General features: G+C 37.1%; 1 protein-coding gene across 1 annotated transcript; it reads left to right on the forward strand.

The window, feature by feature from the left end:
- Window positions 1–12507: 12507 nt before the first annotated feature.
- Window positions 12508–118381, forward strand: epha4b (eph receptor A4b). Its single transcript, XM_088913298.1, has 17 exons — window positions 12508–12625; window positions 28474–28538; window positions 33393–34053; window positions 69948–70103; window positions 74997–75332; window positions 77103–77215; window positions 78815–78977; window positions 80089–80197; window positions 96319–96386; window positions 97188–97313; window positions 99151–99336; window positions 106527–106588; window positions 109027–109236; window positions 111818–111967; window positions 114988–115181; window positions 117238–117375; window positions 118161–118381. The coding sequence occupies exons 1-17, from the start codon at window positions 12538–12540 to the stop codon at window positions 118258–118260; spliced, it is 2925 nt and encodes a 974-aa protein (XP_088769424.1). The 5' UTR covers window positions 12508–12537; the 3' UTR covers window positions 118261–118381.
- The last annotated feature ends 25798 nt before the right edge of the window (window positions 118382–144179 follow it).

Here is a 144179-nt window from a genome sequence, read left to right on the forward strand (position 1 = left end):
TCATTAATAAATACAGAGCAGATAAATAATTCATTACTACATTGACCTATTTACCTAGAGTAAAATACATCAAAACATCACAGAGTATATATGTTTTCAATAAACCTTATTGACATATACCCTTGTTAACTAATGGCTGTAGGTCATTGATATCTGAGCTAAATGATGATATATGATGAAACATCAATGTGAATTGTAATATACTACTCACTTATAACGTTTTCTTATTAGATATTCTTGGATGATAAGTGACTGTCATTCAGTATAGGTTTTGTTTCTTGGGTTCTAATTAAACAAAGTCATCAGCCTTTATTCTAAAAGTGTGATACGTATAAATAGGAAATACCTGGACTTAACAGCTGTCAATGAAAGGGAGAAAACTGCACATGAAAAACTCTCAAAAATACAGCTTCAAACAGAAGGGCTAAGTGCAATTCATACTGTAGGTTTGACACCAAAAGTTTATTAAAATGATAAAATAAAAATAAAAAAGTAAGATACTGTAGCTCTGCATACCTAAGGCTCTGCATGGCTTGGCACCTCAGTACCTGTCAGATCTATTATCGCCCAACTCCCCATCTCGCAACCTTCCCTCTTCATATTCTGGTCTCCTAAGCCTGTCTACACTCTATGGGTGACAGGGCCTTCTCCTGTTATGCCCCCAAGCTCTGGAAGTCTCTCCCCAAGGATATCAGAGAGTAACCTTCTCTAAACTCCTTCAAATCCAGACTCAAAACCTTCTTCTTTAGAAGAGCCTTTACTTAACTGGCTCCATTCTTTAACCCTCTGCTCCTACTGTATTTACTATAGTACCACCATCTACTGTCTCCTCTGCGTATTTTCATCATGTTTATCTTGTGTATTTTTTGTTTATTTTTAATTGTTGTTGTCGCTGTTGTCATTCTGCAAAGCACTTTAAGAAGCCACCTTTAAAGGCGCTATATAAAATAAGGTTTATTATTACCTCTCAAGTACAAGTGCAGAGTTACTCACTAAGTGCTAGCTGCTGTACATGTAGGGGTCCCAAAAGGTGATGAACAGCAGGAGCTGTAGGTCTGAAGGACACTTCAGGGCTGAAGAGAAATCGCTGCTCTCACTCGGAGCAAAGGTGCTGATTAAGAGACTGGCAATGGGTAAGGTTCCAATGCACTGATCTCTCCTGCGTGTGACCAGCAGAAAGAGCCACCCCGCAGGGTGTATGGATAATCAATAGGCAGTTTAATTTGCACTTGAAGCGCTCCTGCGAAGATTATATGGTTCACAGAAGATAAAAGGGACGGATGATCCAGAAATGATGATTTTGGATAAAGAGCTTTGCTGCTTGGCTGCTTTTTTCGATGACACGTCTGTGCTGTGAGTTCTCTGCAAACAAAGTCACCTGGCTAAGAAGTCCCCAAGGAAATCTTACTCACTCGGTGATCACAAAACAACAAATGTTTTCATAACATCGGATATTGTGTTCAATGCATCTTTGTGCCTACCTGTATTTTTGCATTTGTTAAATAAAGATAAACACTTTGAAATATCTGAGCATACAGACAGATGGATAGATTATGATAATCGTGGCTATTATGAACAGAATTATCAAATCGTTTTTATACTTTTTAAAACCAAATAGACATTTTTAATTAGATTTCACATTAGTCTACATTTCAGAACACGTTTTTATGTTGTGCATATAAATCCAAGCCAAACTTTCAGTACTAAATTTGTGGCATATTCCCTCCCTCTGTCGCTAGGTGGGGCATGGAGCCATTTTAGTTTATACCTTGCCATTTTTCTTTACAATAGCAACATAGGGATATTTCTGACTGATATGTTTTATGGCGGCAATAATATTAGAATAACAAGGTACCTTTGCCATTATATTCATTTAATTTTAGTTTTTTTTTTCATTTTAAAAATGTTTGGGAAGACTACAAAATCTTTTAGTTTATCTGCAGACATAATTTGTTTGAACTTTCAAAGTGAGCATTTAGCACTAGAGACATGGACACACTCCAAAAGATATCATTCCAATACTCTTTCATTCTGTAAGCCTCTCAGTCATAAGACCATGTCAAAGTTTATGTAATTGAAAAAGAGTTAGTGCTTATTATTATTTAGCCAGTGTTCATACATTTTTCAGAATTTTATTGCTGCAAATACTTCATGTTGTAGTGTAATGTAATGATATCAGCAATCATTCATTATGTATTTTTCTTATCTTGTGATTGCTTGTGATATGAAATTACAAGTATAAAACTGAGCCCCAGGATACTAAGAATGGGGATACAGAACTTCGCATGCTTTCTTAATATTATGGAAATAATTCTACTCATATACAACCAAGTACTGCAAAAGGATTCACAAAACTATCTTAATGTAATACTGTACATTTTCTCTGATGTTCCCAAATATACTCCCAAATGCTCCCAAATGTTTCCAAATGTCTCCAATGTGTTTTTTTCTTCCCAAATGTTCCAAAATGTTCTCATGTTCCAGGTGGACTCAAATGTTTCTAATGTTCCAAAATGTAGCAAAATGTAACTTAATGTTCTCATATTTACCAAACATTTCAAATGTACATTACTGTTCATATAATGTACCAAATGTTGCCAAGGTAGCTTGTTACTAAATCTTCTCAAATATTACAAAATGTTCCCAGATCTTCCCAAATGTTCAGCACATTTTCTTTAATGTAACAATTTCTCAAATGTTCTGTAATATCCCCAAATGTTTTGAATATTCCAAAATGTTACAAGTTTTTCCCACATGTTCCAAAATGCTTCCAATTAGCCCATATACAGTATGTACTCATAATTCTGCCAAATGTTTCAAAATACACCTTAATATGACTTTCAGTGGAGAGGTTGTTAACTTATGATAGATGCAGGGTCAGATATAATTAACAATAGCAAGCCATTTGCAAGTAGGTAATGGTGAAGTATACCTCTGCTTTGCTTTGTGCAATGTTCTTTATTTCATTGTTGCTTTTATTGAAAAACACAGTGTCAGCCATGACAGACATCTGGAGTGCTGTGATAGGATCCTTCAATTTTCCATTGGGTTGAGTTTTCAGACACTGAGGTTAATCAGGGTCACAATCAAAGCACCCTGGCTGGACAGGCCTCGATGTTTTGTTTCAGATTATGCAGCTAGAGGCTTAAAGCTTGACCAGCTCATGACAGAATTTGAGCCAGTGTTTGAAAACACTGCTTGTAATTGTTGTTTCAAAAGTCACAGCAGGGTTATCTTGAGCCTCTCTGGGATGGACAGTGTCCAGCATGTTTTAGTGGACACCAATTATTTTTCCTCAGGACCATGAGAGTGTTGGCTGGTTAACCTTTGTGCATAATTAAGATGAAAAGGCTTAGAACATTTCCTTTCACATGCGAAGCAGAAGGTTGAATAAGAGCTAATAACTATGACGTGGATTATTTATGGTGGTACTAAATCTTAACATTGAGGCTGTTTTTCATTCCTCAGGTTTGCTCAGGAAACCTTTTTCTGGGGGAAAAAAAGATTTGCTTTTGTTGAACAAAGTCACACTCATGTTCTTTCATTTGTTTTGTAAAATGCTGACAAAGGGTGTTCTGTTCAGGCTCAGCGTTTGATATGGAGAAACCGCACAATCTTAGGTTCGTTAAAACAAACCTTTCTAGAAGTTTTAGAGAAGCACTACTGCTAAAATATGTATGGGAAATATATTTCTATGAACTCACTTCATTACAGTATGTGCTCAAAAGCATTTATCATGTCATCCTTTAGACGTGTAACACCAAAGTCCTCTTACTTGGTCTTTAAGGATCCCATGGCACTCTTCATAAAAGTATAGATGTAAACCCCTGTGCTCTGACTAAATCATACAATCTGGCCTTCCTGAAGTTCCCCCTTAATTCAATTGGTAAAACATTTTTCTCCATCTCATGTGCTGTGTGGTAAAGCTACTAGCACATATTTGTATCTGTCATGTGTCACCTAAGTGGATACTGGGTTGCAGTGATAGATGAAGTGATTCTATTTGAAGCTCATTGATATCTTACGGAAGAAAACAAGCTATAAAAATGCAAATAATTAGAATCTCCTTCTCTGCTTCTCTGCTTCTGCTTCTTATTTCTAAGGACATCCAATATCTTGATTGTTTTCTGCTAGCTTTTAATCAGTGACTTCTCCTTCACTGTGTTGATCTTTTCAAGATGTATTAAAGCACACATTAAATCTCTTCAAAGCCTGATTTATTCTTGATGTTAAAAAAATGGCATATTAACTTTGACTTTCCTAAGCAAACCTCTCCTTGGACCAGAAAAATGTAAGATGCGATAAAGACCATTTTTCTGATGACTTCTATCAGTAAAAAAAAAAATAATTGTTCAATATCTTGACAACTGGCCTTTGGAACCAATATACTGTAACATTTTTGTTGCTTTGTATTCTGTTTACATAAAGGCTTATTTTATCCAGTAACCAAGACCGTTACTAATGAGTATGAAGAGGCTGTTGTGTGTATATAAACGTATGTACAGTATATGCAATTAGTAGCAGCTGTGAGAATGAGATTTTTAATGATCTTGTTAGTCAGAATTTATATCATTTAAAATACCCCCACACACACATTGCTATTTTTGTTTACATACAGAACAGATGTGTTTTTGGGAAAGCTCAGCAATAACAAAAAAACATCAATCTGTTTTCAAAACATAGACTACTGCAGCAAGAAACATGACCTTAAAAGCAAATTTATCCAACTCTTAATCTGACACAACATACTATTATTAGGTTGAATAATATAGGTAACAGAATTAGCTGGAGAAAATGATGTGTTTATATATCAGAGAGAAAGCTAAGTAGCCAGTGTCTGTCTGCACCAGATCTGATTAACCCCAATCACTGGCAAGGGAGATTTACATCCACTCTAGGTTTTGACTCCTGCATTTGGATTTTATTATCGTTTTTTACCCACAGTGATATGAAAATCAAAAGTGTTGTCTTGTGTTAAATGTGTAGCAGATATCATGTAACTTGCTTTTATCAGCACCTCTCTGAGGTAAACAATTGAATTTTGTGACAAAAAACTCAGTGTATTTTCAGTAATGATGGTAAGGTTTATGGTTACAGGTTTTCCAGACTGAAGGAAAGTACCTTTTAATGGTCTTTAACAAAGTCCCTCTGGACGCAGAAAAAAATTATACCCTCCTGGTGACCAAAAATTTAAAAATGTTGTTTTCAGTGAGGCTCTGAATTTACCCGCCAGGCGACCATGTTCTCAATCAATATATGCATTGAAGTGTTTAAAACCATTATGTTTCACATCTCTCTCTTTAATGCAGCTTAATAATTTGTTTAGCAGAGTGAATATCCATTAGGATTGTGGCTTCTGTGCTCGACATCAAAGGCTATAAGAAATTAGAACAAATCACAGGGCATCTTCTAGCCAGTCAGTTGTGTTTCAGCACAGGTTCCAGACAAAACAGAAAGGACTGGGAATAGTGTGCTGAGCTGAGGGCTTCTTAACAAACACACACAGATGAGCATCTCAGACTCATAAGTGCAGTGTATATATTTTAAAAAAATATTTAAAAATCACATCATTACATGATGTCCCAATATTCCAAGTTGGCTTAACAATTTAAGAAATATTTTTCAGATTGTACAGTATTTCTAAGAAATATCCATGACTATTTGAAAATATGTAATATACAGCATGTCATATAAATGTGTTTTTACATAGCTTGATACCATTTTCCAATATACTCCAATGTAACTATTTAATAAAATATATAATGATTTAGAATCACATAATAGCACTATGCATACCTTTAGGGTAGGTTTAGGCTTGGAGTTGAGAGCTGCACTCTTAACAGAGCAGTTGCTTTTCGCTGTGGATTTATGGATTTGAGTTATAGGGGAAGAATAATTTTGTTCATGAGGCCGAGTGAAGAACTAAAAGGCTTTGAAATTTCTGGTGAAAGCTTAAAAGGTTTACTGAGCTTGAAAGTAAAAGCAGCTCTGCCAAACTCCAAAGAGAGTTTTGATACTGAAACGTGTAGTGGGTGAGGTGGGTGAAGCTTTCCTATTTTGTGACATACATTTTCTATCATAAGGTTTCAGTGGAGAAAAGGCTACTCTGATCTTTCTGAGCTGGTTGTGCTCTCTCTTCCTACCACACTCTTTGAACTACCTCCATTGACTGCAGTCTGTCTCTCTTAGGGAGACTCATAATCACCAAGCGTTCAGTGAACTACCTCTATGAATTTTGGTCCATATAAAGAAGAAAATATACATATATGTGAAGCCTGTGCTATGGGAAATAGCACAGGCTTCACATAAAACAAGTAAGTAGATTTGTTCATGCACACAAGGATAAATACAATATGTTTATTTCCTGTGTGATGTGTATTTTAATATTACTGTCTAAATTGCTTTTAAAGAACAGTCTGAAAATTGCTTTGCGGCAGCAAAATAAGACAAGTAAAAATGAAGAAAAAGTGCCCCTATGATAGGCAGGAAGTGTAGCCTGATGGTTAGCTCTACAGCTTCACGGCTCTTGGGTCCACCACCACCACCTCTGAAAGACATGCTGGCGTGTGTGTGTGCCCTGCAATGGACTGGCAACCGGCTCTGCCAAAATAGTCCTGCACTGTGCTCTGTGCCTCTGCGGTAGGCTTGGGGTTCACTGAGATCCTTACCAGGAATAAACTGCTTTCTGATAATGGATAGTCAAATGACTCTACAAAAAAAAACATAAACTGTGTTGAAAGAAAATAAACTTAAATGAAACCCTCCAGTAGTAGCCTTAGCCAAGCAGGAAATTGCTGTGGTTTCATGTAAGCAAACAATGACATTTTACTGTAAAGTACCTGTCAGTTACAAATGCATAGACACACTCCCAACAATTTAGATCGTTTTTAAAAATACCGCTGTTTTCTTGTCATTAATATGCATATATATATATAACACTTTGTCTATTCAAGCACATCAAGAGAAGTTGAGAACATTCTCTTCAGTTCATATTTGCAACAGGGCGTCTCAAAAGAGAAATGTATTGCTTTTAATATCCCAGCTGAATGATACCAATAAGCTTTTTTGGTTCTGGTAACTTATCTACTAGCTAATGGTAACACCTAAAAACCACAAAATGATAACAGGTTACAGCTGTTTGAGATAGCAAATGTGTGAAAATAGCAAAAGTGTCAAGAACAGGAAATTATTTGAAGAACAGTAGGTAAGCTAAGGTGAGTTTTAATTGTTTTAAAAATATATTTTTAAACCTGTTCTTTTACATGAAAAAAAATGCACCTATGCTTTATGTAATTAACAGGTCCCAGAAAAAAATTCCAAACCAGTGAAACACAGGTGTATTTCTGCAGATACTGCAGTGACAATTCAAACTAAAGAAATAAACAGCAAAAGAAAAAAAAGGACTGCTGAGGAAGCCTGCATCTGTCAAGAAAAAGGGGTGGCTGTGCCCACTAACACTTATTTGAGTAAACTCAATAAATATCTCCCAGGGACAGAGGGATGGACCTGGGATTCCTTCACTGTTATGGAGCTAAGGCAGCGAAAGTATTGTACACAGGGCTTTCCCACACTCCCAATCACCTTTTGTGGCCGTGGTCGGGTCGTGATGAATCAGGCTGCCTGTTATTCATTCCCACTTGTCTGGAGGCACTAAAGGAGGTTTCTTTTAGTGTCTATAAAAAAGAAAATGGTCCATATTAGCCACCTCCAGTCCGCTGGACATTGCCAGGTTTTAATATGATAAAGGCACTGCAAGCAAGCCCAGACTGAATGCCTTCCCAAACCCTTTCTTTTCCATAAATGCAAACACCAAGCTGTTTGCTATTAAGCCCTCCACCCTGACAATAGAGACATTACCACATGAGTGACTGGCTCTGAAAAGGGTGAATGCATTTAAGGACTCGGAAAGGCAGACGGGATATTCATCGTACCCCCGACCTTTACAATTCATGGTGCGATTGGAATCACCTGGACGATAGCAGGGATGGTCAATCAGCCTTTCCTCCAATAATATTTTGAACCACTGCTGCTGTCTCAGTACAGTCCTAAACCATAAGCCAGAAATTAACAGGGCATAGAACGGTGCAGATTAGGAAAAGTGCACAGCCTTATTTCACAATGAAAAAAAACAGTGTTGCCGCACTATGGTTTTTCAGTGAGTGTACTGATGACATTTGCTCTCTGTTATATTACTGAAACCATCCCTTGTGCTCTTATACATAATGTGCTAGCCTACTTCACAAACAAAAAACAAGTTTTCAACGTGGCAGCAGCCTGTTGAGACTTGCTCTCATTTTTAGGAAGCAGGTTGACCTCAAGGGTTAGAGGTGATGACTGAGAGACGGGAGGATCTTCCCAAAGGAAAGGAAAAAGAGAGAGTTAATGTCCCTGTCTTGTTAGAGTCTCTACTCTTGTCTAGTCCACCAAAACAGTTTTGGAAATGTTCCGTTCCTCTATAGGTCTTTCTTACATGCAAATTTGGGGTTGTAAATCATTCAGCAAATTAATGAAAAGACATTAAGAAAAACAGCTATAAATTAAACAACATAAATGCATTGTCTGGCTAATTTAAGCTTCATTTTAAAAGGTTTAAGTGCAGATATTATCACCATCATCACATCTGTACTAAAATAATTCAATTTCAGTAAATAATAGTTGCTTTTTGTGTGTGTGTGCATGTGTGTGAGTTAGTCCATGTGTGTATGTGAGAGAGACAGAATGATAGTCTCTAATGCCTTTTAGAACCTAATAAAAACTGAGATTAATTTATGAGAACAATTGATCAATATAAGGTTCTAAAAGTGGTTTTCAATTATCCTTTTTCATCAGTCAATTGCACTCAGGTGTAATCCTGATACACTCTATTAAACTCAATAAGTGAAGAAACATTATGTTTCTGAAAAAAAATGAAAACAGAGATATAACAATTGCTTTTAACATCCATTTTTCAAGTCTATTTCTTCTTTTTTGCTGTATTTGCTTTCTCCATTTTAAAACCATATAAAGCAGATCGTTATTGCACTGTAGCAGAAGGCTAGAAAGCAGGAGTAATCATGTGATAATATTGCTTTTTACTGTAGTGACAGCTATTGGCTCAACATCCCCCACTTGTGGCGACTATCTTAACATAGAAAAATGTACATTTTGCCCACACACTAGCTCTGTCTTTGTTTCATCTATTATAGAGAACCGTTAATAAAACTGTTAAGGCATTCCAAACCAAAAATCTCAGCAACAAAATTTATTTGTAATAAGACACTTTGTGGTTGCTTAAGTCTCCTACATCCACAAATCCATTTTTGTTGAAAAAAACCCATAAGAATCATAAATCTATCTCTGAGATAAGAGCAGTAGCATAGAATAAATAAGTCATCACTTAGGCAGTGAGCTCATTTTCAGGGGAGAGAGAAGAGATCTTTGGTATAGTCCTGCTAGGTGTATGGCTTAGACTGTATAAAAAAAGTATAACTTGCTGATCTTGAATTCTATCTTTACTCCGGCCAATGTTTTTCCCTGAAACTTTCGAAGCCATGGCACTACACAGTGCTCAACTACAGCAGGCAGACACTAAAGGTCTTCTTTTTAAGTGTCAAATTCTGGAGAATCAGGTTTCAAAGAGAAGCCATATAAGAAATGGAAATTTCCGAGGGGGCAGTATCTTTGAATCCAAATATGTTTCCCAGACATTTGAGGCCATAGAGGGGGCTATAAACTGGGGGTGTCTATTCCCTCTGATTTTTCCCTTGGTTCAAGAGTTGGGATGGATAATAACTGTAGAACTCACAGTTAATTGCGATCTAATGAGATCAGGAAACAAAGGTGGTAACCCCGCTGTCTCCACCAGAGAAGTCTAAATACTGTGCTCTAACGGAAAACACACATGATGTTTGTTGAATGTACTGCACCAAAAATGATAATTAAAAGAAAACAACAGTCGCATTTGCTTTATTCTAAATTGCATTCACTTCATATTGTACATACGGGATGCACTATAATACATGATTCACTTTTACTGCAAACCAAGATGTTTCATATGTACAGCTCTCTTGAGCTGACAGGGAGAAGTATTTGCAATTGACTGTTTTTTTCAATTTAGATGTCACAGGAGAACTCGTCATTTCTAATTTAAGATATCTTGAGGGCTTAGGTGCTTTGTCATACCTCGATTCAGTTGCACAGTCAACGTGAATGTTATTGGGACCTTGACTATTAAGTATGTACCCCCCAAAATACATGTACTGTATGTCTTTCAATCCATTAACTTCTATTTGAATCTCCCCAACACCATGCGAAAAAGAATAGTGCTCCATGGCTGTTTCTTCACCTAACCCGTCAGCCAGCTTTGGATGAATACTGGTTTATACATTTTTCATTATATGGTTCAAACGTTGGTGAGCCTGAAATAAATGTATTTCTCTCAGTCTGGTTGTCTGACAGGCCTTGTTCAAAGCAGATTATACATTCGAATTGTCTCATTCATGCTTCCCGTGACAGAAATCTGACACATAAAATAAAATATTCTTTTTGATTGAGGCTTATGGTTCTGTGTATGCGTGGGTTAGTCTAGAAGAAAAAAAAATGTTATGATTCCAAGAAGAAGATTGGTATTGATTTGACCTTCATCTTTAAATACCAGTCAATAGGATTATATTTAATGAACATTTTTCCTCCAGAAAAAAAAAAACTTGTTACAGACTACACATCATATGGTGCGTGCTGCGTAATAGAAGTGATTACATTGGACCTGTGTAGACTACCTGAGCAAAAAATACTCATGGGCTTACAGTTACTCCTCCAGCAGAGTGAGGTTATCTAAAGGACAAAGGAGTTTGTAATGAGACATGCACAGTGTACGATCATTTTAACAGCTCTTCAACTCCCATACAATGAATATAAAGATATTCCTGCAGAATTTCCATAATATGTATTTAATCAACAAATTATAAAGAGGTTATAAAAATGTGGTTTCAATGTCATGCCACTGGACAACAGCTCTAAATAGGTCATCACATTACAAAAGAGAAACGGATATAATGGATATATTAAACCAGGGAATATGTTAAGTATTATTTTCACTTCACAGCTCCTGTTGATTTGAATAAATGGAAGTCTTCACTGTATGATACTCTAGACCAAGCCTCTGTTCACTAGGGGTCTGGTCTGTTGCCTTCTCTGGGAAGAAGCATTATCAAGCGGGGGCCCATGACTTGCAAGCAGAAGGAAAACACTAAGAATGTCCAATACAGGAGAGGTTAATCTCCCGGAAACATAGTGTAACATAGTGTACCGTACCTTTATATCAATACCGTTATATCTTTATATTAAACCTATTCCATGTACAAATGTTTTTTCAAATTAATCTATTGGTTTGAAAAACAAGGTTTATATGTAGCACCATATACTCCTATATTTATTGTACTATTACATTCAAAGGTATTGAAAGACCTCAATTGCCATTTTAATACAGTATATTTTAATGAGTAGAACACATCTCATTCTTCGTTGTCTTTCTTTAATCCACCTATTTAAATAAGAAAGAACTAAAGACAGGTACGTACAGTACTGTACTGTACTGTACCATTACCTTAACTGTCTGCCAGTGGTTTAGTAATGCTGAATTCGTGTACTTTAGAAACAATGTTACTGCTTTGGGCTCAATTCAAAAGCTTTCTGACTAAAAAATCACGCACTGGGGAAAATATTAATCGGTTTGCTTCAGTGCTTTCTAACCCATGTTACTCTCCCCGTCAGCTGCAACTAAAAAGCAGCTCATATACTGGCTTATACATTTTTCATTATTTACTTCAGAGTTCGGTGTTCTTCGCGAACAGCTTTTGCCTCTTTTTGCCATCTATTACTACATCCATCGACAGCTTTTCAGAGATATCTTAAAACGATGTTTTTTTTTTAAGATAGAGCTATGCAAAAACAAATAAATGGGGATTATCCTAGATTCGGTGTTTCAGTTTAGTTAGAAATACTTTGGCGTAGTTTAAAAACAAAAATGAGGAACCTACAATATATATATATAACGTTATACTGTAGTCAACTTGTGCGCTTTATTTTATACTTCACATTAAAGATTAAAATATGACTGTATGGGTGGATATCTTCCATTTTAACCACAGTTCACTCCAGCATAGCCACCTGAGTAATTCTTTGAAAGCAAGCATTTGTAACGAGTGGAAACGCTGTGAACCTCTGGACACCCGGGATTATGTGTTTGTTTACTGTACAGTATTCACGGATTGTGAGGTATGATGTTTCAGAAATCAGACTCATCACTTGGCTGTTACACGGGTGGCTCGTCCGGACCGCTCTATGGCCCGGGGATGATGGAGCTCTCGAGCGTGCGCCTTTAACTCGGGATGCGACTCGATTCCCAGGGTCTCTCTTCCCTTCCCAGCCGCCCCGTTGTGATTGACAGATCGGGCTCTCGGTGGATCCTCCTTCCTTCTACCCGCTGCTCTCTCCTCCTCGCTCTTTTAGCTCAGTAACTTTGTACACAGGGATGCAGGCACACGGAGCAGCCTGAAAATGGCTTTCCTTTGGATTTATCCATCCCTGCTCACTCTTCATTTGTTTATACCGAACCAGGCCTTAAGGACTTATCCGGATAATGAAGGTAGGGCTCATTAGCAAATTAGGTTTCAATTGGGTGTAATTAGTAACTGTTTTTTTCTTGTACCCCCCCGCAATATTTTCAGTGCAGTCAAGATAATGTGCTTGATGTGAATTATATAAGGCAAGTGAAACAAGGAGCATGCATGGAAAAAATGCTCAACGTTTTTTTTTTCCAGGACACTCGTATTAAATTTTAATTGCATCTGCTCAAAAGTAAGGCAGCGTAAAAGGGATATATTTTCATGCTGCCGTACTTCTCAAGAGAAACTTACAAAGGCTTTGGCGATTTTGCGGATGCCTTTAAATACACCTCGTGAAAGTTTTGCAAGCTGTATAAATAATAATCAACGACCTTGATGCGGTGTCTAAAGTGAAAATAACTGGACGAACGAAATATCTATTTGGGTACGAAATGACATTTTTTTGTATATGTTACCTGTAAACTGTTTCCACAACACCTGGAGATTTTATTTAATCTCGTTAAGGGCAAGTGCTGTTCAAAGTGTTCAATTGTCGAAATTGCGTTCAGGTGACAACAACATAGATGCATTGAAGTTTATATGATGCGTTGAAATGATACAGTAAGTATACTAGGGGTAAAATAGAAACGGTAGACATCTTCGTTAACGTAATTTAAAATACTCGATAGAATTACAGTTAAATGTAGTGCAGAACAAGATGGGTGTATTAATATTACCAAAAATGTATTTGTGTTGAAGTTTCGAATTGGCTGTAATAGGAACATTATCAACTGAAAATTCTGTGTGGCATAATTTTACCTGAGCTCTTTAACCTGAAGGTTAGGCACATGGATTTTATTAATGCAGCTAGTGATGAAGTTCAGTAAAAGAGCGCTACTGTACGTGTTTTGATTGCATCCCAGTTTCTGATGCTGAAACTACAGATGAGCTCGCTTTTTGGGGGCATTCTTTGTAAAGCAGTGGTCTTGGATTGTTTTGGCATGGTCGAAATAAAATTATTTTGAACCTCCTATGTTCATTTTGAGACGAAGGTACACCTGATACTAATATAGCTAAGAATTAGCACGATGAATATTATAGTGTACGCTTTTTAGATGACATCTTGTGTCTCCTAAAATATTGCTTTGCAAAGCGCAGGTGAACTTAAAAGGCTGAGCCGCTTTTTCCAACGCAGGGAGCGTTTGTAATTTGTAATTTATCAGTTTTATACCAACTCCTCCTGGCGACACCGCTGCAACTAAAGATTGCAGTTTTATTGTAAAGCACAATATGCACTTAAGAGGAAAAATGTGAACGTCAAAGATTATTAAAAACAATTTTATGTTCATGAAAAGGTCTGAGCAAGTGTCACTTCAACTTGACACTGAAGTTGTATTTATGTTCATAGGAGGGAGTAGTTAAAAAAAAAACTCCAGATGTTTCATATATGATGCTTGTGAAGTGTTTCCGAACATGAAGCAGTCAGCTAGACTGAAACAGAAATGATGAAAACTATGTTTTTAAAAAATCCAAACTTACAACTTTTATAGTTTTAGTGTAATTTGTAATTGTAAATTCATCTATCTAATCTGCCTAATAGACCACTGTTCTGTTACTTTCCTCTATGGAGAAGCCATAGGAAGCAAAGATCCATTGTGTAGTACCAGATATATTTACATTTTTTCTCCGGCGTTATTAAATCAAGGCTTTATGGAAAGTTAAGGTTACTTAATACTGGCGTGTGAGATCTAGTTGTGCGATATCCTTGTTATTCTTATGAAAATCCATATGCTCAAATTAATTTTTTTTTACAAATACAGCCAAAACCTTTTCGTTTTTATAACCTTTGTCTTTCGAAAATATTTTATAATAGCACTAAAATGTGATTTATTAATTATGTAATTATCACGTGTTCTACGGTAGATGGCGCTCCAATAGTTCTTATTTGTATTTACTACCAGGTTTCATTGCCTCGCAATACCATATTTTGGTGTGACACGCACTGTGGCAGATTTTACTTGGTGGTGGAGGAGGGGGCAGCCAATTAAGAAGCTTAAAGATGTTCACACCTGGGTGAAACCTGTAATTTGCTGCATTCACCTTGGGAACGAGTACACCAGTGCCCAGAGTAAGCAGACACAGGTCATTCATTAATTAGATTGTACTCACAAAGCAGCGCACACAGAGAACCTTTAACAGTGTGACACTTAACAGTATATTTAAGGAATCCTTTTAATCCCATTTAAGATCCTTTGTTTGTGAAAATAGATTTCCATATAATGTTTGCCAGTGCATTTTGTCTACAAAGGCCACTTCCCTAATTGGTGTGATTCTTTACTGTGAATGTATTGATGACAAATCGACATCTAATGTAAGCAAAATAACTAAGGAATGCTTTATTCTCATTATGTCTATGTTGCTGCCAAAAACCGGATCCATGACTGTATTTACCTTGGCAGTTCTTCCTTAGTGGTAGCCCAGTGGCCAGACAGCTTGCTAACTTAGCTCCACACTTTTGGGTTCAATTCCAGCCTCAGGGGGCCAGTATTTTTTCCTCGTCCGTGTTAACATGGGTTCTAGCTGGTTGCTCCATTTTCCTCCCATCTCCCAGAGACATACAGTACAGCAGTGGCTAACCATGACTGGATATTCTGAATTCCCCTTTTCGCAATGGCCTTCTGATAAGACTGGTGTTCCATCCAGGAGAGGACCGACGTCCTGTCTTCTGCTCTGCGCTACAGGGGTAGGGTCCAGGTCCAGTAAGCGTTGCTATAACCGTTAGCAGGATAAGTGGACTATAGATGGATGAATCTTTGTTAGAATTAGCCGATTTCTTAATTGCTTAATTGAATTATCCTGTGGCGCTTGTCTATTAAACTGCTTGATTATAAGAAGTGGGCACAGAAGTTGTTCATTTGAACACTTTCACTATATCTCATCGCTCACTTTACCAAATGTGATTATATTATGCTTTCTATAGTGAAAAGAAGTCACCTACCACAAAAATATTATCCTGTTAAAAATGTTTTCCAAAACCCTTGTTTGTATAAAGAAAAGTCCATTTATCAGTCAACATTCTAACTAATGAGCAACTGTAAATCTGACCCACAGTTTTCCTATGAGACTCCTTCAGAACATACAATGTCTTGTTTGGGGCTTTCTACTATGCATTTTATTAAAATTAACACACTTAAAAATCCCTTTTAACTTCTGTTTAAACCAGTTTTTAAGCAGTTGCTGACAGAAGCTTCACTTTCTCCGTTCACCATCCACATTCTTGGGGTAAAAACAAAACCTAGTTGAAAATGAACTTGGATCCCTAAGGTTCTTGGGTATTCCACTCAAACACTTTGCAGTCGACAGCCTCCCTTGGGTTAGAATTCTCCCTGGGCAGCTGTGTTTGCAATTCAAGATTACTTTAATGTGTTGAGGCCGTTATTGATTCAGCTGCATGTAGCCAGCTTTCTCATTTAATGTGCTTTTTTAATAGCATGGATTCTCAATGCAGAATCTGTTGCAGAGCTCTTTAAGGTTCATTCCCATCAAAGCTGGACCGATGAAGGACAGCTTACAGGATAAAGTAGTCCAAGGGGAAAATCAGCATAGTCATTTTCATAAGTTACAAAGAGGGCCTGTGAAGAACATGCCTTTTTCTAAATGATGATTTCTCGTTATCAACTCATTTTTGGGAAAAAAAGATTCCTCATTTGCTGAGACGTCATACCTTTAAACAAGGAAATAGACGTGGTTGTCACCGAAAGCAGGTGCTTTTATAGTTTTCAAAACAGTTTTTCCTTTGAAAGGATATCTTCTAGGCTGTAGCCCAGCTCTAACAAAACATACAGAAGGTTGCTAAGTTCAATTAAACAAACAGGACTGTCGGAAGACGTCTTGGCGCACCCTCTGAAAACTTTCTGAAAACATCAGCAGATTCCCTTTTTCTTAGTTTTAACATAATTCAGAATTGTCTGCACAAGACAAAGTTCCCCATTGTTTTAATTGTTTTAACTTATGCTAGTTGTACTCATTGGCAGATCTAGATTTTAGCTACGGTGTGATCAATCAGGGTGATGTAATTAAACAGACTACTGTATATTCATCTTGTCTAATCTGTGACCTTGAACTAAAGAGCACATTGCTCAATTAATTTCCCCTAATCTTTATTACCCTTTTTTTGCTTCTTTTCTTTTTAAATACGGTATGTGTCTCGTAAATCTTCTTCGTAAAGAGGGATAACCTTTCTTGTGATTTAAGACATTTCTTTGCATATTTTTGAAGTCTGTTTGGCCGTCTGTGCTGACGCTATGGATGGATACAGAAGAAGAATGTCTCCACCTTAAAGAAGAAAAGGAGGCTATGACACAATCCTAGTTCTGAATCTTACATTCATAATTTACACACTGCACCCAGTGAACATGCCTGGCTTTATCATTCAATCCGAAGAGTGAAAAATAGCTGAGTTCAGATCAACAATTCTGGGATTAAAACTTTTTTTTCTCGCATTGTAAAATTAAAACATTGTAGAACTGACATTTTGGATGTCATATATGAAACACACCAAGTCTCATTAGCTCTTATACTTGTACTTTGCGAGGTGAGAACTTCATACAGTATGTCATTGGGAAATTGTCTAACACTTTATCTTTAGCACAGGTATATTATATTATAATTTCTCAATACAAGCAAGCAAAGGTAATGATCTAAGATCTAGTTTCCATTACTCTTACTTCTCTTTTACAGAGTTTTAATTGAATCTAGCTTTTTGGCTAAGATCCTCATTATTTTCAAACAGAATTGTTTCTTATGATTTTATTTAAGGTAGAAGAATTAGACCATTTGGTTTTGATGTAACTAATTCTGAAAGTAACTGTGGTAAGTAGCATTGCAGCTTTTATGCTCATTGTTGCTCTCGGTCAGTGTAGTTCTGATGCTGCTGCTGTAGGGTGAAAGTAGTAGCTATTTTCTGCTTTAGCCATTTTGCGAAAGATCATTTACAGTATACAGGAGACATTGAATAAGGGGAATTGTTGGGGGTGTACTTTGTAAGCATGCGTGTGCAGCAGTATAAATACCTTTACAAAGGTGGAAACATTAGCACAAATGATTTTAAGATAGGGTTGTTCGTTCCTTTATAGCAACAGAATTTCCATTTTGCCATTAAAGCATTCTTCTTCTCTATTACTGCATTCGTATATTTTGTGTAAAATGTATATCTAAATCTCCAGTCATTTTAAATTTAATATGAAAGTAGTGTGACACATGACAGTATAGATATACTTTGTGGTGCCTTTTACACTGTGAGAATACTGTAGATAACAGCCAGTTGTCTGTTTTGTAATGAGCTGTCTAGTGACTCAGAGGTGCTGGACAGTAGTGTATAACTTCTTTCCAGCAGTGAACTTGTTTCAGAAATTGCAGCAGCAGCCTGGTCTCTGTCATTACAACAAGCAGGTGTAAGTTGCATTAGACAGTGCTGATCTGTACTGAATATTCCTTAAGATTTCTTTTGTTGTACTACATGAGAGCTTAGGTGGCTGAAATAACGCATGATACTGAAATCACAGTAGGAATAGGACTAGTCAACCCACAATGGTAACTTCTAAATTTAATATTTCATGGAGATTTTTTTTAAATAAGAAAAAGAGGTTAAGTATTTATGTATGTTAAACTTCTCTTTAAACACGAAGCGGTTTCCTTGCATTTTTGTTAAAGTAAGCATTTATTGTACACAAACAGTACATCTCAAGTTTGCTCTTTTCAGATTTTATGATTTCTGTATCCATTTCTGATTTCTAAGTCACCAGTAACCAGATCATTTATATTCTTTTTCCAACCTTCTAGTTTGGATGCATCAATTTCCCTTATTAACAGTAAATACAGTAACATTGCTTAAAATGCTTGCTAGTAGTCTTTAAAATCAGCAAAGAAAATGTATGTTTTAAATCTTTGGAAGGCAGACTTCTTCTCATGAATTAGTCTGAGGTATAAAATCCGTTTATATACAATTACAAGTACAGATTGTTTTCTTAAAAGTAATATGTGCGTTCATCTTTACAATTTCCCTGTCCCTTTTAGTTAAATTCATGAAAGTTAATATTGAAGATCAAGTGAAAGTGAAGAAATTCTATTGTGAGTCTGTGAATTGCATAAATGACCAAAGCTTTACCTTTCTTTTACTGAAATACTGTATGTTTCTTCTCTGGGTTTGATCACACCTGAGAACCAAATCCATTCTGTTTCAAGACAGTGTCCTCTGTGGTGCCAGTGTCAGGTGTTTAGGAGCAGTTGCAGTAATTGTTTCTGTGATGTTGGTGAATTCCCAGTTGGTGGTTCGGAGACAAGATGACCTCAGTTCTGTCATGTTCATCCTTCCAGCTATCCAGCTATCCTCAAATGACTATTTTTGCCATTCCCCATGGATAACGAATAAAAGTGATTTCTGTATCCATTTCTGATTTTCAAGTCACCAGTAGCCAGATCATTTATCTTCTTTGTTGCCCTTCTAGATTTCTTTTTTGTCTTGTATGATATTGAAGGTAAAGGACAATATAATATATTTTTGGAGTACACTTTTAATCATGAGGATCAAATGAAAAGATCTGCATTCATTTAATTATCACTTTAAATGGGATAAATTATTTGAACTGAAATACTGTACTTGACTTTCGTTTCAGTAGTTTCCATGCAGAGGTACAAAGATGCATGAACACTTCTCCAATTAACATACAGTACACTGGATTAACTTCAAAGATGCCCACGTCTTTGTCTGAACTCTGCACTTAAGACAATACTACAGTACAAGTAATAGGTTTATTCCATGCTGAAAAAAAGAAGAAAGAGAACAACGTTTTGACCGTGGAGCCTTCTTCAGGTCTTCATACCTGAAGAAGGCTCCACGGCTGAAACGTTGTTTTCTTTCTTCTTTTTTTCAGCATGGAATAAACCTATTACTTGTTCCTTTGCAGCCTACGCATGCTGACGCAGCTACCCACCTGAACTACTAATACTACAGTATGTCTGAGGTCCTTGACAGCCTCTTAAAAGCTTATCATCTTGACTATAAGAATTGTGATGAAGTAATACTATAAGATACCACAAGGATGTTGGTGGTTATGAATAAGTGTGCTCAGTATACAGCATATTACTGTACTGTATATCACAGCATTGTTTTTACACACGTTTTTACTTTCTGAGATGGAGATGTTCAGATTAGATTCCAGAAACCCCAGCAGAAATAATAAATATTGACTCCAACATCTCTCTGAAATGATCCTCGGTGTTTCTGAAAAAAGATAGTACCTCCCATACCACACCCTTTGTGAATTTTATCATCCTTACACTTAGTTTTAACTGAAGTAAGGAGAAAAAAACAGTTTTACTTTCTCTTACTGCTCTAGGTAAATTCTGATGAATAACAGAAAACCCAGTATTAGGTAGTATTAGGAGGCTTTGGAATGCTTTACTTGAATGGTACAAATAATGTCTACTTTTAATGTGTGCTACTGTTTCTGTGCAGAAAAAGGCTCTGTTTCACAACCTGTTTTGTTAGGTTTTGCTCTTCAACATGCGGCATGAAAATGTTTGTGCATCAAATTTATCAGTGCCTCTAGGTGCCATTCATAAAAAGGATGTCTCAAACAAATAGCTCTATTTTTCCAGTAACAAGTGCTTAAATATGTCAGAGGCCATTATAATCAGAGAGAGGAAACGTGTCTCAGAACTATTCAGGTGTTAAAACAACAGCTCTATTAGACTCGGAGCCCCAAGTAGCAGCATTTATATTCTGACAGACATTTTTTATTATGAAATTGGCATCTTTAAGAACATCTTTAAAGGCAAGTTTTGGTTCCACAGTTTTGAGTATTTCCATATGTTATCATTTTAATTACTGTGTTCTAATATTAGAATACTGTCAATTTCACAGATCAACTGTTATCCTTGAGTCATTTACCATGTTTGCTGAAAATGGCAAAAATGAACCACAAGCTTCTAGCAACCAGGCTGGGGCAAGGAATAAAATGTATTTAATAAAGGAGAAATCCCCTAATACTAGGCAGAACAGTCTCTTATATTACATCCCTATCAGAGTTCATTATATTTCACTCCAAACATGGGCTGCAGGGAGAGGAAACTCTCAGGGATGAAGCCTTCCCTTTTTCGTTTCAGTTCAAATTAAAACTTGTGAAAATACAAATTAGAAAGGAGTGTGCCACAGCACCTCATGGATTTGTGGTAATCATTTTTTTCTGTAGACTGATCAGACACGCAGATTTAATTGTAGTCAATATTAGACTTGTGAATTTTTTTTTGTACACTAAATGTGTTTCTTCAAAATCAGCTTTGGTTTCAAGTTTCCAAAGACCTTTCAAGACTCCAGTTTTTGTTTTGTCTTTAAGACATATGTGACAAAAGCACTCATATGTGAAGTGTGGGCTACAGGGAAACAACCTTTGCTGATCTTTCTGAGCAGCTGTAGTTACAAATATGTGCTCATGTACTCGGTAGCAGAGACAACATTAGCATTGTTAAACCATTTTGCCTTTTCAGTAAAGTGGAATGGAAACTTACTTAGCAGAAGTTTGTATGTTTATGTCAAGCAGTTTTTAGTCCAAAAAGTGAGAAAAAATCAGTTTATATCGGCCTTGATTTGCATTTGGTGGCGGACAAATGAATCATTCTGCAATTAACCTCTAGCTCCTTAGAATCTTAAAAGCTTTAAATCCCCAGCGTAAAAGAAGCCAGAATCAGTCGAAAGTTTAAATTAATGGCTGAAATTCTGTGCCAGTCAGCAGCAGCACCTTCAGTCGAAGACGAAGAGGTCACCGTATCTAATTGTGAGAAATTATAAGGCACTTGGCTTATGAACAGATATTTGCAAGGGGATGAGTAAGTGAATGCAAGAAAGAAAGCTTGTTATTGTTAAAGGGCTTGAATGAATCCACAAGGAAATTGTTACTAGTGGTGGAGTTCAGCATCTGGCAGCAGATACATGATTTCTCTCGACACTGAGAGAAGTGAGTAAATGTATTGCTGTGGAATTGACTCGTATGTTCAGAAGTATGGGTATGTAAAACAGCATTTTTGCAGCTACTTTGAAACTGTATGCAGGGCAGCATCATAGTGACAAAAATTATGTTAAATCTCCTTCTGCCAAAGGTCTGAAATCCAAGAAGTTGCTCCACTCACACCAAGATGTCTTCGTTCTGGTTTTGGAGTTGGTAGTTTTAATACGGTTATATACATTTTTGTGAATGCAAATGTTCAGATTTTTAATTATTTCGTCTCCTGTTGCTCTTAATTGCCATGTTGGGTCTGTGTGTTTGAAAGAAAGCTATACATACAAATCTTTTTTGTTTCTTTTTTCTTTATTGCTCTATTTTAGTTCCACTTCACAAATTAAACTTATTTCATTACAGGTACCTTATTTTTTAATTGAATGACCTACTACTTTTAATGAATTAGTATTAGAACTGTAATTGTATTAAAAAAATAGCTGTGGCTAAATAAATCTAATTTATATTACCTTCAATTAACCTAGATAAATGTACAGCATTGAAATTTAAATTGAGTAGCTCTCCAATTCAGAACAGAAATATATAGTTTGCATAGTATTTAAAAAATTCTCTGTCTTACTGCAGCTTTGTCAGCAGAATGACTTCTGTGACTTTTCTTACTGGTTGTGTGGAATGATCTAGTCCTTTTTCAATGACTGAATTCTTACCTATCGATCTACAAGTTGGAGGGAGAGAATACACCCAGAATACTAAAATGGAAAGACCAAGGAGCGGACATCTACAACAGCCTTTTGTAGAAAGCTTTTGTAAAGTCTTGCAATTGCTGTGATATTGTGAAACACCTTGACAGGTAGACTAAAGAGGCATTACCTGGGCAAGGCTGGGGATTAAACTAGGATGTGTGAAACTGCAGATGTGAAAGTTTCACAATCATTGTTTTTTGTTTTCTCAGCAGCTTTTCCTTGACTTTTTCAGTAACTGTCATATGAATGATGACAATAAGCAGTTGTTAAACCAATGGGTTCTGAGTACCTTGTGTCAGGAAAAAAACAACATCTGGTGTATTATGCAACACAGACTACATCATTGGTCAGTCTTCAGGATAATTACCCTGTGTTGTGAGTAGATCACAGTGAGAGTAAGGTTTGTCTTGCCAAACATCCACTATTAATAAGAGCTGAGGAATACACAGGCAGCCAGCAGCTATATCACCCTGCAGCTCTCAGCCGGCTACCCACTGAAGCTCAGCAGGGTTGAGCCTGGTCAGTACCTGGATGGAGACCTCCTGGGAAGCTATGGTTGCTGCTGGAAGTGGTGTTAATGGGACGAGCGGGGGGTGCTCACCCTGAAGTCTGTGTGGGTCCTAATGCCCCAGTATAGTGGCGGGGACACTATACTGTAGTGGGCGCTGTTTTTTGGATGAGACGTTAAACCAAGGTCCTGACTCTCAGTGGTCATTAAAGATCCCCGGGCATTTCTCGATAAAAGTAGGGAGTTATCCCCCCTCGGCCTTAATGTGGCCTCCAGATTGTCCCCATGTATGATTGGCTTGCACTTGCCTGCGATGGACTGGCGTCCTGTCCAGGGCGTACCCTGCCTTGTGCTCGTTGCTTGCCGGGAAGGCACCAGCTTCCCGTGACATTGTTTGGTATAAAGCGGTTTGGTAAATGACATGACATGAATACATGATACCTGGTATCATACAAGGTTTCAGTTCCATTGAGTATCTACTTCACTGTGTCCTTTGATATAAACAACATTCAGATGCATGACTTTACATAAAAATGTTTCTTTTTGTTATGATAAGCTATTGGTATCTCAAAATGTCTCAAAATATAGTGAACATGAAGCTTGCCTTCTTGACACTGTCATTTGTTTCATTCTGCCTTGAAAAGTAAAACACATTTTTATTGCTATAATAGTAACGAAACAAGCCCAGGATAAAGAATACTCAATTGATCTCAATCACATTGACATGTATTTGAAAGTTTCAATAGACGAATTCAAAATCAAATCCCTTCGCTACACGTAGTTCAGAAACTGGTGGCCAACAGACTCAATTGGCAGTGCAATATTGATGGTGTTCTAAATTGTGAATGTGAGATCCTTTTTCTAAATATGTACAGTAGTTGAAAGACAATAGAATGAACTAATAAGCTATGTCATGATGGCCTATTCACTTGAATACTTAAAATAAATAGCATTCTTTGATTAATAAGGTACTAGAGTCAAATGTTCAAAAATCGCTAAATGACCAAATCTAATTTAAATCCTCTTTCATAGTTTTCAGCAGGTACAGTAGTATTTGTTGTTGGAAGAGTTCAGGAAGAGACCACTGAAAAGTTTAGGGTATGACTAGCTAGCTTTTACTGATGGCTTTAATATGAAGGGTCTTGATTGCTTTATTAAATACAAGTCTTAATGTAATGCACATAAGCCAGTTTTATTTTGAACTGATGCCAATGAATGATTTGCTAAAGAGGTTGTTGAAGACAAGAGTTAGTCATGAAAAAGACTATTTATAGACACCCAGTAAATTAGATAAAACAACTGGAAGACATCTTCCACATTTCATGTGCATGACATAAGTCCAGTCATAATTTTTTATAATTATTATACCTGCTTATGACAAACACAGGATTATTGAAAATAATAAATATACTTCAAGAGATGGACTCAATAATGTGGTGCTTTGTATTTTTTCTGTTTTTGGGAGGAATATTATCTTTCTCTTGTAGAATTGTTCTATATTATCTACCCTTGTTGTTTGCTCTGAAGATGTAAAAACACTGTGTAGTAAGAATGATCAATAACTTTCTGTTTCTTCTAAATTTGATACTTTCAGATTTCAAGCTGTATCTTTAGGGAACACTACATGATATCTGTTTATCAATGGAATTGTAAGCAATTATCATCATTCTAGCATTTCAGATAATTTTCTATAAAAAAGATGACTTGTGCAAATCTGAAAGTCATCATCTTTTTAAGTAAAATAAGCGCTTATTGTCTCACGAGAACAGAAATTGGTACCATACCTGGGACACTTCACTCTTGGTTTGTAAAGAATATACAGTACATTGGAATTTGTTTTAAAATTGTAATATTGATGCTTCATTATATACTGTATCAAGCTGAGTTCCATTAGGGTTTTATGTTCAATTGAGCTTCATGTTATGATTATTAGATAATATTGAATGTGATACACGGCAGACTGACTAATGGACAGGTCTTTATCTCCAAGTGAAGGGGTTTGCGTCTGGTTTAAGTTACAGTAGCAATGCGTTTTAAAGACTTGGGTCATTCCCTTGAGAAGTACCTTTTTTTGTTGGCCTTTCTCTACACTGAACTGTATTGGTACAGTTGGAGATAAGGGGCACAAGCTAACGAAAAAGGACTCGTATTTTGAAGCAACAAAATCACAATTAAAAAGAATTTTACTCGTATTTCGTATTAATTTCAAAATATTGATGACTAACTACAAATATGTTTCCGTGATAAAAGATGTCTTAAAATCACCACTTCAATATGTGCGTTTCTAAAGCAATATGAGCGATCTAAGAGATTTTGAAAGAGGTCAAAGTGTTGCCACCCATATTGCAAGTGCATCGGTCACAGAAATAGCAAAATTATTTATTGTGTCAAGGGAAACAGTATCAAAGATCATGATGGCATACACCAAAGAAATGAAAATGACATCAGAAAAAAGGAATAGTTTTCAAAGTTCAAAGTTCCCTGACAGGGATAGATGGACACTTACTGTAACTCATTGGGTTCGGTTATTACTATGCATGTGAGAATTATGGCCGAGAAATATGAAGCCATTTTAGGTCCACCCTATGGTGCAGACATTGTTTCATGAAGATGTTCCCATATTTCAAGATGAAAATGCCCCTTAATGACTCAAGTCTGGTTTCAATAACACCTGTATGAGGTCAAACACCTTCCAAGGCCTTCCCAATCACCAGAGCTAAACATCACTGAACTCTTATGCGAAGTTCTGGAAGAGAGCAGAGAGCAGAGTGGATTTCCTTCAATTCTCAAAGAACTAGAGGCATTGCTTCTTGAAGAATGGTCTAATATCCCACTAGAAACAGTTCAAAACTTGTGTATCAGAATTCTAAGATGGACTGAAGCTGTTCTGAAGGCCAACTCAGCTCTTTACAGTTATTGTAAAAAACATATTCATATACTGTATTGCTTGGTGTTGCCATTGTTTTGTCCACCTCCCTGTATGCAATACAGTTCAAGTGTTTCACAACTTTTTACAGCAGGCCTGCTTCTCTAGGCAAAAGGTTTTACTCATGGTTTAACAATGTAAATAAGAGGAGTATAATTGTATTTTAAATGGGTAAAATAGTGGAATTAGCTTCAAGGTTCAGACTAGGAGATTTTTTAGATTCCTTAGTCTACAGAAGTGGCTCTGCACCCCAGAGTTTAATTAGAAGATATGTGTATATTTGAGGTACAACAGTAGCTGATTCGCCGTTATTCTGGGCAAGGTTACGATATATTTAAGACGTATCCAACAGGTTATACCCTCAGGAACCCATTTGCTGCAACTCCGATGGAATGCCACTGTTCTGCTGCAGTTCAAGGATGGTTAGAAAGCAAGCGAGGATCTTCATGCCTAGGCTGTGTGAAATTAACATTTCTAACCTCACTGGTCCTAATACAAGTTGCCTTGTGTGTTTCTTTGTAGAACTTCTGTCATTGCTGTGCGACACTGAAATGTGGATTTGACACAATCCCTCGCCTTGCAAGGAGAAAACAAATATGTACAGTAGCTAAGTGGATAACACTGAGCTATGTGTTGCTTTATTGCTCATCTACTGTAGCATAAGGATTCTTTAAACAGCTGTAGAAGAGGTGTTCAGTTTTTAGAGAAATGACTGTTGACCTTAGTAGTGCTGGTGCAAAGTGGGAAACGTGCTATAAATGTCAAGATATCAGCATTGTAACCATGGCCATGTGGTATTGAATAGGGTGAGGTTCGACCACGTTAGTTGCAGCTTGTTTGGTTAAACATTATTAAATGGCTTTCCTTTACACATACAGGTGCAGATTAAGCTTCTTTTGTTTTATTTAAAATATATTAAAAAAGAAGAAATCACTCGGTTCACATTTGTTCACGTGAGACGGTGCCCTTTTTAATGTGGCTTTAACTATTCCCTTTTCCCAATGAGATGAAGCCTGGCATTTCTGGAGCTTTGAAACAGGAGCATAACAACAATCCCCCCTTTCCCCAAGAGGTCTCTTCACCTTCTGTTTCAGCAGCTGCCTTGGCCATGTGCTTCTGCAGTTTCCTGCTTTATCTCATCAAGACTCTTTCAGGAGCCACTCAGGCCTCTCATACATGCTGACTGTCCCTGGACTGGGGGGGGTTCTCAACTGATGGCATGCTCGTTTCTTAATTTTCCAGCTTTTTCAGTGATTGCTGAGTGGGGTGATGATGAGGGGAGGGGGGTTGTTGGTGTATTTTTGTTGCAACAGACCTGCAAACCGTGAGACACCTTAGTCTGTGGTTACATTGTGCGTCATGTCAGCGGACTGTTATTAAAAATGGCAGCTGGATTTTTTTACTATGTAAATATTGTGACAACCTCAGAAAAATGAAAGCCTTCCTTGACAGATATCAGTATTTAATGTTGTCCATCTACAATTAATAAAAGGAACAGATTCAGATTTGCTCATTGTGTTCTTGTGGTATACTCATGAAAGTTTGAGACTAAACAAATATTTAATGCATATTTTATACAAATGGTAACTTCTTGATACAGTTAGTAGGAACTATACATATTTTTATTGAATATAGTAGATTACCCTTTCAGACCCAGCATTTTCTGTTTTGGATTTAATCCTTTTTGGACAGTGAAATATCCTAATAAGTCTCAGACATATTCTCATAAATAACACATAAACAAATTAATAAAACAGAAAAGGTTGTTTTTTGTTAGAAATGCCATGGATTTAAAGCCGAAAAAGAAATATTTCAATTTTGTTTCTGTTTCAGTTTTTGTATTGTCCTGGCCCGTGCTTCAGCATCATATAAGGAGATGGCTCCGAGTCTTTAAACTGAACATCTGCAGATTGGATGTAATTAAAAATTAATCACTCGTGGTGCAGAAGCTTAATTGCTTTGGAATAGACCTCAAAGTGGGAAGTACAGTTCAGAGACCTGGGGAAAACTAGCTTTAGATTTTAACTTGCCATTTAGCCCCCCTTTTAACCTTTTGTGTCTTGAGTGGCTCGGGGATACTTGGGTGCTGCTGTTGATTTTTTGCCACTAAAATTTAATTTTCTTTTTTCACAAGCTCTCACAAAAAAAAAAAATCTTGATATCCATTTTATTAATATGGGCAATGCTTATAATTCCTAGGTAAACCCCAGATAGCCAACACTAATATAAAATTCTTTATATTATAGGTCACACATCTGTCTAGATAAATATTTGGAATTATCTTGTGTGAATGTTTGCAAATACAGATGACCAATCAAATTTAGTATAAAACCTTCAAGTCAAGGATGTTTTTCCCCTAGGCCCACAGAAACACTTCGGGAGCTCATTTAAAATGAGCCGTCAGTTACGTAATTTAACTCATTACCTGGTTAATGTAATCCTTGGCCACTAATTGAAGATGCATCAGCCCCAAAGGCTAGGGTCAGTTGGAATGGGTGTGGGGGAGTCCTGTTTCAGATAAACTTCAATCAAAAAACAGTTTCATATAAAAGCTGAAACTCTGTGACTCTGTGTACCCAATTCTCCAGATAAAGGCAGTGTTGAATGGCGATAACACACTTTTCCAGAAGCCTAAAGCATGATGGTGCGAGTTATACTGTTTGTCACATTGCTGCTGTTCTGCCTTTTCTGGTTGCAGTTACTTTGCTGGACTCCATGTCGGCACTAGGAGATCTAGGCTGGGAGGCCTATCCGGCAGAGGGGGTGAGTGTCTTAAAGTATATGATTTGTATATGCCTGTGTGCGTTGTGGTGATTGCGCATGGTCCTGCTTTTGGACCTCATGCTAGAATCATAAAATGTAGCCTAATGTCAGGAAAAGCAGGTCCTTATGCATCATCTGTTAATGTTTTCTTCAGTGTACACATTGAATTCCACTTCTTTTAGCCACCTGCAAGCTTTGCTCAACCTAGCATTATGTCTGTAATTTTTTTCCGCTAAGTAAAAGTTATTACAGTTTCCAAAGCTCACATTCTAAGAGTCCATTAGTGGCGCCATTGTTTGGAGCTGCAGCAGGCTTTAATTAATTGTGGTGTAATAAATATCACAGTTGTTACTGCTAGTGCTCTATGAAGAATATTCTAAAATATCTGCTTTGGAAAAAGCATTGGAACTGCTGTGCTAGATAATGTAATTGGATGCCATCGCTTATGATTCTAGAGATAAGGAAAGAAGACATGACACTGCTTTGTGATTCTTTAGTATGAAGAATATATGGAAATGTACAGCTTTTTATGTGCAGCTAACTAAGGTGCAGTAAGTAAGCAACTTGGCAAAGCTGTAACTGACTAAACGCTGCTCAATTAGGCTTATGTGATAAGTAAACTTCAATTACACGTACACCTCTTTACAGCTGAAGTGGAGTGTATTGACTCTTGCAGATTCATAGCACAGACTCAGTATGGGGTTTTAACAGCAAAAGGCTGTTGAAAAAGAAAAAAAGGAGCTTAATCTTTTTATGAGTCACCCATATGGCTTAAAATAATCAAGTTATTTAAACTGATGCTGAGCTTTGTAAAAAAAATCAATTGTTTTGGTTTAAGAAAAACCATTAAATACATCCAAGGAACCAATTAGATCAGTTTCAGACGTTTCTTGCTGTATACTATACAGTAGCTGCAGTAAAGCTTATTTTATCAGAAAAAACCTGATCTGATGTGGTGCATTAAGATTTAAGTTGGAGGTCATTTTTCAAAAAGGAATTCCCTGTCACGTCCTCTATTGGGCAGTTTATGGATACTGTATTTTAATGTAAGTTAAAACCTGAAAAGGTACTGTACACATATGTTAACTGGAAATGACTGGAAATGTAGGATAGGTTGATGTAGTTAAACTTTTTATTGCTTAAATCACTGCTGCAGGTTGATACCAGAAGCAATCTAGGCATTAGGGAGATTCTTTATGATGGAAAAAAGATGTGTCAAGTGAGATTTCTTTAGGGGTTTTGACTGTAGCATCTTGCCCTCGTAAGAGAGGCTTAACATATTACCAGTTAATACCTGGAGTGATGCTAACTTGCCCATTGTATGAAAAACAGATCCATTTTTCTTCATGTCATGTTCCTGTTGAATGTACATTAAGCTAAGGGATTGACTGGACCTGGCAATTTTCAGTGGAATGCTGAGCTGTGCCTGAGCTGCAGATCTTTATTTCAGCAGGGGTCTGGGAGAGGTTATTCAGAAATGATTTTTTAGTTTCAAGTTCATATAAACACCCAGGGTACTTCTATTTAGAAATGTGTCTTTTGTTAGGGTGAGGCAAATTTGACAAAGAAAAGCCTGCAGAGATCATGATGCGTAATGCAGACTCCTCTATCATGGCAAGTTAAATTTAAAAATGTTAAATTTGATGCAAAAACAGTTTTTTGTTGTTGTTGGAAATTATTTGAGACACTGCATTTAGAGCATTGGTTTTGAACATAGATTTTGCTTTGTTTTGAAAAGCCCAAAAGGCACAAAACACAGAAATCACAGCTAGGTTGACATACCAGAGTCAAGCATTTCATATGAGAGGATTATAATGTTCACCCTAGACACCAGATTTGGAGACAGCTTAATTGCTGTAGGAATTAAAGAGTTAAGGAGTACATTCTCAGAGCCCCCCAGTCATTTCCGGTGGATATTTGTCTTAGTGAGTCAGTCATCTGCCACTTGACCCACAGAGCAAGTCAAATACATTGGTCCAGTACCAGATGTGGATGATCTTCATATGTCCAGTTTTTAAATGATCTAATATTTTCAGGATGGAAAAAGAAAAAGAAAGTTATGTATGTTTCAGGAGGGAATGGCTTTTCTCAAAAGCAGACTTTCTTGGGAGTTTAAAACCAATTATGCTTAAGTATCTTTAACTACTGGATGATTGCAAAGTGAAATGAAGTGAAAGCAGTAAAGGGTTTGAGTGAACCCTTGATCCAACATGTTTTCTTGGCTTCAAAGCAATCAGGCGTCTGAAATGTGATTATGGTACCGAGTAAGGTTCTGTGGATGAAATGTTTTGACTGATCCCCAGCTGGGATCCTAATTAAAGATCAAGCTTGACTACCCCCAAGTTAGAAACAAAGATAGAAACTTGTTAAGCTTTTCCAGATGAATACTTGCCCCATATCTGTATCTGAAGGCCCTGACAGAAGTACAGCGTGTTGTTTATTAAAGGCAAATACCAAAACACCTCATTTTGTAAGACCCACATGAAATCTAACTTGCCTGCCTTTTCCTCAAAATCTAAAAATCTTTTTTTTTACTTTGAAAATAATAAAAACAAACATGAGTAGCAAATTCAATACCCATCCAATTAATAGTCAGTTGCTTTCAAAACATAGTTCTTTGGCACAGACACCCATTCCACTTGCGAGAGAATGAAGAAGCACAGACTAGGCCCCTTGACATGGCCACCTGTAGATCTAGTTTTATTTGACACTGCAAATAGGAGGGTTAGTACCGAGTGGGATAGAGCTGCATCTCTCAACGCACATGAGCAGGTGCCCAGCACATCACAGGAGTTGCTGTTTGTTGAAAAGATAAGATGACCTTGGCTGACTAAGCCCAACCTACAGTACCTTGACAGAGCTCTGCCAGTTGTATGCATGCTGCTTGGGAAGCCTAGTGAATCCCTGGATAAGAAAGCTCTTCTTGCTCTCCAAGTTTACAGAGCCACTTTGGGACTTTCCATGACACGTTTGTGGTCTAATGTTTTCATTGTGTCAGCAGCCATATCACCCTGTAGCTCACAACCGGCAGCCCACTGCCTGGTCAGTACCTGCATGGGAGACCTCCTGGGAAAAACTAGGGTTGCTGCTGAAAGAGGTATTAGAGGGGCCAGTAGGAGGCACTCGTTCTCAGTCTGTGTGGGTCCTAATGCCCCAGTATAGTGATGGGGACACTATACTGTAAAAAGGTGCCGTCCTCCAGATGAGGCGTAAAACTGAGGTCCTGACTCTCTGTGGTCATTAAAAATCCCAGGGCATTTCTTGAAGAGAGTAGGGGTGTCCTCGGCAAATTTCCCATTGGCCTTTACCAATCATGGCCTCCTAATAATCCCCATCTATGAATTGGCTCCATCACTCTGTTCTCCTCCTCACTGAGAGCTGGTATGTGTGGAACGTTCTGGTGCACTATGGCTGCTCTATGGCTATGGCTGTCACATCATCCAAGTGGGACTGCACACTGGTGTTGGTGGAGGGAAGTCCCCATTACCTGTAAAGCGCTTTGAGTGGAGTGTCCAGTAAAATGCAATATAAGTGTAAGCAATTATTAAATTATTATTATAATTGTCCTATTTATTTTCTGAATAAAGCAAAATTAAATGTCAGTAGATGCCAGCATAAATCTTCTCTCTCATTTAGAGGAATATCTATTTGAACAAAGTGTTCTCATTACATTTTCTTCATTTGTGACAATAAAGACAAATTATTCTCAGGTTTGTAAGAACTCCACGCAAAGTACTTGTAATACAAACTAACTCAAACTCCCTACATAAAAGTTGAATAAACGTATACAAAAGAAAACCATAACCCCTACAACTCCAAAATTGAACAGGTTGACAGCAGGCAGCCCTGCTGTTCCTGGCTTGCTGTATGTCAATAGCATATTAATAAATGAAACATTCAAGTCTACATAGAAAATGAGTTAAGAACACTTAACGTAATGCATTAAAATCCTGGAAGGTTGTTTTTAAGTCAAGTAGGGTTTCTGTCAAGATTAGTCACCCTTGCATTGTACTGTACATACATTATGCACCTGTCTAGATTTATTAATGTCAGGTCTTGAAAGTGAAGTGAGTTTGCCAAAATGTAATTGCACTGCACAGCAATGTTTATTATGATAAATGGAAAAAAAAAGAAATTGACTGTTGATCATTTTATATGCAACAGGATATGTGCTTATTGTTCAGAAGTTTGTGACAAGCTTGAAAGCACATTTTCTCTGAGCTTTCAAGGTGGTCTGCCATAATTTTCCACTCTAAATCAAATTCATGCCAAGAAGCTGTACTCTTTATGTTGCCCGATGCAGCTTTTTGGAATTAGAAATATTAAACTAATTATAAGTAAATCATTAACAGATTAAGTTTTTACATATAGGAGGTTTTTTCTGTGTGTGGAAAGTGTTGTCAATTAAAGAAAAGCACAGAAGTGAAAACAGATGGGGGAAAGTATCTGGATAAGGGATGCTCTCCAACTTCATACCACACACACAGTTTGACTGGCACTACTGATACATCAGACATGCTCTACTCCTGTCTGTCCAATATGAGGTAAAAACATTACAACTATACAGGATTCCCGATACTGCTATCACAAATGAAAGAATGTTTTCAGTGAAGAATAATGAATAATGCTTATTTTTATTAATTACTTCTATTGCTACCGTTAATAATATATTCAATCATGCCGTAATGATAAAAAAATCAATGTTACTACACAGTCACAGGTGAAGTTGCAATGAGAGTAGAAAACAAGGGTGCTATTTCTTTCCAGCAATCAGTTCTTTACCCATTTATGCAGTATGCTAGATTTGTCTATTTAAAGCTTTTTGCCAACTAACACCTGTGTTTCCCCCGACAGTGGGAAGAGATCAGTGTGATGGATGAGAGGAACACTCCCATGAGGACCTACCAGGTGTGCAACGTGATGGAGGCCAACCAGAACAACTGGCTACGTACCAGTCACATACCCCGCGATGGCGCCCAGCGCGTCTACATTGAGATCAAGTTCACTCTGCGCGACTGCAACAGCCTGCCGGGAGTGCCGGGCACCTGCAAGGAGACCTTCAACATGTTCTACTACGAGTCCAACAACAGCAACCTGTGGTTCATCAAGGAGAGTCAGTACATCAAGATTGACACCATCGCAGCGGATGAGAGCTTCACCCAGGTGGACGTTGGGGATCGGGTGATGAAGCTGAACACAGAAGTCCGCGATATAAGCAACCTGAGCAAGAAGGGTTTCTACCTGGCCTTCCAGGACGTGGGGGCTTGCATCGCCCTGGTTTCAGTCCGGGTCTACTACAAGAAATGCCCCCTCACCGTGCTCAACCTGGCGGAGTTTCCCGACACTGTCACCGGTGGGGATTCGGCCCTGGTCGAGGTGCGGGGCACCTGTGTTAACAACTCACAGGAGTTTGACACACCGAAAATGTACTGCAGTGCCGATGGAGGCTGGCTGGTACCAATTGGTCGCTGTGTCTGCAACCCTGGCTTTGAAGAACGAAACGATATCTGCCAACGTGAGTTCAAGGTTTTAATGCTCTTATTGGTTGGAAAACTCTTGTGGTGGGTGTTTCTTTATATGGATGAAAGGAAAGGAAAGAGACTCAACGTTTCTGCTGTGGTGCCTTCTACAGGTGTGTGGAGCCTTCGCAGCTGAGATTTTGTGTCTCTTTTCTTTTTCTTTCACCATGGAATAAACCTTTACCATGTTCCTCTGCAGCCTACACATGCTGTCGCAACTACCTACTTGAACAGTTTCCTGATATGCTGCATACTGTAAATGTGTACCTTCAATGATTTATCATCTTGGATTCCTTCTAAGGACTAGCTTTATCATTGCCCTCAGATTTTACTTTTTAAAGTGCTACACCATTATAATGCTTTTTTAGATTAGTGTGAGTGTCGGTCATATTTTAGCCTGAAATCCTATTACTTTAAGTTGCTTTCTTTAACTTTGGAATTCTATTGCATGTTGTTTATTTAGTGTTCTTGTTTGAGTGAAGCTTAAGAAAATTAAGCCATGGTTTACTGTACCTCGAGTTTGTGTTAGAGTTAGAGTTCGTGTGTTTTATTTGTACTAACATTTAAATGAATGGAAAACAGATTGTTTTGATCTATATTGTATGCACTTTACTTATGGGTTATCTAGAGTGTGCAGACATTTGCTCCTGATAGTATGTCTTAGGGGTTAAACTATAGGTAGTGTGTAAGTACTCCAGTGAAAACTAGTAAATCAGAAATATTTCTAGGTTTTTTGAGTCACTGAAGGAATGAAAAGGAACCCCTCAAGTATTGGACTATTGTTATCCAAGAATTGAATGGTAACTGCTCTCATTGTTTTCCACAAGCAGGCGGGTTGATTTGAGCAAACTAAAGGAGTGTGCTTTGAAAATCTGTGCCGCAATATGAAGGAAAATAACTGCCAGTTCATTTTATTGGATTTGTTTTTCTATCAGTTTATAGAAACTTGGGAAAAAAGGCAGTAAAGGTTAGAAGTTGTGAATAGTTCTCAGTGTAATCTATTATTTGAAAACATGGATTAGTAGTTAATTACAGAGAATGGTAAGTACTGTGGAAGGGACTTTAATACCTTTAAACCAATTTATTTTTAATGAAGATCAGAACCCTTTCCACAAACATATGCGGGTTAGTGTTTCCAGTCTGTTATCATTTGCTGTTTGGCTAAAAACAAAGGCTATGCTGTGAAAAAAATATTGTGCAGAGTTAGTGGTGTCGAGAAGCTATTTCCTCCTGCGGGCTTTCTTAGAGAAATGCAATGTGTGACATTGAAGGATAGCACCAATTTCAAGATGCTAAACACAACACATAACTCTTAGAACAGGAGAAGGAATGGCAAACTTCAGATGACTGAAAGAACTGTTGCTTCTTAAGTTCTTTCAATAAGTCCCAGATTGCAAAATGCCATATGTACAGTATATTGTTATCAAAAGCAGGCTCCCTTGGGCTAATAGAGACAGATAATGAGATAATTTTGCTTTTTTGCAAGTACAGTAGGAGAGAAGTAATATATCAGTGTATTTTTGGATAGAAGCAAAATGCTTATCCAAATTGAAATACTGTAGTTGCTGAGTGAAATCCATGAACCTTAAATCACTTTGCTGGATGTCCAAAAATTGCAGATATTATATACTATCATACCTTGGTTCTCTCTGTGTCCAGCATCTCACAAGCTCAGGTTAATATTACAAGGAATCAGATCAGTACTAACTTCTAAAGGAAAAATACACTAGAAAGCAAACATTCAGGTATTACCAGCAGCTATCCTTTCCTGATGCCTGATCTTGTTAAATCTCTAAAGCCCAGTTCATGAGCTCATACTTCCTGTTAAGGTGAGATCATCCCCCTAGTGTCTTAAGTGCACTGAAGTCAAAATTTTAATGAAAGTCTTTCTGCGCAGCAGGTTGGTACTTTTTTGGATTTTGTGTCTGGGCACTCAAAGCTGTGTCTTTAACAGCAGTTTAAAACTGGGGTTTGACTGCATGTTTGCAAATGCATGTTTGCAGTTGTGCTGGGGCTCTGATATGGATATCTACAGTAATAATGAGCTGCCACTTGATGTGATGTGACCCTTCTCTCGTCTCTCAAGAGCATTCAAATCAACAAGACTTGTACCCATGATGGTGGTTTGTGCTGTCTGCTATGTTATATAAGCAGTGGTAGACTTAAATGGAAAATATAGGAGGAAGAAATACCTGGTTGAATAAAAGCTTAAAAAGAAACGTGTGAGGGGAAAAATCCATCACATCCACTTTTCTTGTCACATCACACACTGACACAAAGGTGTAATCATGATTCGCAATCTTTTTATGTTACCCCCAGATATAATAAGAAAGTGGGTAATGATATAGACTTTCTGTCAGCACTGGGTCAGCCAGCAAAGGTCAGTCATGATCACTCAGCATTGCTCTTCATGCACAGATAATAACAGGGCCAAGTAGTGTGCATGATCATTACTTGTGGATGGGTGTGCTTGTTTTCTGGAGGAGAATGATGTTGAAGACCAGACTAATAAAGACTAATTGACTCAATTTTGTTTTAGTTTAAACAGAATAAAAAACAATCAGTCCTCTAAGTGTTAATAACTGTGCTCAAAGAGTATTTTATTTGCTATCTAACTTTGTTAATCCCTTGCATACAGAAAAGCAATTTTGTAGTATATGCACCATAAATTGTATAAGTTTGCCTTTGTTTCAGGTTTCAGCCATTCAGTCCTTTTTACACAGTATGTATGGTCAACAAAACATCATCAGAACTTCTCATTACTGCCTGTCACAGTGTTTCCCTTGGATATATAGTAGGTATACTGTACATCTATCGGAATGTCTTCTAGAATATGTTTTAAATTCAGTTGAAATGGAATATGACACGACACTAACAATTTGTTCTGAATCTTAAGTACATATTCATTTTAAGGCTGTCGCTATGCTAACAGCACATTTTCCAGTTATGTTGAACAACTGACATTCTGTTTTTACTTAAAACTGTATCCTAGAGTAATGTCTGCTTACTGTGAAAATCCTTCTACATGTATTGGAAGTAATCCGATGCCAGGAATTTAAAAGATACTTTAGAATTCAGGAGGGAGTGTTCTCAGTTGTATTATCTGTCCAGTGCATGGGCCAGCTTAGATTCTTAAAGGCCTATTGTGACAAAGACTTTTAAGGCTTTGGTGAATCATATTGCTAATCTTTGTGTTGCAGTAATCAAACATACATTCTTAAATGGATAAAAGACAAACTGTGAGTAGTGTTATTGTATTTAAAAGAATAACTGTATGCTCCACAATTATTTGTATTATGCTCATAAACTATTCATACAGTTTTATAAGATCGGTTTGTTCCCATGGTTTCGTTGGACACTCTGAGTAAACACTCAGGTATTACCAGAAACTGAATGTTCTGAGATGGTGTTTCATGTAATGTGCTGCTTTCAGTGGGAATGAACAGCTCTGTGAGCCACAGCCTTTGTCAGCGTGAGGCTACAGGTTAATTTAAATTAATGGTGCTGATGTAGGAGGCCATCGTTCAGCCCTGCAGGGTGTTTATTGTAGGATAAAAGCCTTTGCAGCCTGTAACAATCTGTAATGTGGAAGTGATATTTTTGAAGGGAGAATCGAGGAGCCAGGAGTACTGTAATCCCAGAACAGGCTCTCAACCAGCAGAGTGGCTCCGTGTGGTTTGCACTGGTACAAAGTAAGTAGGAGGCCTTTATGTCTTTCATCCCAAATCAGCAGGTATGTGCAGAACGCAAATGTGCGTTACATGTTAATGCAATCCCTACAATGCTATTTCCCATTGAAATATTTTCCCCTTTGTACAGTAAATTGGATTTTGCTCTAATGCATACTTTAGATGGCTGGAGTTTGAGTTTTAAAACACTGTATTCTACAAGCAAGATCTAATTATTATAGCAAGTTTCTGGATTAAAACTTATAATGATTTTTAAATCACATCAGGGTTAGCATACACCTTCAAATCATGTAAAAATGCCTTCTCTGAATTGGTGCAGACATTATAGTACTGTACTACTGATTAGATCTTCAATAAAAATACCATCCCTGTCATTCAAAAATGGTAAAAATGGTTTGACATTGCAGATAAGTAGAGAAATAGAAATTAACTCATTAGCTTTCACCCCCCCCCCCCCCCACACACACACACAAGATCCAAAGAAGGAAAAAAATGTGGAATGATTTTATTGTAACACAAAACACCCGCAAAATATTTGCACACATGCAATGTGTGTCTGTGTTATTACAAAGTGTATTTACAGACCATATTTCTGAATTTAAGAATGAACATAGACCATTCTTAATAAGTAAGGACCCTAATAAGTAATTGCTTCCTTCACTTCATTTAATTCAATATTCCATGCAAATTGACAGCAGGCCTTGGTATTTTCACAATGTGTCCAGCATTTTCAGTATTTTTCTGTGCACAGTGCATCTTAAATTAAACTTCTATAAATTAAAAGCAAGTGAACACATTTTTGCAAGATTCTGCGTAAAACTTTAATTAAGGCACAGAAGATGAACAATAAAATGATCTGGGCATTCTCTGAACTGTTTCAAAATCCTCAGCTGCTTGACTTGAAAAATAATTGCCAAAAAAGAATCAAGCATTATTAATGAGCCTGTTAATTGTCAGTCCCATTAAAACACCTCAGAAAGTCATGCTGCATTTTGTTTCCCAGGAGAGATATGGAGTCATGCCTTTTAAGACTCAAAGTATACCACTCCAAATGTCTCGCTGTAAACAAAAAGGTCATAGCGTTCATGATTTCAATCCCCAAAAACTTGTGTATGATAATGGATTAGAATTTCTTTCTTTCTGATTTTCCCTTCTGTGGTAGGTGCTAATGGACATTTTTAGACTCATTAGCAAGTCCTGCTTTCTGCTAGGATTGATTGTTGCATATGTTTTATTTTGTTTATATTTTCAGTGAAGGATTCAGAGTAGCCATTCATTCTTTTAATTTAAGTACAGTACACAACATGCTACAGTTTCAGTCAAGCTCAAGGTTAAGTGCCCAGAGACCTTTCAATTTTAGAGGTTGGTTTGTTCAATTATTAATACACCTACTTGGAAGCAAGTCTCCTAGAGATGAAGGAAAAAACAGAACAGTCCTCTTTATTTTTTTTAATCAGAAACAGGAATTTCTGCACCATTTTTTCTGCATTAGAAAATTGGTTGGATGTCTGGTCACTCACGAAATAAATTGGTTCATATTTATTTGAGTGGTGATTTGCTTAAACCTTAAGCTTGACTTTCTGGACATTGTGTTTTGTTGTGAATATGAACGCAGTGCCCACTTACGAGAGCTGTGTTTCCAATGCACGTACATTTCAGTGCTTCAAAGTGTTGCTCTATCCTGGTTGTGTCCTGAGGGACGTTACTGAAAAGTCAGCAGACTTCTCAAATGGACCATCGTGGTAATGAAATTTTAATGACTGTACAGTATGTATAGTAATGTTGGAGATCTTTGTAAAATTTAGTTTATTGTGTGGTTTGACTAGGTAACTCAATTTAGCTAAAAGCTAGCTCACGATGAAGCTGAGCTTCACAGGATATTAAATCGTAAAACATTGGTGATCAAGAACAGCAACTCTCGAATATAACCAGGCTCTAGGGACCATTGGAATAGACCAGATAATAAAATACTATATAGCCATAAAATTGAAGAACAAAGATGTAAAGAAAAATAATGAATGTTGAACTCAATCCTGTTGGAAATATAAATGAGTCCTAAAACAGCATTGATTTATATAAATTGTGAGAGATTATTATTTATAGTCCAGATTAAAAAGAGACTGGCAACCCAGAGGAAATATCTGTAGTTAAAATGGAAGGAATAAAAAACAATATACAAAAAGTATAGGATGTCTTCTGGACAAGAGGACACAACACAGGGGGAATAATAAGAAAATTATAAAAGTTATTTAAAATGAAATTGAAAAACAGCATAACTGTTTCCACTTTCTTTGAGCCCACAAGAACATTTTTTAGGCGCAATTTACATTTCATGCAGTTTAAAAACTGTGATAGGGAGTCTGTCGCTATGAAGATTTTTCCTTGTAAAATATTTTGGATGAAAAATGGAAACATCTGGGGTAAGCAGCCTTAATGACAGGGTGTATTTTTGTCTTTTTTCCCACAAAGTACAGAGTCTTCATTAAAATGCTAGGTAAAGGTACATTGTTATCATTGTGTTGGAAAGTCAGTGATTGCAAATTGTCCTTGCACCTGGACTTAGAAAGCCTGACAAGATAATAAGCTTGTTTAATACTAGTGCCAATACTCTACAAGGAAAATTAATTAACAAGCCCTTTGCCCATTTCACAGCAGTGCTAAGCCATCAGATAACTTTATTACTTTCCCAACGTATTGTGTGTTTCTGCAGCTGTAGGCCTTTTGATCACAATCTGCTTCTTCCGAAGCTGCTTTGCTGAATTGTACTTGATGAGAGCAAGTGTGGGGTGAAAGGATTTCCGATGCCTAATGAAAGGGCGCCGTTTGTTTGCTGTATCAGATTTAAGTAAATGACTATTGTACATTTACTCTTTGCAAATCTCGGCTTGCTCATAGTTTAGGCTGAGGAACCTTTCTCTGGCCTGAGTGAAAGGATTATTGTAACAGAACTGTGACGTACACACTGCAGTGCTTATTACATCCTGGTTTTGGCTTTTGACTTTAAATCTTCACCCAGTCTAGTTTCTTTTCATATCACACCTGGAAGTTCAAGAAAATAGACATGTCTGGAATGTTAATATAAAAACCATTTACATCATTTTTTTACCACTAATAATTATTGCCACTTATTAATAATTAAGGCCTTGTAAGGGGAGAAGATTCAAGTTCTGTGAACGTCAAGATTAATATAAATGGTAAATACACTACGCCCAGTTTTAAAAACGTTAATTTGGTAAAGCACTCCAATTTTCACAGTTTTAGTGGGGTTTTATAATAGCTTTGTGCACCAATACCCAGAATTCCCCTCTTCCTTTATGCCTAAGATCCCTTTTCGGCACTCCAAGTCTGAAATTTCTTTCTGCTCAGATCTGACCCCCAAAGGGCTGCCGAGCAGCATCCATCCTGTCTCCGTCTGTCACAACCAATTACTGCCGCAGCATAGAAATGAGAGCTGCTGAGGTACCTGTCAGCACCGGCTGCTTCTGGCCTGTGACCCTCTCACTTTCTCATGCTGGCTCACTCCAGCTTCAGCCCTCTCATCGCCTGCCCGGCACTTTCTCTTTATCCCTCTCTCGCTGTCTGTTTCGTGGTTTACTGTAGGACAAAACTAACTTTTTAGGAAGGCCTTTGATTGTTCAGTGTACTTAAAGCATGAAAAGAATGCATTGAAAGGAGTTTTCCTCTCAGTTGTACAAGAGCGCTGTTCGTTACAGGAGAGTTGAGGAAGGGCTGTCGATCATTTGGGGATGGGTGAAATTAATTTACCGAGCTCTTCAACACCATCAGTACTAAAGGCAGGGGTTTAGATCAAACCCGGATGACAAATGCATCAAGTCTTGGTAGTTTCATCTTACCTTTGAGCTGACCAAATCTTATATCTAAAAACACTTACAGTACCTGTACAGTGTATCAGGTTTTCATCTAATAGGAGAATTATTAATGGATAAAGTCGGCAACACTACACGTGGTGGAAGTGGTTTAGATATCACGGGAGCATTGCTTTTCCTGTTCTCTTCTGAAATAGAGAAGAGAAAAATGTTTTTGCTGCCACTTGTCTTGCAAAATCTTTTCTTTCAGAAGTAAAAACATATTAGATCAATGCTATCACAATTATTTGGTTGATGGAAGAGCAGGTGTTTTAGCATTCAGCCCGTGCCGTTATTTCTGTTGCAGTGTAGAAAACCTTTACGGAGGTCATATAGTCAGACTGAATTTAATGTCACTAATCTCCCGAAGTCGAAGAGAACCGTGAGTGAATTTTAGATGTCTTTCATGAATATAACTTTAATACTAGTTTAGTTTGGTGATTACCTTTTCTTGTGCCATTAGTTTCTCTGAACAATTTACAGTCAATTTACATTTTACTAGCTTATAAGCTTTCTTACCTTATTTCAGTGTGTTATGGTGTCTGTTTATTATGCCAGTAATAAGTAGGACTTGAAGAAGCTGTGACGTTTTCAGATGGTTAGAGGTTTATGTATAAAAGAGTGGAAACTTGCATCTAATAATTTGTGAAATCATTTGGAATTGTGTGATGGATCCGTTTTAGTTGGGTTTTTTTTCAGGAACTCTTAATTGCAGTTTAAGCCCCTGTGTCTGTTTTTGATAAATGTATACTACAAAAGTGTTAAAAGAATGTAGAAATTGTAAACTGCCATTTTGCATGCACCAATGATAACATATTAGTCATATAAAAACGGTACACTTGTGGGGGAAAGGAAATTGATACTTGTTACATTTGAGATAGCTTCAATCCCCAAGGGTACTCCTCTGAGTTGAATCAGGTGAAAATAATGATCACTGTGCAATCACTGTTTATTGGATAGATTTATAGGTTCCACATTTTTTCCTGTGGTAAATGAAACATGAATGGAGGAATTAATAGCACTTGCCCTGAAATCTATAATGGCCCCTTATACTCTCACTTATTGTAGCAACTTCATTTAATGGTGCACTAGCATTACCGCTAAATGTAAGCAAGACAATCAACACTATTAACCAGTAGATGCAGCACAGCAAGAACATGCTGGTTCATTTGTTAAACCACAGATAATTAAAACCTTTTTAACATTCCTTATAATGATTAGCTGCTGTCAAGAATTGGACTGGAAAGTGCTTTAAAAAAGGTGAGTCAGTTAACATCAGTTGCGAAACTCTACCAGCTAATAAAGAGGGTGCTTTTGTTGACACCTTTTGCCACCTCTGTATTAGCCATTATGATACCATTAATTTGACACTGTGTCCAGAGTTGTTTTATATACAATATATCTTGGAAATCAATTTATTTATTTTCAATGTGTTTTCAGACTGCTGGGTTTTAAATAGGAGCTTGGTCGTAGACAGATCAAATCTACTAACAATCTTATGAAACAGGGCTGGGAGCCCAAAGTGTTTACTCTGTCCGTTACGTTTTTTAACCCATTATAACAATAGTTTCTGGAACAGTTTTCACTGAAAAAAAAAGAATGTGTACTGTCACTTTCTTTCCAGACAGTTGACTTGTAATGGTATTATGATTACCCTTACAGATTTCCATGTGTTTCAGAATTGCTTCACAGCTGCTGTGTAAACAGAACTAATGGTAGTTTAGCTTCTGCTATGTGCCCCACAATTACAGGTTGTCAGCCTCAGTTAATGGCTTTGAAATGGAGTCTGCAAGGTGGACATGTTCTCGTGTGAGGAAATGCCCTAGGGCTCCAGTTTCGGAGCTCCCACTCAGACTGATAAGCTCCTTGTCTAAATAACCCTGTCTTTAACTTGTCTTTATTTCGGAGAGTATGGAAGCAGGAGGTCGTAGTTTAAATCTAAAACCCACCAGTGCTGTTCTAAGAGGTTGTGTATGATGTCTGCTGTAGCTCTTTGAGTGCTGGTGGGTTCCAGCAGGAACTGAGAAGGAAGTTCTCTAAACATCATCTTCTCTTGCCAAAATCTTTAGAAACGGTATTGTCTTGCTCATGTTTTTAAGAAGAGTCTAAGAGTGACATGTAAGAAGAGTAACATTTTGCAAAGACATGCGAAATAGAAATTGTGTGATCGTTAAGTCATAGGAAGGCCCTCTCATGTGCTCTCACTTTTAAACTCCAATACTAGCTCCTATTCAAAATTCCGGGGACATATTTGTGACTCTTACAGTTTCTTTATCTCAAAACAAGAAACTGAAGGTCATTACTTCTAAATCTGAAGTGATATGATATTCCCTCTGGAACATGTACTTAAGTTATAAATTTCTATTTTTTAATGCAGACTCTTTGGTGATTGTGTATACTTAATTTGGATTAATAAATCAAAGTTGACCAATTATCATTGATGTGAAATACAGTATTTGTTCCAGTATGGTAACCCTAATGATCCAGATGGGTATAGGATGAAAAGTCAAAGCATTAAAGTTTAATTTTTTCAGCCTTTCTAGGCCTTTTTTACAAAGTAATCAGCTTTTCACATCCACTAATAAAATAAAAGTATTTTGCAAATGGTGGTACTTCGTAACAATACACCAAATTATTATATTGCTTTGTGTTCTCACACAAGAAAAAAGTCATGCCGCTGCCTTGACAACTATACAGTACATACATATTTTATTCGTTTAGAATGAAAAGATATTTGATTTTAACAAATGCACCATTAATATACATTTAAACTAGTCATTGCCAAACTTTTATATAGATTGCAAAAGAGAAATAAAGAATTTCTGCAAAAGACCACTGCTACAGGTAAAGCTTTGTACTCCTATTTTGATACTGTTGAAGGGATCCTTTTGTTGTCTGTAGGGAAACTGCCTATTTTTCTTAAGGTATTAGAGCATGTAGATTAATTCACTGCCCATGTCTCCACATACATCAGCAGTGAAGTGCACTTGTGTTTAGAAATGTGTGTGGCAGTTTCCTGGAACAGTGCCACATGCAGCTGTCTTCACCTGGATACTTGTTCCAAAACTGGAACAGTGAAGGTCAAGTGCTCTCAAAATGAAACAGTTTCTCCCCGTTTGTTCCAGTTTTGGCCAGACATAAACTTACAAGTCAGAGATTCTTTCATGTGAAGTGAAAGGATACAATGGTATTCCACAAGGCTTTGGTATATAACGGTGAATGAATGAATGAGTCCTGTGTTGTGTGAGTCAAGAGGCAGTGGAGAATCAATCTGTATACACACTGAGTACAGTGTTTACTCAGTAATGTATTGAATGATGTTTGCTCATGCTTTGAAAAACAGCTGAACTCCAGCTAACAGCATTTACTATGAATGTAGTATTTTAACATACTATTCAAAATGTATTACACTTTTTTAATTCTGGAATATACATGTAAGATCATTTTTAATTTCTTCTGATAAAAAGCTGAAACACAAACTTCTTTAAACAGAAATGTAAAGGTTCAGATAAAGTGAAGAACTCGTAGCTAGAGGGGAGGAGAATTTCTAGTCCTATTTTGAAAACGTGTTGGGCTCTGTACAGTTGAAACCATTTCAGCAGGAGTGTTTAGTTGATTTGTTCTTTATTGCAGTCCCCTTTCGAATATGCATTTCAAAGCCCAATCTGGAAAGAGCTGGTGATGAAGTTGTAAGTGGGTCTGATGACAGAAGAGGTGCAGCTTTATGACTTTGCAACAGGAAACTAGCTATTGACTTCTCGAACTTTGGAAAATGCGTACCAGATGTACATTCATGAGGACTTCAATACAGAGGTTTTTGTAGTGGCTACATTAGCTTTAAAACTTTATAACACAGGGAAAGGATCCACAGTAGAATGAATGGTATTGAGACTGTTGGTGATAAAAAAGTGTGTATAATGCATTCACTGTTATTCATTTCATTGTCGTCAATTATGTTCAGAGTAAGTTTATTACTGATCCATCATTGGTTCCGATACAGGCGGATTATGCATCAGAATTCTAGTTGCTTAAATATAAAGTTTATTTCTGTTGAAAGTGTTCCAGTGTAACATATTGTAGTCTTCGCATAATTTGCTGTACTGTACTTGAGCTTCCTTAATGTAGACTGAAAGCAAGACTTTATGTGCCTTGGCAAAATAATTGTTCCTGTGGCCTCAGCTGACGTCAAAAGGCTGCTCTTCCCACTGCATTTAGCTAATCATGCAAAAACTAAATCAGATATTGTTCCATATGCAGTCTAAGTGAGCCAACTCACGGAGGCAGCTCTCTGTATGAACCATCTATGAACCCAAGCTGCAAAGTTGTATTCATTTAACTAAACTGTTATATTAGAATTTGAATTATTACAACATATATTACAACAAGCTCAATATACAGTGCTGATGAAGGACATACTGTATTAAACCTTGATCTTACCTAGAATATTCCTGCGGTGAATATTACAGTACATTATAGTGAGACATTTTGTCTTCCTTTTTTTATTTCCACTTATGTGTGTCAGTAATACTCAGATGTACAACACATGACATGACAGAAGACATTTTGTTTGCAGACAACATTAATTCTCTTATTCACCACAGACATGCAATGTATTTCATTGAATACAAAAACTCAGAAGCTTTAAACTGCAGGAACTGGCTGGGGTTTTAACTTTTTTCTTCATATATGATTTTGGGGACAGTTGTTAATGGTTCGTTCATATTCATTTTTTTTCCTTCTATTTTGAAAAGACTTCAGGAAATTAAAATTCATAATGAGGAATGCTGAAACAAAATGTCTACTGTTGTACCAGCTCTGAACATCTGTATGTGCATAACAGTGAAGGGAAGAGGAATGTATGCTTTTGCTGCATGCTGGTTTATACTTATTGTAAATTATTTAACTTTGTTAATCATTACAAAATCATTTATAAAGATTTTTTATGAAGAATTTGCCATTTTGTGATAACAGTTTTAAAATAAGAAGCAGGTGTTATGAGTGGTGTACAAAGAAATTATATTGGACTTCTTCTCTTTTGTCATTTTCAATTCTATATTGTTGTTAGCTTTTATAAGTTTTTAAAGTATTGTTCCTGATTAATATGGTTTACAGTAGACTGCACATTTTTGTTAGAATCATTATTCGTGCTTGAACAAAGGCAATTTTTTATAACATTATTCAGACCATTCAGTGGCTTATGGCTTAAGAAATATGAATGCATCACACTGATACAGTAAGTCAGGTGTGAGTGTTATTTCAGAATGTTTTCTGTTTTTACTTCTGCTTTGCCTTATGAAGTATAAAAACGTTATTTCTTAAGAGACACGAGTGTTATATATAGTAGATTTATTTATGTATCGGCTTGTTCAGTGCAAAGACACACCAGCTTTGCTTTACTGAGTTTTCTGCATCTGTCATCTTATGTCATAACATGCCAAGAGGATGTGTGTATAGCCACCTTTTCTCTCCTTCAGGCTTTATATAAATGAACAATGACTCTCAGGATGAAATGCTGCTGTTGGCAGAAAGTAGAAGAAACATTGCTGCATTTAGTTTCTAAGAAAATTCTGTCGAACTCCTCCTTAGCCCAACGTTTGTTGGCAACTAAGATCACTAAATAATTTATATAATAATATAGAGAACTATTGTTTTTGTCATTGCTGCTTCAGAATGTGATATTTCACTTTGGTTACATTTTATAAGAGCATCAAATGGCTTTTTTTTTCAGACAAAAATACAATTAAAATTCTAAAACGAAAAGATGAAAGAACAATATTTCAAATGAGCCTACAAAATAAGAATGGTAATGAGATTCCAAAAAATCCTTTATCCTGCTGGGAGAATGTTTTCATAACACAGCTGGTTTGCCAGTTTTCTGCTATAGATATGTATTGGTGGATTTTATTTCCTGTAAGGAATAATATTTTAATGCTGATGCTCTGAACCTTCTCCCTCATCAGCATACCTGAGGGTTACAGCGTAGAATAATGGTTAACCCCACCCTTAGGCGTGCTACTGAATGTGAAGTCCTTTGGCAAAGCACCCACAGCAGTAATGCAACATTAATGCAGCCTGTCTGCCTGTAGCCTGTGACAGACCATGTGAGGGATGGGCTCCACATGCCCACATTTCAGCGCCTAGTGCCCTGTGAGCAGGACTGTGCGTCACACATGGTCATTTGAGTGAAGATTTTCAGTTCATCTTCAATAATTTATACCTTCTATTGCGGAAGAAATCAGTCTGTGAATTTTTCTTGCAGTTGATGGTGGTTGGTTTTTTTTAAAGGTGCACTGCTTTTATTATCACTAGCCTGTGCCCCTTGCGGCTTCGGTTTATGGCTCCCCTTCCTTTCACTCATCTATCTGATGTCTACGTTCAGTGAACTTAAAATATTTTACTTAAAGTAACACAAAGTAAGCTCGGATTTAGTTCTGGGATCAGATCAGAACAATTTATTGAGAAATTAGAATTCAAGGAAGTGCCTTTCTGGAAACAGTGGTTGTTTTAATTGTATAGATATGTTCTCACTTCACAGATATGATTGCTATCAAACCTAGGGTTTAAAATAAAAAAGGTTTAATTCACAACACCTTCAAAATAACTTTTTAGTTGAACTTGCATTTATTTACAGTAAATGTCTTCAAGATCATATTTTGATTTAAAAGTTTGAAATCCGTGGTTCATTGGTCCAGGCTAAGAAGTCATATACTGTATATATCAAAACCAGTTTTTGGTTAAATGAAAACCACTTTTGTGATTAAGGGGATATGTGGTTTTCCAGAGGAAACTAAGGGGCAAGTAGTCTGCATGTGAAAGACTGGACTGCTATTATTTTTGTTAAAGATAGGTCTCATCTGGCAGCGTGAGAGAGAAACTGGTGATCAGCAAGAAGCGGAGCCCATGCAGTAAATGTGGCTGTGCTCAAACATTACAGAGGTTCTATCCATCATACTAGATACCGACATCTCTTTAATGTGTTTGTCTCCAAGCACTTAGGATCCCTGATGTTCTTCTGCCATTAAAGGCTTTAGGGATTTTTTCGTACAAGACAGAGGCATTGATGTGTCTGTACACTCCAGTCCTGTTCATGACACCGAAGAAAGTCGAAAGGATCGATAGCAACACATTGATGGCAAACTGCCTTGTGTGTCTGGAGGCTGAGAGGTGACTACAACAGCATCAGAAACTGGATTGCATCCATTAGTCTCCTTCATTCTGGATAGGCCAGCACATCGTGGTGTGAGCATGCTGCAGTGTATCAGGTGTCAGGCAGAGAGGAGGAGAGGTAAATGTATGCTGACACTGACTAAATCCCTTCTTCGTTTTCATCAGACCCATTTTACAGATATTCGAAATCACATTGTACTGAACAGTGCCACTTGTGCCATATGGGTTCTCAAAGACTAATTGGGCTTGGAATGCTGTGCTATCCATCATTTTTGAGAGGTCATTAGTTATAAGTTAAGTGACACTAGTTATAGTGTCCACTTTCCAGAAAGGGACTGCTTGGTAGACCTTTGTGATGCAATTATACTGCAACTTGCCCCTGTGTGAGGAAGATATCTGTCTTTGTCTAGACTTGTATGTAGTCTGAAGATCACAGAATGAGCTGATCCCTTACCTAATTTAGTTGGTTGTATTTCAATGTTTCAGCCAAGGCTGATGTTCAGCCGTTTCCCAGACAGTACACAGGCAGATCTGAAAAACAATAACAAGTACAGTATATTACACAAGATAGGCTACACAGGAGGTGATGTTATTTGGGTTCTGAAGGCTTGTTGTTTCAGAACACTTGCTTTATGATTTCTGAGTCCTTATGTAACAGTGTGCACTTTCATCCCATACTGCTATACTGAATTATTTCCAGTGTCTGAGCTTCATGTCTTCGTCACGTGTGTATTTCCATTGGGACATGCAGTGTCTTTTTCTGGAAGCGCCTGATCTTCTGCTTAGCACATAAAAATCTAATCGTGTTGAAAAAACTCACAGGAATATAAAACTGCTCTTGATTCTTTTCTGTTGATGTGTGCAAAACACAGATGTATTTCCCTTTCGTATTAAAATGCATAATAGACCTACTTTTACATGAAAATTATTTTCTGTATTTTCAGTTCGATTAGTTACTCCACAGTGGAGTTAGAATGAGGCACAGATGTAGGTATTTGGGAGTTGGCAGGCATGAGATGATTAATGGCTTTTTTTAAGTGCCGACCTTTTTCCTATGGGTCTGGCGGCCAAAATTGTATTGTTGTGCAGTTTTTGCTGTTGACTTCTTATTCCCATGACATCATGTCAAGATCTCAAAGGGGGTACCGTATCATTTTAAAGATACAGTCCATATCGGCTAACAATGGATGGGTAATGGGAAATCCCAATATTAGACAGGTTATCAATAAGAAAAGGCTCATTTTGGTTCATTTGTTCCCTGAAACAATGACACACAGACATACTCTGTACTTTTATTATATGTAGAATACTTACGATGGAAGAAAACCATGTAAATGTCATATAAAATCATTACCAAAGCAAATGTTCTGTACTGTAAGTTTCATTCTTCTTACAACAGTTGGACATAAAGTAAGATTTCAATTGTTTGGCCTAAATCAAAGGTTAAGATAGGATCTCTACCCTAAGCCATAGTTCTGGAAGCTGTCAGTTACACTCTTTACAATCAGAGATTGTACTGAATAACGGGGCATTAAAGATATTTCTGCTCAAAGATACGATTGAAAAGAAGCCAATGTATAATTCAATCAAACTGGATTCCTCTCTTAAATTTGAGCCAGTAAATTCATTTTGACAGTCCTGTGAATTCCATCCCATGGAGTTAAAAGGGAGATCTAATTTAAAGAGAAGAAAAGACTCTTCAGAAAGCATAATATTAGTCTTCCTTAACCTAATTTCAAGTTAAGCTCACTTGTGCAGACCTCAATACCTCTAAAACCCTCTAACCTTATCAGCCATGGTCCATTGTCACAGACCTCCAAGAAGTTTTTCTGTAGAAAATCATTTCAGACTTCAAAAGCTGTGAAACTGTTGAATTTCAGTGTAAAATTTCAATGTTTTATTTTTACTTAAAATAACGGGGGTGTAAGTCCCACACAAGCAGCATCTGCTGTAAAGAGGGCTCTTTGTCTTAGCTAATACAATGTTATGTTCAATATCTTTTTACTGAGAAAATAAAATTCTACAGATTGATGCAGTTTATTTCACTTGCAATCTGATCTAGATCGCAAAACAATTCTTATAGGGCTTACACATTGACTCAGGAATCTTTTCTTACCTGCTGGTAGGTGCAAGGTTATATTTGACTTTTCAGTATCTTTGGAAAGATTCCCATTCTCCAAAATGTTTTCTCAACCAGTGGTTCCTAACCCTGGTCTTGGAAGAAAAAAGCTAAGCTCTACTGCTCCAGTGCTAAGTGATGACTTAATTGAGCTACGTGCTTGTTTGGACTTACATGTATTTAACTTGTTTCTTTGATCAGTCCTCGATGTCAAAATTGGCCTTCTTGTATAGAATTTTACTCAGACTTTTACTTACCCTCATATTTCATGACATTATTTCTGATTAAAAAGCTTTAACCAATTGATCAGCTGATGAATAGGGACGGGTGGGAGTGACACATGTATCAGACAATCCCACAATGACTGTATCTTTCCTGCTGCAGAGCCCCAGCTGGTTACATTCAGGGAACACACCTGAATGAAGGCAGTTCTGAAACTCAGACATTGGTACAGGTTGACACCAATTACAAATCCCATTTGACCTCACAAGAACGGAAAGCAAATTTACATCCGTCCATTTTCTAAACCACTTTATCCAGTACAGGGTTGCGGGGACGTCCGGAGCCCAACCCAGTAAGCAGTGGGAGCAGGCCAGGACACACTCAGGATGGGATTTCAGTCCAGTGATGGACACATACAGAGACAACCATGCCCACACTCACACCAGGGCCAGTTTCATAGAAGCCAATTAACCTACCAGCATGCTGATGGACTATGCAAGGAAATTGGAGCACCTGCAGGCAACACAGGGAAGACAGGGAAAACATGGAGATAGCACTTCAGGAACTGAACCCTGGGCCCAGCGCTGTGAGGCAGCAATGCTAACCACTGCGCCACCCTAGCAACTTTACAAATATGCCCAAGATAGAAAGCTGAAATGAATTCGCCTATAAAAAAAGAACTTGGCCGGATGAAAAACCAGAGGAGAGTGTTAATCCAGGAGCAGGGCTGGGAAGCCCTTTTCTAGATATCACAATCCAGTAGGCTACTTACTGTATATCTAATGTGAATTTTTTAAATTTAAGGACAGCTCCTTAAATGATGAATGTAAAGAGTTTTTAAGCAGTCATGACATAGAACAAACAGTAGAGAGAATAAAGGTTTTTCCCCTAATTAACAACTGATAACATCAAATGTTTCTCCTTCTGTAAATGTTGTATGTTGTATTTTTTTTCTCTGTAATTTCCTGTCTAAAGCCATCACTACTCCGTGTCCAGTTGTGTTAAACATGAACTAAATTGCAGACAAGGCTGAGCAATGTTTCCATCTGTGTCATGGAAAAGGCTTTTTTTTTCCATTTATCACTAAGCACAGGACTAACTATATTCAAACTTTCTGTTATGTGTCACGGTGCAAACACATCAAACCAAAAGAAAATCCCCAACAAACTATTTTACATGTGCATGCACATGGATACAGCACATAAATGGCAAAACACCTGCCACTGCAATGTGGCAGAGCAGCATTAAATATTTACAGTCAGGCATCTTTCTGGGAAATGAGAATTTCATAGGCCACCAGAGATGGCAGCAAATGGCACTGAATTAGAACATGAATACAAAATGCCCAGAACAGATCTAACTTAAACCGGGGCTGTACAGTCTGCCTCTGGTAATCCTCCAAATGCATGGATCTGAGTTCTCTTTGCGCACACTGCTTGCTCTTCACAATAAATTAGTTTGCTGTAGGATGGTTGGCCAGGGGAAGGGTACATGTCTCTGTGACCTGAGAGAATGAGGTGCAATAAAATAAAAATTTCACACAATTTCTCCTCCTGTTTAACCCTCCACCACCAGCACACACGGAAAAGACGCACTAAAACCAAGACAAATGCACATGGTATTAATTTTTCAGGTGATTATACCATCCTTTGGAATGTATGAAATTAGTGAATGTTCAGATAAAGTTACCAAGTCATATTTGTCATGTATGAAGTGGTTTGTAATGGAGACTCCCTACTGAGGTGGCTGACCCCTGCCTAGGCTGATAAAGAACGGCTGTGGGGAAGCACTTTGTTTTTCCAGGGAGTCGAATAGCAGTCGGCAAGGGCAAAGAGGCCATCTTGGTGTTTAAAAGCAATGCTACGTTTATGGCATTGGCATATATTTATGTTGGATGAAAGAAGACAAAAAAGCTAACAGGCAGCTGTCTTTTTACCTCATTTCTCTGTCAGCTCCTCTGACCTTTCCCATGGTTGATGTGCTAATACATATTTTATTTCAGGTCAATTTCTATATCAATAAACTTCATTCCAATTGGACTAACAGTTTCCAGACCATTTCACTTTATAGGCTTACTTGAGAATCATGTTGGGAGCATGTTGGAAACAGCACACAAGTCAAATACGTTTAAAAAAAAAATGACAAGTGTGGTGGAGCTCTGGTCACCCAAAGAAAATGAATTTGATTTTATTTTCTTTTTCAGTGCTTTAGGACTATGCAAAATTGGTGCATAATTTGGTGTTTATGCACTTGCAGTTAAAATAATCTTTGTTCTCTCTTTTTTTGGCAAAAGGTATTGTTTTAGGTGTCTGGGAAGGCAATACTACAAACTAGTGTTACTGGTGCAAAACCGTACTAGTGTTTTTTCATGTGTTTTAAATCAACAATCTTCACACTGCGTCTGCAGTTATTATAATAAAGCAAAAGTGTTGTAATCTGTGTACAGTAACTTGGCACAACTGAATCAGAGCTATCAGATGGACCATTTTATCATGTGGACTTTTTTGGCCAGGCAAAAGACTGATTAATGTGATTTCATTTTTACAGCACAGCTGAAAATGCTGTTGTTAAGAACATTTCTTGTTGGCCGAGTTTGGTCTGTGTTGTGAAATCAGTGCAAACCTACTGTATTATCATTTGTTCTCAAGTATTTTATAAAGGCAGAGAAGTCTTCAGATAGGAATGGATGGGACATATGTTTTTTAAGGAAATTGCACTTTACTAGAACTTAAAATCTGTCCAACGGACAGAGCCCTGCTCGATATTTCTCCTTCACCGGTTTCAGTAATTGGAAAGGTTTCTTTAGACAGAGACCACATTCTAGGTCAAGATAAATGGAATGGCTTTTGCAAGGATTGACCTTCGGGGTAAAGTTGCATGCTTTTTGTCACCCTGGTGCTTGAGTTAAAGTCTGGGAAATATTTTGGTTAACAATATTATGGAGATGTCATTTTGATTCATGAGGATTAACTGCTTAGTGGCTTGAACAGAAGAATGTGAAAGCTACTGGAGAATTACTCTTTGTGGAGGAAAAAATCTATTGTAAGTAGAGTACATTTTTGGGGAAAAGGGAAGTTGTTCTTCTGGTTAGCTTATAATCAGGCAGTGAGTCCTACATGCCCCCTGACGCTAAGAGAACATAAATTAGTTGTTAAATCAGTTAAACCTGAGGTAAATTAGTACTTGTGGTAAAAAGTGCTTCCAGACCATTTTTATTTTTTTCCCCAAATTTCTGCCATTAGTAGGATATTGTTTTACCTAGTAACCCAGTAAAAAATTGCATTAATTGATTTTGATTATATTTTGTATAGTGGAAGTTAGAGTTCAGATTTAAATCTTCACCAAAGTACAGTAGGTTTGTTGAGATACAGTTTATGTGATGTAGATGTAGTCATCCTTCAAAAGCATCTCATTTTGGAGTTATTTTGATTATCTAAAAATTTAAGAATGTCATTAAAATTGCCTTAAAATTAGAAATAGAAGAAGAGATAGCACTTTCAAATTGCTGGGGTATGCTTATAATTTAACCATCTCTCTGTATGCAGTTCTGCCCCTGACTACTGTCTAGTTTAATGTCTGATTTAATGGCTCCAATGAAAAAAATGGTTCCATCATCACCATCAGGACAATCAGCATCATCAAAACAAATTGTCTTCTACCTGAACCTGGGGATCTTCCATAGTGCATAAGGATTTATAGGTGTATTAGTGCATGATACAGAAAAGGCTCCAGATAGGTTTTAACAGTATGTACCTGAAAAGTACAGTGCATTGCTACAGTCTATGATTAAGCCTGGTTTACAGGGTATATTATGGAATATGATGACTAATGTCATCATCAGTTTGAGAACCCTCTGATCAAAGCAGGAAGGTGAATGTTGGGTGTCTCTAAAACATACTGTATATGCTTTGCCTATATCATTCACTACCTCCAGGCAATATTTTATTTTCAGTATTCAGCCGATGAAACATGAGCAGACATATACAAGTTATTTCTTATTTTTATAATAATCCATATCTGGATGGCAGATGATGATGGCAACAGTGGGGATATAAGAGATCAACAGGACCTCCTAAAAAACACTTGAATATAAGGATTATACAGTTATGATTTTTGTTGTACATGTTTTATACTGTAGTTGCTCTTGCAATCTATGTGCTAATATTGTACAATAGCTTGAAGAAACAAGCACCAACAAGTATCCGCAGCTGGACAGCCTTTGAGGCTTAAGACCCTCCGCTACACAGAAATCCTGAAGCATCGGTGCTTACTTTGCTTGGGTTCTGTGGGATTCTACTTGGCCAGCTGTACTGATGCAATCACTGGACTTTTGATAATCCTAAATGTCATTTTTAGATCTTCAAAATAACTGCAAAATAGGATACCATTCAAGCATGACAGCTCCTACAAAAGGGGATGCATCACAGCAAATCTCCCTCATTTAACTTGTTTAACCTTATTTCATCCCTAATCTCTGTCATCCACGCATAAAATATACTGAGAGGCATTACAAAACAAAACAAATGAGAATTGGAACCATTTGCTTGGGTTATGTTTTTAATGCTTCTCAATATATCACCAATATCTAACTGTTGCAAATGAGACTCTGGTTAAGTTGACAATGAACTGAGCGATACTTTTCATGTCATTCTTTTAAAAGAATTCTGTATGATAAATTAACTGACAGTAATGATATGACTGATTATTATTCTGTGCATGTGTTTAGAGCTGTCAAACAATTTGGACTTCATTAAGTAGGGTATTCATTAAGTTGTTCATTTATTCATTTACTCTAGGACTGACAAAGTCCTAGGTATTTCACATACAGTGATAGCCAATAGATCAAAACAGCCAGAAAGTCTAGCACAGTGCTGTACTACATACTGTAGGATCTACTTTAAGAATGAGTGTCAGGAAACAAAGGGTAAATAACTAATATAAAAATACTACTAAAAAAGAAAACATACAGTGTCCTCCAAAAGTAATTATGCTGTGAAATTTAAATTGGTTTAAAACATGTATTAATTGAACATTAATAAAAAAATTATCATTAAATAACAAGAATAATAAGTATAACGTAAGTTAGAAGTTCTATCTACTTGTGTCAATTGAACAAATTTATAGTGCTCTAGGACAACTAGTGGGACAATCGCTAACAGGTGTGTCTTGTTGTCCAGGTGTTTGTTAGTGGGAAGTTGGGTGGTCATAAAATTACGGTGAAAATCCTGTCAACCTGTCTTATATTGGTTTCAATGATTAGAGTCCAAAATTGAAAGTCAAACTAACAAGCAGAAAACTTTGTTAAAGAAAAGCAAGAAAAAGAAGCTGAAAGAAAAGAAAACCTCAATCAGAACCACACCATAGAAATTTGGGTATAGCCAAATCAAACATTTGGAGTTCACTGAAGAAGAAATATACCAAAGGTATAATTAACAGTCAGCCAGCACTGAATAATCCAAGAATGTGATGGACAAAATGATCAGAGCTGTCAAGGAAAGTCCTGAAACAGCTACTATAGACTTGCGTTTTACGCAGTAGTTAGGTTCTTGACATACAGTAGTGTGTGTACCCAAAACCATGAACAGTACAATCACAACTTCCCCTTAAACCCCCCTATTCCACTCCCTTAAATAAGTAAAACCAATTGTAAGTGTATTAGTATGTGCATTTATGTAGTTTAAAGAATTAGGAAAACAATAATACAGCAAACACAGTACTGTACAGCATACAAAATTAATAATAAATACATTTTTAATAATAAATGCTGGGAACAGTCGGCATAATCTCCTAGTGATAGTAGGTGATACTAATGATGAATATGAAAGTTGATGATGACAATCCCCCCCCCCCCCCCCCTTGACTTCTTCAAAATCTTGATTTTTATAACTCCAAATCAGGCACTTTTCGTGATGGGCCTTTCCCATTCGTAATTGTTTTTTGTTTTTGTTTTTGTTTTTGAGCTATGTTGAAGGTGATGCCACATGATAAACAAAAGCAATAGGCTCTGTAAAGGCTAGCTCAGGTGTGCGCCATGTCAAGTCTGAATTTGTGAAATTTCCCACGTCATTTGATTTTTCATTTACTTTTTCGTCAGCAGCTGCGTATACACAAATTCACATGAAAATGGTAAGCGTAAAACATGTACTGTATAGTGCATCAAAATGGTACAGTAGTTCTCTGAAGACCAACACAGCAGAATTTCAAAGGCCAAACCTCTCATCTGCACCAAGAACAGAGAAGCCAGTGTAGAATTTCATCAGCAGCAGAAAAAATACACAGGAGAGTTTTGGTAGAAAAGAAAACTCCAAGATAAACCTAAATACCAAAGTGATAAGACGTTTGAAGTGTGAAGAGAGAAAGGAAAGACAGATGAACTCCACCAAAGAACATCACCTCATGTATGAAGCACGGTAGAGGTAATGTCATGGTTAAGTTTTTCTCTGATTTAAGGTCAATTGAGCGTATTTGAAAATATGGAGGTTGGAGCACTCCCAAAATAGGGAAGAATTCAAAGTGGCCAATACAGAGACTTAGCAAAGCACCATAAATCATTACCTAGAGTTTGGTCACAGAGCTCATGTAATTGTTGCCTCAAAGGGATATGTAAATGCCTTTTGCACTCTGAAATGTAAAGTGAATGTGTCCCATCACCTTCGATCATTTGAAATTACTGGGTTAAATTTAAAATCCATTTTTGTTCTAAAGTAATAAAATATACAGTATCCATGAAATTACAAAGAAATAAAAAACACATTGTATTGTACTTATCATTTGTATTCATTTAATTATCTCAAGTATAAACCAACTATCAGTTTCGACCTTACTCTCCCAATAGTTTTACAGGGCAATGTATATTCTAAATGTAGAAGCCTAGCCTCTAATTTCTTTTGTCTTAAGAGACCATCTCAATATTTGCATTTGTTAATTTGGTGTGGTATCTTTTGAATAGTAGTATTTACAGTCGGCAGGGCAACTTTACTAAGCTGAATGAGAGTGTGGTCCATTAGGGAAGTAGTTTTGGAAAAATGAGTTTTAATATTGAGATCAAAGGAAAAAAATGTTATTTTTAGAAAAAAATAAAATGAATGATAAAATAGATGACACTTTAGTACATGACTTCGTTGAAAATGTGCTCTATAAAAATGATTATTACTTTACAGTTCATTAAAAAATATAAATGGGGTGATTTTTGTGCACCAGTATAAGCTTAAGGTTTACTAATTATGTTCCTGTGACTGGAAAAACTTGAGATAAAGAGAATTAAAAAAAATAAACTTGAATTCACAGATTTATCTTTGTTCCACACTACCATGAATCAAGAAGAGTTTATGTCAGCCTAATGTTAAGTGTGGAAAAAGAACAAAATAACTTAGTTCAGTATTCTAATACGAATGTAAAAACAGAGCTGAATGGTTAAGACACGGTGATGTACAGATTCATATGCTCTTTCTTGTGTCTTATCTTTTAAGGTGGGACTTTAGTAGCTCGTTAATTCACGTGGACTGCGCTGGTCAGGATGACCTGAGCTCTTCTTTATTTTGTAAGGTTGAACATGAAGCCTTATGGAAAAACTGTATGTTTTGAATGTGCTCAAGAATCTGAAAGTTCAAGTAGTGTTGTACTTGGGACAAACAAACATAATGTACAGAATAACTCATGATTAAGCAAAATTGATGATGAAAATGATTGCTACATGTAAATGGAGAAATCTGCACAGATTAAGTATATCTAGGAATATATTGTGCTTGTTTGTTGAGTTTTTACTCTGTAGGAGTATTGTGTAGTAGTATTATTATTTTTAGTTTTATTGTGGGTTACAAATAAAATCATGTAAATGAAAGTCTAGGAATTTTCAGTTTCAACTTTGGTTATTTTATGTGTCCAAGACAGGGTTTAAGCTCCTGCAATTAATTTTATATAAGAAGAACTTAACATAATTTTTTTTAACTAATTAACCTTTTTGTAATAGAGATTATTGTAATGTATACAGTAAATCTTATACTGTATCTTTGTTATCCACTTGAGACTTGTATATTCATGACCAAAGCCTGATTTTATATACTGCTACATTTCCTATGTGCTACATTTCATACAGTACCTTTCATTCAGTCATCATCAGTCTTATGTACCCTTTCACATGAGTTCCCATGCTGGGTAACATCTCCGGGGAAATGAGGGCTGAATGTCAGACCTAGTAGAACCATTAAAGAGATTTTGTGTGGATCACCGAATATTAGGATCCTAATTCAAATTCAGACACTGGCAAAGGATTACATGGTGCAGTTTTAATAGTAGCTCTGAATGCTGTAGTGCTGCACGCTGAACTTTAAAGAAATGAAGGAGGAACACCAACCACCAAATGTCGCTTAAGAAGGACATCAATAAACACTGTAGAAACTTTTTTGATGATTAGCTAATGGGGAGGGTAAATAATTGTAAAAAGTAAATCCTAAAGCAATAATTAACTATGCACAACAGGGATTCGTGCCATTGTGTTCACAAAAGTTATCTGAAAAAACATTTCACTTGGGGTATTGATATGAAGATGAATGCAGTAATGGAGTCATGTTGTTTAATTCATTAAGACTTTGCTAGAGCACATATCTGCAAGCCGGTACAGTGGGACGATGGCTTGGCACTCTGTACCATCTGCTGTGGGACCAAGTGCTGTTAAAAAGATATTTATACTGATGGATGGGGCTTTCTGTTTTCCCTGGCAGCCTCCCAGAAATGCAAAAGAAGGGCTGATTATTTCCTGTTCTTATCACTGTGTCACCTCGCGCTTATCTCTCACCCCCGCTCTTGAAATCGATATAAATGGCAAACAGAATCTTTAAAAAGAGCTCAATTTGCTTAATCTGCTGAGATGGAGCAAATTACCCAGCGCAGTGAGGGAAGGGTTGCCAAATCAGAGAGGACATACGTGGGCACTGAGAGCATGCCCAGCGCATGTCAGCCCTCAGCGCAGATAGAACTTGACGGCTGCTGCTGCCGTGTTAATCAAATCTTCGGAAGCCATACTTCGATTACCATTAAATCGGCAGTCAGAGAGGTAATTTGCTTTGTTGTACAGCCTCTCTATGCTTGTGTACAAAATGACTTTTAGCATTAATTAATAGGATCAATGCGGATTATTGCTTCATTGTGGCAGGGCAATTTGATAATACCAGCCTTAAGTATGGAGCAACACGTGCTGCTCAGAAACCCATTGTGTGTTCATGCTGGCTTTTACACAGATGAAGAGCAGGAGGAACTGGTAATGCAAATCACATTACATTTCTTTCTCTGTAACATTCTCTGATTTTTCTGATGATATCATTTTCATGCTGTTGGGCCTTGAACAGTTCCAGGTGTACGGTATATCTTTCTTCTTCAGTTCAGTGCAAAATTTTTTTTTAAAAAAGGATTTTGTCATTTCATTCTATGTGGATACAGGCACGTATGTATCATGACAACCATGTGATATGATTTTTAAAACTGAAGTCTGTAAGGACTTCAGGAACTCATCGGCAATGATTTCTTACCCTGAAAACCACAAAACGCGGCTTTGAAAAAGTCACATTTGCACCTTAATTGACTCTATAAAGATATAGCCATGTAAAGTCAGGATATCCGTCAAATGAAACTGACTAAAAACAATTGTGGGAAACCTAAAAAACTTTTGGGACAGCTGACCACATCAATTATGTGTACAAAGCAATGTGGTATTTAAAGAAACAACACATGCATAGACTGGTAGCAAATTAACCCATATAATAGCTGGATTGCTTGTAGCTTTTAATGGATGATGTGCTCTAGGTTCAGCAACCCTCTGTCCCAGTGAAAGTGTATTTGAAGTGTACCACCAACAGATTCTTGGGTTTGAGACAGTCAAATCCAATTACATCAGGCCTTGACGAAGGCTTGATATATCAATTTTTAAGCAACCAGGCAGAACAAGTGGTTGGTAATCCCATGGAAATTTCCTATTCAGGAAGAGATTCACAGTGACAAAAGGGGTTCCATTTTGGAATTATGTTGCCATAGTGACCATTATGTGGCCCTCTCTCCTGGGTGAATGAGTGGCCTCTGCTTTTTATGTAACCGTGGAAACGCACCCCTCTCTATACTGAATAGCTGCTAGAAAGCTTTATTTTCCCTAAATTGCAGATGCTTTTTTGTTTTAAAACAATCTTTTCTATTGCTTACTTATGAGAGACCATGTTTTTAAATGACTGTACTGCTCAAGACCCTGGAAAAGATACAACGTCAGCGGGAGGCTAACTGTCCCAATCTGCTGCTACCCTGAGGATCTCAGTGTCAAGTGGCTGTCTCAAGGCCCAAGCAAATATGGCAGAAATAATCTCCTCATAAGAGGAGAATGCTTCTCTGTATATTTTTAATATAAGAAGATATTGGAGCTATAAGGCCCTGTAATCTGCTTGTTGCGTAAAGTGCAATGCCAAATCCGCTGTTACTTATCTAAAAACATAAGTAAAAGCTACAATACAACACTGGCGACGGAGTTAGTTGCAGCATACTTTCCATATGGTGTTCATACTGTAGATGATTCACAATTACATGGAGGTATTTGATTAGATCTTGTAAACTGCATGACAAAAGTTAGGCATTTATTTGCTGGCGTCATTTTTGTTGTACAGTATATGGAGCACAGAAGGGATTAATTTAGTTTGTTTCTTAATTTCATACCTGAATAAAAGAAACCATCTTTGAAGGGTGTTTCTGTTGTAACACTGCCACTGCATATACTGTACTGTAGAACATGCACTGGGATAGGAATGTGTTAGTAAATCACTTGCCACATTGACAGCCAATTGCAGCTATTGTTTTTTTAAAAAACACAGTGAAACCACATTTTTGCATATCAGTGGAACATCACAAAATTACTTCATCAATTAAATTAAGTGTGAAATTTAGGTAGGCTTGGTCAACACCTAGTTTTACAAGTAATACCATGGGATATTTAATGATCAATTAAAGACAGGGCCTCAGTGTAACATCACGCTTGAAGGACACCACCTTCTACAACTTAATATCTCCCTAGTCACCATATGCACCATACTGTATGTGCATTAGGCTTTGGAAATTCTGATTCAGAAAGAAGAAGGCTTTAGTTCATTCTTAGGTTTATTGATAAAAATAAGCATTAAAAAAAAATATATTTATGCATGTAAAGATTTGGCATTATTTTGATTAAATGCTCATCCAAGACTGACTCTGATAGAGTTGAGTGACTTTGACTGTTGCATAAGTACTACAGTAAGTCATCTCATAACTGGTCACAGGTAATGAGCTGATAAATTGTTAAAAGTTAAAAGTCTAACCAGGTCACAAAAGAAATCCACAAAATGGAGCATAGGGATTGCAATGGGAATAAAAAAGATCTCAGAGTTTGTTGTTTTATTTTGTTTAATAATTGTTTATTCATTATTGAAAATATAAATAATTTAATAATGATTTTTAAAAAGTGCAGCTAATGAATTGTTTATGAGGTTTACAGTACAGTAGACGTTTGAGAGAATCTAATAATGCTGTGGTGATTACCAATACTGTAAGCATGTCAAGTCTTTATGGTCAAACTAAATAATAGCACAAAGGATCAAAGCACATCAGATTTGATTGTCAGCTACATATATAAAGAATGTTTGCCTTTCATGGTGCTCTTTACTATTAATTATGGTAAAGAAACTTCTATCACAATACATGCATGGGGCCACCCTGCAGCATTGTGATTCTTGTTATGGGACATGTATCTCTTATTTTATTTAACGAAAAGAATGACAGAAGTGTATGAAATACTGAATTATTAATAAAGTAATTGATTACATGAATCTGCCATTAAACATGAAATCAGTCATTGCTGAAAGGCACATATCATATGGAGGTCAAATGCACTCTACAAAGATCGAAGGGATGTGCCATTTATTTTAAGAAACCCAGTTCATGATCTGCACACAAAAATTAAAATTATACTGTGTATATATATACTAATAACCCAAATTACCCTGTTGTATGAACAGTTTTCTTGGTAGCTTCATATTTATTCAGTATATCCTCTTGGATTCAGAATCTTAGAGCATTAAATCTAAAAGCTATCGATTGCCATAAATACGGGACTCAGGTTAGTGATGTATTAATATTTAATAGGACAGACCTCTAGCTGAAGCTACTTGATATGCATTTTTTTCTTTTTTGTTGCCTTTTGATATACTTTATTGTAATACATACAGTATACACCCTATATGGAAACTCAAGGTTAACCCTTCAGTGTGACAGTTTGTGTAATTGACTTGCATTGCCTGATGCACTTCACTTGAAAGGAAGATGCTATTGATTAAGCATGCCTGGATGCTTTCATGGATCTTTATAGATCTCTGAGGAGTGCATTTTTTCTGTTGAGCTGAAGAGCGTCACTTGCCACAGATTTTCAATAGTAGCCCTAAGTTTAATTTCTTTAATGTTAAACAAGAAATTATTGCATTCAGCAATGTCTCTAGTGCCTTCTGAAAGCAACTACACCTTATTTATTTTTTTTATTGACACTGATTATTGTTTTTAAACTTTAATTTAGACATCACTGAATGACTGTGAACCCCGTAAGGGATGTTTTCAAAATAAAAATTAATGCATTTTTTTATGATTGTTTTTTTTTTCTCCAGTTTTACAGCTTAGCATGCACAGATGGGGTTGTGTTGCTTAGGCACTGGCTCAAACACATTGGACAGTTCTGTTTCACAGGAGCCTATGTTCAAAAGCTTGCCTGGTCTGGCAAAAAAGTATAGCAAAAAGACACAAAGGACTGTTATCAAAGAAGAACGGTAGTTGTGCTAAGCCTTTGGCAGACCATGCAGAAACACAAAAAGTGCTTTTGAATTTGCACTGCGAAACAGGAGGCAATTCTAATAGAGACACATGAAACAAATACCTTAAATGTCCCCTATCTGTCTGAGGCAAACAAGTTCTTATACCATCCATGTAAGCATAATATGGATTTTGCCATCACTACTATATATCAATCCACATACTGTACTGTTTAACCACTTATAAAGTACCTACTGTACATGCAATGCACATCATTGTAATTCATAGCACTATAAGATCTTTTATTGTTCTAATGGAAACCAATATTTCCTATGCATTGAACTCAAAAGCTCTGGACTCGAGTACATCACAATAGGACCCTCTGCATGTTCTGCACGTATTGTTGCGTTAAAGAGGATGCCTTCTCACACTTCCACTGCCCCACTGGTTGCCTGGAATAATGCAACCTCATAACACTCAGCATGGTTTCTGTTAGGTCTGTCTAGGGCAAAACTGTAGTGGAAAATAAAACACTACATCCCATCTGCTGCCTATCTCTAAACATGCACATTAATTTCATGCAGAAGGCGAGTAATAATTATTTTGCTGATGTTTCTTAATTTGTCGCACTGCAACCACTGCAGTCTGAAAACAATTATGCAGATTGATCAGCTGGATGTGATGTAGTGACCTTCTGCCTGCCCGGTCACAAACCTGGTCAGCTGGTGCTGAAGCAGAGCTTCTTATTCATGCTACTTTTCTAACAAAATAGACCACTTTCAATAACGCACTTAGCAACCAGGCACTCAGCATTACAAGTGTGGCTCTTGGTCATATGTTTTGCTGTTTTTACATTAATTAAAACCCCATAGTTTTGAATGACTGTTCATTTTCTATGGGAAGTTCTTAATTGACTTATCTGGCCACTTGAATTCAACTCAGATATCAAACACTGAGCACTCTGGAGTTGTGTAAAATCCCATGACTTGAGCTCAGTGCTTTATATACACGTCCAACGAGTAAACAATTGAAGCTGTTGTATTTCCGTTATGCACATCTCGAGGTTAGCTGGTATAAGAAAATTCGGAATGTGACCAGAACTGCAGTGATCAGGACAAGGACTGGGACATCCTTGTCTAGAGTAGCTGTGGTCGCTGAGGAAGACAGCCTGCAACTCTGCAGTGTTGCTCCAGCTGCTTCTGCCTGACCTTTTGTATTTTTAATTGTTGAGTTTCTAAATAATTCGAAATCATTAGAAGGGCTAAGCTAACCGATCTGGCTTCGTTTACAGTTATGTCTTAGCTTGGGTCAAGCTAGGGGTAGGTGCTAGAAGAGCAGAACCTTGGGTTCTACAGATGATTAGGTACAAAGGCTGGCAGAGCTACCATAGCTGCATTTACTGTACTGTGCAGAGTGGATTTAGAGAGAACCCCAGGAACTCAAACCCTCAAAGACTTGCATAACTGCATTCCCTGTTAGGACTCTTACACCAACAGCCAGTCTATACAGGGGCTCCCCCTATTTCTAGACGTTCCTGGGGGTGGTGTAAAAAGTGATGCAAGGGGTACCTTCTGTCTGCATCTAAAGCCTATCTGCCGCCATCGGAGACAGTGCCTTTATTTCCTCTGAGAACCACCCCTCGTGCCGTCTTGTACAGATCAAGAAACGTGCAATTTCCTCAGACCCAAAGTCCCTGGAGTCCCATTTGTCCTGGCCAGGGCATGTGGCTGCTACAATATATTGGTCGAGGTGAGGGACAATCTACTTGTTTACAAGAGGGCACCAGCAACTATTCAATAAGCAAAGATTTCCCAGCAAAGGAGCGGGTTGCTGCCAGCGCTGACAGCCCATTGGATCTATGTGTACAAGAGCAGCAGAGGCCAGCAATCCCCAGGCATTTGGGAATAGAGAGGTACGCCTATGGAAGACTGCCAGGGAAAGCAGCTAGGCAGCTTGAGCAGGGGGCCAAACTTCCCAGTAGCCCAAGTGAAGCTCAGGCCCTGAAGACAAGTCCTCAAATTCAAATAATTGAACACTTAATTAGATACTTCAAGTGCTGCACAGCCTGGAGCTCGAAGCTCACTTTCTTTTGTGCTTGCCTGAAACTTTGAAAAGAACAGACTGGCTAATCCTCCCCTGTGTGAGTAAACATTTTAGTTGCCAGATGAACATTTGGAGTTTTTGCACAGCATTTCTTTTCTCAAGCAAATTACGTCCACTCTCCTCCTCACCCTCACCATCCTGCTTTTAAAGAATGATTATTCAGATGTCTGACATTAAGACAAAACAGGTCATATGCTGAAAAGTATATAAAGGTTACGTACAGCATTTGCATGTAGTTTTCACATTGTTCTTACAAAAATGTAACATTGCTGGCAGGTAGCAAATGGAACTGTTTAAACCCCATATTTTACCAGATTAAAGCTATAGGTGTAGAAAGAGGGATATAGTGAGGCCAAGTACAAGTACAAGAAGATGTTACAAACTGAATTATTTATTCATTTGCTTGAGAAGTGTTTTAGAACCTTTGAAGGTTGAGCAGAACCTTTAGAACTCAAGTCAACAGTAATAAAAATGAGCATCAATTCAGCAGTGCATCAGTCAGTATCAATGCATTTGTTTATTTCTGGAGTTCACTTACTGCCATTATCTGGGCTACATGTAAGATAAAATCATTCATTTTATTTTCACTCATCATCTGTACTCAAAATGTTATTTTTCAAAGCAATAAACCAACATAGAATACCATGTGTAGTTCCAACTATATTTGACAAAGTACTATTTTTTACCCATTATGTAAGTAAGCAGAAATTAATTTACAAAATGAATTTGATTTCTAATAAAATGGAACGTGTAAGTAGTTGAAAACTGTGCATGGGTCTGAAAATTTGTTTTTCACAAAGAAAACTAATCATAAAGCCTCATTACAAAGCCCATTAAGTGAAGTAACAGTCCATTCAGTCTCTGTCTTAAACTGTAATAACATTCAGATATTAAGAGAAACTTTATCCCTGTGTGAAATCTCTGATTTTAAATAATGCCTGCCTGTGGTGCATTTATTTTATTCGCCCCTGCTTTTCCCCCAGTCACCATTATCATCTCAGCATGTGCTGCTCAAGGGGTCTCCTGTGTCAACAGGCGAAAGCTCTGGATTTTTCATCTAATCGCTAGGCGTATTCCACAGGGTGCTGGCAGAAATGGGTCGTTTGCCCAAGCTTGGAGAAAGTAGGCTGATTTGGCATGTATTTGTACAGTATGTGAGCATTATTATGTATATACAGTGGATATAAAAGGTCTACACACCCTTATGGAAATTGCAGGTTTTTGTGGTATAAAGCCAGAAATCAAGATAAATCATGTCAGACATTTTTCCATCTTTAATGTGACCTTGGAATAAGTTATGGTTGCATAAGGCTTGCATAAGCCAGCAGCCATATCACCCTGTAACTCACAACTGGCAACCCACTGAAGCTCAGCAGGTGTGAGCCTGGTCAGTACCTGGATGGGAGACCTTCTGGAAAAAACTAAGGTTGCTGCTGGAAGAGGTGTTAGTGGGGCCAGCAGGGGGCACTCACCCTTCGGTCCATGTGGGTCCTAATGCCCCAGTATAGTGATGGGGACACTATACTGTAAACAGGTGCCGTCCTTCGGATGAGACGTAAAACCGAGGTCCTGACTCTCTGTGGTCACTAAAAATCCCAGGGCGTTTCTCGAAAAGAGTAGGGGTATAACCCCGGTGTCCTGGCCAAATTCCCCATTGGTCCCTACCAATCATGGCCTCCTAATAATCCCCCTCTATGAATTGGCAACATTACTCTGCTCTCCTCCCCAGATAGGTGATGTGTGTTGAGTGTTCTGGCGCGCTATGGCTGCCGTCGTATCATCCAGGTGGATGCTGCACATTGGTGGTGGTGGAGGGGAGTCCCCATTACCTGTAAAGCGCTTTGAGTGGAGTGTCCAGGAAAGCGCTATATAAGTGTAAGCAATTATTATTATTATTAAGTTTGCACCCCCCCCCCCCAACTAATACTTTGTGAGTAAGTCTCTATCAACTTATCAACACTAAAGTGCACACCTGCACTTTGCAGTTTTATCCTACTCTTCCTTGCAAAAAATGTTCAAGCTCCTTCATATTGCTTTAGGTCATTCCACAGGTTTTCTATGGGATTGAGGTCTGGGCTCTGAAAATGTCTGACATGATTACATCACTTTATTGGCCCTATACAATTTCTTGCATTAGGAATTTGTCTTTTTCACATACCCCAGCTTGCTCTCCATGAGACACACAGACAGAGAGAAGCTCAGGGTCAGAGCGCAGGGTCAGCCATTGTACAGTGCCCCTGGAGCAGCTGGGGTTAAGGGCCTTGCTCAGGAGCCCAATGGAGAAGGATTCCTCTGCTGGCCTCGGGATTAGAACCGGCAACCTTCCAGTCACAGGCGCAGATCCTTAGCCACAGAGCCACCACTCCATTTCTTTTTATATATATCTATTCGTCTCTATCTTTGTGCATTTCTTCATAATGGTTTAATAGAGGTGTTTCATTATGTGGTGTACGAGTTGGTGCCCAAACCGGTCTTGCATCTCCTCCTGGATTGGTACAGCGAGGGGCTAATCATCCATCCACAGTCCCTCCCCACCTAAATGTTCATATCAGAGCTTTGAAACTAAATCCTCTGGACAGTGTGTTTGAAACCCCTTCAGCGCTGAATGTAGAATCTCGCTGACTGGAGAGTGACTGCACTGTCTGTCAGTGTACTCCCCTGAAACCGCAGATTCAAAAACAACAGGAGAATACAGAGCAAACAATAGAAGTATAAATAACTGAAGGTGATCTTTAAGGTAGTATAAATGTTTCATTGTGAACACAATTTTCCTGAATAGTTTTATTACTGAGATTGAGCTCTGTATAATGTATAGTTTAAGAATTTTAAATACATTTTTTTCAAATGAGAAATTGAGAAACATACATTGTTGTCATTAATGTGGAAATAGACTGTCATATTTAATGTCGTGGTATGTTTGGTGTGGATGGGATGCCCATCTTAATTATTTTTTTTTTGTTTTGAGGCAAATATACAGTATTACAGAACATAAAGGATATTTAAGAACAGAAAACTGTTCTTTTTTATATCTCCAACAAATACATATTTAAATAAGTCCCAGAGTTCAAAACAAATTTTGGGATGACTTCCAAGATCTGAGAAGGAGGGCATATTGATTCTATGGGGTAAGATACCTGTTCACTTCATGTACAGTAGCTCACAGAACTTTCCAGTTATTTCAGTCGATGCAATTCAGATGAATCCTAATGTTCGTCTCTAGAGATTTCTCATCAGAAAATAAAGGCTTTGCAAGGTTATTTGGCAACCTGGAAGAACCAGACGAGTGCTATGGATAATTAGGACTGACATCTATCATATTTGTCTGCTGGAATGGTTTACTGTTCTGTGTAGACTGTCTGGTAGTCTGGCATAAAATCCCTATAGTATAAATACTGCAGCTGAGAGTTTGCTTAACTGATTTAGAGAACACAAATCAATTCTACCTTCTCTAATAAGAAAAGTATATCTGAAGGGTCATGTATCCCTCTACTACTGCACAGAATTTTACATAAAATCGAAATGTCTATTTCCTCGGGGATATATACACTGATGCATTGCCCTGGTGAAATTCTTCCAATGATCTTTTCATATTACTGTATCTGTATGTACTGTAAAATTAATTCAGTCATACTGGTGGGTACCAAAATTCTATTTCTCCAAAAGTGGGTTATTGCCACTTTTCTCTGGATCACTCTTATCTGTCATTGAACAGGTTTGCTGATGCGAGCCCTTCAAAGTGTATTACAATATAACCTATCAGCATTTCAGAACACTGCATACCTATGTACCTACGGTATACCTGTGCCGTCTTAATGTCATAAGGGACCGCTGAAGTCGAATTCTTCTAAGTTTGAAGATTTTAGTGCATTGCATAATTTTCCTATCTTTTGTAACTCCTTTTTTTTGTGTTTTTTTTTTCTTAGCATGCAGACCAGGTTTCTATAAAGCTTCTGCCCAAGATGCCTACTGCATGAAGTGCCCCCTTCACAGTTACTCCCACCAGGACAAGGCCACAGAGTGTGTCTGTGAGAGGGGCTACTACAGAGCGGAGAGTGACTCAAGAGCTATGGCCTGCACAAGTAAGAAACCTCTGTTAAGAATGAAATGTATAGGACATACTATGGACAACATCATTTTTATTTCACTTTTTTGCCTTAACCATAGCTTTCAAAAAACAACTTCAAATACATATTAAAACAGCATTAATACCTTATAAAGTAACAGGTTACGTACATACAGGTTTACTGTACATTTCTTTTTTCCATAGAGCAGAGGGGTATATTTCTTTTTACCCTTATACTAACATTATATAGTTTGTTCAATTTTAGGTCTGTGGATGAGAGTCAACAGATCATGTGCATTAACATATGGTTAATTCAAGTCACAGTTCTTAAACAAGTCCAAAGAAAGTACTAGCGTAGACTGCTCAATCTCCCGTGATGACACTCAGTGTAGAAGTAACGTGCCTGTGATGAATTATTATTACAGTTTTCCAACTGTATATTGAAGTGTTGAAAGTTTCTCCCCCTTGTTTAGTTTCTGAATGCGTTCCTGATAGTGGTATAAACCGGGAGTGCTGAGTGAAAGCAACTACTGTACAGAAAACATCTGTTGTGATTCTCAGTGGGGAGGAAGAATTGCATGTGTTTAAAAAAGTAAGAAAAAAAACTGCTCCTTGATGTGCCATACCACTGTGGGTCTGCTGACATTACAGGCAGGCTGATGTGGTATTATTGGCCTATTAGTGTCCATCAGCCTCCAAAGTGCACAGCAGCGATTTTAATGAGGGTTTTGGGTTGCTGTACGAACAAGAAAGAAAAAAGGTTTCAATCAGGCAACAGTGCTAAAAGGGTAGAGCTCTTCATTAGCATGGGGTGTGAATTTTACTTCCATTTTGCTGTTTATCATGGACTGCAAGGTCTAAACATACTTCACAATCTCTCTTCAGCAGTTAAGGTACAGTATTTCATCTTAACATCTGAGAGGCATGTGCATTTCTAACAATCTGTTCTTGTCGTGATTTCCATGAAACAACAACTCAAAATACTTTCCATGAAAAATACAGAAAATGATATGAAGATTATGTACAAAAAGCATAATCAAAACAGAAAACAAAACATACTGAGCACCAAAATAAATGTATCGCTTTATTTACAGTACATGCAGGTATTTGCCGGTCTTGTTCACCAGTGGATCGTGGGATTGACCGGCGGATTAGTGCTTGGCTGCAGTAATGCAATCGTGGTACAGAACCGTGGCGATGAAGCTGAATTTTCTAACAAAGCTGTCGGTCTACTTCCCTACCTGCACCTCTGGTCAGGAGCTTTATGTAGCGATCAAAAGAATGAGATTGTGGGTATGGTACAGGCAGCAGAAATTAGGTCTTGTCCGTAGTGTTTCTGTAGTGTAAAGGCATCCATTATTTTTATGGCATCAGAAAATGAAACAGGTAATCGAATTTTAGCAATATTCAGCAGATGATAATTAAGGACAGTTAGTAATGTGTTCAATATGTGATTCAAATAGTTCCAATTAAAATATTGCTCCCAGATGCCTCACCTTAGATTTTGCAGGAGGTCAAAAAAGTTTGATTTTGTCAGTTTTATCTGTTGCTGAGAATCTGTTAGCACAGCTCCTGTCTTAAAAAATGAAAAACATCGACTTTCGAATGTCAGCAAGATACTTGTGTAAAAAATTAAAAGCACATGCATTACTGTCACTTGAACTAACAGAAATATTAAGATCTATACCATCTTCATACAGTATGTGTGCAAGTTTAGTCCATATTTACAAATAATCTCATCATTGTTGAAACAATCTCATCAAGTTGAAGCCTGTATAGAGAAAATAACAAAGATCTGTGAAGGGATGCCTGTGGAATAGCTACAGTACAATATCAATACCCCTTAATAAAATAATATATTGGATATTTGTTAAAAGTGATCTAAACCAGCACAGGACCGTTCCCAAAAGAGCATCCCATTCTTTAAAATGATTCATTAAATAGTCATGATCCACAGAATCAAAACCAGATCTTAAATTTTAAAGCCCAAAAATAAAACAGGTATGCGTTTTAAATCAACACTCATAAGAATACCATTTATTACTTCAAATAATGCAATTTCATTGTTATGACTGGAGCGAGAACACAGCTTGGAATTGCTCTAAGACTTAATTACAATTGAGGAAACAATTAATCTGTTTAAATTTTTACTTTTCGAGAACTTACCTAAAAATGTAAGGCTGATAATAGCTCTGAAGTAATTTAGAAGAGAATTATCTCATTTAGATTCCTTAAGCAGGAATTTCACAAGAACCATTTTCAAAAGCACAAGTAATAGGTGTATTCCATGCTGAAAAGAGATGAAAGAAAACATAATGTTTCGGCCGTGGAGCCATTTTTGGGTGTGTCACTCCTGAAGAAGGCTCTACATCCGAAATGTTGTGTTTTCTTTCTTCTCTTTTCAGCATGGAATAAACCTATTACTTGTTCCTTTGCAGCCTTCACATGCTGACACAGCTACCCACCTGAACATTTTCAAAAGCAGCTTGAAATGTCCTTGTTGACACATTGTTCAAAAATATAATTAGTATTGGATACAGAGGACAACTGCCAAATTTCATCTGAAGTACTATTGTATTTATCTGTTATATACAGTATTAATCAATGCAATATAATTCCTATCTGAATGAACCAGACTAATTAATTACATGAACCATTCCTTGAAATCTCACTCATAAAACTATGGTTTTAAAAATAATAAAAGAACTCTTAACACTAATGAGACTATAATATCACTTTCAGTATTGTTTGGCAGTTTATCTTATTTTCCTAAAAAAAATAGAAAAATAAGTTCTCGCTAACCATAACATTTCATTGTACTCTAGAAAGAGCTGCTTCAGAACATCATAATGAATCTAATAGTGTATATTCATTTGTGTTCTCTTTTTATGTTCTGCCTTTATGTTTATATAAAAACATCTCAAAACTAATAAGCTAGTACTTTCATAACAACAACACAAAAGGTAGGATTTGATTTTCTTTGTAGGATGAGTTTGTTTTATAAAGATTCTTAATTAAATAGTATTCTCATTAAGAACACTGGGCAAGACATGAAAATTTGTTTATGCAAGGGCTGACTGCCAGCAAGCAACAATTATGCGTTGAACTACAGACATAAATCGTGCCACTCTTCACGGAAATGCAAGATTGCACTGCTTTCATTAACATCAGCTACATTGTTAAAAGCATTGCACATTACTTTACTGAGGGTTGGGGTGGATATTACAGAAAGACAACACTGGAATTAAACATGTCTGGTTAGATCTCAATGATTGGAGTTTTTGAACTGTTAAAGACAAGTTTGGAGGCAAATGTGATTGAACGGAGCCTTTATCAGAGGAAATCTGGCTGCACCTCAGGATTTCTGAACACAGTCTGAAGTCATGACACATTCCCAGTCAAACCAAGGATTGCACTCTGGCAGTCCTTGGAGGAAGCAGTCTCAGTCATTCAGCACTGGTAAACACTGTAAAGCAGCGTGACCTTGGGAATTGATTTGAAAGGAGGAGGCTGGACTTCATCAGAGAACTAATCAGCATAGAGAGGAAATAAGGTGATTCCTCCTCTGTTGGCTTTTATGAGATTTATTGGAATGCTATTGAAAAAAAAGAACAGCCTGATGATGGTCACATCACAGACAAAACCCTGGGTTAAAGGCTTTTTTTGAAATAATGCAAAATCTATAGCACACTATCATTAAAGTGCCATTTATTAAACTAGCAATAGCTTCTGATTTTTTCCTCTCTGAAAAAATTCCCTTTCTTCATCCTCTCCTCTCCCTAACAGCCTTTCTCTGTTCTAAGATCTAGTAGGGCTTCGCTCGGGAACAGTATAGTGATGTAGACACCATCCTACAAAAAATCAGTTTCGCTCCAAAACCTATGGAACATATTTCAACTACTTGTGATCATGATTTCACAAAATATAAATCATACTATAATTTGATGTGCAATTCAATAACACATTTAACATGGAAATAAAATGTATTAATAATTTTCTTAACTGTTGTGAAAGGTTTCCTGCTGCCAGATCAAAACGACTTTTATTCATGAAATACATACTATACTGAATGCTAGAGCAGAGCCTTCACTGCTTAATTAATCCAGGATTATGAAAAAAATAAAACGACAAACCTGTTATTAATTTCCATGCTTGAAGATCCTCCCTTAGTTTTCAAGACACTTCCTGTGAAATATTTTGTACCTGAGAATATTTGTAACATTTATTTTTATGTTTCAAAGAATATAAAAGTTCAACTGCAACAAACTGGCAGAAATAAAATTATTCTGCCCCTACTATACAAAAGTAGGTGTTTATTAAAGTCACAGGAGCCTACTGAAAGTCAAAAATCTAGGAAGCTGGCAAATGTCATGGTGCAGAAGTTGTTTTATTATTTGAAGCTTTTTAAACACAAGAGCACAAACTGATACCACGCTGGCTTTTGACAGACTCAGAGCCACAGAGCAGAAACACATCTTCACTGAATTTTTTATTTTCTTTTTCAAGTTTGCCAGCGTAAAGAAATTTGAATCTGAGGCTCGTGTACCGACCAGATCTGTCCTTTCAGAGGATCTCACCTGTACAGTATGTCATTCAGCACATACTGTTCAGCTCTGGTGCTGGTACTGTATATTACTAAATCGCTAGCCCAGCGGTGTCTTATTGTGACTTTTCAAAGCCATTTATTAAAAAAGAAACCTCACGCACCAGAAAAGGTGAAGTCCCACAGACTTTTAATTGAATTTTCTCATCAAGGGCCCTGGTGCTACCTTGTAATACTGACTAACTGTTGAACCTTTTGGTCTGGGTCGTCTTGTATGTCTACTGTACTTGTTTACTTGCTCGTTTGCAATGACCCGGCTGTCTCTTCCTTTCTCCACCCCTCTGCCCCCTCTCCCGCTCACGACAGGGCCGCCGTCCGCCCCCGAAAACCCGATCACGACCATCAACGAGACCTCCGTGACCCTGGAGTGGAGCCCGCCGAGAGAGAGTGGGGGACGGGGCGACGTCACCTACAGCCTCCACTGCAGGAAGTGCGCCGCCGACAGCAGGGAGTGTGGTCCCTGCGGGAGCGGCCTGCACTTTGTTCCGCGCCAGTTCGGCCTCTCGTACACCAAAGCCCAAGTCACTGACCTCCTCCCGCACACCAGCTACACCTTTGACATTGAGGCGCTGAACGGGGTGTCGGACCTGAGCCCAAGCCCTAAGCAGTACATTTCTGTCAACGTCACAACCAGCCAGACAGGTGGGCATCACCGACGCTAACTGCACGACTGGTGGTTATCAGATAATGATCAGAAAGGTTCTCAGGTGATACATGCAGTGAGTGCTTTGGTTTTACTCATTGGATTTAGTATCCTACACCATCTCTTCCTTTTTTAAAAGTGCTGATTTATTGAAATATCACCATTAACACGATCCTGTAACACACTGCTGACCTACGTTGCGTTGTATCCAATAAATGCTACATGTGATTTCACCACTGTTTTCATCAATCATAATTTAATATTTTAATGGAACTAACTGAAAGCTTATTGCTATTCATTATAAATAAAAATGCCATTTGTTGCCGTGAATCCATTATGGGGTTTTTTTTAATCATCAGCAACAAATAACAGCATTTATTGAAACTCTTAGATTACTCAACTGATAAGTATTAATATTGTCTTTCCGTTCAGTGCAATGTAACCCCTCCTTGTGATATTTAATTTTTTGGAATAATCCTAAAATTCCCACTTATATTTTTTGGGGTTTGGAATATTTTTATGTCCTTTCTCTTTTTAATTTATTGTTTATCTTTTTGGGTGAGTTCTTTCTTTTTTCTGAATTCTAAATCCCCTGCATTTCCCACACTCCCTTGAATAGTGTGACACTTTAAGGCACTCTATAATATAAAAATCCATTGTTCAAAATCAACAGTTTTAGTTAAAACTAGAGAAGGGTGATAGCTAATGTACCACAGTAGCCTTGGTAACCTGGGGATTATCACAGGGCTCCTTTCAACCTCAGAAAAGGCAGATTTAAATATGCATGAAGCATCATCAGCTTTTTACAAGAGCTTCAGAGAGTAATTTAAAATTTAAGGGGTGGCTAATTACCCAGTGTCAGCGTCAGTGAGAGGAGCATGTCAGGAGTAAAGCTTCACGAAGACAGGTTGCAAAAACTATTACTTAAAAGGAAATTATTAATGGGACAAATGTCATCCATGCTGTCGTTAAGCTGCTGATGACACAGAAAAAGTGTGAACAGGATAGCAATTTGTAAGAGCAATCTTGCTGTCGTTAATTAGGATGCTATCTGTGTAAATGCTGAGGTTGTTCAATTATTCTACACTTTAGGTGTCGTCCCACAGTGTTAACTTGTGCTTGTGTAGTGTGGGATTGTTGATATAAAGTATAGCTGATATGGTGTCTCGGGCACATTGCTGTGTGATAATTAGCGCACAGAACACATTTTCTTCATCTTTACTCCATGTATTGTCAAGGACTATCAGCTAATATAAACCATAAAATACAAACCTGCAAAGGAAACTATATGGGAGTGCGTTTAAAACGGAGAACAGGAGGCACCCTTTCACACAGAGGGTTATGGGTCTATGAAACAAGCTGCCCAACCACATTGTTGAAACTGATAACCTGCCTTCCTTCACAAAACAGCTGGATGAGATTATCCTTGATATTGATTATCTGCTAACCACCAAACAGGCAAGATGGGCTGAATAACCATGTTTTTACCATTTTACTCTAATTTTATTTTCTGATATTTCAGTGCAGTGACTTCTGTTAGAGCAATCTATTTTTTGTGCTCATTCCAATACAGTACAGGTGAAGGTCAGTTGCTACTTCTCAAGAAGCGGTAAATCACGTTATTTTGTTCTTACAATTAATATGAAAATATCCTTTCCCCGAAGCACCGGCTCTCTTTAATTATCGTTATCCATTGCTTCAATTAATTCACATTTCTGAGCACCTGCGAGCCAGTAAACAGAGCCTGCTTATGCCACCTCTTGTTGCAGTGAATGTAATCCTCAAGGAAAGGAAGAGCAAAGACAGCATTACACTGGCTTGGCAGGGACCAGAGAGAGCCAACGGAGCCATTGTGGAATATGAAGTTATCTACTATGAGAAGGTCAGTCATTAGAGGAACAATTCCAGTACGCGTCTATTGATTGCTCACATGGGAAACTATCCTTTTCAACTGATTACCTACTGCAGCCTTTTGACCCTTATTAAAAGCAATCCCAATTATGTACAGATGGACGGTCTTTGCCTGTGTAATTGAGGCGCAAGGTCTGATCACGCTTTGGGGAATTACAGCATCGCTGTATCATTACTTCATAACTGAGGCCCAAGTCTTCTTTATTATTAAAATACATATAGATATCCCATGATGTTAACCTATTACGTTTTAGTGGTTCAGCTCATGAGATCATACAATGTGGCGTATGAAGCAAAAATGTGTTTTGGTGAAGGTCTGGGACTATATGCACGCACTTTAAAAGAGCTTCCAAGAAAATCTATTTTTGTGATTTACTACAGTGTATATAGCCTGATCCTGTTTAGGTTTCACCCAGCAAGTCTCCATTGTCTGTCCCCTTATTAGTACCTTGCTGTGAGAAGTTGGAAGTTATAAAGCACACCATGAGGAGGTGTTTAATGAGGGGAGGGCTGCTGATTTATGCAGGTGATTATAAGATATGGCTGTAAGATTTAGCACACAGATGGGGTCCCTGGCAATGTGGCTTTTGGCAGCTGCTGTAAAGAGCTGTGTGCTTGCAGTACTCGAAATCAGTACTCTCACCAAAGCATGGGCAACATGTTCTTTTACTTTTAGGCTGTAATACAAAGTGTTGCTGGGCTGTATCTCTTCAATGCTAAACTGGAGCACCATTTTAACAGATGGACGCAACTTCCTGTAAGAGTTTGTAAAAATACTGTTTAACGTAAAGCTAATGAACCAAATGTGAGGATGCAAATTTCTCTATGACACCTATTTATAATTGATCTTTAAGTCATTATAAATATACTATTTTGAATAAAAAAACATCAGTTTAGATGTGTGTGATAACTATAAAGGAACTTGACTGAAAACAATACTTTGCTAGTTGCAGAGAATGTGCTCTCACACAGTGAAATGTCCCTTTCTCAGTGTTTCAGACATCTTCATGAATGAAACATTATATTCATGTTTCCTCTATGAGACTGCTGTTTTCCCCATAAATGGTTGTTTGCATCTCCTGTATGGGACTGAATAATCTTTAGGACATTAGTTTAATGACTTATGAATTTAAATAGTACGAATGACCTGAAATTGTAGGTGTCCTATTGGCATATAATGAGGAGAACAGCTGACTTAAAATGGTGGCTGTTCACCTGCTGAAATAATAAGTCATGCAATTTGGTCTACAGACCTTGACTCATAATGCAAACTTCCTATCCAGCATCTTAATGAAATTATGTAAAGCAATAGTATTTCCCTTACGGGTACTGTATGTTGGATATTGATTTTTCTTCAGGGTAAACCTGCTTGTAACGCTCTCCTATAAACCTCAATAAAGGCTCTTTTTATTTAAAAAAATGTTTCCATCTATGTCACAGCCTAAAGACAGGGAAGAGGAGTTAATATAGTTCTTCCCTTTTGATGTGATGTGTCGTGTTCTGGAATGCATCGACACGTGGAATGGAATGGAAGGCCTCAAAGGCTTTTTCAATCTGCCTGTGCCCTCAGAATCAGAGAGATCAGAATTACACAGTCCTGAAGACCAAGTCTAACAGCATGACGGTGGACGGGCTGAAGCCAGGCACGACCTATGTGTTCAGGGTGAGAGCGCGCACCGATGGGGGCTATGGGAACTATGGAGGAGAGATTGAACTGGAGACGAGCCATGAAGGTGAGCCTTTCTAACGCTGTGTGAAACCAAGTGACTGACGGATTGTCAGTTTGGGTGTAGAAGAGTGTTCATTCCCGTAGGAGCCCCTTGCAGTCACTGAAATGGTCAGCTACTTTCTCTAGTTTTAGTTTTTTTTTCATATCTGATAGGGAACCAGAAATATATTATCTCTGAGGGCTGAGGGGAATATTAAGAAATAGAAATACAGAGTTTATTTATGAGAGAATGAACCATGGGAATATATTTTTGTTTCAGTTTGCATTAGTTTAAAGATTTGCACTGTCCTAGATTCTCTGTTGTTTTCATTACATTGCATCTGTTAAAAGATTTTTTTCTCCTGATGGGTATAGTAATGTTACAATCAGACCAGTGCTCTCATCTCTGTCAGTGTTTTGTTAGCAATCTGTAAAATAACTGCAAAGAGCAGAATGCATGTAGCTTGGGGTTTTAAGTGAAAGCTTTTCTTTTTGGCAGGTATGACATAAAAATGAAGATACTTTTTTATAGATATTTTTTGCAGGATATTAGGAACAAATCTGCATCTCTGATAGGCATATTTGTACATCACTTGTCATGTATTTGTCAGATTGTGAGAAATTGTTTCACATTCCTTAGCTTTATTTCACTTTGAAATAGAGAATGGAAATTGTATGCCCAGTGCTTATACTGTATTTATATAGTGTAAAAAACAATATTGTTCAGTGTCATAGGACCATTTCATTATTTTAGAAATAAATGCCTTAAAGTAAAAGATTTAGAGCTTGTCTGTGTTCTGGACAATTGCTCTCTTGATTACAAATCTATATTTACTATACAGTATATTTATATTTATTAGTTCCTGCGTAAATAGAATTGCCCATTTAAATCAAAATGTACATCTTTTTTTGCTTCAGTCTTTTCTTCTGTCAGAGTACAGTCCTTGTTTGGACTGTGGTGAGTATTCTTCTTAATGCTGCTTTTGCTTTCACTTCTTTCTCGTGTAAACAAGTGTCTGATTGCAGATGTGCCTGTGGCAAGGCCAAGGCTGAATAACACAATGCAGAAGAAGGCATTATTATAATCCTCATGAATTCTTGGACCTGTACTGTAACTCTTTCTTCACTCCTCACAGACATGCTTGCTATTGGTGACCCCAACCAGCCAACTATCCTTGCCGTGTCGATTGCAGGAGGAATTGTCCTGCTCATATTTCTTGTGGCATGCTTTGTTGTGAGTGGGAGGTAAGCTTTGGTTTCCTCATTTCTTTTATCCTGTCACCAAGATTTAATGAACGCTGTTTGAGGGCTTATTTCACTGTATTATTTTTGACGGCTCATATGGCAGAGACGCTGTGAGTGGGGCGTCCAGAAAAACGCTATATAAGTGTAAGGAATTATTATTATAATTATTATAAAATAAATGTCTCCATTCAGATCAGGTGAGGTTGTAAGTTAATCTAAAAGCTTCGGGACTTTTACCATGGGAGACCTGTCTCTGACAGCTTTGTCCTAGCCATCAATGAACAGAAATCCACTTTTTAAAACCTGTGATGTGTTTCAAACCTTTGTACCTTTGTACCTTTGTAAGAGTCGGAGACAGTCAAAAGCAAATAGGAGCAAATTTAGGTAGCAGCACTTTGTGGAGTATGGTGAGATTTCTAATGGCTCAGATCAGCCTTACATCTCTCTAAAGCCCATCCGCTTTCTTTAAACACTGCTTTCAGAGGCTGAAAAGCTGAAACCAGACCAAAAAGCTGAACGGTGGCAGATGGAATAAGGGTTTAGCCTAAGAGTGAACCTGAATTCTGAGTATGGAGCAGTCCAAAGGCAATCAGTCCTCAGTGTAACAGCCATTGGGCAGTTATTCAGAATTGCCTTTTGGAATCCATCCCTTTATCACAAGAAAAAAAAGAAAATACAGAGAACAAAACAGAACTATATGTATATATTTCTGGAATTAAGCTCTGTCGGGTATGACGAGGAGAGCAGTGCATAAGTGCCACATCAAAGCAGATTCTGGCTGTGTTTGCTGAAGGGAGGGCTGTGACCATGGCAGCCCACTCACATCGTGCACCATTCTGTGACCACTCTTTCAGCTCTGACTCAGGGAGTTATCAGCATCTCATTGACGGCCAAGTCACTTAAAGTAATGATACAGTTAATAAATATACGGATAACAGGCAAGGGGTATTGCACACACCCTGATCAGAACTAATCTTGGACTGCCAAACTTTATATTAAGTAAACAACTTTTGCAGTAGAGTTCATCTTAGCCTCTGGAACCAATCGTCAAAGAAATAATTAAAATCAGTAACATGAAAGGGGGTAGGTGTATTTGGAACCTAAATCTCTTCCTCTTGTGTGAAACCATTCTTTTGTTCATAATCTGTGGAAACGCATTTACAGTATAGTAACACATCAAGAAGTTCTCTTCAATCCACAGAAGAAAAACATTGGTTCTATAAAAAAAATAGATTGATGTGTACAACAGCAGTGTCTTTGATGGGGATGAATCCCGAGGTCCAAATCCTCTATTGCACTGCAAGTAAGAATAGTATTAAACTCACGCTTGCTAAAAAGAAGAGACGCGCCGCTTGGATTCCTTGGTGAGCTTCCCCTTGAATTTGTATGTACTGTTTTATTTAATTCATTTTTATTTAATAAAAGCTATCATTTATTATGAATTGCTAAATAGACTGTGTGTGATCTTCCAGCCATCCAATTTAAATCCACTTGTCCTGGTGAAACCTGGAGAATGTTTGTGAAGTTTGTTTCACTTATTTAGTAGATACAGTACAGTACCTACATGTTCCCAAAATAAGATGTCCCTGGGAGAATATGAGGGGATTACTGATTCAAATATTCAGAATCCTTAAACGCATTGACAAGATCAGCTGTAATTATGGACTTATTCAGAATTAAAGATGAAACACAAATCAGAGGACAGAATTGCAAATTAAGGGAAAGTGCATTAAAGACTCAAAACAGCAGGCACATATTTTACTATCCAGTTTTTTAAGCTAACAAACCATGTTGTCAAAGCTAATATCCTAGCTCATTTCAAGACATGGCTCAATGTATTGCTTGGATCAATGAGCCACTAGTTATAGCATTTACTCTGACATGAACATGAACTTTTCCTCTGTGCTAAAGATATCTATTGGTCTTATATACACATCTATGTACAACTTTAAACCTAAGTCTGTACTGGTTTTAATATATTGACCCAGTTTTAAAGGAAAGGGAGGCCTGCGTTCCTTACTGCTCACTAGCTGATTAAGTTTTTTTTTCTCACTAATAGAGTAGTGTGGTTCTCGTGGATGCAGTGTCTGGCCAAGCTACACAACGCCCTCTCTCTGAGTTAACCCTGCAGATCAAGCATTGCTGAGGCAGAACTCTCCTGGTTAGGTCAGAAGGTTCACGAGACATGAGTAGTCCTGTTTCACTTGGATTCGCTGCTTCTAAACTTCTTTTAAGAGATCTAGTGGTGATCTAGAGGTGATCTCAACCTCCTGTAGTATACTATGGGACTTTCTGGCTGTCCTTTGCCACAGTGGTACAAATCACCAGCCTTTTTAGTGTCTCTTTGTGCTCTGTATTAGCCTTAGTGTTTCGATCTAGTGGTGCTACATTAAATCTCCCTGAACACTCTGTGCTTTTCAATAGTACACACAAGAAAATTAAACTCTGTATCTTGTGAAACACGGTATAATTAATGAAATATGTCTGTGTTCCTTTCCAGGTCCAGGACCTAATTTTATGTTTCTTGTAAATTCATTAAAATTGATTGAAGGTTATTACCTATCAGCCCTAGCACCGCATTCAGTATTGATTGCACAGGGACCTAATCAGCATGGATTCTCATATACTATACCTCTTGCACATAAATACATTTTACAGTTTAATTCTATGTGCTTCTTAAGAACAAAGGTATGCTGGAATACAGATGTGGCAAGATAGGAGTCATGATCAGAAATAAAAGCCGTAGCTCATTAGTAAGAACTGAGGGGAGCACAGAATTCGAAGGAAAGCAGATGGAAAGCAATTACAGCTTACTAGAGAGGTGCTAGACAAACTCGGTGCTAACCAGGTTTTACAGGAAAGTCGATACATCTTCATAAATTACACAGGCTTCCTTTTTTCATTTAGTGAAAAATCGGGAGTGTGTGTGTGTTGTTGATGGAGGTGGGGGAGTGTTACTCTTTGGGAGCTGAAAGCAGACTGGAAAGCGAAAGGTGAAAAGATTTTTTTTTTCGTTTGTGTCCTCTTGATGAAGGACATCTAAAGATCCTCAAAACATGCACTATGATTGCAGAGGGTGTTCTCAAAAGATCAAAGCACATGTCTGAGAAATAAAGAGAAAGAGCACTGTTGGGTGCAATTTGAGCTGGGTGCTCAATTTCCAGAGCGGCTGGGGTTCAGGAAGTCGGAGAGAGTCTAATATAAGACTTGTTGGTTGCTTACATTTTGCAGATGTCTTTGTAAAGCTATAGATCTTCAGACTCTGAGTCTTTTCCATTCCCTGCACTGTCCGCTTTATCTTGCTGAGCTATGGCCAAGCCCACGGGATCCCAGGTTTGGCACAGATGTAGCACTGATTTCCCATCTGCTTTGGGGAGTCTGGATATCTCGTGGCACTTGTACAGATGAATGTCAGCTCCTAAGTCCTGAACTGCTGCTAATTACCCTGTAAAACCCAAGGCTTTCTTTTCGTAGCAGGGGAACAGAAGAGAAAAGCAGTTCAGTTCAGACACCTCAACTTAGATGCTGTGGAAAGAGACCTTAAAAATTATTCTGTAAATGTCCTGGAAGTTTATTTTGGTAACATAAATCTCTTTCAGGTATTGAACGTTGAAGCAGATTAGATGCGTGTGTGTGTTAGGCTGTAGATAAAGAATGGACCTCATAGCTTTGCTCTGATGGTTCACCATTTAGATGTGTTGCCAGTCGCAGTTACAGGGGCAAAATAAGTTGACTTCAGTGGCTAATTTCGGTCACCGGAGTTCATTCCGTAATAATAAATGTATTGATAGAAGTGAGTGCAGAACTTGCTATGAAAAAAGGCAGTGTCTCTATCCTATTTTAGGATCCTGCTTAAAAGCTATATTTCACTTCAATTGATGGATTAATTCTGCCATTCTTACTTGTACACATATGATGTAAGATCACTAAATATTGCTGTTAGCATGTAGTTATTTAATTTTGATTTGTGTTCTGCTGCAGGAAAAAAATATCTTTTAATTGCCACTATGTGGTAAATTTATTTTGCAGTTAATTTCAACAAACGATAAATAATTTCAGGTTAAGCCTCTGTTGATTAGAGGTAAATTAATACATATTTGGCTGTTTTTTATTTTTCGCAAAGCAAATGTTGACAGTTTAATTCTTTGCAGTTGTTGGTACTCAGAAGGAAATGATCTGAGTCGGCCTTCTTACATGGCGTTTAAAATGGGGAAGCTTTTAGAGTGGATTCCAAGTTTTAAATGTCAAACAGTTCTGGCTCCACAGCTTTTTGAGGACAGGAGAATAATTAAACATGGCTTAATATTCAGAAAATACACAGTACATAGAGTGTGTTTTCACAGCTGTTGTGTTTTTTAAATTCTTTTTCAGTTGTCGTGCACAGTCTATTGGAAACATTTCTCCAGTAGATCCTGCTAAGACAGTATTTGAACCCAGTATGCAGACAACTAATTGGGGCTGGGAAAAGAAACTAAAACCGTAAGAGACAGTATCATTAAAGAATTTCTGCACAACTTTTGCAGCTTTAATTTGCCTGTTAGCCTTCAGGCAGTGTGTCTCAGAGAGGTACGAAAGCACTAGCAACTGGCAAATAATATCGATAGCAGATGGCTGGTGTTCATCGTGCCGTTTCTCCCTTTTTACTCAAGAAGCAATTAAAATATGGCAGTTCATTGATAATGACTTAGTTTATACTTGGTTACCTTGTTGGAATATTTTCCTATGCTTGACAAATGCTGATGTGGAGAGCGCAGGTGTTCTTTCCACCACTTAATGGATGTGCATCATCTGCAAGACTAGAAAGTCATCAGGAAGTTTAGACAACTTTTTTTGCTCTTTTCTTACGATGCATTATGAAATGAATGTTTTGAATGTGCATGTGCAGTGCGACATTTAGCAGGTTCTGGATGGGTATGCAGATACGTTTTTTGTAGTCTCTCCATACTGTATGTTGAAAGCCATTACTTAAGGACTGCAGGGTGCCAAGGTTGTTAGCTCTGCTGACAAACAATTCCTGGATTCTGGAGTCAGTTCCAATTTGGATCACCTGGCTCTGTGAAGTTTTGCATGTGCTCCCAGTGTTTTCTCAAGTACACTGGTTTCCCCCCACCCATCAAACACATGCAAGTTGAGTTTCTTTGGCTGTTTGAAAATTGTTGGGGTGGGGGTTGCTGCTTTGGTTGCTAATAATTGATCCAAGGTTCCTATCCAAGGACCAATTAGTTATTAACTATCCAAACGAGTTAGATAGGCTGAATGGCCTCCTCTAATTTGTAACCTTTGCTATGTTCTTGTGGTTGTGTAACCAGCACTGGCTTTGTAACTACAGAGAAACACAACCATAACGAGCACAATGGATCAACTGGTTTACTCTCATTTGTGACCTTCTTGATGTTCAGATGTTAAGTATCCTTGTGATAATAAGGAGAGGCATGAGAAACAAAAACATGCCAGCCTCATTTCTTTCGACTGAAACAGAAAACGTAGAATGAGCTGCTGTATCATTCTAGTTGTAGATTAAATTGGCAGGATGATTTTCCTGACTTTTGATTTATTTCTTCAAACATTTTCTCATCATAAGTTGTTCCTTAAGAAGACTACTACTGTACTGTATGTTCTACAAGCCTCGGGATATGATTGCTTATGTTCAAGATAAAACATCTGGCTTAATGCACTGTGTGTATATTAAAATAATGTTAGAGAACTGAAAATAATATTTTAAAAAATACCAAAACAAACTCACTTAAAGCTGATCACTGTTAGGCCATATGTTACTTCCAGTGGTTATCAAAAGTATTCACCCCCTTGGACTTTGTCACATTTTATTGTGTTACTACAGTATATGGAATCATAATGTATTTAGTTGGGATATTTTGCTATTTATTGACACAAAACACTCTATAATGTCAAAGTGAAAAAATACAGATTCTCCTAAATTAATTAGAAATATAAAACAGAAAATAACTGAATGCTTTTTATTAACTTGTATTCTTATATAAAGACAAATGTATGGCTATGGTGCTGTGCACCATGCTTTCTTTAATGTGGTGAAAATGTGAAATATTTCATGTGTCATGTAGTTTCTAAAGGCATTTGACTAATGTTCAGAGGTTCAAGAGCAATGAATCCCTGTGATGAAATCCTTGCTAGTGGCTGTTTTAACTGCAGTATATTCAGTACATCGGGTATAGCTGGGAGTAACAAAGCTTCTGTATTTCAGAATGTAAATTATTTAATGGATTTCTTTTCAAAATGTGATGTGGCATTACCTACAGAGTCCTATGTGTCCTAGACTTGGATCTTTCTAGACACAGTATAACTGCACTTTTATAACAGCTCGGTGCTCCACAGTTTTTTTTTCGGATAAGGCTACAAAGGATTGTAAACTAACTAGATACTTGGCAAAAAATGGAATCCAACCCAGCTAAATGAATCACAAAGAGGAGTAGTTGTGGCAGTTGACCTGCTGTTGATTTGTTCTGAGCTTCAGGGCTGTGATGCCCAACAGGATTAGGAGACAGTACAGTACAGGACAGTAGCAGGTACAGAACCACAGGTATTCTAATTAATAGACGTAGCCCCTTTGCTTGATAGCTCTAGTAAGGTTATTATTAAATTCTCAAAGGCCTCAATTGTACCAGAGAAACTGGCTGTTTTGCCATTAGTTTTGTTAAACTTTGAACGGAGTACATAATATAATAAATATAGAAAATATCAAACCTAAAGGAAGAAAAATTATCAGACATCCTGTCTTTTATCTGTTGTGCCTGTACTGTAGTTGCTGTAACAAAGCATTATTAAATTAAATCTATTTACACATTTTCTATAGACCAAACCATTGATGTATTAGATCTAATGTGATTTATTATCATTTCTGTGCTAATAATCTGCTTTCTTAAAATTGCAATACACTTTACATGATCAGAATGAAAAGAAGATAAGATGTCATAAATCCAGTAAAGGATTATAGCATACAAAGCTGGGGATGCACAAACTGAAGAATTGAAAGATACATTTTTTCTGAGTAGAAGCTTAGACTTTTTGCATAATAGCTTGTTTTATCATCCTCTTCATTGTTATATTTCAAAAAAAGGTTTTTCAGTCATCTGATGAACTGTTTTAAGACTATAATGATTACGTACTTTGCGTTTTCCCTTAGCTCTTTAACAGAAATAAAGGCTGTGTCGTTGATTAACATTAATCTCCAGGCCCACTCATTCTGATTAAAGTCCTGAAATAAAACAGCAATTTCTTTGGTCCAGCTCCATCTTATTAGCTGCAAGTCACACAAGAGATGAATAGAAATTGTCTGATCTTAAAGTGTTCTGCCTTCCATACAAATTGAGGCCGTTTTAGTGTAACCAAGGGATTATTAAGATTGTGCTATGAGAGGAGGCATTAGCGATACATGTTTTTAATATTAAATTCTGAAAACATAATTGATACTAATTTTCTAAGAAAGGTCGCTCTTTTTTGCAGTATCAGTAACGTATCCAGTGCAAGTACATGTGTGCCTGTGTGGTATTCTGAAATGCTTATTTTTTATTGAAAGAAAATCCTTGGTTTCCTCAATCAAGTCACTGCACTGCATCCTCTTTCAGGAACTCTGTTCATTATGAAATGTAGTGTATTTTAAATTTAAATTAAATGTACATTATTGTAACCTTCCCCTTGAATAGCTGCACAATCAAAGTGTGGGATGCCTTAGACAAAAAGTCTGTGAACGAGTGGCCCTGAATTTGGAATGCCTGGTGGTTCACTGGAAATTGTACAAAACTACAGCAGCTAGAGCCTGTATGAGAATGATTAAAACATTTCCTTCTGTTATTTTATTAATTTCCAATGACCTTACTGCATAGTAGAAGAATGGAGTCTGTAATAAAAAATATATACATGGATTTACACACTTTCTGAGTCCTTTAATTATACATGTGCTATGTTTTGCCTTTTTTTACTTATAATGGTTCAGTCTTTGTAATTTGAGAGGGTTATCAAAACTTTTATATTGACATTCTGTATCATAATTATCTACTGCCTGGAAGAAAGCACCTTGTTCTTAGAATAAAAAGGAAGCCAGACGCTTTAGATGTGAAAGCTTTTTAAAAGTATAAAAACTGATACCTGTAGCACATTGATATTGATGTTCCAGTCATTCTGCAATGCTAGGTCTTTTCTGTGTTTGCATTAAGGTGCTTGACGGGCATCCATTAGAATTTAATAAGTACAGAGTTTGATAGTTCACTATTCCTGCAAGCTGTACCATTTGTATTTTTTTCAGGCAATGTGTCAGAGGATTGAGGTTTTTTTTAAATTAGGTTTTCCTTGAAAGGTCTCGAGATGGTGGGTCAGAAGAGATGGGTTGATGAGGGGCAAAGACCTTCCCATCACATCATGATAATAATATGAATGACAAGTACAATATCATAATACAAAACAAACTTTGATCAAATATATACAGATCAAAGATTCTGGATCAGTTTGAAACATGACATGCTGTCAAGCTGAAAACATTGCTTTAGTTATCATCAGGTATGACTTCTCTAAGTATGAAAACAACCCAGGCTACTTTGATGCATACAGTACATCTGACCAGGTACTGGACTGATTGCTGTAGGAGGTTCTTCCACTTTTCCTTTGTAGCTACAACAAGTTGGCAAAGGGTGGCCTGGTGCAATTGTGTCTAGTTAATGGCATGTGCAAATTGGAAGTTATTTTTCTAATTTCAGCTTTTGCAGACAGGCCATCTTCAATTATATCAAGAGCAACCAGGCTATCTCAAGCATAATGATTACTCAAGCATGACATGATCACATCTTTCTGTGTCCTTGTGTCAATTAAAATCATATAGATTCTTAACTAATTTTGCCAGTTGTAACATGTGGTGTGTTTACAAAATCACATGATTTGAAGGTGAAGTATTTTGTTATCTCAAGATAACAAGCCAGCTCAGTCAACAAACTTATCTGCTCACTATTTAAAATATAAATATCATTATGTGCCTAATAAGCTAATTGATGTAAAATGTAGACTTGCTTTCCTATTGTACACCAGAAAAGTTTAAATGCAAGCAGAAGGCATCAAAGAATAATATTTCCAATCCCATTTGCTTTTTTTTCCATTATTCTTCATTGCTTAATTTTGTAGTAGGGCATTGTGCTGTATGTTTGCATAAAAATGCTAGCATAATTTTGCCTGTTTTGTTGTCGGACTTGTAAATTACATTGTATATGGCCTATGCATTTAATGCATTTTTTCAGTTTGACATCCCACCTAGTGCACTATATCTTTTGCCTTTCCTTTCCCTACTTATCAGCTGCATCCAATTGAGTTTTCTAATTTGGTGGACTGCAAAATCGCATTGCACTGCAAATAAGTAATCAAGCCTCCCCATTGCTTGGTGTCTATTGTCGAATGCTATAAATGAGAAATACTGCATTTTATTAATAATGAATGTCAGACTGTATGAATCTATATGGCACTACGTCTGGATTCCATGGGATAAATCATTCATCTTATGATTGTTGATCCTAATTGGGAATAAGAAAAAAATGGATTTGGGTAATGCATGAGTGACAGTTAAAGCATTAACAAGATGGCTTCATACCAGATATCCTACATGGAATGAACTTTTATAAAGGAAATATTTGTATTAGATTTTTCAAAAAAGATTACATTTATATAGTACATAAACCCTGAATTAAAATACAGTGGAATTCCATGTGTTTCCATACAAATTCAAATGTTATATTTAAATTAAAATTAAAATTGAATGTTGTAGATAACACCGATTTAAACAGTTGTAGATTTTCTTTTCAACATATTATACCTGTAAAATTTCAATCAGTTCTTGTATAGTACCATGGCAATGATGGAGTTTTTGTCGTAGTAAACTGAAATTTGTTTTTAAAGGTGTGTACACTATGATTCATTTGCTGAAAAATAAATAATGTATTTCTTTTCTTTATGTAAACTACTAATATGGAGTAAAACTGTTACTACGTATTAAATGGAATTTAAGATTGTTATTATGCTTGTTTTAAACCTTTCTTTGGCAGCCCTTGTGTGCTGTATGGTCTCCTTGCTCTAACTGAATATGCTAAGCTCTATTCATCAGTTGCTCTGTTGTTCTGAGCTCACTGCACACATGAAATAGTGTGTACTGAACATCCAAGGTCACACGTTTATTGCTGAATGGAGGACTAAGGTTGGAAACTCACCATTTGGAGACCACGGCAGACATGGGGTAATCAAGATGGGCAATTAAACATTGTCTGCGGTATAACTGACACTTGATGTAGTGCTTCACACTGATAGCAATTACGGCACCCTTGTTTTTACAGACCAGACTTTGAATGTGAATGTATGAAACCACACTTGGCTGATTTTTCTTGCACGAGTGAGGGAACAATATTAGAAACAGGAATGAAAGAAACCAGCCTTGGCTTCTAGGTGTTAAATCTGGCTGATGAAGCATTTTACAAATAGAAGCATCAATTTTGCTGATGTTTGCAGACACAAGAAATGGGGAATAATGACGGTGGAGAGTCACATATATACTAAAGGACCTTGAAGTGTTCTAGAGCTTTCAACTGAAAGTGAAAGCTTACCAGCAAACTGTGAAGTTGAACAATTGCAGGGTTGATGTTCTACTTGTGTAAACTTGTGTTAAGGGTGGAAGAACACTTTGGAAATCGATGTTATTGGAAATGGATTTGATCATAACTGTGATGTGATATTAATAGTACGTTTAAGAATCCTGTTTTTTTTTTCACTATGTTTAGGGCAAGGCTGAGTTACTACACTATGTTATGTAAAATAATCTGTTTTAAAATTCTTAGGCTTAAAAACCCCTTTGTTTGAAAGACTGATCACAGTCATAGCTTCAGTATTAATGCAGAATTTTAAAGAACATAACTGATGCAGTAATGGTGGTGACCAACATAAGGTGCCAAGATGCAGAAGATTGAAGAAAAAACAGCTAGACATGGGGGGAGGTTACTGTGAGGGCTGATGCTTCTTGGGAGGATATTTAAATGGAAAATAGCCCCATTCTTTAATTTCGAGTCAGTAAATCAGGATTGTCAGCATGAAAACGTTGCCAGCTTTCCTTAATGGAGACAGATGTGTTTCAGGTGTGGAATCCGGTAATAAAGTTTGACCTCAAAATGGAGGTGAAAAGTGCTCTTTCCATTCAGATGCAAGGACCTGCCCGTGGCTGAATTTACTTTAGTCCTTTACATGCAGCCCTTTTAGTAATCAAATATGACTAGTACTGTCGTTGATTTCACATTACACATGTCTTAGTCATAAACTCTTGAAAATCAGAATTGCATTGAAGATTTGATCCAGATTATTTGTGTAGGGATCTCATGTATAATATATCATGGAAATTATCTGTTGAATAACTTTGAGTCTTCACTTCTGAAAAGCGGGGATAAATGCCACTCACTACTCCCCCCATCTCCTTCTAACTGTGTGTATATATAATTTTTGTACAATATTTTAGGTATTCAACCTGGTTTCAGTTTTAGTTTGCCTAACTATATTTTTGGCAGTGATCCCACATTGTTAAAAGGCCTATCAGAGAAAATTAGTCACAGAATTTGGTGTGACACATGAAGACAAAGACACCTGAGTCAGCTTTTGCCTGGAGCATATTCTATCATCTAAGTTTCACTTACTCAGGAATTCTTCATTGGTTTCATTTTAATATATTCCATATTCAACCACATACTCCCTACCCCCTACCCTCATAAGAAAGCTCTCTGTAAGGCAGGGGGAGTTAGTTAAACAAAGGTTGATTTCAGCAGAAGCGGCCTCACCTTCCAAGACCAACTTAGTACAGAGGCCCTTTAAACTTTAATTATTTTCTACAGTTTTAAAAATGATATCTGTCCTCAAATTTGGAGAAAGGAGTCCGATGCTACCAGCGTTTTGATACTTCTTACAAACATGTTGTGTTTCAGAATAAAAGCACATGGATATTGTATGCTAAAATATTTGTCAGAAGATGGTTTAAACAGGTATCGCGCAGTCAAACATAAGCACAAGCCCTATGCACAGTTCTTACAACTAGATTAAGAACAATGCACTTACTCTTATTAATGCTTTGTTGAATAGTACCCTTATGAAAAGCACTGCAGATTAGTTACGAGAACAATAACAAAGAATTTAATAACCGCTTGCTTGTAAAGTTTCAAGGTACTGTACTTGTTACTGTCCTTTCATTCAGTAGTAACAATTGGTCATTGTATACCTTTACAGATAATAGGGAGATCAACTTTTCACAAGGGTGATTATTAAGAAACAAAGGCACAAAAAAACAGTTTGAAACATTTTTTTTTCAAAAGTGGAATTCATTTTCAAATCAAAAGACAGGTTAGGAATAGCTAAAGAGTAGTATATTTTTTGTTTAAGGAGCTCTGAGACAATGCAACATTAATCAAAACCCACACAGATATATCATGATTCGCTGGTGTTAATGAGAGCATGAAAGACCAGAGCTTGATTTGTTTTCAGCTTGCCTTTCTTGCCATGAGTACTGGGATCACTGGTGTCTCCATTTGAATGGAATGATGAGTGTATTTGTATAGGAACACTAGAAATAGGATAGTAGACTAACAGTAAATATTAAAGCCTTAATATGGTCTAATAAAGCCCTAATAAAAGTCTTAAAAGACAATGTTTGTTGTTCAATAATTTATCATTTATTATTCTTTATATTTATACAGTAGGTATATTTTATAGATTAGAAGAGAAATATTTTGTAACTTTGCTGGATTTGTACTTATTCCTTCATTTAAAGGTTGTTGATTTGGCAAATAAGAATGTTTTATTTGACACCATTTAGTTGAATTGCTCTTTCACTTGGATCTGTGGTCCAGTACGATGCCTAGGTTATCCGATAGGAGATAGATTTTTATTTAACAGTGTGCCCACAAGTGTTGCCCACACAAGGGCTGCTTTTTGCTTTGTTTTCTGATTGTTGACACAGGCCCACAAGTTCCTCTCACAATTTCTAGCCTTCACTTCTGAAACTCTTTGCTTTCCATTTTATTAGAATGAGTGCTCGTGTCCTCGAAGACATAATTAGAGCTGGACTGTAGCTACAGAGTCTCCATGATTTCACAAGCTTGAATAAAATAAAGGGAAAGGGATTGAACAAAAGCCCTTAACTGCTAACAGAAGTACAGAGCTCACAGTTGCAAATAAGGCTTTTTGCAGCTTCTCTCAGGAAGGGGCACACAGCATGATATAAAAGCAGTGTGCTTAGTATGGCTGAGCCTTGAGGAAAATTTGAAGGGAGGTGAATCAAAAGTGAGTAAATTCCAGTCTCAAATGCAGGAATGTAAATTACTGTGGTTTTTTTTAAAAAAAGGCATAAAATAAAAATAAAACCTTTAGTAAACCTAGTGGCAAATGAAGTGGTGCATGGACATTATTGTTATTTAAATTGCACGCCCCCCTGCTCACAATCCACACATTTTGCGTGGAGAAAAATAGACCTCCCCCCGCTGCCCTCCCCCTCTCCCGTCCCCGATGTGTCGCAGAGAAGCAGGGAGCAGCAGGTGCAGGAGGAGTGTGAGCAGGGTCCTGGGAGACCAGTGTCCACATGAGGCGTGATCTCTGTTTCCCGATTGCCACATGCTCTAATCAGACGCCCCTCGTGGTGCCGTGTTCTGCTAAGCAGGGCGTGTTCGGGGCCTGGCGGGGGGTAGATGATCACAGGCACATGCGACCTTCAAGCCAAGGGAAACAAATAAACAGGTGGGGCTCCCCCAGGGGTATGCTCCTGATTCCCGATTAGAAACCTCAGGGGAGAAGTCGGGCACATGGCAGTGGACCCTGACCTCTAGTCTGTGGGCTGCCACATTGGTTTTTCACGCAGCTGACAATTACAATTCCCCTGTGAACAGATATCAATGGGAATGATTTTGTCTACTCAGCTGTGTAAAAAGTAACAAGACGGATTAAATAAAAATGTGTATTATATTTCCTAAGCCTGTCCCAAATCCGCTCCGTCTTTCTCCGAGTTAAACTAAGCACAAACCTGGTTTTCTGTGGCCTCGTGCAGGAAATACGGGAATGTAAAGCCAGGAATTACGCAGCCAAAATTGTAAATGATTATTATCAAATATCACCTACAGTAGTTTTGAAACCTATTGATTCTCATTAAGCTTGAGTTGTTTGTAGATGAACAGTATTTACATAAGACTTTATGAGCTGAAAGATGACAATGTGTCTGCGTGCTTGCAGTACTTTCTCAAGCCGTTGTAGTTTGCACTTCTGTGTATCCACGTGTGACAGCAGGTTCAAGCCTTTTACAGGGAACTTCAAACAGAAGGTGTGTTTTAGTTCTGACAATTTGAATAATCTAATGACTAATGACATGCCTTTTAATAGCGAATTCCTGGAACCTCTTCCAAAGCAATTATAATTGAAATGGCTTTATAATATACTGTAGCTTATGTATAGTAAAGGTTTTATAGCTTTTACATTTGTTCTAGCCAGATGACGTGTCATTAATATTTCTGGCATGAGTAAGGACAAATTACCGAAGGGGGAAAAAAGTAATATAGAGTTTTAATACCTGGAGAGCGAAAAATTGATTTTCTGATATATTTTTGGCTTACATCTTCATGCCATTTTCAAGTGTACATTAAAATTTAAAATTTAATTTGAGTCCAGAGTTATTGAGTACTGTATTACAGACTTCTGCCCACAGTGGGGCTGCTGCCGCTTTTCCACAAATTTTCTACCTTCTCATAAAAAGCGTGGGCTTATTAAATTGCCTTTTTTCTCTGAAACAAAGCTTTCCTGACAGGTAGTCTGAAGTGTTGGAAACGATTTCTGTTTTTTTTTTTAAATAAGTTACCAGAGAAAGAGATCAGGTAACCTTTTCATCCAGCACACCTGAATATGTCATTCTCAACACCCCCTAGGATGTTTCCAATTTACTACAACAGCCAGTGCTTAGTGGAAATTCTAGAACTACATGTTATTATACAGAATGGGCTGTAATCAGGATATGATAATGGGCTGTATTTGTTATGGAAACAACCTGCATTTAAATAATTATCCTTCTTATAGAATGATGAAGCTCCAAATTATCCTCTTCACAGATACAGGGACAGGGCAAACCGTTCATAGACTCACAAAAGTGCACCACAATAGAGACTAGAAAACAAGAGTAAAAAAACAATAGTTCTTTTATTTGAGGATGTAATATCACATAATTGTAGATATTAATTAGCGAACAGGGTATTACAAATCATTATTGAATTGTATAACATGTTTAAGTGTTTTTTAATTTCCCTAAGAACTATTCAGTATATACAGCATGATTCTTGTACATCATTAATATGAACCAGATTGTTTCAAAATCTCTTTTGTTGTACTTCAGATATACTTGCCAAACTTGAAGTTGTTGCTCCCCCTGTAAGGCAGCAGAAATGTTAATGTTATACAATATGTTCTGTTATGTAAACCTTAAAGTGGACTGTTATGCGAAACTTTGTTTTGAGCTTTTGAAAATGAGAATCCCTGTGAACTAGCCCCTAGGCTACAACCTACAGTGGCTGCAGTGATGAAAGAGGAGGTTAGGATGACACAAAGCAAAATTATATTTAGTAGTGCACAAATGCTTTATGATACCACCGAGCAGATGCATATGCCTGATTGTGCCATTGTTTCCTATTATCTTGAGTATTATTGTTTATTTCTTATTTAGCCATACATTTATACATCCAATTATTTTTTGCACAAAGAAGCAGGAGACTAAGCGTGGATTTAAATATGCCAATTTAACTGTGTTGAGAGGCCTCTTGGCCCTACGTTTATCTTACAAAGGCCCATAGCATGTGCAAGCTGCCACCAATGCATTGTGTCAGTCTGATGTCTTGTATCAGAAACACGGAGGGAGCCTTCCACAGTACATTGGAGCAGAGCTGCAAATGGGTATTTCAGGAAACAAAGAGGACTTTTAATTACAGACAAGAGGGCAGTAGATGCATAATTGCAATCTTCTTCTCCAAAATAGGTTTTAGCAATGGTTCTGTTTAAAATGAACAACTCATACCGTAGTTATGTGTCCTGAAAAGTCCTGTTTGGTTTGATTTCAGACATTGTGGGTATATCAAAGCAAAACAAGACCCCGATGAGGAAAAGATGCAGTTCCAGCATGGTCGAGGTGAGGATCCAAATGAACCTGCAATGAATTAATCAATTTCAGCCATAAATAAGTTATTTGTATCAGATCTGTCAGTATTTCTTTTAATGTTAACCATATGTCCTAATCATTTCTCACGTTGATGGCGTACTATAACACCCCAAGAAAGTACTTAATAATGTAAAAAATGTATTTCTATCCTTCTTGATTCAATGAATGGCTTCCTAATGAAGGAAAGCAATAGACTTTCTTCTGCAGCAGCAGAACTGACAACTCACTGAAGCTCAGCAGGCGTGAGCCTGGTCAGTACCTGGATCGGAGACCTGGGAAAACTATGGTTGCTGCTGGAAGTGGTGTTAGTGGGGCCAGCAGGGGGCGCTCACCCTGCTGTCTGTGTGGGTCCTTATGCCCCAGTATAGTGAATGGGGCAATAATTGTAAAAAGGCACCATCCTCTGGATGAGGTGTAAAACCATGGTCCTGACTCTCTGTGGTCATTAAAAATCCCAGGGCGTTTCTCGATAAGAGTAGGGGTGTAACCCCGGCATCCTGGCCAAATTTCCCATTGGCCTTTACCAATCATGGCCTCCTAATAATCCCCATCTATGAATTGGCTTCATCACTCTGTTCTCCTCCCCACTGAGAGCTGGTGTGTGGTGAGAGTACTGGCACATCATCCAGGTGGGGCTGCAGATTGGTGGTGGTGGAGGGGAGTCCCCATTACCTGTAAAGCACTTTGAGTGGAGTGTCCAGAAAAGCGCTATATAAGTGCAAGGAATTATTATTATTCTGTTCTCTCTCTCTTTCTGCCTCTTTCTCACAGTGAAGCTACCAGGGAGCAGGACTTACATTCACCCACACACTTATGAGGACCCCAATCAGGCTGTGCGGGATTTTGCCAAGGAGATTGATGCGTCTGCCATTCGGATTGAGAGAGTGATAGGTGCAGGTAAATGGGTTTAGAAGGAAAAAATGTACAATTTAAAATGGAGAATAAACTATTAGAAATTAATTGTTTCAGAACACTCCCAGTATTGAGTGGTTCCCACTGGGTCTTAAGGATGACGTTATTGGAACTCCCTTACCACAGTAGGTGAAATGAGTCAAGGATTCTCTGCAAGAGCAATGATCAAATGGAGAAAGGAATGCAAACAGCGAACACTGTGAAGGGGGTGTTTAGTATCTGTATTTAAATGTAGTGCTTTAGTCCTTTTGCGTCTGAAATTCAGCTGTATTCTGTTAAGTGTTTGAAGGACTTTTTGAATTTTGCTGTGATTTTGGTACAGTATATTAGCACCAACTATTCGCAATTATCAGTGTAGTTTTATGTATTTGCTTATTTCATGCTGTTTGCCTGTTGGGTAGTCACTCAGGTCAGACTGAATCTCAAGAGATATGTTTAAACCTAGTCTGCTTATTAAGCATTTACTGGTGCCACCTATTGAGCCCAGGAGCACGGCATTCCTTTGTTTTCCTGTGCTGGCCACTGTGAGAGCTGTTCCCAAATCTCTGGATCTCCAGCCAACACTTGGTAGGGTACGCACCTGGACATATGGACAAGGTGGGCTCAAATGAAGTAACTCTGAAATAACAGTTTCCCTAATCTTATGAGTCTCTGCACTTCTGGTTCCTGTGTAATTTACCCTCAGGCTGTATTAATGTATCATACATGGTTAAGATATACCTAAAATAAACCATCTAGGGCACTTTTAGATAAAAAAAAAACTTTTAACACACTGTTTGCTTGTTATGGTGGTGTTGATACACTTGGTTTGTCAGGGATTCCTATGTTTCTCTACATATTGACAGAAATATGTGCTCATACACGTAATGTACTGTACAGTATGTACACTTGTTTTGACATTAAGTTTAGTTAAGATGCTTTCTCATATTATTGGGACTCAGAGGACTCAAACTTTGTCTTGTTCTCAGCTTAAAATGTGCCACTTGCTTGAAAGACTTCAGTTATATAAACTCTGCAGTTTAAATTGAATGTCTCTAACACTAACACTACCTTTATTGAACTCAGCTGTAAAAGCAGAAATTCACACTGTACTACTCATTATAAGTCCATCCAGACTCCATTCTTTCCACTAATTATGATATTCTGAAAGGGATTTAACAGGGCTGGAAACCATAATGCTTCAACATCACTGTATGTAAGAGATGGATGGACTAAAACAGAAGTGACTAAGAAAGTGGATATCAAAGTTTTAACAGCTCATTCTATTAAATGAACTGCATGCCCTTTACTCTCAAAAATGTAGAACTAATACAGAGCTCCTAATGATGATCGTCTCTTGAAAGAGTAAATTCAGAATGCCAAGACAGTTGTAAATCACATTGATTATTTTTCCAGCTACCCATGTTACTTACTGTAATCTGCAAAGGCATTAAAATTCAGCACGTAATAAACACCTGAAAGATCTTAAATTTGAGCATCAGTGCACATTTGGTCCAGTTTGAATACTATTTTTAACCCACAGACTCATTCTAATCTTTGAGCCCTTTGAAGCTGTACCGCTAATCTCTCCAATGGCTGTCTGTGACAGTGTAGGTTATGTATCATTTTTCTGCTTTAATGCCAAGGCAGTGAAACACAAGAAATATAAATGTTTCAATTATAAGTCTAACCTCAGGCTTTTGGCTAACTCATGCTGAGTTCTTTTTGTTTCACAGACTTTTCCTTGTACCATAACTTGAAGTGCTTGAAGTCAGTTGGATTGGAAAACTGTTCAAACTGTTGCTGCAGTGTAGAAAAAAATAAACTCTTTCCTTCTGAAAAGGTGAATTTGGGGAGGTGTGCAGTGGAAGACTGAAGCTTCCCAGCAAACGGGAAATTTATGTGGCCATAAAGAGTCTGAAGGCTGGATACTCTGAGAAACAGAGACGAGACTTTCTGAGTGAAGCAAGCATCATGGGACAATTTGACCATCCTAACATCATCCGCTTAGAAGGCGTCGTGACAAAATGTAAGTAATCCCAGCTCTATTGTATGAATGGAGATAGAAATTTATGCGGCAAAAGAAAAATCATTAATGTGTAAATGTTTCCCAATTGGCCTGACTCAACAAGCCTGTTTTTTTTAATAGTGATACAATAAACTAAATCTGATAAACATCCCAGCAGACAATAGCTGCTGGCATCATGAATTGTTGCTGCTTGGAACGTTTGTTTGTTTTTATCTGCTTTCGCTTGTTTTACATGCTGAATGAAGTGTAACCTGACAATGAAAAGTCATCATGCACAAACTTACAAAGAGATTTGCTCGAGCAAGCCTTGCAGACAGACACTGATGTGATTAGTCTTGCTACAAATAAATTTTTTCCTCATCCATTTTTATTTTATCGTGGTTTTCTCTTTCTGGGGCCTTGCAAGGTAACTCAGCATGCTATATATGAGCTGCTTTTGTTGTTGATAATCATACTGTCTTAAGTTTTTATGATGAGCTGTCATAGGCAGTGCTGGATTTCAAAACCCTGCAAGTGGGTTGCTATTTGATTAAGAGTGTAATAAAAGGAAATGAAATGTTGCTGAAAAGTAATATTTTCTTTTAAATGTATTTTGAAATGAAGTTCATGAACATCTGTGAGGAGGATTCATCCTTTCCATAACACCATACACTTGCCTGCTAAACACCACTAGGAGAGAACAAAACGACAGTCTGATTACAGTAACACCTATTCAGGAACAAAAGCACTATGCATATTTATAACTTGATGAATATTAATAACTTAAACAGTTAATTGGATGTTTTTAGGTTCATGAATATTCAACATCATGCAGATAATTTGAAACAAAAAATCAACATTTCATATTTTGCATTTTCTTTTATGTGTCATGCTAATGCTAGCCTTCTCTTAATGTTTTTTTTTAGTACGGTCACAAGAGAAAAGTAAGTTTCAAAAAGCCAAAAGTTAAAATAGGACCACATTTGCCTTTAAAGATTTTCTAAATAACATCTGTCACAAATATCAAGTAATGGGCTTTCATTTTAACAAGCCAAAAATACAATTTTGCACAATCAGAATCATCCATTTATCTCTGTGGTTTTTCGGTCTCCATCAACCAGTTATTATTAAATGAAAATGCTCAATATTTATTATTCAGGACATTATATGAAATCCTCTGTAAAAAGGTGAATAAATAATCATTTGAGAATGAATCTAAAAGTAAAACAAGGTCTGCAAGATCTTCAATGTGCAAGATTTTGAAAACGACTCCAACACGAAACTGAATTAATAAAAAGCGTCTAGTAGAAGAAAATGACACCTAATTTCTAAAAAGGTGAATGCCAGACCATTCCATTGGTTTCATTATAAATAACTTTTCCTCTTAGAGTACCATTTTGAGGTGCTGTGTAGAAGCATTTATTGTATTCTTCATTAGGCTAAATTAGGTGAAGGGAAATTATTTTTTTATAGTTGTGAAGAAAAAAACAGGAGTTGCAAACATTAGACATAATAATTTCTGCGTTCTTCTCAGACTGCTTGTTGAAGAACGGAAAAAGGCTCACTAGTAGACCCCACCAGCTGTCCGTTGCATCCTAGTCAATTTATCAGTTCAGTATAGACCCGACTGAAGGAGAGGTGTGGGTTAGAAAGTGGAGTTTGCCCAGTGTGAATTGATACCAAAGATAATTGATGGAGTAGCTCAGCAATTTCACAGATCACAGCTCTGGGTATGCCAGTCAAATGGAGGCTCTATACAGGCGAGGAAGAGCGAGAGCGGGTCAATAACCTCAAGACCCTGTACTGAGACTCAGCTGTCACTTTCCCCCCATCCCCAAGTTTAATTAAAGTCAGACTTTTTTCAAAATGAAGAGGAATAATGTGTGTATAAATATGTGTCAGAAACACTGTGCATAATATAACGCTTCAATAGGCCACTGTTATTAAAATAAAAAAAGGCAGAAATGCTGTGATTACATGTATTGTTATGCAAATTGTCCCTCTGTGGAAGAAATAAGCACAGAATAGCCTTTTATTCACTATCGTTTTGCATATCTCTAAACCATGGAACTGTCATCATCTCTGTTATCTTTCTTTAATGCACCTAACTGTCTCCTAATCTGGTTGTCTACAATTTGAAAGCATTTTAGAGTGGTCTGTGTCTTAAGCTTGTATCAAGGAAAACGTTTTCTCTGTGTTTTTAGGAAAGACAGCTTAGTGTAAAGGATAATGATAATAGAATTTATACTTTAAATATTTATATTCAGACCTCAACTCACCATGAATAATTATTGATTGCACTGGCAGGATTAGTATAGTGTTTAATTTAAATGTGCTTGCAGTGTGTATACCTATTTTCCTGCAAGATAATGTTATGAGAGAACCATGTATTTTGTGTACAGTATATATTAGAACCACATATATAAATCTCATAAATTGACTCCCTTATTGGAGCCTGGTTTTTTAACTGTTTTTAATTAGTGAATATTCCATTGTGTGTGTATTCTCATGCATTTGCAAAGGTTAGTTTGTATCGCTTAAAACATTTAGCTATAATTGCTTTTTTAAGGTAAAGCCATATAGACCTTTATGATGATGGTTCTACTTGAAAGTCATGGTTCAGACCCTAAGGCCAATACCTTAGTTCAATAACCTTTAGATACCATAAGTTAGTATTCAATAAATCAAGAGATTAGCTCTGAAAAAAAAGTAATTTGATCCAGGAATGAGATAATTTAACAGCATTGTGAATGAACTGCTGTTAAAACAGGAACCCAGGATTTAACACATCTATTTTCAGATGGCGGTTTAACATTGGATTGAGAAATCAATACTCAATCGACACTGAGGGTAGCAACGCCAGAATTTGGCTCTTAAAATTTAAAAATTATTGCCCTATTTCAGCTTACAGCTGTATTGCAGAGCAGGTAAAGAAAAATAAATTGGCTTCTTTTATTGTCTCATTTCTCCTAAATCAGGAAGATAGGCTTTTCAGAATAGAAGATGAACGGTTTTCATAGTTCAAGGCTCAACCTTCCAGTCAGGCATAAAGAGCAATGAATCTCCTTTAACCGATACATCTCTTCACTGTTTCTTCCTATGTTTATGAAATGCTATAATTTTGTATTTTTATTGCTGGTGATGGAATGCAAAATACCTTTGGGTTGCGGAGGCTTACAAAAGTTAAAGCTGTATTGTTTAGCCTTATGTTCTCTATTCAGTCTATCCATCGTGGACAACAGTACGCGAGAAGCTAAATGCCAAGGTTACTGCTGCTAAGAATCACATAGCATCTTCATACCTTCTGATGAAAATGTTAACATACTTTATATACATGAAGACGTTCTAGATAATATTAGAATACATCCTTGATAGTTTTGTGTGTACGTTGTTCTGAACTTTCTTACCAATCCAGATTTTTATATTAAAATTCTATGCCTTTAGATATTGATTTGATTGACCTGTACTATAATCTACTTTTTTTATCATACTTTCAGTGTTCAAGATCAATAAATAATTTGGTACCATACATAAAGCACATTAGTTTGGGATATAAATAGGTTTGATAATCCTAAAGCTTGAAAAAATATCTTGTGTCTAATTTCCATAATACATTTATCAAGGAATTTGATTCCTACATTCAAATTATGTCTTTTATAGTTATTCATTGTGATTTATTTATTTTAATCTAAAATAGCCTTCTGGCAGAAAGCAAAAGCTAATGATGGGGTTTTTGTAGTGAGCCCACGCATGTGATTGTATCACAGGATGTAATGAATGTTATCCTTTGTCAGTTGTGGAAAATCATTCTTGTGGAATGGTTTCAAACTTTCTGTATCTTGTCAAAGTCATTAATGACATCATGGGAATTGGAAAAATGCTTGGGAAGCTGGTCAGTATGTGCTGTGAAAATGAATGTATATCCTTTCATACATTAAAGTGTAGGTTTAAATAATAAAATTTCATTTAAGTAATAAACCCAAATGTCACTTTAAATGTATCCGAAAGTTAGACAGTTCACGCTTGCCATTCATTTTTTTATTTGCAAGTAACAAACACAGAAAGCATTAGAAAACATATTTTAAAACTCTCCTTTGCCAATGTATGTTTGTTCAGCTGTTGCACTGGTGTCTTGCTATTCTGGTACGATACATCTTGACTTTGTGTTTCTGCTTGTTTTCTGTAAGATATACTGTACTGTACATTTTGTTGAAGCATTTTAAGGGTTTATTTTCAAGATGCAGAAACCAGTCAAGAAAGATGCAGGATAAAACCTGGTAAGCTTACTACCTGGTAAGCTGAAAGGTATCCTACCCTAAGACCACCCTTTCAGCAAATCAATGCCATTGCCTCTTTCATCTATCACCTTGATAAACCAGTCACAAGAGGCGACATCAGAGATTAGACCACCTCAGTTGGTGTGGTCTCTGGTCACCTAACTGAGGCGAGACTGACAGCCACATTAGTCTATAGGATAAAAGTAAAAGGGAATTGGATTTTGGGGGGGAGTTCAGAGAGGGCATTTATCACAGCAAGATAGTGATTTAATTTGGGTGATGTATAACAGCCTGTACCCAGGCTTTTGAGGCCTAGTGTCTTGGTTCCTGCTGTGGTTCTTTTATGTTGTTATTGACCTCCCCCGTCTACTACACGCTTTCCAGCATTAGCGACTTCGGATTCAGAAAATGAGGCCAATTCATCACAGCTGACATTGCCTTTATTTACAAGTCCCAGCCCCAGACAGCTTCTTCATGTAAAATTTAGCTGTAACATTTTCTTACACTCGGTACACCTGCAGCCCCTTGTATGGCCTGAATAGAGATACGCTGGATAAAGTGAGGCAGACAGCGTAATCCTGGCTTTAATATTATAGACATTTTCTAATAATGGTGCCTTGTGATGGAAAAGAAACACTGTGCTGGAGAAGCAGCTCCGCCTCACCATCTATTCCGTCTAATCCCCAACATCGAGCACAAACCATGATTCTTCAAGGCTGCCTGTGGACAATTTCATTTTTACAGATGTACTTCGAGAAGGAGGTAGGGGGATGGAGAATTGATGCAACGCAGGCTGCATGTTTTAAGAATACCTTGATGTATGTAAGGGCAGGCTAGCACACCCAGACAGCTTGTTTTTATTTACTGCCAGAATGCGCTGCAAATTTAGACACCATAGTCAGTTCTCTCCTATTAGCATCTGAGCTTCTTATCCCTTCTGATCTGTACAAAGCAAATCTCACTTTGCTTTCTTTGGGATATTAGCATACATCTGTATTCCTCCTAAATAAAAATATACAGTAAATGTGACTTGACTGACTTGTGCAATCCAGGGAAATAGATCTAACTCTCCTGTATTGAAAAGCTTGATCCGCTTCATGTTTTAAGAATTTTAAATTCATGGACGGACTACACTGATGCAGCCAGAATGTGACATGGTTAATTCTATTTTAACTTTACACTAGAGCTGTCCAGTCATGGACGGGGAGGGATGGTGTGCCTGTAGATTTTCTGGGTCTCTTTAAAGTAGCAGCTATTAAATTAGTCCAATCAATCCAGCAACTAATTTTAGCTCAAAAAGGGATTTGGAATGAAAGACTGCAGCCATGTTTTAAACATATGTTGATACCAGTGTTCTTTCTGTAAAATATAAAAGGTATTTTTTATGTGTTCCAGTAGTATCTCAGCTAAAATAGGCCCTTTATAATTAGATGCAGAATGAAGGACAATAAGGTGTATTATAAACATACTTTGTGACGTCGTGGCAAAGAAGATTTTACTAATGAAGTACTTATTTTTTCCGTTCTGTGTATGTAATTGTGATTAAAATTGCCCGGTAAAAACAAACCGAGTTGCAGGGGAACTGTCAAATCTGTCAGTCTTCTACTGTGCTCTAAAAGAAGCATTTTGAATCTGCATACATTTATTTTGTTTTTGATTTGATATTCTATCCAAATCAAATTGTGTTGATAATCTATCAGAACAAAAGCAAAATAACTGTTATGCAGATCACGAATCCTACCAAACGTTATTCTGAACTCACAAGCACAAAAAGATGTTTTTACGTACTGTACATTTGTATTTTATTTGGCTTCAGATATGCTCTTTCCATTGGCCAAAACAGGACATTTCTCAGAGGTATTTAAATCATGTTTTAAATCCATATAATATAGTGTAATTTAAATCCATTGTTCCAGGAAGGAAAATGGAACAATGGAAAAAAGAGAAATTAATTAGATGGCAGTCAACACCCTATTTCAGCTCCTAGTGTACAGTTAGCTAGTGTGTATTGTACAGACTAGTGAGAGATCACCTTCAGCTTTGTTGCTCTTCTTGAGTGGTTTGGTGGAAGAAAGAGGCTGAGGGGCACTGCTGAGATAGATTTGCGCTTCAACCACGTGATTGTGGGAGTGTTTTTTTCAGTCAGTGAGGACAATCAAGAAATGAATTGTGGCAGTTCAGTGTGTTGTCAAGCCAAGACAGAAATGATTGAGTGGTTGTCACTGTGTTTTCCCATCTCAAAATCAGAAATGTATTTTAATCATCTGTAAGGACAGTTGTTTGGCTACAAGCACAACAGCTGACATATTGAGATGAGGTGAACTGTGCTCCCACTAGCCAAACTCCTTCCTCCAAAGCTCTTATCCTGCAGTCCCCTGCCTCTTCCTTTGAGTCAGTTTATCACAAAGCACCTCTGTTTGACTACCATATAGCCCACTGCCTCTCCCTCCCTTCAACAGGAACTCATTAAGATTCATGATATTTCTGGACAAAGATATCCTTGGTGGATTGCTTGCTCTAATTATCTCCTGACTTTTATTGAAAGCTTTGATTAAGGCCTGTCATAATGAATAACAGGCAAAAGGTACAGAATGAATTAGCTGAGGCACAGTTTACAGAGATTTCCTCCCCTTTTTAATATTCAGTTGAAATTAATTTAATGAAATGTGGGAGTTATATGTTGTTACAGGGGTATCTTTATCCTAGATGTGTGGGAATAAGAACACATCTCCTTTTCTCCTGATATATTTTCCTTCCTGATTAATAAAATCTTATTTATATTATTTATATTTTCATTTTGCTCGAGAGATCGGTATCAACAAGAATGTCTTTGACATCCATTTGTATTGTAAAAAATAACAAGATTTATTCAAACAAGTCTGTGAATACGAGTGCTAATGACAATGTTCTGTTTTGGCCTCTGCTTTTTAACAGGTAAGCCAGTGATGATTATAACTGAGTTCATGGAGAATGGGTCTTTAGATACCTTCTTAAAGGTGAGTGACCAGTATCTTTCTGTCATTGACAAAAAGCTCGGATGTGAGTGAGCAAGAACTCTAGAAACCTGGTAGAAGCTTTAAAAGTTATTTAATCTCCAACCAATACGATAATTCTATTTACCCCACTAGGGGTACATCTTTAGCAAGCTTTAGAATTCCTGAGGCTTTTGAACACTTTCAAATTTCTTGCATGTCCTCTTACAATAATCCTAACAATGATATTAAGTCTCGTAGAATAATTCTGTTTACATTTGAAAACGAAAACTGAAAATCTGTAAACATAAAGTTGCGAAAGCTCCTGATAAAATGCCTCACTTTTGAGAAAGAAATGTTAAAAAAGCTTTTCTGAAAAATAACATATAATCCTGTCTCCTCGCATGTGACTCTGTCAAAGAGAGCTTCACAATCCCCCTGCAACAATTTCAAGAGGCTGTTGGTTTAACTGTTGCATAAATTCTTTTTGCAGCACAAGGCTTTACCGTCTGTTAAACCCTGTCAAAGCAATTTCATGTCGGCATCTGATCTCCTTCTCCAAATGGCATCTTACTTGAGTGTGTTAATAAATTGATTTCGCTCACCTGCCTCAGTATATACCAACACGGAACAGTACAGTATATAAAAGTGGAAGGGCACTTTGTACCATCTCACTCCAACTGTCTCTGTTCTGCGATTTGTAAATTTATAGCTCTGTTTTGTCACTGGGGATATCATGATATTGTAATTTCATTATGCAAAGCAAACAAATGGCTTTGTTATGGAGATCTTTTAATTACATATGTATTGAAATGAAAATGAAAACTGATGAAATTCCATGCTAAAACTTTGGATTTCCCTGTGGAGTGCATAATGAAACATCATAAATATTCTCCATTGCTCACATAAAAAGCTAATATAATTACGGTATCAGTTTTATGGTTAATAGCTCATACAGAATCCTTCTGAATACATATGTTTAATTAGGGAATGGATCAATTAGCATCAGTCAGACAAAAAAAAAATCAGAACTTTCTTTCCAGTAGATTACAAGTTTTGCAGAAAGAGTGCTTTCTGCAATTGATAAAGGAAGGAAGGCAATTGATTTTCAGAGGCCATGGGTTAATACTGTGATTTTAGTAATTCAGCAGATGTTATCATCTTATTTACATACAGTATACACCTACATGAAAATTGTCTGAGTTTATCCTTGTCCTTAAATAATTTTGTGTTTTAATTTGTGATGTAGTTACTGTACAACTACACTTAATGGTAATGTACATTCGTACATATTTTGGTACAATGTGAGTACATTAGAATAAATAGAATAAAGTCTTTATTTGTACAGTATGTAATTGCTCCTCTGATAGACTCTGCATATGTATCTTTATATGATTCTGTAACTACATGATAATTTTGTATTAGACTTGAAAGAAAAAAGCCTTTTGAAAGAGACAAGCATTATTTTAATGATATGGATCCAAATGTGAAATAATTAAAATGTATATGAGAATAATTAAAATGGGAAATTATTTTAGGTTATTGCTATTAGTAGTGCATATGTGCAAATATAATAAAAAATCTAATACTGTAGATACACAAGTGATTCAGCACCACACATAACAAAACTACTGGACTCCTCATCTAAAATATAAAACATTTTACAACCTTGGAATGAACAAGGATTATGGTTGTGTTTGGAATAATAAGTTCTGGGGTTCATCCTTTATGGTTAATAGCAATTCAGAATTCTGGTGCAGTATTTACTATACCGTGTTCTAAAATGAATTACATATACTGCTTCACTGTAGTTTCATACAAGCCTCATTCTCTAACTGCAAATAAATATAAAATCATAACTAATATATAACTCCAAGTATTCCATTTTATTGCTAGTAACTAGCTATGTAAAGTTTAATTTCTGATATAATGTTATACTGTTAGGATATTCAGTATTAAGTGTGCAAGAAAAATAATTACAGTGGTAAAGAAATGTGTTCTTTCAAGAATTCAACTCAGCTGCTTTTTTCAGAACAACATGGCTGGTCAAATATTACTTTATTTCATTGTAAATACTGTTGCTTAGAGTCTCATAATTGGTGTCTCACCATGTTAAACTCAAGGGATTGGTTAATAATCCAATCTTTATAAAACCTGTACAATAATTAGTTTAATTAGTTTGTTTCAAATTCAACTGGCCAAAAGATAACAAACTTAAAAGATAAATACAGCACCTGTTAATGTGAAACAATATTTCTTTAACTTTCAACAGCTTCTTTTTTATGCTGTGGGTTGGTTTTCTTGAGCCAGAATTTCAGGAAGCTTTATATATACAGTAGCCTGTTAGATTCACCAGGAGTTGCTCACATATATATTTTATTAAGATATCAACATCTGAAATAACAAAATCATTAGCAACTACATTGCTGCAGGATTACAGCCTTTGTTCTCTCTTTTTCCAGAAACATGACGGACAGTTTACAATCATCCAGCTGGTTGGAATGCTGAGAGGAATTGCCTCTGGAATGAAATACCTGTCGGACATGAACTATGTACACAGAGACTTGGCAGCCAGGAACATCCTTGTTAACAGTAACCTTGTGTGTAAAGTGTCTGACTTTGGCTTGTCCCGAGTTCTGGAGGATGATCCAGAGGCAGCCTATACAACAAGAGTAAGTCATCAAGCATACTGTTATTAATATCCTATCACTGAAATATAATGGAAAAGATTTAAAAAAACCTCTTGAATTTCATAGCTTCTAGGGTACTAGGGCCATAATAAATCTGATCTCTCCTAGGCACCTTGCTCTTCAGCAGTTTCATTTCTTAAGAAACGTAGGTTATTTTTATGATAGGCAATGTTCACTATTTAGAGAATGCTACACCCATGCAGAACTTCAATTATCTAACCATTATACAGTATCTGTGCATTGCATTAAAACAGCTTGGTTTGGTGAGACACCTATGTCAGGAATATCACAACACTTGTCCCTGACATATGTTTAAAAAATAGAATGCATTTTATGAATGTAAATACATTTATGTTGAAGTTCAGTCTTCCACTTTAGTTGATCTAAGAAATGATTTAAAAGAAGCTCCCAAGATGGATGTTTTCAGTGAAGTCATACTGACATACTGAGAAGGACGATAGAGTTCTCATAAAGAATAAATGGAGGTTTGATGGAGTACTACACGAAAAGATATCACTGGAATTAAAGCAAAATATTCTGTTGTAGCTCTACCACAGAGTTCAACAAAGGAAATCGACCCTTTTTTATCCACCTGCTTCCCGTGTAGCTGTCTCAGCGGAGGTCGGTGTGAGATCAGAGTCCTTCACCTCTCAGCATGATCTAATTACAGCCCTGTCCAAGGATGGGGCTCTTGCTCCTGCCCCAAGATCTCATTGTTAAAGCACCCGTGAATGTGAAGTCACTGCACTCTGGGTTATCTGACATGCTGTCTGTGCAATCAAATGTGCAAAGTGCAGTGACAGCAGGACTGCCAATTATCGCAGCGATCTCGTCGAAAGGCAGAGGTTTGCTTTCATGAGTTGCTGTGAGGAACCCCAGCCTCCGAGTTAGCTTTTTCTGCCAAAACGGCAGGAACTACATTGAGTCATGTATGGAATTATTTGCTTAGCAAACGCTCTTATCTGGGGCAACTTGTAATATAGAAAATAATGAACAAATGGCAGATACAATGGGGAAAAATAAACTGACAAGGAGGTTAGCAACAAACTGACAAAATGGGTCACACAAACAAAAAATGAACTAAAAATGAAAGCAGTATACAGACAGCATAGTAAAACACCCTGTAGGTAGGTAAACCTTGTTACAGTGATTAAGTGCAATCAATTAGCAAGTTACCATTAATCCAATACAGTGTAAGAGTTATTGAAGGAGGTAGATGAGAGCTGGGAGTCTAAACAGACATCACAGGGTCTTGAGCAGGTGCCGAGAGGTGGAGCAGCTCTGATGTCTGTGCTGGTTCATTCCAGCAATGAGGAGCAAGGGTGGGGAGTGAAGCACTAGTGGCACAGTGGAGAGGGGGACACAAGGTCTTGTGGAAGAGGAGAAGTGGAAAGAGTGGGGGGTGGGTGTAGAAGGAGATAAGAAACTAAAGATAGCCAGGAGCAGAGTGGTCGAGACAGAAGTGGTGAGAACTAGGGTTCTGAACCGGATCCGTACAGCAGTAGGGATCCAGACGAGTTACTGGAGTAGTAGAATAGCATGAGTAAAGTGAGGTGGGGAAAACACGCTGTAAGTTGGAGTGTGTGGATGGATGGTATTGGCCAGCCAAGAGGTCAGGATTAGGAATTGTACGGAGTAATTGGTAAGGAAGAGGCAGATTCTGTAAATATTAGGAAGAAGCAGCAGTAGCATTGCGAAGAAGTGTGTCGGGAGTAGGAGAGGGAGAGGTCAGGAGTGACAGTGATGTTCTTAGGGGTGGTGAAAGAGGGGGATAGATGAAAGGAGGAGAACAGTAGGTTACTCTTAACAGAACCTTGAGGGACACCAGCAGGGAGAGACTTTGGAGCAGAGATTAAATTTTGCCACTCAGGAGATCTGTTATGTGCCATCAGAAAGGTAGAAGGAGAATCAGATGTGAGCACCGCCAGAAATTCTGAAGTTCTAAGAAAGCTCCTGTCAAAGGTGTGACAGTGTGAAAGGAAGCAGAGGGATGAAGAAGGATTAGGACAGAGGAGAGGGAGGCAACACGAGCAGTGAGTGAAGAGAATCGTTAACAAAGAGTAGAGTAGTTTCTGTGAAGTGGTTCAGGTGAATGCCAGACTGAAGCAGGTCAAGCAGTGAGTGCTGCTAAAGTACAGCAGGGTGCTGGCTGCATATCACTTACTCGAGGTATTTAAAGAGACGGGAGACATCAAGATATCATTCGGAAAGGATGATGGATCAAGAATGTTTTCTTTAAGAGTGGTGTGATGCAGACCTGTATAAAGACAAAGGATAAACATTCCAAGAGTAGAGTGGAGCGCAGATAATAAGCCATCAAGGGTAGTGGCCAGGAAGAAGTAAGCTGGCAAGATCTGAATAGAAGCGGTAGATTTATGACCCTGGAACTTGGAGGCGTAAAACAGGGTAAGATGGGGACTGAATCGAGGAAGCCGAGACTAAGGATGAAGGTCTGATGAGTTCGCAGAAGTCAAAAGAAGGAATCAAAGTCATTGAGTCAGACAGAAGTGTACTGTAGTGTTTGTGTTCTGTTTAATATTGTTGCTTCTGTTTTTGATTCAAGGGAGGAAAGATCCCCATCAGGTGGACATCTCCAGAAGCAATTGCCTACCGCAAGTTCACGTCTGCCAGTGATGTGTGGAGTTATGGCATTGTCATGTGGGAAGTGATTTCCTATGGAGAACGACCATACTGGGAAATGTCAAATCAAGACGTGAGTACGCTTCAAGGCAACTGACAGTTACTAATATTTGGTAAATAAAGAACTTAACTGCCAACTGCAGAAATACCGCTACTGCTAGTACTATTTTTCAGGTTATTAATATTTTCTATATTCTCTAGTATTTATTCGCCACAGGGGGCTGTCACCTGTTAATTTTTTTCTGATGACCTTATGGTTATTAGTGCAGAATGCTAAAGGGTATTTGATTAATAGGTACCATTAAAGAGGTAATTTTTTATGTTTCCCATTAATGAATCACTCAATAAGGGTTCACCAACCCAGAATTGGACAAATGACTTTCTCAGGTTCTATCAGTACCTGTTCCTTTACAGCCTGCACACTGACAAGACTGCCCAGTCAAATCAATTTTTAAGCCTGCATATTTATAGTTTCTTTAACTATTCTTCTAGTAACTATTAACTATTTTTCTAGTCAAAGGGGGAGTTTTATCTATTTTTAAATTCTTTTCAAGCCCCAGCTGTAAAACTTATAGTTATATTAATGCTCTGAAAGCTCATACCTGATTTTTTTTGCAATGTTTTCATTTGCATACTGCAAACCTATCATGAAAATTTAATCTGTATTTTTGTTCACATTTTCTGTAATTCTGTTTGAAATATGTAAATCTGTAAATAACCTTTCAGTACTTCACTGCTTTGCCAGCAGGTCAACACTGTAAAGTGAAAGGTTTACCTTTTTAACAGTGAAAAACATTGTTACAAAAGCCCCATACTGTAAACCAACAAAGGATTTTTTCTCCAGCTAGGTACAACATATGAGATATCACCTTACTTGTCGTCACTACTGCATTTTACTGTATACAGTAGTAAAAATAGCATTGCAAAAGCAAAACCTTGCCAAAATATATAAACGCCATTGCCTTAATTTAATGCTGTGTTCAATGATTCAACAATTAAAAGCCAGAAAAATATAATTCAGATGATAGTTGTGGTTTTAGTAGTTGTTCAGATAAGGTGTAAGGGTTTTGGGGGCAGAAACTCAAGACTAGCTTTGCTGTGAATTTGGCTGCCCTGATAGGCAAAACACGCTGTCATTCAGGGGATTATGACCATTCAGAGACTTAAGGGAAGTTTTTTAGGTGGTGAAAGAGAATACCTGAGAGGAAATAAACAAACTCCTACTCTTATCTCTTTGTTATCACTTTGGCTCCTACAAGTTAGGTTATTTTTATTGCCTATACACAGTAATATAGTGCTCTAGCACCTGAAGCTCACTAATAATATCAGTAGAACTCATGGAACCTTTATTGTTCTTTTTGTAATTTTCTCATAAATTTATGATTTTATTTTGGAAGATAATCATGTCAAGGACCTGGCTTTACAAAACCTCCTGCAATTTTTTTTTTTGTTCTATCATTTTCTGATTGTTATCCAAAGAAGTAGACATATTGGAGAAGCAATGAAAATAAAAAAAACTTGAGGCTTTTCATGTGCTATTTTTGAAAAATTGACTTTTGAAGATCAATGAAGAGCTTTCAAGAACAAAATGAAGAGTGTGTTTTTTTCTGTTTTTCTTTTGGCTATTTCTTTCTAGAAAGTACTGAGTAAGCAAAGAAATCTGATGGTTCAGGCATGAAGCACAAGGGGTAGCTTCAGTTCAAGCCTTGAACCAGGCCCCTACTGTTATACTACCCAAGATACTGCAAAATCCATTTCAGGCAGAAATGAACCCTGGATGCCTGGAGTACTAAAATGTGGAGAAACAGGAGAAAAGGCTGGCAGCCAAAACAGTGGCCTTGTTCTCTTGAAGTCATGTCATTGTAATCCTAGATCTGTGTGATGTTTCTTTGTCCTGCTGGAAAATGGAGAGTTCCAGATTATCTTGCAGAAATGGTAGCTCGAGTACTTTGTCAGTGTATCTCTCAGTCTTAAGGTAGCTATCTGTTTGCACCAAATGTCTTTAAATGGCATTCCTACCCACACATTCACTCTTCCACTGACTGAATAAAATACTTCAGCACCCTTACTCTACGGTACCTCAGATGTTCTCTGGCCCACAGAAGATGGCAATTTTTGTCAACATTACCCCTGAACAGCTTTTAAACGTTTATTATTGTCAAGCAGAAGTCAAGTTTCAGACATTCTGACACTTGGGTTATTTCTTCCTGGAATATATTGTGCTGTAGCTACTGTAATCTGAAAACTATTATGCAGATGGATACGATGGATGTGACAGTCCTGGGCTGGTGTGGTGACCTTCTGCCTTCAAGGATGTGGCCTGCCACTCACAGTGCTAGTTTCCTCATTTCTCCAGACCAGTCCCCTGATTGTTGAAGCAGAAAATATCATTCTCTAGGCAATGTCTCACCTGACAGACCACCTTCAGTCACCCTGATAACCCCCGATAACACCCATGTGATCTTGGTGACCCAGGTCGAGCATTTGAAGAACATCATTTGCTGTTCTTGCACAAATCAAAATTGTCCTTTTTGTGTGGCTATTTATACAGATTTTTAATTAAATGATTTTGGCAACATTAGCAATAGCAAATATTGGGTACCTGGTGTATTAATAAAACCACATTATTTTCTCTCGGTATTTTTTCTCAATGAATAATGCTACTCAAACAATGAAAAATCCTATTTGTTTACTACTGTATATAAAATGGACATAACTATGTATCTGCTCAGTAAGTTATTAAATTTAGCACTGTTAGATTTTCAATGTGCTTATAGAAAGTATATACACATAGGCAAGTGTCAATGTATGTAAAGAACAAGCAGTTGTAATTCTGTACATTATTTTATTGTTTGAAAATGACCATGCACCGATGGTCTCCAGGTTCAAATGAGGGAGCTTTCAAGTACTGCAGCTCCTCAAGGGGTTAAATTGATGTTACTTTCACAGAGAGTGTATCTGTTACTTAGGATTTTCTACAGAAAGCAAACGTACCTTTTGTTCTAACCACGGATAAATGGGCGGTAAAACCAACTTGTTCGCTTCTTGGTTGACTTCCCTTCCTTACTCTCCGTCGCCGTCTGTCTCCTCTAGGTGATAAAAGCGATAGATGAGGGGTATCGCTTGCCTGCTCCAATGGACTGCCCAGTAGTTCTGCACCAGTTAATGCTGGACTGCTGGGAGAAAAGCCGAAGCGACAGACCCAAGTTCGGACAGATCGTCAACACCCTTGACAAGCTGATCCGAAACCCCAGCAGCCTGAAGCAATTAGCCAACAGTTCAGTCTGGTGAGTCTGGGAGCACATTTCTTCGCTATTACTGTTCCAATTATAAAAGGGAGCGCCTATTTTCGCTTACTGCATCCATTGCTTTCAATGTGAACCAGATGTGCATATTTATTCAGCAATTTATTTGTCACTATTGAAGCAGATGTTTCTGGGTTACATCTTGGCAGCCCTGAAAAGATGTTCTTTTATTTTGCAGCGGGTCAATTTTGTCGAGCGGCGTTTTTGGATTAGGGTGGGGGAGCACGACGATGTTTGTGTTTGCTAAATCCTTTAGCAAAGCTGTATATCCTAATGTCACTGAATAGTTTCAAAACTAATTAAACTTGACAGGATCTTTCAGCTTATCTCCTGACGAAAAATAAACTGATATTGGAATAATAGACTGCGTGCTTCTATAGTTTTCCTTAAAATGGCCAATATTCTGTATACTGTAAGCCTATACCTGAAATAAAAAAATCTGAAAAATCAGAAATCTTGTAATTCATTTTAGGTGTTATTTTCCTTTCCTTTCCAATTATTGGACTAACAAACAGAATAATTCCATACAGTATAAATTTCATTTTTATTTTGCTTAAGTCAGATTATGATGGTTTTTTTTCTTTTTTAAGTAATTGCAGCTTGTACCTTATCATTCCCAAAATTGATTTGCTCCCCCTCTCATAAAATAAATCATGTTGATGATTAATTAATAATGTCATGGTAATAAAATATAAATTAAGTACTGTAGATTGCTTATTTTTGAAACTCTTAGAGAGAGTACACAAGGCTGGTTATGTTGTTTGGTTTTGCATTATATCTGAAGCATAAATACTGTTTCAAGTCCAGAATCCTATTTTTACATACTCAACAACTGTGTATAAACTGTATAGCTACAGTACTTGTACTTTGAGAGTTAAATTGAATGAGAAATTGATTGGCACTATTGATCTGTGCACAATTCAAATTAGTGCTTCAAATCATACCTCATGAGCTGTGCATTTCAATATCATCAATACAAAAATTATTAGGGGCAGAGTCGAGAATGGAGTGTATAACATCTATACCGATTATAGCTGGGTAATATCTTAACAAGGTCTGTCTTCAGACTGTGGATGGTCACATTTTTAGTTGAGTTTAAAAGAGAACTGCAGTCCCAATTTGTCAGACTGGTTATTAAATTTTGGTAATAAATTAATTGACAGTATAGAAAAAAATCCCAATTTTTAATTAAGCACAAAATTGTGAACTTTAGGAAAGTACTGGATAGTCACCATTATGTCAAACCCCTGGTCTCGCTACGGGCGAGAGTGAGGGTTTGTGTGAAAAGTGATGTAAGGCGGCCCTTTCTGCTCACTGGTCACTGTAATGACTAATGTAATGTGATGTAAAAGCGAATACGTACAGCAGCACATATTTCACCGCAGCAGTGTTCCAACGCAATCTGGATGCAGAACTGACAAGTAAATTGTATTTGTCTGCAAAACCGTCTCGAAGTCAAGAGCTACTGTATATTTCTATTGGATTAAAAGACAGGTATTCACAAGCCTGCTTGTTTAGTGGAATAGGACCGCTTCACATCACCGGACATTTAGTTGCCTCGTTCTGAATCACAGAATATGGTGCTCTGCATACCTGGAAATTTAAATTATTTAGAGATGTAAATTGGAGGTTTTACACATTTGTGAAACCTGTGTGTGTTTTACTTTTATTGTTGTTTGAAATGCACTCATTGATGCTGATTCTTTCTAACCCCTGAAATACAAAAATAGCATTGCAGTTTAAGGACATAAAAAGTGCTTTCCTCTTTAGGGAAATATAATGTATATTCTACTGTTTTCATACTGATGCTACACTGTCTGAATTACTATCTACAGTATGTCGTATGTCTAAATTTAGAAAGGTACAGGTTGAGTGCCTTTCTAGGTTAGTCCACTAGATTTCATCTTCTTTTACGACCTGAAAGAAATTTGAAGCATTTTCCATACCAGTAAGGACAATGCTTTTAGCAATTTACTGATACACACAAATGAGTATTCCTCTTTTAAAAAAAAAAACTACTGTTCACTGCTCCTCGCAGGCAAGATCCAACAACCCCTGAGTTCAGTGTCAGCACGTTAGAAGACTGGTTGGATGCCATGAAAATGAGCCAGTACAAGGAAAACTTTTCAAAAGCGGGCTATGTAACACTTGACTCAGTGTTGTACATAAGTGTCAGGTGAGGACATACCATCCATTACAACTACTGTGTGGCTGCTTGCAATATTGACTTGGAAATTTATAATACTGGTTGTAACAAAAGCAAAGGACATTACCAATGGCTGAAATTTATTTATTTTTTTTAAGTGAAACTACAGTATTTCCCTTGGGTTATCTAATGCCGTCATTTTTCCAAAAGTCTTTATTTTCTTTAAATTTCCTCAAAATTATTAATGGTAAGTCAGGCACCATGATATTATAACTGACTATACATTAGAAATGTCAGGATTGTATGCTTTGTTTAGTAGCTGTCTAGAATGTATTGCTTTAATTTTGAGTACTTTGTGGCCTATTGGATATCCCTTGTAGGCAGTAAACTGCCCAGAGTTAACAGACATTGAAATTTAAAATAGTGATTTGAAGGTTGGCACAATTAACCTGCTTAGTTAAGACAGATTTCTTTATGTTTTAGCATGAATAAAACAGCTATACTGGTTTTCTTTGAGAAATTCTTATAGTGTGCAATTAATTCAACTGGTTTCAACACATTGGTGAGGGTCATTAGGTGGCAACTAGTGTAATATAAATCTGAATGCTTAGTGTCTCTTATGTATTAGTGTGTTTCAGCAATGTACTGTATCTGCAATCATAGCCCTGCATTGACTGTGAGCTTTTAAAGTCATGTTAATTTTGTCTTGAAACACCCAGCTGAGTAAACCCAAAAAGCCTGAACTTGTTTTAAAATAAACATATAATTAGAGTCACACATCTAAAGCACTTCTTTTTCCTTCCCTTTAATTGTAGTGAACTGGGTAAAATCGGAATTTCACTGGCTGGCCATCAGAAGAAGATTCTCTCCAGCATACAGAGTCTGCAGACGCAAGGGGCACATGTACAAGTATAACCTTGCCCATGTGCCACAGGCTCCACGAACCAAGAAAAGACTGAATGAGTTCAACATGTTGCTCGTTATTCCTAATTAACAGCTTCACCATTCAAATTGTTCTGGATAGATCTTCTCGTAAGCACTCTGGCTTCTGTCCATGCACTTAGAGACACAGCAGCGAAAGGAGGAAGAGGCTGATCTACATTAGGTCACTCGGGAGGCATCTAAGGAAAGTGCTCAGAAAAAAATCAGTTTGTGCAAGTGAGTGTATAGTAGAATGTGAATCAAAGTTGCCTTTTATTACTTTTAAGGTGTTTTCATTTCTGAACAAGCAGTACTAAGGTCAGATCTTTGACCACTTCTTCATATACCTGTATGAGAATGTTTAAAATGCTTCCCTCTGGCATTACAGAACTAAACCCCATTCTATTATTGAATTCTAAAAGGTCCTGCTTTTTGACATGGAAAATCAAAGGAGATGAGATCTTCTCAGTTCTAAGTTGAAATACCTACTGTTTTAGAGGCTACCATGAATGCACAGATGTATGCCCCCTAATTTCAAATCCCAGAACTGATTAGTGGTATCAGAGAATGGAGGTTTCTGGCCTTGTTAAAGAATACTGCACAGTGATATGAAAACGCTAATATCACTAGCACAATGGGAAAGACTTTATTTATTTGTGGCAAAGTAATGTGAGTGGATAACACTCTAGCCTACTTTTCTGTTACCAGCTCCATTATAGTGACCTAATACAACAGGGTCATTGAGAGTTGTTTCGGCCTCACTTAAAGGAGCTGCTGTTATGGCTGTTTGGGCGATGAACAAAGAAGGAAAGCAGTGATACAGTGTTAAAAATACAAGCAAAACATCAGTCAAGCAAAACATCAAGTCTTGTGATCCTGACTGCTGTTTAAAGTTTCACTGAAAAATATTGCGTCGAGTAGCCCAGCAGAAAAGAGCAAATAATTGTGGAAAAACACATGGAAAGAAAAATGTACATACTCCAAAGTGTTTGACACGTTAGAAAATATTGCTAGGTGTCAAAAGGAAATTTGACATTGCATAAACTGTTTTATAAAACATTCTTCATACTGAATAGTGCCATGAATTCTAACTATAAGTACTGGAACATGCTGGCATATGATACCTATTCTGTGCACACTGCAGTAATTTACAACTGTCAACAGCAAATCAAACACTCCAGTGGCCAGGTTTGCTGTATTAAAATGGTATTTACTCATTATCCCAATAAAGAGGACTAGCTGTGGAGCTCGAAGCAGGTAGTTTTCCTCAGTCCTCCATCACCGTCTGGTCACCACCATTAGGGATGTGGTGCGCTAAACTGTAACAGTTCAATGGAGAAATAGGGATCAAATGGAAGTTACTCAAGTTAAAATACTAAGGCACACGCGTAAGTGCATCAATATAAAAGCGACCATCTTCAGTTTGCCTTTAAGATTGTGCCTTACAGTTTTGGCTTACTTAAGAAGGAAAGGGGACATTGGAACGAAAGATCCATTTCCACTCCCGAAGCTCTGCACACAGAAACGCCTCCCCTGTAAAAAAGGCCATTTTCAATAAGACCCATGAGCTGTCCTGTGGAACAGAGCCACAATATCAATAGACATTAGGATCTCGAGGGACAATGGAAATGATGTTTTTTTGTTTTTCCTTTCTCCATCTAATTTGATCATCCCAAATGAAGTCCAGGAAATCTCTATGCCTTACAATAGGGATTTCAAACTCATTTAAAAGAGGACCTGCTGTACTTACTTCTGGTTTTTGTTCTCATCTCATAGTTACTACTCAAATTATTCAATCAATGCATAACTGATGATATTTGTGACTGGGCTCTGAGGTGTTTAATAGGTAACTGTACCTTGGATGAGATGAACATGTTGAGTAATCAGCTGTAAAGGACCTTAAAAAATCCTTGACGTGTCTAAGAAAATAAATTGGTTGTTTAATTGTCTACTCGGGTTGGAAAGAAAACAAAACAGGACACATTAGGCCCTCTAGATACAGAGTCTGAGACTCCTGCCTTAGAAACATTGATATTTATCCCACCAGATGAAGGAGAGAATCATCAGCCTTTGAAGAAGTGATGTAGAATGAGGACTGTGACAATGCAGGGGTGAAATGAAATCATGCAGTACATTTACAGTAGATGTGGAATGTGGTTAAGTCCAAAGGTGGAGCAGGACACTGTAGCTGTAGTGTTAACACATCGTCACTTACAGTGCAAGTACAGTAAACACCACTCGGTAGCTCCCTCTGTTTTCTAGGTGCTTCTGTAGATTTTGAAAAAGAATCAAAAGTGAGTGCTGTCCTTTTTATAACAGATACTAACCAACTTCAAAGCCAATTGTACCATATTGTAAAAAATGTACAGTGTCATTGATTAAAACTATAGAATGTTTATAATTATGTACTTTTATTTAGGAAGAAAAACTCTAGCAGATCCAATTTAAAGCAAGACAAAAATGGACTAATTGTGGGAGAGTGCTGATGAAGAATATTGTATAGATGGTAAGCTTGGTCCTTGACAGTAAATAGTGCAATTGTAGTTTTCTTATTATTCAAGACGAAAACCAGATTCCCTGACATTAAGGTGCATTTTAAACCCCACATGAAGTAAGGGCATATGTTTAAAAATCATGTTTGGAAAGTTAGTGTAAAAATGGCACTTCTCAATGAGAAGCCATAATTGGCTAAGCAGATACATATCTTGCTTTTAGGTGTCATGCAGACTGTAAGCAGGGCCCCTGTGTCAGACACATCTAGCTTCACATGCCTTCTCAAAGCAATTACAAGGATTACAATTACATTAAAGTTCAGGCTCTATGCTCCACTAAATCTGAAAGCCTATCTAAAGCCTATCTTCGTGTGGTACTAAAATTACTGCTTTTGTCTGGTTAATTTTGGGAAATCACTCAGTTTGTATATTGATAATATTTTCCAAAATAAAAGAGAGTATTCTTAAAAAAACATACTTTGAAACCTCTGAATAAAATGTTTTGTCACAACACACATACTGTACACACCTATACCCACACACGTATGCTAAAACAGGCGTTAACAGCTCAAATCCATTGTTGGCATAAATGTATTTTCCTAAACAGGTTATACAGTATATAGTAAAAATGACCAGGGCTGGTTACTGTGAAACATAACACATGAAAGAACATGTCATGCTCTCTAAACTAAATGTAGGGTTTTAATTATTTTTCACAGACTTTGCTGGAACCATGAAGCAATAGATGTGAACCTGCTAAGTTTATTTTATGTGTCATGAGTTTAGCATTTTTGGCTAGAGTCATCACCATCTGTAAACATAGTCTGAGTTTTCTCTTGCCAACTAATAATTTTCAGAAGTGATAAACTACTAAAGGCTCAATATTTTACTTCTTATTGTGCCCGTTTCATGATGATGAAGGAAATTGTCAGCAATAAGACTTTTTAGTGGTTAAATATTATACAAAGATGAACTGCAGTACTTAGTATTACATTTTTTTTACCCTAATACTAATCATGGGAAATGTCTCTCAATACATAATTAAATATAAAGAAAATCTGTTGATCGTTTGTGTGGCTTGCTGAGGAGTTTTTAAATTGAGTACATCATAAATTATACTGATAATTTCATTGAATTTTGAGGGAAACAGTAATGTTTTAACAAAACTATTCTGCCTCCACTCTGTAAGTGCACATTTTTTCATACATAAGTCTGAAATTCTCTCAGCTGTAGGGACAGAAAGTGTGTATATATCTGAAATCAATGTAAGACCTCTGGTATCTACATGACATTTATTCTGTGGACTTTCAAGTCTTTTTCCCAGTAACTCCAGTCTATAGTAAAACAAAGTAAACTACACGTTTAGATGTCAGTTATAGATGCAGATCTCAAAGACAAAACAGCTGCAAGCATCAGAGGTTAACACTTCACTGTCCAAAATGTACAAAAATAATGATTTCAGTATTTCCCAGTCAAATAAATGACATACTATGACAAAACTTTCAGATGCCCGCTTCAGTGGACAGGTTAAGGGCTGTTAAAAAAGGCTACTCTACATAAACCAACACACTTGTCTCAATTGTACAGCTACGAGAACATCTAGAACATGGAAATAAGACTGCAAGCAAGCTACAGTACATTCAGTGCCATAGCTGGAAAAAGCACAGGGTTGTAATTAAATATAGCGTTATCATTAGAAGGTTGATCACCTAGTTAAGTGCAGTATGTGCAATTTTATTTTGTATTTTTATGGTAAATCATGCCTAAAATTGTCTGTAGCATTAAATAAAGAAAGAATTTAACCCTATGCCTGGTTCTGCCATTTTGTGAAAGTTTCCTGCTCATTCTTTGTGAGCTTGTTTCAGTGTTCTTTTGTATGCTGTGGTCTTCTGTTTGCCCATGCAGGCTTATATGAACTTGGTAAAGGTGTACACATTTTGAATTCTCATGTTGCTATAATAAATATGCTCATATTTTTAATTTCTCACCTGAGAGCTTTGTCTCACTTTTTATTTCAGTGCTGTTATATAATATATAGAAGCTACTGGTTTGTAGGATAGTACTGCACATGTGTAAGTAACTCTTGTGCCAAACAAAATACTACTGAACAAACCACAAAACCAGTAAAGGCCTCATCTGAACTATTTGCTACTGAACAAATACCTAGTCTCAACAAAATAACAAGGTAGCCCTTTCCATTTGACCTAAAGTAGCTAAAGTAAAAAGAATGGATTATACTGTATATACTAATCAATATCATGGTAAAATCCAAAGTCTTCTAGATTTATTATTTCATAGGTGTGAGCTATGTTCCTACATCCAAGGTACCCTCACACCTCATCAAAACATCTTATTTTTCAAACAAGCAAGCTGTACACTATGAAAGTATGCTTCATAAAAAATTAAATATATTTCTCTCTTAATGTCAAATAAACTTTTTTAGTTTTTGGGGGGGTTTTGGGCGTCACTTCAGATAATGATTTGTACTGTTGCTTAGGACTTACTTGCAGATTACAACAAAGGCATGTCAGTTCCCAGCAAAAAAAACATGCTTTAATTTTAGCTAGACAGTGACCTTTATTTACATACTAAATCAATGTGCTATTGAAGAATACAATTTGTTCACTGCCATTGAAATTTCAACCACTGTAAAACAGGATTATATTTTATCATCTTTAATTATACCCTACAACAGATATTTGCAAGCAAAGAAGATGCTATATGAAGGGTGTACTAGCATGTTTTAAAATTAAACAGACTAAACAAGAAGAAAAGGTAATTATCTCTGGATTAAGGATGAGAAGTTTTTCAATGAAACCAAGCTCCTTGCTGATGTGTGCAAGATGCATCTGTTGACTCCATGAGCTTCACTAAATCCCTCTGTGACAGCGCCTGTATCAAAAGTGGTGACAACATAAGCCCTTCCTAAGCACTTTCCATTGCAAAGCCATGGCACAGCTAAAAAGAGATGTGCCTGAGGGATTCTCTTTATAATGAATTTGTTATTGATAACACACTTCAAATCTGGGATCACTCTGCATATTTTCCAGCTGGGGATCATCAAGGAGCCTGTATCTGATGAGCTAAGCCGAAACATTCAGCTCCTTGAACGGAATTTTAACACACTGTGGTACAGCATGTAAATCTGAATACACACTAGGTGCCAGTGCTCTGAGAAACACCCATAAACTTTGGATCACTTACTACTCCTCTTTTCTGATACAAATCAATGAGTATCTCATTACTGTCTCATTTTGTCATTGTTATCTGCAACTCCCACATCCACAGACTGAAAACATTTTCAACAGTGAGATCAGGGATATTAAAACAGTGGGACACGTCTTTTATTTTTAAACTATTTGAAAAGTTAAACTTAGACATGGGTCACTTCAAAACTTTCTTTAAAAGCTTTAAGTTTATGAAAGAGATATCCTGGTTCAGAAAACCCACCAATAAGGTTTAATGGTTTATTTTTTTACTAGCAAACGAGCCACGTTTTGGAGTTAAACTGGGCTTAAGAAGTGATACTAAAGTCTTTTTGGTAATGATGTTCTGCACATCTTAAAATGATAGATTTCAAGTGAGTTAGTAAATTGCATTAAGGGCAAAACACTCCAAACTGGAACAAACTATCACTAAAACATTTTTTAGCTTATTAATTAATCACGATTTACAAGCATTGCTATAGATACACCAATTAAAAAAAAATGTCTTGTATTGAAAAAAAGCATGTTAGCTTCAGTGATTGGATTTAATCAGCAAAAAAAACAGCAACACAAAACATTATAACTTTGTGATTCCACTAAAAAATATTATGTTTAGTTTAAATCATACTGTATATTTTACTTATTTTACAAAAACATCTTTGATGAAAGAGTTTTCCAGCATATTAAGATTTTAGCACCCCAAGGATACCTCTTCTTAAAAGAACCTTAGATAAAATCCGTGAAATTCAATCATTTCCTTTTCAAGCATTTCTCTTTGTGCGTGTTGGCTCCCAAAAGGATTCATAAGCAATCTGTGTAGCAGTGGTAATATACAGCACAGCAGCATAATTGGCTTGACTAAAAATTGAATATATTTTAGAAAATGTATGTTTCTCATTTTTGCACTTCGAGAAAACTATCTATTAATACTAACCCAATTAAAGACATAAAATTAGCTGCAATGCAGAAAACATTACATCCTTTTGCATTCCCTAAAAGCTACTGGCATTAAAAGGTGATTAAGAAATTAAATGTAAAAAAACGAATGTTCTTGTACAAAATAAGACAGAATGAAAGGCATTTAACTTCTTATATGGGCCTTTGTGAGGCTGCTTTCCCATACTTCATATAAAAAAGACAGAATTGAACAGTGAAACAAAAATGCAAATTGTAATCGTTTGCATTTTTGTCGAAAAGGAAATGTTTACAATAGTATCCTTCTGCTTCTGAGGGCCATTGCCATAGAAATCGCATTGTTGACTTTCGGAGCATGTCTGGTGAACCATTTTGATTCTCTTTCATTTACTGTAAGTCAAAGTTAGCAGACAGATTGCCCTTATAAGGACTCATCAGTAGGGCAGGCCTAGCCCTGACCGATAAATTGGGTGTATTACAAGAATATACTTACAGCCTTCGTAACCCTGTGCCATACAGTAGCCATACAGCTGAGGTCAACAGTTCAGAGAAGATAATTTGGCAGTCCAAGCTGGCATTCTAGAGATGAAGGATTTTAAAATACTGCTGTGCTTCAGTCACTATTATATTTGAAACCCATTGAGTTTCTTCGATATCAAATCCTTGGATAATGAGAAGCTAATGTTTTATAATGGATTTATAGGATTAGTAAAGAACAGCAAACTATGTATTAATTTTGTTCCATATACTATTCCTTCCACGGAAATGTTCCAAGGAATAGCATTACACATATTAAATTTATATTTTTAGAAAGGTAAGATGAACGAAAAAAAATAAAATCACACCACAGAAATCGGACCTGTGTGCATTATCTCCCACAGATAATGTTATGTTAGCTTGGGAAGGAGATAAGTATCCATGAAATCCTAATGACCATGGTCCTAACTGATACATTTCTCAGCACTGGAAGAGAATGGAGATCTGGGTAATCTTTTTAAACATGACGTTCTCCATTATATGGGTAGTTTTTGTTCATGTCCACAACACTTGCACCCTGGCTTTTATTCTTCAGGAGAAAAGTAGAATAAAACAGCAAGGCTTCTGATCATATTAAAATTGAGTGGATCAGGAAATGACAGCATATTTTGTTTGCAAAACCCAGAGGAATTTTCCTATAGTAACGAAGCCTCCCCTCCATTAACCTTGGGGTTCGTGTTGCACACAGAGATGCTGCACATTTCAGAAACCGCCAGCCCAGAGCTGGTGGTCTGGTGTGTATTTGAAATCTGCACTGACTCGAAGGAAACCTGAGGTTTGGGTTTCCGTTTTCTGTAAAATATTCAAATCTGCTACAGATTCCGGATGACCTTTAACATTCTGGATATCACAGCAAGCGTAATGACGCAGCCAGACTTCAGAAAAGTCAAAACTGCATTTGAAAGCGCCTGATGTGCATGTGGTATAAACACTTGCCAGATTGCAAATGCCATCACTAATGAGCTCGAATCAGATTAGAAATTAAATTTAGCCCCAAGGGTTTCAAAATGTTATGCTTTACTTGTTGTGTTCGTATGTGCAGTTTCAGTTTTTCCTTCCAATGCAAAATTGTATTTCTCATCTTGAAGATTTTTTTGATACTTTTAAGGACAACTGTTCCATCCAAGAACCTAGTCCTTGCTACCATTTCCTTGCAGAACTAGACAATAATAGTGCACAGTATAACATACTTTTAACTATTACAGATTTACATAGTGGTTCATTTTCTACAGCTTCTACAAAAAAATCACATATACTGTATTAACGATTTATATCAAATGTCTACTCGCTGGTGAATAGTTTTAGGTTCCTGTGATTTATTTCGGTTTCAGAGCACTGGGTTCTGTGTTCTCAAGCAGCCTGTGTAGTGTGCTGCATGCCAGGAACGTGGACACACACAAAAACCACCTTTTTTTTTGCAGTCAGCTATTCCTCCCTTGAGACTGGTGCGCTAATTGCCCTTTTTATTCACTTTGGCAGACATTCAATGGAGGCTCGGGTGTCCCATAATGAGGGTGCAGGAGGCATTAAAAGAAAACTGGAGCACATCATACCATGATCAGCTGTGACCTTTTCAGTATGGAGTGACTTTTGTCGGGGGAGGTGTGTGGTATTGTCCAGATTTTCTCTTAGTCACTGTAAATGCTAGGTGCTTTACTTAATAGACCTGTATGGCTGCACAGTCTCACATGATCTATTTAATTGCCTTAATCCTGAGCAAATAGATTGATTCTGTACACGAACTACTTCATTTTCACAGATTTTCAAATAGACTCAAAAAAACCTGCTACCAAGTTGCACTTAGAACTGCTGTGCTGGATAAGTCTCTTTTTAAATTAAAGCCCACTATCATAATTGTAGCTGCAGGCTGCCTTCAAATACACCTACAACTGTGTGGCATAAGGCTGAAGTAAATTATGGAAAGGTTCAGTAAGATATATCTTGAAGTGAACAATTGTAAAACAGAATACAAAAGAATATTTCCACCCTTTGGTAATTGGGTGTCTTTTTGTTGTTAAACTAATTGCATTTTCTTTAAAAATAGCAACAATGATTTTCAGAAAAAAAAACAAACCTATCATGTCCATTATTCCCATTGAGTTCTCCAATTTTGCTAAATTTTCTTGTTAATTTGCCATAGACGGAAATTTGTAATTTGAGTTTGCCATTACAACACCCCATTAACACAATCATTTCAGTGAGATGCTTCTGCAATCCCCAATAAGCCGTAATGCTAAGGTTTGAAAGGTGAAAACGTTCCCTGTGATAATTCTAATATAATTACCATGATAAAGGGATTGTATTTCTCTTAATGTTTATCCTATATTTACTTCAGCAAAACAGCAAGATACCAAATTGAAAATAAAGGAATGGGTTTAAATTTGTAATTACAAAAAGGAAAAAAATAATATTTAGATTAGTTGACATTGTATAGAGTTTGAAATCAAGCACTGACAGCATAACATCATAAAGATTAAGCAAAGCACTGGGTCAATGACCTTCCTCCCTCAGAGCTGATGAAATTCATCACCAGGGACTAAAGGCACTTCTCCAAGCACTGAAGACAAGCCCAGTCAGCTTCTATGACCTGCTGATTGGTTGTAAGAGGGTGGTTAAAGAAGGCAAGCTAATATGATCAAAGTAGGCAATGAAAAAAGGGAGTTAGAGGAGTTAAATTTTATTTTAAACACAAAAGCACAATTATGGTAGTTTTAATTGATAATAATAAAACATATCTTTATATTGTGCATACATATATTTCAGAGTATGTCATTACTATACAGTACCTTACTACAAAACATAATCAGTCCAAAGAATTCTGTCCATGCTTAGAGTAAGAACTCGTCAGAAGACGTTTAATGTACACAAGCTGAATCAGCAGAATGGTAGATGGTTTTGTCTACCAGCATTATGAAAAAGCTAATTAGTACTGGTACTCATAATACCTGTATAATGAGGACCATGCATATTTCTTCCATTATGAAATCTCTAACTCTTTTATGTGACATTCTATTACATATCAATATATCATTATAACAAAGAATGCCAGCTTTCCTTTTCTTTTATTTTCAAGTATTTGCTAGTATTTTCCTTTTTTTATTTTCAAGTATTAAAACTACATTTTATTATGAACCTAATCCCTTCAACTTCATTTTTCCCCCTAAAACAAAATTCATTATTTTGCCCCTGCTTACTTTCCTGTTTAGAATGCATATTGCATATCAATGCATTTCCAGTTTTTAAAAAAATATTGGTTATCTACTGTATGCTCCATATTGTATTTAAAAATGAAAGCACAGATCCAAATTATATTACATTCATGGTTTAGATCATACATAGTTTAATCAAATACAGCTCTATGCAGCGAGTACTGTTGACTCAAGAAAAAAACACACTTTAGTATTTTTAGCTCATTTCAAACTTAACATTGAAACAAGGTGTATATTTAATGTTTAAACTGCAAATGTGTATTATTAAGTATAATACAGCACTTTTACAAATCTTTTAGATGGTGTGAGACTAAATTCATAACAGTTTATGCATTGATGGAATTCAAGGAAAGCCTTTGGTGGACATTTTTAACAGCAAGAGAACAAATTAATTTGGCAGGTGAGACATCTTTATATACAGTATTCCATAATATTTAAATATTAATTCTACATAACTGTGCAGCCCTGGTACCAATCATCAGGAGTATGGATTTAATAACAGTGTTGGCATAAAACAATTTTATTTTGACAGAAAACAATTTTAATGTAACTTTTTTTAGAAGTCCATTTAGTTTAATCAATGTAATGTTGCTCATTAAAATTAGACTATATTTTATCATTCAGATAAACAAAAGTCAAAGTGATGGAAGGAAGCTTGTTTCCAACAAAGGGAATAACTTGTCTTCATTCACTTGTCTATTAAAAAAAACTCAAAAGTAAAATTAGAAAGTACTGTGAAGTAGAAGAAAAATAAGTAAGTAGAAATTAAACAAAATAATCTGAAATGCAATGCCAATACTGTAATCACACATAAAAAAAGAAAAACTTTACTTTCCAACTGACTTTCACAACCTTAAGTACTACTATAAAGTTTGCTAGCTTGCTTATTCATTACAGACATTTCATTTCCTCACCCTGGTTCGACCTCACCCTCTCCCATGTCAGATCGGTCAAGTTACAAAAGTGTGCATTTAATCTGCTAGTATCATGCACTTTTCTAGATCTGAGAAGGTATAGTGCACTTGCATACATACTGTACAAAGGTATGCAAGATGCAAATAACCAGTAATGGGCTCCTGGGAAGCTCTTTCGGTCTGAACGTCGTGCTGTGACTGTCGCTATACAATCCTTGCTGGCGCCAAGCTCTCCAACCTGCCTGACTGGTAAGATAAATCACAGCCGTATTGATGGCACATCCCTCATTCAGCACTGTAGGATAAATGGATTGACAAGTCCAATACATATACAGTATTTAATATGTTCATTTTGATATAGGCACAGTAGCATCTGGCTTCCAAAATCACCCACATAAAAATAAGATCATACACATTCAAAAATGCTTCTTCTTTTCATTTTCAGTGTTGTTTCTCCAGTGATATTATTCTTCTTAGTTATTATATGCTGTAGGGTAAGATATCAGTGTGCTTAGCAGTGTGAAGCTGTAAAGTCATTATCAAATTCCCAAGTCTACAGTATTCTCAACGCCTACAGTAACCACTAACCTTACAAAGGCTTAATTTAGAAGTACTTTAGAACAATAAACTTGAAAACTTAGAAAATGGCATTTTATGCACCACTAAGCTAGAAAACTATTTTTAACTTCTGTATATACATACAGTATACAGTGGTGTCATTTGTCCATGTCTAAAAACACCTCCTGTGGATTTCTGAAAAATAATAAACACTGGAATGTTAAAATCCTAAACTGTTGAAACCATATGGCAATCAGGACATCAACAGGAAAAGGCTGATAGGCTTCTGTGTATATACAGTATATGAAGAGAGAGAGAGATTATGAGCTGCCTGGACCACATTAGACCTCAACTTATCAAATAAACTGAGAAAATTTAGATTGCAGGTTAAAGATGTGAAATGTTCTTATAAAATATGGAAACAAATACAAGGACTGAATGTTTAGTTAGCTAATTAACGATTCTGATGTCTGATAGCATTTTATGTATTCAATATATACATACTGTACACAGTCTTACATACTGTATACTATATGTTAGTTTGTTCTTAAAAAAAACTTTTTAGTCATCTGATAGATACTGTACGTACTGTAGCATTGCTTTTCAGCTTGAAGTCATGTTGGTTTGAAGTAGCAATCAATATATGCCATACAGTATACACAAGGTACTCCACACATTCAAAGAAAAAACTTCATCAGACTGAAGGGAAAATGGATGGAGCAAACTACAGATAAAACTTGGTTTAACTTGCTGAAGACCTATAACTGGGATTAAAGTTCACTTTTCAGCAGGGGAGTAACCCAGAGCAACACTGGAGTGGCTGAAGTACAGTATAAGAAAGTTAATGTTTTGGAGTGGCCCAGTCAAGGTCCTGACTGTGAGAATCTGTGGAAAAAACTGAAAACTGATGTCCACCAGCGATCCACAAGCAACCTGAAAGAGCCTGAGCAAATCTGCCTAGCAGAATGGGAATGGGAAAACCTGCACAAAGCCAATGTGCACATGTAACAGGGCTGATGCACTGAGCGGGTTACAGAAGTGATATCACCTCCTCTGAAATCTAGACCGTGTAGAACTGGCGTAGCAAAGGACTTTCTCTTGTAGCACAAGAATAGTGTGGCTTTGTGTGGCTGGAGGCCCACTGGTGACTGTGATCGAATCCTGGCAGGGGCAGAACAGAGTCGAGCTGCACAGGTCGCTGGAGTCGAGTAGAATTCTACCTGTTTCTGCATGATGGAGAGGCTCTGTGTGCACTTGGAATCTACAAGTGACCAGGTCTGAATCTCAGCTGGGCCAGGAGGGAGCTGCACTTGTCACGCAAAGTTTGCAGAGACTTACAGTACCCAAAAATACCCCCGGCTGTAGTTGCTGCCAAAGGTGCTTCCACCAATTACTGAGTTTGTAGGTCTAAATATTTATGCTGTCACTATACTTTTTCTCTTAGCTTTTTCTGACATGTACTGTAATATATCTTAATCTGAAAAGTCTTCAGTTTGAAAATTCAGGGTTTGAATAAAATATTAAGTTATAAAATGTCTATGCAACATTTGGGACACTCTAAAACTGGGACACTCTAGGAAGTGTCTCAATACTTTTGCCAGACACTCTATATACTGTATTAAACAGTGTACAGGTTTCAGAGGAGACCAAACTACAGTGTGTAAAATGAAAAAATAATAAACACTGTTTAGCTTCATCATTAGTGCAAAAAGAAAAGGGAACAAACTGTCTGTAACACAGTATCTTGTGAGAAATATAATTAGATAATCATTTAAGCCTCATATACACCAGAAATAATTGTAGTTTTTTTCCTTTACAACATTCATAGTCTATTTAAATTAGATACAAAAAAGCTGTGGCACTATTCACTGTTTTCTGTTCTGTAATAAATGAGTGAAGGTGAGTTAGCCTCCTTGATTAATCAAGGGATAAGATGTTAGTTAGCCTTAAGTAGTTCAAGAAGGCAGCTGCGTCAGCATGCAAAGGCTACAAAGGAACAAGTAAAGGTTTATTCCATACTGAAAGGAGAAGAAAGGAAACACAACAAATGCTGTGTTTCCTTTCTTCTTTTTTTAGCGTGGAATAAACCTTTACTTGCTCCTTTGCACTCTATGCACTCTCAGTATGCTACTACCCAGTTCATTGGGAGTTTCCTAATTCTTCTATCACCTAAATGACAAAATCAAATTCTAATAATTTATTCAGTCATGAACTCCAAGTACTCAACATCATGCAATATAATTCACATACTGTAATACAATGCATATCCTACACAACGCACATTTAAGGCCCCTTTGGACAATTCTGTGTCCCCCAGATGACACCATGTATTTCCAAGAACCTCATTTACTACACCTCGTGCTATTTACATTGGTGAGACACGAAGACGTCTGGCAGACCAGTTCAGGGAACATGCCAGAGTCGTGAGGAGCAAAGATTTCTCCATACCAATGGTTTCTCACTAAGCCCCAGCTGCCACGCTCTTTCTGATCTCTCCACCTGTGTCCTGACAGAGGAGTTTCAGAACTCCTACTGCAGAAAGACATCCCAAACCAAAATCATCCTGAAACGTGGATCACCTTCTGTTCTCCCTGAGTTTGCACACTCATTCTCAGCTGCAATACAGTATGTCCATTTCTTCACTGATCCCTGCACCTTCTTGCCTACTCGGTCTTTTGTTGTCCTGTGCTTTATTTCCCTATCTCCCTCACACCTCAAGAAGACTCTACACTGAAACGTTGTGTTTCTTTTTCTTACCCTTCTGCGTGAAACGAACCTTCTCCTGTTCCTTTAATTCACATAATGATCACTAGATTAGCACAGAAGGTCACATATTTCTTTTAATGAAAACTTTTGAAGAGTGGTTGAGGGTGGCCCTAAATCTGATGCCGTGCTTATTTTGGTATGTGAAAAGGAGTTAGGAATAGTATCTGTAATCAATTTCATCTGGGGAATTTTGTTCAGTTCAGCTTTCCTAATTTATTAGTTTGACCAAAAGACAATGCATGACATATTTTCATTTAATACAAAAAAAAATATCTCCATGGAATTAAAATCGCATGACATCACATTCTGTATCAGAACTTCCTTCTATAACAGCAGCTACCTGTACCGTACAAAAGGTAGCAGTGAAATATCACTTGACAAGGTGTTTGATCGCTAACCTAGTAATCAGAGGAGTAGAAGTGTTGGCTGGGGTTTTGAGCTTTAGCAACATAAGTGCACAAAAAATAAGCAATGTGCTATTGTACTACTATGCTATCTTCACCACGGACTGCCCTCTGCCAAAGGTGAAGGATGAATCCCAGGTGTATAAATACAACTGGCAAGGAATCTGCACCAACATCAGACATATTTGTACAGCTTGGAATATTTGTAAAGATTGCTTCCTCTTCCTGTGTCATTTTACAATATGACCTAGCTTTTTTGAAGAACTGTCATGTCTTGATCAAGCCATTTTATACTATCTCTGTTATTAAAAATAATTATTCAACCTAACCTTGTACAATTGCTATGCACAGCGGGGTTCTTTTTAACTGGAGTATTCTGGAACAAATCATGCAAGTGTGAGTTATGTCAAACAGCTGTTACATTTCATGTTATATAACAAGGGTAAATATTTTTTAAAAATGTTTTCAAAGTAAACTTAAAAAGGAGGATGATGCAAAATAAAAAAAAACATTTAACTGCATGAACAATAGTTACAGTACATCAACAATGACAGACCTCCCTTCCAGAAGTTAAATTCTATACCACAGAAATATATTAGAAAAAAATAAAATTTTTCTTATCTGCAACTAAGAGCTGGCGCTCCATATTCTTACAAGACTGCAAAAAATTACAATGCTTGGTCTTTTTAAGCATTAAAGATAGATTCAGAGATGCACAAGTTATGCTGTCTTGCCAGACTTATCTCCATAAAGCCCCATAGACCAATCTCACACAAAAATATACTGCACGCCCTTATGTAAAGATATATATAATCACGCTAAGCCACATATGGTTGATCCATAAAAACAGTTTCTAACAAAAAGCAACTGCAGGGCAGTCTGTATGTGTAAATTACATTCCCTGCGTGGGAAGAGGGATGGGCCTGGGTGTTGAGGAACTTTCTGCAACAATAGTAAACTAGCAATTTAGAGATTTTAATTTACCATTCAAGGATACAAAAATGTCATTGTGTTCTACCTCATGTCTCTGTAATACATTGGAAGTCATGTGCTTCTAAAAAGCTGATGGTAGTACTGCCCTTAAGGGGTGTGAAAACATACTACTAGCTTTAAAAAGGACGTTTTGCAAGGCAGCCAGAAGGCTTAAAAACAATTTCGCAATGAAAAAAAAAATCTATGCCCCTGATTTTTCCAAACAAACCACAAAAACCTGTTCTTGCTGACTCAGCATTTGAAGCAAGACCCAAACCTCTTTAACCACGTAATGGCTGAAAGCTGGGCGAGCCGAAGGAAGAAAGGATTTCGTGAGAGGGTGGAAGTGTGCGCTGCTGCTGCTTTTTCACCAAGAAATCAGAACAACATGACACTTATTTGGAAAAAATTGAGCTGGCCAAGGATCATGCAGGAGGTAAACTCTTCCTCAGTTGGAGTATTTTCCTGGCCACTGTGAAGCTGGAAAGACATTTTGTGTTACTTCTAAGCAAAGCTTGCATTTTCTTAAAAAAAACTAAACTTCTGTCCTATTTTGATCCTTACAGTCTTTGGATTTGTGAACAAAGACAAGAAACTAAAACTGAAGGCTGAAACATAGCATGCTGGACAGAGCCAATATTTAATGTTCTGAAACATGTCTCTGAAATAGCTAAAATACTGTAGTTTATACCACATCTGGTTATTAATTATTTGTGAACACTGTTGATAACTGTGACGTATTTTCTAAAACATTAAATAGTTTTCAAAGGCTTATTACAATGTCAGTATATAGACCTACAGTAATTGATATTATTGTGGGCGGCATGGTGACACAGTGGTTAGCTGTTCTCCTTGTGGTCACGTGGGTGTCCTCTGGACATACCGGTAGGTTAATTGGCTTCTGGAAAAATTGTTCCTGCGTGTGTGGTGTCCCGTCCAGGATGTACCCCACCTTGTACCTGCTGCTTGCAGGGATAGGCTCTGGCTCCCCTTCTACCCTAAATGGGAAGGAGCAGTTAGAAAATGGTTGGATGTTTTTACTGTTGTTAGTTTGGGTTGCTATTGGCTTGACTTTTTGCTTTTTTAAGTATTAAATCTAAGTTTTATATTACACCATATACTCTATGAACATACCTCAAGATCCTAGAAAGCTTGGATTTTTTAGCAACTGTTTCTGTTCTCCAACTGAAAGGCATTAATTCATAAAAATACTAACATTTTTTCCCCTTAATATACATTAACCTCTTTTCCAATCTGGCTGTTTCCCAACATTTCAACATCTAAAACACTCAGTGAAGATATGCACGTGTTGACAATGCTGACAGGAAAATTATGTATCACCACCACAGAATCCAAGGGCATTACATCTTATTTTCTTAAAAAACATTTAAGGCCAAAACAACATGAGAATTGAATCTATATTTAAGATGGCACATAGAAAATGCACTGTTAAATATACAGATAAAACTAACAGTTATGCCAATTAAAATATTTGTGTATTGCAAGAAAACAGCTGTTTTGAGCATTATAACAATTTACCACTGTTTACCAATGAACATTTCTGTTAACATACAAGAATGAAAGATTGCAAACCTTCATTTTCTTTCTTGTATATTTATTTTATCTCTGTGTTTAAAGTGCTTATTATCACACATTTTTCTCTTACTTTTTCTATTATTCAAGATGGCAGTGGTGTAGTTTGAGAGGATTTCGGGTTATTATAATCTCACAAAGCAATATTTACAATACTAAGACAAGGGACTACAATACACAATAATGTTAAACAGCATGTAGCTTTTCTAACCTTAATGCTGTGCTAATACACACTACTATAAAGTATTTGAGACATTTATTCAATGCCCATTTGCCCTTCACCACTGAATATTGATTAATTGGAGATCTAAAATTTTATCTGTCTTTTAGCCTGTTTGCAATGTAGTGTTAAACATCTATAGATTTTAATATACTGTATCTATAGTTTTTCTGTCCTCCCTGTAGTAACATCAATTCAAAATGTTTGTGTTTTAAATTAAAATTGCTAAAAAAAATCCAGGAAACACTTCCCAGACAAAGATGCATCTTCAACTTTACAATGCAATCCAAAAACATGATCATGATCAGTAACTGGACGTGTGTATGTGAAGTTCTCACATAAACTAAATATATCCCCATTAGTGTAAGTAAGAAATTAAGCCAATGGAATCCAAATCAGTGCTAGAATCCAAATTATCAAGAGACACAAATAATCTCAGGCATCAATTAAAGAAAATACAAACTACAAACTATTGTATAATATCATAATAACTAACAATTCTAATGTTAAATTTAGAAACAAGTAACTTCTTTTATAACTGCTATAACCCTCCTTACTTCACAGATACGGAGGTCATAGAACTATGAGGTAATAGTCTCAGAACGAGGATGCATATCCTTTTCAAAGTAAAATAAACATTTAAGTGATGTTCTAATCACTATCACAAGAAAATTTATTAATGCATTGTTAAGAGTCTATAACTAGCATTGACAATGTAGTAATTACCGGTCAGCAGCTATATCACCCTGCCACTCTCAACTGGCAGCCCACTGAAGCTAAGCAGGTGTGAGCCTGCTCAGTACCTGGATGGAAAGACCTCCTGGGAAAAACTAAGGTTGCTGCTGGAAGAGGTGTTAGTGGGGCCAGCAGGTGGCGCTCACCCTGTGGTCCATGTGGGTCCTAATGCCCCAGTATAGTGATGGGGACACTATACTGTAAAAAATTGCCGTCCTTTGGATGAGATGTAAAACCGATGTCCTGACTCTCTGTGGTCATTAAAAATCCCAGGGCGTTTCTTGAGTATGGGTGCAACTCATACTCCCATTGGCCCTTACCAATCATGGCCTCCTAATAATCCCTATCTATGAACTGGCTTCATTACTCTGCTCTCCTCCCCACTGATAGCTGATGTGTGGTGAGTGTACTGGCACACTATGGCTGCTGGGGCTGCACATTGGTGGTGGTGGAGGGGAGTCCCCATTAGCTGTAAAGCCCTTTGAGTGGAGTGTCCAGAAAAGTGCTATATAAGTGTAAGCAATTATTATAATTATTACTGTCTGATTTATAAAACACCATTGGTTACTTCTGAAATCTCTATTTGAGCTGGACAAAAGTATGCATAATTAATGTTTGATTTACTTCGATTTCCATTAATTTCATAAATGTCCCTTGTAGTTGAACACTCCAGCCAATGTTCGTTCCGAAAAACAAAAAATACTTTAAATGTGTTTTAATACATTATATGAATCATTGAAGATAGTCTGCACTGATGCAATAGAATCTGCATTACATCTACTTAATAAAGACAACATTGTTTGCCAAATGTTCATGTGCAAGGGTGTTTAAAGAATGCTCTGTTTAAAGATATGTTATTCTACGTTTAATTTAAAACACCTTCTCTATTACATACTGTATGCATGTTAAGCTAAATGTTACATACAGCATACAGAGCTTGTCCAGTGCTCCTCATGCTTATCAAAAGAGCAGGGTCTGCTCGGTCTTAATACAGCACGGCAACACTGGAAACAAAATACACCTGATCCATTTACCAGGTTCATTTAAAAAAGCTCCTTCTTCAATATGTGTTCTTGCTTTGAAAAAGACATGTGAAAATGTGGAACACACCAGTTGCCTTGGCAGCACTAACCCCGTCTTGTTTAAAGCCCCGGACACAGACAGTCCCCTTGTTGAAAGAAGGGTGACTGGAGCGCTTGTTTTTTTCTTCTGGCCTCATTTCACTCTCTGCGTATGGCCTCTTGACCCCGATTTGCAAGTGATTACTGAAACTCATAGGGAAAAGCATCAACAAAGGCATGGCGTTCAGGACAGCAGCAGGTAAAGAGGCATTTAATTGGGCCATTTTCACCCTCTTTTTAAATAAATGTGTTAAAAGCATTTTAAGCTACATTGTCATTTTGTGTCTACAGTATGCATAAGAGGCCTGTCGGAGAGCAATGCTATTCCTATAGGTAATAAAAGGTGAGATGCATGTATGTTTTGGCTCCAGAGAATAATGATTAGATTTATTTTTTGGTTCTGACTCATGAAAGCGTTTCAGAAGTAATTGGTTCTTGTTGTAGTGGATGTGCACACAGAATACTTGGATTTAAGTTGCAATAGACCAGACAAATTACAACAATGCTGCCTTTATTGAAAAACATCATTGTGACATTTGTACTCCACCCTAGGTTTTGACATCATGCTGAGTAAATGTGTAAAAAAATCTTACATCTCTCCATGACATCTTGCTAAATTAAGGCATTTCAATATGCAAGGTACCAATTATTGTAAAGCAACAGACACGCATTTAGCACAATACCTTTGTGATTATGGATGTTTCTATAAAAGATGTTCATAAGAACAGGTACTACTGTATTGATCCAAAGATCTCACTCAACTGTTCTTTAAAAGAAGGATTGGTTTTGACAACATGGTACTGTAGCTTGTTCCAAACGCCCACAACTTTATGCAAAATATACCTCCTGTTGTTTTGGTTTTAAATGCATTTTCCCTTAGTTTCCTTTTGCTTTTGTGGTTGCCTTTTGCCTTTATTGCTTCCCTACAATATCCAGAGTTGAAACTTATGAGTCATACAGTAGGTATCCAGTATACCTGTAATCCATCCATCCATTTTCTTACTGCTTTATTCAATACAGGGCCGGGAGGGAGCCGGAGCCTATCCCGGCAAGCGATAGGTGCAAGGCAGGCTATATCCTGGGTGGGAGGTCAGTCCATTGCAGGGCACACACAGACACACATATCATTTTTCCTAAACCAATTAAACTACCACTATCTCTCTGGACTGCGGAAGGAAACCAGATCGTACGGAGGAAACCCACGTGAACTATAGGAGAAAATACAAACTCTACCCAGATAGCACCCCAGACGTCGAACCCAGGGTCCCAGCTGTGCGAGGCTGCAAGGCTAACCACTGTGCTATCGTGCCGTTCTCCAGAGACCAGCTTTGCTATATCATTAGACTGCTTTTGCAGTAATTTCTTAAGAGGAGCTAGATGTAAAAGCAGATATTCTTTGATATATACTGTACATGTGTTCTACTTACTTTCAGTAGTTTGGTTAGATCCTAATAAATGCAATAGAGGGAGGGGATATGTACAGTAGATGGTATTTCATGTGACTCATAGCTGAGAGAATAGCAGCCTAGGTGTGAGGATGGAGCTGCCCGAACCCCCCCACATTATTGTGAGGATTGAGCCAGGGAGCCGCTGCAAGGGTCGACGCGAAAGGAAGTCCTGGGAGCGAGACGTATATACCTAGGCAAAGCGGAAGTGTGAGATTAGGGTCAAACCTCTTCCACAATTTTTCTAAGAAATTCTAATTCCATTAAGCACATAATTTTTTAGTTTGTGAAAATACAATATACTTTGTTACAGAGCTGATACTGTACTTGCAAAATTGTAGAAGCATATTTTGGGATTCACTATTCACTAGGATCAAGAAGGCTTTTCAAGAAACTGGAAGAACATTTTCACAAATTCAGTGAAATTCAGTAAAATGTTTGGAATTTGTATTTAATATTTAAGCATTATTTTTATTATCGGGATGCAGAGAGACATAGTGTATGTGTGATTAGTAGCAGGAAGCAGAAAGCTTCTTTTAAAAGGAGCAAGGAAAAATATATAAATACTGTATATGTGATTATTTCCACAATGCAATGCTTTTACAGGCTACCTCTGGTAATTAGATGATTTCTGCAACAAAATAGATTAAAGGTCTACATATAAAAGAAACAAAGAAGAAAAATTATAGTATGAGCCAAGCAAACAATTAACACATTATTTTTCCACATGGTTGACCTGTAATACTCCTTCAATGGATGATTATCCTATTATCTAAACATCTGTGTCCTGCCAGTTTCTAATTCAACCAATTTTTTTTTAGTTTTAAATTCACAATTAATCAGGTTACCCAACAGTGACACACAGTATGATGGTACTGCATGATCCTGCTCACTCAATTGTTTTAATTATTACACTATGCTTAATTACAATGCAAGAAATGTATTAAAAATGAAAAACTTTAAAATCATCTACCTAAAAGCATTAACCTGAGAATTACATTAGTAAGTTTGAGTTGAGGGTATTGCAAAAATGTTTCTACTAAAGATGAATAATAGGTGAGAAAAGTATTACATTTATTACATCCAGGTGGATGCTGCACATTGATGGTGGTGGAGGGGAGTCCCCATTACCTGTAAAGCGCTTTGAGACGAGTGTCCAGAAAAGCGCTATATAAGTGTAAGCAATTATTATTATTATTTATTTTTTTGTAAAAACGTGCAACTGCACTGTACCAAAACTGAACATTAGTTATACATTTTTATTTTTGTTTTAAAAATTATATTTCACTACCTCGCTAGAGCTTTCTGTTTATTTTGGGGATTTTGAACCATTGGGAAAACCATTAAAGAGCGCTGTATTAAAAACAAAACAAAAAAAGGTATCTGCTTAAATTTTACGTGAGCTTACGTGAGCTAAGTTTAATGTGAAAATGTTGTTCAAAAACCAGTGAAGTTGTGGAATGGTTCACCAGAAATGAATTGATAATTCACTTTGAAATCATTAAGATTAATAACACTGATTTGCCGTGAGACACAGATGAAGACACTGAATTCATAAGTACATCCTGAATGTACAAACACACTGAGTGAAAAGAGTTTCATGGGGGCTGACAATAAAGAGGAAAGATAAGCAATCATTCTACACTTTCAACAGGTTCCTCTTCATTCTGGGTGATATCTGAGAGGTTAAAAGATTCTTAAAATAATATACAATATCACACTTGGGTGTTGAATTCAACTGTATTCATTCAAAAAAAAGATTAACCTAGTTAAGGTACAGTATACCAATTCATTCTAGTCATGAGGAAGGGGAATTATAAATTATATAATACTTTTTAGCTGTAATCCTTGTTTCTTTTAAATCAGGCATTTTACTACAATGTATTATTTCAGTGAAAATGTCTGAATGAATCTACGCAGGTTTCTAAAAACACTGTCTACTTTAAAATCCACTGGTGAACAGTTTTGAAATAACTAGCTGTTTCTCCGATCTCTCCACCATGTGGTGCTTGATTGCAGTTCTGGCCTCTGCTTATATAGAATGTTATATTAAAATTGTTTCAGTTTTAATGCAGATTCAGTGCAAGTTTATTAAAAAATGTGACAAACACGTATTGCCGATTTAACAAATCAGTTTCCCATATTTAACTGTACCTCATTTTGTATCCATGTCAAAACTAATTGCTTTAAGCAGATCCAAGGAGAGGTTACATATTCGGATCTCCAAGGGATGTCCAAAGAAAGGTAGATTTAGTTAAAAAGGGGGTAATACACATGAGTCCATATTACAAAATGCTTAAGCTGATCCTTGATGCAGATGGTCCACATTGCCTAAGGGTGTATTCGAGGTTCAGACCTACAGTATGTACAGCTGCTGGGAGCCAATATCTTTAAATAATTTTCAATTCAGATAAGCAGAATGGACAGTGTCTCAGTTTTTAGACAGAATGAGAAACTGATCCTGCAATGTTCTTACACCATATGAAAGGCAAAAAGCATATTTAATATCACATAAATATCACATTTACAAATAGCGTTCATTTGCAACAGATGTTAGGGTCTCTCAAGAAATAGACTTTATCACATATCATCAAGTACTGAATGTCTAATCGCATATCACTAAACAGATTCTCAGCAAAACTAAGTTAATCAGCACTTAATCTTTCAACCACTAAGTCTATATGTAAAGATACCGTATCCATATACTGTATGGATATGAGATGTACAGTAAAACATAAAGAAAAGGAACTGTGCATAAATGTATTTTGCCTTTTATTCTCTACTTGTTTATACATCATTTTCAGAGCAAGAATTGTTAAATTACCTGCATCTTAATAACTTTGAAAAGATAAGTGTTTTTATAACAAACCTACCAGCAGGAGCACACAAGGAATTAGTACTTAAACAATTGCTTGTTGATGTACTGTAACTACAAAGCAGACAATTAAAAACTACTGCTCAGAATTGATTGAGATTTTGAAATTACTATGTGTTTCAAACATTTAGTGATAAACTGCTCCACATGATAACATGATAGATGAAACAGTCGCATGTTTTCCATATTTTTACAGTGTTAACTGTTGCTGCACTTATACTAAGTAATGAGTTTTCATAGAATTTTTCTTAGGAATTCTTATTAACTGTGTTTAAAGTCTGAAGCTCACTATTTTTTTCTGGTAAAAGTTTTTCCAGCTCTGAATCCTCTCAATCCATCACTGTGTGATATTAGTGTGCGTGTGACTTTCTAATGTGGTCTGCTCTTTAACCATACGGAGACACTCGTCTTTTGTTTGCAGAACCCAAGCAACTCCAAATCCATACGTCGATCTCAAACGTATGCCATATTCTCAAATTAAATATATGCCAGGGATTTCAAGAAATATGGCACACACATGACAAAATCAGCTGTAGGATCGGAAACTACCAACAAAACATCTGGAAAAAATTGTGTGGCAATAAACCAAATGTGAAAATAGAGCAAAACTTCTCCCCATTATATGTGAAGGGCAAGAAGGAGAAAGGCATCAAAGTACAAATAAACTTATGGGGACCAATTACTCTTTGTTCTCAGTTATTCAAAGCATACTGCAAGGCTTTTAAAAATGTATCCTAATTGGTACTTGTTTTGTACATCTTCTTTGAAAAGTGCACACAAAAATGCTAGATAACACAAGATAAATATTTTAAAAGAGAACTGCTAATGATGCTCAGAGATGACTCACTAAGTCACTACTGTAAATCCCTAAGTGACATAAGAGTATATTAGCAAAACAAAAGGGCTTCACTCTGGATTCAATACATACAGTACAAGCAATTCTGTCACCCAATGTATTGCTAACTCGACCTTTAACAGTTTTGTCAGTGCCCTTCATACACCATACATCATACTCCATGTACACTTACTCCAATACATACAGTACAAACATCACATTGGAATGGAACAGATTCTTTTTTATCAAACGGTATGAATGTACTAACGAGTTCCCCAGTGCATGTTCAAATAAACAGACAGAGTGTGAAATATACAAAGACAGCTTCAAATCAATGTGTTTCATTAATCATCACTTTCTTCTCTGACTAATGCTTTCTTTTACATCACAGCAGAGGGAGGAAACAGATTGGAGTGTTTCTAGCACCTGCTCAGCGCCTTACCATCATAGCTTGGGGCACTCATATGGTGAATGTCATGCGTGCACCTGAACAGAGCCCACTGCAAATCCTTATCTTGAGGCACTAGTGAGTCAAACACAGTCAAAAGACATAAGACAGGAGTGACCAGAGGTGATTCTTTGGCATCAGCCTTTGTTCCATAATCACCTTGGCTGTGTTTTTGTGTTATGAGCTTGGTACACATTGCAGACCATTTGTCTTTCCAGATCCTTCAGACAATCCCTGGGACTTAGTTCAGCTCGCACCTGCTTGGACACAGTTGGCTACAGAAGCCAGAGGGTAGCCTAGAGCCACAGCTTGTAATCATGTCCCAAGTCACATGTCGGTACTGCAATATCACGAAAAAACACATGACTCTCAAACAGCATTTCAACATTCATCTTTTCTTCAGACTGAAAGCACCATGCCTTTGTCTCTGTTGTTCATTGCACACTCTTTTAGGGAGCAGTGCAAGGTTAACCAGACTTTTGTAGTCTGAGACAGATTAAAGCAAAGGAAAATGGCTCACGATTATTTCAGTTTTTGAGGATTCATTTTAGAACACTGCCTATTTCTAGACAATATTCCACAACATCCTTTCATAATGAAACTTTATTAAGAGGTGTTTCATATCACAGCTCAGTTTCCACATGTTCGTTACACCCATGACACCACTA

Source organism: Atractosteus spatula, chromosome 4 (assembly GCF_055471065.1).
Source record: "Atractosteus spatula isolate fAtrSpa1 chromosome 4, fAtrSpa1.hap1, whole genome shotgun sequence".
In the NCBI taxonomy this organism is placed as follows: domain Eukaryota; kingdom Metazoa; phylum Chordata; class Actinopteri; order Semionotiformes; family Lepisosteidae; genus Atractosteus; species Atractosteus spatula.

Bases quoted from the DNA above. Each gene is read 5' to 3' on its own strand.
- epha4b (XM_088913298.1), top strand. From the start codon at position 12,538: ATGGCTTTCCTTTGGATTTATCCATCCCTGCTCACTCTTCATTTGTTT. The intron at 28,539-33,392 runs GTGAGTGTCTTA...TTCCCCCGACAG, and splicing joins AGGCCTATCCGGCAGAGGGG to TGGGAAGAGATCAGTGTGAT. The intron at 109,237-111,817 runs GTAAGTCATCAA...TTTTGATTCAAG, and splicing joins AGGCAGCCTATACAACAAGA to GGAGGAAAGATCCCCATCAG.